At 37.9% G+C, this 131624-nt stretch overlaps 1 protein-coding gene across 7 annotated transcripts; it reads right to left on the bottom strand.

Annotated features, from left to right (window-relative positions):
• Positions 1–17635: 17635 nt before the first annotated feature.
• Positions 17636–100655, bottom strand: CFAP20DC (CFAP20 domain containing). 7 transcript variants are annotated; one of them, XM_054838852.1, is made up of 18 exons: positions 100544–100655; positions 95278–95365; positions 94552–94687; positions 93451–93540; positions 92864–92957; positions 90879–90951; positions 74761–74875; positions 71737–71893; positions 68900–69064; positions 63224–63360; positions 62559–62730; positions 61844–61990; positions 56777–57108; positions 51556–51969; positions 43880–44080; positions 37731–37792; positions 23468–23559; positions 17636–18078 (listed from the first exon to the last, which is right to left on the bottom strand). In XM_054838852.1, the coding sequence occupies exons 5-18, from the start codon at positions 92892–92894 to the stop codon at positions 17966–17968; spliced, it is 2211 nt and encodes a 736-aa protein (XP_054694827.1). In that variant the 5' UTR covers positions 92895–92957; positions 93451–93540; positions 94552–94687; positions 95278–95365; positions 100544–100655; the 3' UTR covers positions 17636–17965. The 7 variants fall into 7 exon arrangements, with proteins under 7 accessions (XP_054694827.1, XP_054694825.1, XP_054694823.1 ...); XM_054838850.1 differs by lacking the exon at positions 100544–100655 and adding an exon at positions 100340–100511; XM_054838848.1 differs by lacking the exon at positions 94552–94687.
• Positions 100656–131624: the final 30969 nt, after the last annotated feature.

Here is a 131624-nt window from a genome sequence, read left to right as displayed (position 1 = left end):
TCGTGACCTGTCCCTGTGCTCTGCGGCAGCCCAGGTTTTGTCCATCCACCATGGCACACGGAAGAAAGGTGCTTTTAAATCACACATAATATTAGTGAATACGTCAAGTGCTGGGAAGAGCGCATCAGCTTGCTCTCGACTCAGCAAATAATTAACTTGTGCAGTGCAATGGAATGACATCAGTCTCATCTGCAGGTTCCCCCCAGGAGGCTTCTGCATGATACAGAGAAAGAGAAATTAAGAAAAAAATAATATATGTGATATCAAAAAGCTGCCAGGCTGGGAATGAATACTCCGTGGTGCAAAGTCACTGCACTGCGATGAGCACCATGGTAGGATCAGCAGGAGCGAGCTGGCGGGTGAGGAGCTGCTCTCCTCCTCCTCCTCCTACTCCTCTTCCTCCTCCTCCTCCTCTTCCTCCTCCTCCTCCTCCTCCTCCTCCTTGTGCCAGTGCTGGTGGGGGAGTGTGGGGGGTGGTGTACCCCTGAAGATCCCTTGCCTGCGGGGCTCCGCAGTGCCTGCAGGGACACGCTGCTTTGCAAGGTGCTCGCTGGGCTAAATTAATCACAAATTCTGCTGCTCTTAGGAAAGGTTTGGCCACTGCCGCTTTGCAAACTTTGTCCTGAAAAGCGCTGTGGCTGTGTGGTTTCAGATTGCCCGTGCCGGGCTAAGCCACGTACCGCAAATGTCGAGTGTAGCACCTTTAAAAGGAAACAGTCCTTTACTTCTCTGTTTATCTAGTGTTAAACACCATCTGCTTTTCCTGCACGCTACGTGCGGGAAGGAGAGGGTTGCCCCCACAGTCCACGCTCCCCACCTGCGCTGCCGTGGGGTTTATTCACCCGCCAATAAACCACCCTGCTCCGGTACTCCCCTCTGCTCTCTCGCTTTTGCATAGGTTAGTCAACGGCCGTATTTCATGGACTGAAGAGCTAATCGCGCCAGCAAGCTGATGACCCATCCCATAGGTTTCACCGGCATCCCGGTGACCGAGCACAGCCCGAGCGTCCGGGTGAAACGCCGTTGGGGTTACCTTGTGCCAGATGGGCTGGAAGAAGAAATGCGTGAGGACAATGTTTGATAAGAGGGATGACATAACAATATTGCACAAAAAGGTGAAGATAGTGTTTCACACGAGGAGAAGGGTGGTGTTTGGTTGGTGTACCGGTGTCTCTCGCCCGGTGCCGGCTATTGGGGGTGCTGTTGTGTAGCGCATCCGCCGCAGCACTGGCAGCGCTCAGCACAGTTCGCTGACGCCGGCTTTGCCGCTAGGAGAGGAAAATAAATAAAGGAAATCATAACCGCTTTTACCATTAAAAGAGAAATTAGCTCGTGCAGTGCTAAGCCCCCAGTCTGCGGGCCCCGCGCAGCCAATCTGGTTTTATTGTTTTGCAGGACTGCTCTGCAACCGAACGATGACAAATACCAGGAATTAGCGGAGTGTAATTACTCCGTATTAGCTGAATTCACAGTATAGACACAGATCATAAACAGCCATTGATTATTCCTAATTTCACATTTTTAGCATTCTGAATTGCAGCAATTATGCCTGTCCGAGGGAACTCGCTTCTCTTTCAACCCTTCAGGTCCCCAGTCACTGCCCTTCTTTTAAGATACTTTTTTACTGCTGAAAAAGAGGACATTTAACACAAATATCTCCCTACTTCTACCAAAAAAATGTCCCTCCACCCCCCAGTCCCTCTGGCTTTGCAGCCCAAAGGTTGCTCCTTTTGCTGCCAGCTGCCTCAAAACGCAGCTAGGTGCCCGGTGTGGTCTGTAACCACGGCTTCATTTCACCCAGGTTCGTTGCAGAGGCGATTAACAGGCCCGGTGCGCAGTGCGGGTGTCACAGGGACGCCCGTGGGAAGGCACCGGGGCAGCACCAAAACTTGCCGTCCACCTCCCGTTGCCAGCTGGTGCCACGCAAGCAGTGCTCCTGTTTTAAGCGTCGTCTCTTTGTTGAAACACGGTCACAGGCCAGGACGTGATTTCCAAATGCTAATTTGCGCCTCCAGTGAAATGGTGCTGGGGGCCTCTGTCTCCAACCCGATAAAGACTGCACCCTCCCCGGACAAGATCGGTGAGGGGAGCTGGTAGACATCAGTATTTTCTTGTTACAGAGCACAAGCAGTATTAAAAAAATGAAAGTAGATATAAATTATTAATATTTGCATGGGAAATTTCTAACCCTATTAGTATCATATCATTAAATTTGTTTCTTACACACAGGCAGTGATTTCATTAAAAAGCGTAGCGGAGCATAATGCCAGCTCTGCAGCACCGATTCCGTCAATTAATGGCGAGAGGGGGAAAGATCCTGTTGTTTACTCATGGCAGAGCCTTTGGGACTTTTCCTTTTGCATTGCCCCTGGTAAATACCGAGGGATGGTGGGTGACCACCACTGGCCACGCGCTGCACTCACAGAGGTGCTGGGGTGTTAAGAGGAAGAGGAGGAGAAGACGGGCTCGCTGGCTCCTCGCCACAGGCCATGGGCTCCTGAGTCATTGCAGACACTTTGGTCTGACCCACACAGCAATTCTGGCATTTTTACCTATTTTGACATGATTTTCCCACCCTGGGCTGTGGCAGTGCAATGGGATGAGGGTCCATGGTCCGAAGCACTTCCCACTGCCGGCATCGGGCAGGGAGGTATTTATTCCAGGCAGCGGCTGCGGCCACGGAGCAGCGGCAGCAGTTTTTTATTGCGCCCATTCCTAGGACACTGAAGAAAGATTATGCATGCTTCCACTACACCAGCTTTTTATTAGATTGTAGGCAGGGGTTAAACTGATCCTTGTCAGCACGAATATAATGCCCAGGGCGATGGGAGCAGCATAAATTGAGGACAAGAGGTGGCCGCTTTTACCGCTGCTCTCAAGAATGCTCTGCTGTTTTACTGCATCGTTTGCTTTTTAATTGGGACATTTCCCTCTGGCCGGGAGATGTCTTTCCTTTTTTGCCAATGAGGTGCAATAAATAAATGGGCTAAGACACAGCCTCTGAGGGGAGGTGAAGGGCAGAGGGCAGATTAGCGGCTGCGCCAAAGCCCTTTGAATCTCCCTGGTTTGCCACGACGGCACCAGTCTTGGTACAGCTGCCCCAAGCTGGGGACACAGGGGCTGTCCTGCGGTGGCGAGGGGTCTGCGGTGGTACGAATCCCACAGGCGCTTTCATCTGTTCGTCACCTGCATTTTTTTTCCAGAGTACTCACACGTTAGCAGGAGGCAGCGGTCCTCAGCGCTGGGTCAGGGGGGCGAGTTTATTTGTGGCTGGTTCCGATACGTCCGTGCCATCGAAAAGCAGTTTCTGAAGGAGCATACGGTGACTCTGGTGCCTGGCTGGCCGGATTTGCTTATTGGTTACGGCAGAGCAGGGCTATGGGGATGCATCATCTGAATGCTCCAAAACTGCTGCTATTTGCTGTAATTAGGCAGAGTGAGCCATTATGGGCTGCCTCACGTGGGGGGACATGGTTCGGGGGGGGCCAGACACTGTCTGAGCCCTTGGCAGCTCTCCTGGCCCTGCAGGAAACCTTGCTGGGGTGACGTGGAGGACTCTAGCACGCTGACCGGCTGTCAGAGGGGGCTTTGGGGGGGGGGGGGGGGCATTTGCCTCTTTATGCCTCCCCCAGGAAAAGCTTGTGCAGGCCAGGTCTGGTTTATGTGGCTGGGGTGTGCGGGGGCTGCTGGCACCCGGTGCTGGCAGCAGGGACAGCAAATTGCGGTAAAATAGATCCCAGTTATTGACAGATGTGTCTTTTCTGGTTTGGTGGCTAGCTCAGAGCTGATGCATCATCCTTGCAGGGGCTCCTCTTTGGGGGCGAGCGCTGCGTCCTCATGAGTTTTACCTAAGCAGCGCTCCCTGGTCTGAACACCCTCCCTTGCTGCAAAGGTTAGGTGGGGGGTCCTGTTTCCAGCCACAATACCATTAAAAAGACAACGTGTATACACTTCTTGCAGTTGCTCACTTTATATAAATAGGCTTTTGAAGGACTGAAAGAAAACCGGGAACGCCTTCCAATGCAGCTCCCAGGTGCAGGTACAGCTCTTTGAACCACGGTGCCAACAGATCGTCGATAGCCACCGTGCTCAGATGAGTAGAGAGGGGAGGGTAAGCACGTAAACCCACCAGCCGTAGGGGAAGCTAGCTCGGAGCAATGTAACTGCCCTCTCGCCTTCGGGAGCTGCTGCACAGGCTTTGGATTTGCAGCTGGAGCCAAAGCGCATCAGCTCTGGTCTCTCTGAACCTGGCTTATGCTAAAGCGCAGCCTTAAACCTGTGGCTGCCAGTCCGGGTCATGGGCAGCCCCCAAACCCTGCATGCCGCGGGGGTCTGGCACACGGCTGTCCCGGCTTGGGACTGCAGGGCAGTGGGGGGGAACTAGGGTACTCATTCAGCTGTCCTGTTACTTTTATTTGCCTACAGTATTAGCAGATTAATTAGACATCTTCCACCCCTGCTCCCCCAACCTCCCTGTGCTTGCAGCAGAGGAAATCTTGCCTTTGTGCTGCTAATGGACCTCACGGATCCAGTAAACCATTGCAGTGCAGACAAAATGTCTCTTTAAAAAGCGCAATAGAAATTAAAACTCTCCACTGAGAACAAAGCCAGTGGGGCTTTTTGCATCTACTGTTTTTATTGTATTCTGTAACATTTGTAAAGTAGATCACTTTTATCGAGAGAGCCTATCTTTTCTCCCAAGCTGTAATTCCTAGACTTCTTTAAGAAGATTTCTGCTCACAAAGGAAATAAAAGATAGAAACATGATGCTCTCTGACATTTGAACACACTACTGAGAATCTGAATTAAAAGGAACAAACTCAGAAAGTATCATTTATACAGCAATCAACTTTAAAAAGTCACCATCTGCTAAGAGTTACCACCCGGTGTAACTGTGTCTTTATTGCTAGACAGAGAATAGGAAATAACTCAGGGAACTCTTCTCCACCTGCTGAGTTTTTCTTGGTGGCATACACACACCGAACTGCGGTGGCCAGCGTGCCACGGGGTGCCTATTGCGACTCTCCTTTTACTCCAACTCACTACAGAATATAAATCTGAATACAGGTGCCATTAGGAGGAATGATTTGGGGTTGTTAAAGGTAGAGCATAGTGTCAGCTTTTTGAAAAGTCTAAAGGGCAAAAGAAATGACCAGAGCTGGAACAAGAGACCTGGCTCAGGTTTATATATAGAAACCTGATTTTTCTTGCTTGCCGCTCACCTCCTTGCTGCCCCCCACCCCAATGACATTTTCTGGCCTCTCAGAGCCCTTTCTGGTTTTGTCTCGCCTATTTTATCATAATTGATCATAATATTATCAAATTCTTTGCCCTGTGCAACTTGACGAGCACTCACCTTGCAGGTTTTTGCCTCATTTTGGTCTTCCGCTGCTCATTGTCTCCTAGAAAGGTTGCGAACTTTTCGATACAAAAATTTCCCATCAAATTTTATGTCTTCCACCAAGCCCACTCCGCGTTCAGGTCACCCTTAGCATGATTTAATCCTGTCTGCTGCTACTGCCCGTTGTCATGTGCTTGCTCTCTCTCAGCAATCGTGATGGTTTCCCTTCTACCTCTCCATGCACAGGACCCAAGTCGAGCCATGCAATTGCGTGCAATTCGTATTCGTCTCCCCTTTTAGGACATTTAAACCTCTCATCCCCATCCCTCAGGAGGCCACTGCATCCTGTCTGCTTTGCAAGGTGTCCCCTTTCGTGTCACCCAGTTCTAGTGGCTGAGTCAGGGACGGTAGAAAGTCTTTGGTGCCGTGTTGCTTTGTGCCTGGTGGGGAAAAAAAGGTCTTTTGCCATCACCCTCACCTCGCTCCCGTGTGTGTTTGCAGCATCGTGCTGGGCTTTGGAAATGAGGGTGCCTGCAGTCCTTGTTGACTTGCTTTAAGGGTTTTAATTGCATTTAATCACAATGGTCTAATTAAAGTTTGGAGGCTTTATTTGAGGGCAGTTAATAGATAAATTAGTTAAATTAATTGTGGTTTGTTGTGTACAGACATACCCTTGGTTTGGCGGAAGGGCAGCCAACAAATGCTCTGATGACAAATATTTCCAGCCTGACCCGTGGGTCTGGAGTGCCCGAACTCCTGGGGCTCGATGGCTGGTGTTGCAAGATGAGGACCTGCAAGTATCTTCTGCTGGCTTTCTGTCATCATCGTCACCACCCATATAACCTCAGTTATTGCAAAATGAAATAACTCTTTCAAAGCTGAATGGGAACCTGATGTGAAGCACATAACCAACTTGCACAGGGGCAATTGCCAACTGCTGAAATGGTCAAAAGGGTAAATTTTACATTTTTAAGCTTCTTTTAAGTAGAGGATAAACCTCAGGAAATTTCAGAAAGCAGGGTGACTCTGCCTGTAAGGACACCAAATAACATCTCTATTTTTCCCAGTAAATCAGCTGCCTTGGGAACTCACATTACCATTTCATTGGTGACCTGCTTTGGATTTATCACCAGGAAAAATCGACATGCACTGAATTGTCTGTAATCCTTCCTCAGACAGAGGGGGTTGAACGAGCTGGGATTTTGTTTCTTTGTTGAGATGAAATGTAATTACTTTATGGGGTTTGCATGGTGTGTTAAACTCTGCCAGTATTAAAGCGTGATACAAGTTATAGAACTGTGCCGGTTGCTAGAGATTTATGGAATAAAAGGTATAATTTCACACTTCACCGCATTTTATTTTGAAGTTGGATGTTGACGTGCTCTTCAGTTGTTTAGATGTGTTTATTTAGCCTTTACTCTTGGTTAAGACAAGTATACTGAGGGATTTGATGAGTGAGAGGCCGGAGTTGCCTTCCTCACTTTCCGAAGGAGATGCCTGAGAGAGCACGAAGCCCCACGCTGAGCCCCGGCATCCTCACCCCTTACAGTGGAAACACACCAACAGCTCAAGCATTATGGTTTCAGAGGGCAAAAAAGTCTTTCTTCTACCTGCTGTATTTCAGTAGTTTATGTTTTCCCAGCAGGTTTGCTGTAGACAAGAGGATGTTCATCAGCGATGCAGTTCAAAGCCGTCACAGGAGCAGTTTGGTCCTGGAGGGAATGGCTGATGCTACTAAAGGAAATGGTAAAATTTGCAAAGGTGCAAATTGCTCCAGAGGTTTTCAGGCCAGACTGGCCAAACGTGAGGGGCACTTGTGTAACACGTAAAGGAATTCCCTCCCGACTGAGGCAGCGCAAGGTGCTGTTCGCCCATCAATAAATGGCACTTCCAGAGCATCCAAAAGCTCGCCGCTGGGCTCTCCTTACAGCTGGTGTCCCGTGTTTGACTCTAGAGAAATGGTGTCAAAGCTAATGACTCTTCTTAATGGCTGTGTGTACACACACACACACACATATAATGTGTAGCTGCGCCAAGCAGGTTGCAAACTGCCTGTACTTCTGTCTGCATTTCTTTGAAAACCGCGTGGCTTTAATATCCATTAACTTCTATGTAGGGCAGCACCTCGACCAGTTCATTTTTAGGAACGATTCCCCATGCCATCTGGTACCGCTGGCTAATTGCCTGAAAAACTCTATAAAGAAAATTTTTCATGCAGCTCCACAAGAAATATCTGGCTTTTTCTCCTCTTTTTCTTCCCACCTCCAACAGTCACTGAGTATCCATCCAGGAGCTGCATGGAGAAGTGGTGCAGCTCCTGAGACAAACCGCTCCCGCTGGGCGAGAGTCAAGGCCGGGGGACTGCGGGGGTCCCTCACCGCAGTTCTGTCATCCTCAGGAGGGGAAAGTGCTAATCCGAACCAAAGACACTTATATTTCTTCAGCTCAGGGAATCCGAGCCCCTTATGCTGCTGCTGTTCTCAGCACCTCAACAATTCTTTCCCAAATAACGTAACTTTTAAGACACCGTCAAACTGCCGGTGAGTAACTGATGTCCCAGCACGTTAGTGACTTGCGTTGGGGAGCAGCGCCGTTTGCACCAACGCTGCCGGCTGTGGCTGCATCAACACACAGCGTACCGGGTTCAGACCAAACCACTTCCCCGAGGGCTGTCAGCATCTTTGTCCTTCGAGCGACTCCTCCAGATCTGGCTGTAAACCACTCTTCCGTGAGGAACGCCTGCTATTTCCAGAAAGACTTTGCTTTTGGATAGGGTTGACTAAAACACGCAATCGTTGGTGAGCTTCCAGCGTGCCTCAGCCGTAAAGCCGCACGCGAGGAGACCGTTCCTGGAAGAGCCGTCTGACGATGCGGTGCTGGAGGAGAGTTACAGGAAAGGGCCACCGAGGCCGCCCTGTTCCTGGCTCTGCGTCTGCAGAGGACAGCAGGTTTGGGCAACCGCGAGCAGCTCCCTGTCCCTGCCAGAGCCTTGAATACGCCTTTGTACGGCGTCGTGGGGTTTGCTGCTGCTGTGGGGCCGTCGGTGCTGCCCCCCCCCCCCCCCCCCCCACACCTCCTCTCCGGTGCTGCATGTGCGGCCGAGCAGCTCCCCCAGAGCATCCCGGGGCTCTCCTGCCCGGCCCACCGGCGCTCACGCACACTGAGCTGTGTAAGTATCTGTACAGACACAAATCTATAGGTACTCTCTCCTGGCAGTAACTGCTGGGTCTGCCTCAGAGAAGAGACCCCTGAGCAAATCCAGCACTGAGTTAAGCTGAACTGAAGCTGCTTTACAGCAAGGGGACGGGCTTCTGCGAAACAGGCGCCGCGGCCAGGGGCGAGCACTGAGCCTCTGTACTCGCTCATTAGGGTGTTTGGTGCCTCGTTACAGGTAATAAACAACTATTATTAATATAATTTTCATTTTCCCCCCACTAATTCCCTGAACTCATCAGCCTTTTCTGGTAATAAGATTCCTCCCTTGTGCCCTGTTTCACCTGATTTAATATTACTTCATGGGGTTTGTTATCTCCTAGAAGACCTTAAACTTGGAAGGCATTGCAACGCACCACGAAAATGTGGGGTAGAGCTCTTCGGGGTATGTACGCACAGCCCACTGGCATGCTCCTGCCACAGAGATTCCTCCAAGCTGACCCACGCGTGATGTGCTGATGCTGCGCCTCACAGCAGCATCTTGATTTTAACTGTTTAATGGAGGCTCACGACTGTTGGTTTTCTTTCTTAGAGAGCCTGCATCTATAATTATTTTCTTCACAAAGTAATTTTGGTTTAACAGGTAAACACCAATCTCAGCAGTTTCCACTTTTAATATACAATTTGATTCAGGACTAATCATCCTCTGCCTGCTAAACAGGTATTTATTACAACCAAGCCTGCCTGACACCCTTCCTCACCATGCGTTTTTTTTTCTCCCCCCCCTACATAATAATCATCGTTAGGGGAAAAAAAAGTTACACTACATACCTGAGGGGGGCCTGAGCACTTTAACAAGGTTTAATTACAACATTAGCAATGTGGGTGAGGCATCCAAGTAAACAAGCCATAAATCAGCCCATAAAATGAGCAAAATAAACCCCTTCCACCCACGCTGATGGCAGTGTGGTGTCCTAGGTGTTGCTGCATGCTGATTTGGGCCACCCAGGAGGTTTGCAGATACAGGTGCCGTCGGGCTGGTTACAGCCACAAATGTCCCCGAGTGCTGGGTGTCACCTCCTGTCTCCCCAGGACCTGACCCTCCTGCTCGCGGGGATGGGGCACTCCCGCTCCCTTGGCCCACACAAAACTGAGGCTTTTCCTATGAGCTTGTGGGGTGCCGGTAGGGCTCAGGGGTTACTGCCTGCTTGGCCGCGGGCTGTTTTGTTCATTGACCCACGGCAAACGGCGCGACCTCGCCGGCTTGGTTTTCCTACGGAAGCGCTGATGGACTGCAACACAGATTGGACTTTCAAGAGGAACTTTGGGAATTTCCATGGCGACGTGGTAGCAGGTGGCACGCTGCCCACGGGATGGAATTGGCACCAGATGCTCAGCCAGAACCACTGTGGTCAATAAACCGTGAATTAAGAAGGATTTACATGACAGCCCGTGAGAGCTGTTTAAGAGTTGTTAGGGTATGCTCGGTAATCCAGTTACAAAGATATGCCAATACACGTGCTCGACAAAAGACTGTAACTGCTTTAAAATATGGTTATGGGCTATTGCACAACAGTAACTTAACTATTCACAGGCATTGAATGTGCTTGACTTTATAATGTGTTACAGTGATTTATACAAGACATAAAAAACAATTGTCAAAAATGTGGAAGAAAAATTCAAAGCCGAAAGCAGAGCCATTCGTTCTGAATGGTAACATGTTAATGCAGGGGAAGAGAAACATCAGCGCTGCAAATGGAAAGGGATCGTTCAGCTAACTAAACTCGTCATTGGGAAAAAAAAAAAATCCCACAGAATAATAATTAGCCATTAGCTTTGAAATAACCTCCAAATTAATAGCTGTTTTCCTAGCACATTTTTCCAAAGAAAACAAATCTATCACTAAGTGCATTTGTATCTCTTACACTTTTTATGTTCATGATTGGGTCAAAATAAAACCTTGTTGCAGATAGAAAAAAAAAAGATGCCTTTGAAGAATAAAAGGTTATAATTCAGTCAATGTTTCCTAACGGCACTGCACACCCACTGCAATGGAAAGAGAGCCCTGAGATTGAAATAGTGGCTGAAGATTTTGTGCAAAATCTTTCATTGTTAAGGGGCCTTGCCAATTCATATTTATGAGGTTTATAAGATGTCACATCGCTGTACACTTTAATCTCACGGCACTGAGTGTACAGCTGAGAGGACTGCAGAGCTGGAGGTATCAGAATACCAGCAAGGGGAAGGAAATTCATGAGCTACACCATTTCACTGGGCTGCTCCGGATGCACCGGAGAGTTCGTGCAGGAACCTGTGAGCGCCCGTGGCCGAGGACTGCCGGGCCGTGGGTGCCCCCGGGGTGCACACGGATGGGGCTGGGGCCAGCGGAGCCCGAGGGGTAGTACAGCGTGTCCCAGGGAGCGAGGCCGGGGCAGCAGCTCCCCTCCACCACCGGCCTTGCCAGGGCTGAGCGTGGCTTCCCTGCCACGAGCAATGGCAGCACTGCCGTGGCTCAGCACCGCCAGGACTGTGCCGGGGGTTCAGGGTTACAACTCCAGCTATAAATTTGGCTGTAAATGTCTCTTTCCCATTTAAACAATGCATCGTTAACTTCTAACGGTGGCAAAGTGTTCCCACGCTTACATTCAACATGATCAGAGCACAAAATCCCCGTGTCTCACTTGGAGGAAGGTATAAATACCTTCTGTCTGTGCGTGTGGCTTGCAGGTGGCTCTGGAGGGGAAGTCACAGCAGGAGATGGAGTGATGGATCGATGCGAGCTGACGTGCTCCTCTCGGGTGCCTCAGCACCTGGCTTGTATTGGCTTTGCTCACAAGCTGGAAGTTAACAGAAGACGTCAGTAAAAGATGTGTCCTTTGAGCACCTTACAGACCAATCAGACATTTCCTTTTATTGGCATGTGAGGATTTACAGATCATATTAAATAAGGTGTAACGCACTGCAAGAGATCAGGGCGCTGTAAAGTAATGTATCAACGGCACGATAGCTGCCAGGCGCTCACCTCCAGCGGCAGACACCCACGGGCAGGATGAAGCTGCTTCAGTGCAGACACGGAGGAGCCTCAATGTTTTGCACAGGGTCGAGTGTAGAGTCCCAGCCTTGTGTAAGTGTGCACAGAGCAGGGGGAGGGTCTGTTGCTGTAAGAGACTCCCTCATGAAACACATCCCTCTGAGTAACATCTGTCGTCGCTGCTCAGGAAACGATGCCGTGGGTTCGTGTCTGGGAGCCTCTCGGCAAGGCAGATGTTTAGCTCCGGTGCCTTTGGTATTGCCCCAGAGCACCCCGGGACCCTTGATGCATGGGGGAACTATGTGGCACTGCAGGAGACCAGCAACTCGCTGGGGGTGGTGGGAACCCTTCGTGGGTGTCCAGGCTCTCACACAGCCCCTGTCCAGCCCTGGATTCCTCTGCCCAGTCCCAGCAGCACGGCGTGCCGGGGATGGACAGCCCCGTGCAGGGAGGTGCGTGCACACAGATGGCACGCCCGTATTTTATCACACTGAACATTTCATCGCTTTTCCTGAGCAGGAACTTGCCCTCTCGGTTCACCCTCCGTCATTCACCACTGAGTATTGCAAATTAATTGCAAACGTCTAAGTGCAGGAGCAGTTTCGCCCTGGTGACATCAAACACTGTTGGACTCTGACATCGTAGGGAGGAGAGGCCCCGGGGTGCAGGGTGCGGGCAGGCACGGGGCGGCTGTCCGTGCTCCCAGGATTTACAGTTGCAAGTAGGAGAACAGGGCTGAAAACTGAAAAGCTGAGCTTGGGAGGCTCTTCGGTTACTAGAAAGGAAAAAAGAAGAAACCCAAAAGCTGGATCATCTTCTGGTTTTCTTGTGAATGTCACGTAGCTCACCCAGGCATTAGTGCTACTTTGGAATCGGCTGTTTCTGAAAGCTATTTGCTTCCCGCCCTTTCTTGGGAAAACAAGAGCTATTTTAATTGGGGCTTTACATGGATTCATGGGAAATGCCATACAGGTATCTGCCAAGCCCTCCAGCCAAAATCCATCTTACCGAGGTCGGAAAGACAAAACGCAGTGCCACCCAGCCGCGCGTTCAGCACAACAAACCTATTGACACGATGGGATTCCTCCTCAGAGGCCCCTCACGAGCCCCGGTGAGAAAACGGCAGCCTAACGTAAAGGAAATTCTTGCATGGGACATTTCCTGAGCTTTATGAATTCATTAGAAAATTACTCAGCACAATAACAAATGCATCCAGAGCTTTGATATTTTGCACATCAGGTGGTAAAACAGTAGCTGTGAATAGATTGCCTGTACGAAGGTTTTTGCCTTGAGCACTGCAGTAGCAGATGGCCTAATAAATATGCAGTGCTCTAAAACGACGTTTATAATTTGTGTGACCTAAGGTTTTTTGGTCTCCCGCACAGATAAAATGCACAATCATCCAATAATAAACTTTTTAATACATAAAAACCCTAAGCAGTGCAATGTAAACATTGTTTGAAGTACAGTAGCAGTACTGGTGTAGTAACAGCCGCACTAGGAGCCTAGCTGGTTTCCTGCATGAAAAGTGTTTGACTGTGGCTGTACTGGTCAGCGCAGAGGACCCGCTATCGGCGTAGCCCATCTTATCTCTGGCACCGGCCAGGGAGGGTATCTGTGAGGAGCGGGATGAGGACACGACATCAGTCCCCAGAAGCACTCCAGCCACGCTGCAAAAATAAAATTGCTTTTTATTTAATGGCTCTTGATAGCATTTTTCCTCTGTTGTTTTGCAACCGCATACCTTTCAAACCTGTCCAGGTCTTGGCAAAAGAACACGATAACAAAGGAAAAAGGTTGAGACCTGCTGAAGAGGCCATAGCTGCAGGGATGGATCACCAAACACTCCGGCTTTAGCAAATATTCAGCCCCTCTGCGGACACGCTGGACGGCTGTGCCCGATGGCCGGGAGCTAACACCAGCTGTTGAGGTGTTGGCATCTCCTTTTCTCTTCCAGTGATGAGGGCGCTTCTGTGCAGAGAGGTTTAAGGGCACCAGCACAGGGGCTGTGTGAGCGGAGGGACGTACCTGGGCCACATTTTGACAGAATTAGAGAAACAACCTTTATCACAAGCACTGTTTTGGTGCCCTTAGAGCAAAAAAGAGGTGGAACTGCTGGGGAGCTGTGCTCAGCTGGGGCACCTGTGTTTGCATTGGCCTTGGACTCACCTTCAGAAATGTCTCTCAGCTCTCCAGCATCCCCAGCCTGGGTTCGCTCTCATCTGCCATGCAGACTGGACGGCACACGCTTGGAAAGGGATTAAAAGCTTCACAAGGTTGTTGATTCACCACTGATTTACCACAGGAAACTTCATAATAATTCTTACCATGTAGTTTAATGTCCACAGATTATTTTTCCTCTTGAAAACTGTCAAGCTTGGAAGCAGAACTGCTTTTAGAGTGGCGTAAGAGCAAAATCCTGCTCAGGTCTTCGCATCGTGGGCTGCTGAATGTGACCCCTTGGGAGCTCAGGGCTGTTTCTGGGGTTTCATCCAGAGCGTTTGCATTTGCACTGGTTATAACGCCTGCAGCAGGATCCCCAAACATCACAGTTAGAACTGCCTGTACAGCTGCTAACAAGCAAGTTAAACACCGAATAAGAAAAAATGACAAGTATTGTTGTTACACTTACGTACTCCCATGGGTATCGTGAAGCCAAGCTTTCAGTTTATCAGGGAACTGAATTGAAATAGTTTTTTTCAAGGTGCCAAAAAAGGTGGCAGATAAGGATGCCAAGTTACTATGGTAACCATGAGAAAAGTGGTGATTATCAGCAATACCACATAGAAAAGACAGACTGGATTGTCTTCATTTTACATGTAGCCCGTTGCTTAAAAAAATAAGCCCTTTTCTAAAATAAAGTAATACCATGACAAAATAACTTGAATATGAAATGCGTTATGCAAAATTATTTTCAAGTGTTTTTCAGCCCTGTGCAAGCTTGCCATTTGGCCCGAAGTTTAGAGGATATACCCCTAAACAGAACGCTTTATGGCTGAAGGGTATGTGAAAAATAAAGCATGACTTTTCATGGTTTTTTTACCTAGTAACCACAGCAGCAGAGGGGAAAAAAAAATCAATATTGATGTCCTACTGTAAGCTCCTTAGGACAGAGCGTGTTCTTTGTGTGGCATAATGAGGCTCACACGTGCACACAGCGCTCGGGTACAAGTGACAGTACCGCAGTATCAGAGATTACAAAGTCCTAGCAGCTGCTTGGAGGAGTCTGTGCTGGTGCTCGCATGTCCCAGGATGTCTGTGACCCGCAGCTCAGTGCTGCTGCAGCCCACCGAGACCTGAAGGCTGAAACCTGGTTATCTGGGCAGGCTTTGGAGAAAACCTTGGTTGATGGACCCAAGGCAAAAGGAGTGAGAGAAATGGGGAGAACCATTCCAGTGACACAGAAACACAGTGCTCTAGGCTGTGGCTAAAGAGTGTTTTAAAGATTTCTTCTTCCTCCTGAACTGTCTGACAGCCGATTGATGGTGTCTTTTAGCAACTGGAAACAAAGCAGAGACGTCTGTCACACCTCATGTGTGCAAGGAACATAGAACGGCCTGAGAGACCAACTGACTGACTCGGGATCTGCCGACTCCAATCTGCCGTTTCCAGTGCACATCCAAGAAACATTAACGAAGTCTTACTAAAATTTACTGCATTCCATCATTCCTGTTCCCAAAAATCATAACTGATGCCGGGTCTGTAGAAATAAATCTCTGCAGTTTCATTAACCTGAACCTTTATGCCCAGACACGGGTCTTTTTACCTGTTGGAAGGCATGCTCTAGTGAGAGCTATGTGATTGTCATGGACTAAAACATCACGAGTGCTAGGAGCAAATCTCTGTGCTCTTCATCACTTGCCATGAATGCAGGCTTTGACAAATTAGCTAAACAAAAAGCACGCAGCGTGCCAGCAGCGCTTTAGTTCTAGGTTCACAGGATGATCATTAAGAAAAACATTGTGAGCAAAACTTACAGTCCTTGTAGCTAAGCCTTTCATGCCGCTCAACTCACAGGTGTTGCTCACAGCATTACGGCAATCAATTCCCATGGATGCCGAAGCCACAAAGCTACTAACTAGAACACAAAGGGCAAGGATCCCAAACTGCTGATTTTGAAAAGCAGGACTTACCTATAAAATACAGTTGTGCTAATGACAGGAAAGCAGAGCGTATCTGGACTTGCCTATGAACCTGTCTGGAATAATAGACTCACCCTGGGCCTGCCTGCCTCCTCATCCCATTAAAGGTGGGGATAAGAGCGTGGAGTCTCCGAGGACTGCCTTTTGCCCAAGCTTTGGATCTCCACTGCTTTTGTTGCCTTTTTTTTTCCCCCCTCCCAAAGTGAGCGGTTATCTCAGTAGCATCAGTGACCCAGTCCAGATTCACAGTGGTGCCCTAGGACATCCAGCCACTCCTGTGAGACACGGGGCTGTGAAAGGAAAATTAACAATGCATTTTATAAATAGCCCTTGCCACACATACAGGGAGCACCATCCTTATCACTAAATGATGCTAAAAAAGAAAATGGTTAGATATGCGCAAGCATGTGCAAGCTAGCATCTGATTTTTGAAGGTCAAAATTATGATTTCATTGAACTTTTAAACTGATTATGGCATTAGCGGGAACAGGTACAAATCTTTCTGGGAGAAACAGGCTATGGCAGGGTAAGTAAATTATCTCAACAGAGATTCTGTCTTCCTGTGGATTTCAGTGCTACTCTTACTTGAATCAATTTGTGATGATATGTTTGTACCTGCCACAGAAGCCAAATACACAATCTGATCTTATGCCAAGCCTCTATTAACAACTGCATTTTCAATTGATTCTAGGATATTCATTAACTGAGATCCATAATTACAAATAATTTACAGACATATCACTTTAAATCACTTGCCAGTGAGCTTCCTAAGCGCAGTTTATGACATTCAAATACATTATTCTTAAAAATTCACTAAGTAATCAGCTTGTAAATAATTACAGTGGAATAGCACTGGATATAATCAAGTAGAAACTTAGAATAAGAATCACCAGAAATGCCTATAGATCACTTTTACCACGTGATTTTGATGTTCCCTTCAACTGCTTCCAGAAAGCCATTACGTACTGAACTGGTGGGCTCCAAAGCTGTTCCACTAACTCAACTCCATTACGCCACTTTTTCTTCAATACCAGACAGCTGATTTTTTAATGATTTATTTACCCTTTAAGCAAGTGTCCTGTTAGTTGGGGGGCTGCTAGTGGCAAGCAGAGTGTTCCCAAATCTCCCTTGCTCTGGGGCTGGAAATGCCGGGCACTGCTTGGAGCCACGTAACAGCCGTGGCAGTGCAGAAACAGCAGGTTAACCGGTTTTTAGAGCAAAGCTTGACACATCTCCATGCACAGTATTTTATTAATTTCATATGCTGATTTTATTTTTGAAGGCTATGTACAGTTTGGTTTATACCTATAGTCTTTGTCCACGGTCAACAGGGATATTTTATGTACCATAGGGAAAAAAAAATGCAGAGTGATGCAGGCAATTTAAATCTCTAAGGTGGAACTTTAGGACTCTCACTGAAACCTGCACCAATACAGATGGGTTAAATAAATTACATTCGTTTATTGCAAGGTGTAATGGAAAAACTAATATAAACACGTAAGACCTGGACTCTGAGCACAGCTTCCTATATGAATCATATACACACCTTCTTGCCTTACCTGAAACAAGGCTCCAATTTCTGAGTGGTGAAACACTCACTGCTCTTCAGTCCCACGTTAAATTACATCAGTAACGTAGATGGTAGCTGGTACTCTCAGGGCCTGCCATATTTACTCTGGTGTGGTCTAGATTTATAAACTGCCCATGCACACACCTTAAAGCACACTGCGCCGTACACACTGTACCGCCCTACAGCTTTGACATCATCCCATTACTGTAATAGGCAACAGCAGAGAATGTCTTGAAGATGAGGAAAATACTGCTTTTGCTGATGACTAAAGGGAGAGAGTGAGCTTATGAAATAGAGGCCTTCAAACAACACACTGTATATAGTAGAGTAGAAAGAAAAAGATTGCTCAGAACCAATAAAAATACACAGTAAGCAAGTAATGGAAGAAATTAATTTTATTTAAGCAAACCTATAATTTACAGATGAACACCACAAACCCTCTTGATTCAACTTCATTTGTTTCCATATAGAACCTTTGAATATTGGAAATAAATTAGACTAACAAATGTCTTAGAAGGAACCTTTATGTTATATGATTTTCCACTGCAGTACAACTTAATACAAAACTATAAAAATAAGACATTATTTTAAAAATATATTAATTTGCAGAACTATTGGTTAATTCAAGTTTTAAGTTACCTGATAAATTATACAGCTCAGTCACACTTTACAAACAGTTAAAAGATAAACCTACTCTGAATACAAACCAACATCCTCCTGTGATCTGACTATGCCAATTCATAGTACTTCCCAGAATTTGGATCAAAGTAACAGTTCAGACATGGATCATACAAAAGAGTCAAAACTTCATCATCATCTTCGGCACTGAGGTCATCTTCACCTGTGTTAAGTATGAAAAGTAAGAATAAATCATTCTTATTCACTTAGACAACAACGCATCTGACAGATGCGACAGAATTTTTCTTTAAAGCGTGTAATCTTTTGACTTCTGAATTGTTACCTTCAAGAGAACAGCAATTCACATTTTTATTATATTTCTGAAGACTTGTATTTAGTTGAGGTGAAACGACGTCAATCAGAGTTTGCTTAACAACCGGACTTTACAAAGTCCAATGGCGCAGTTCGCCACAAGTACCTTTACTGATAGTGGATCAAAGTATTCCTAAGTGATATTTCTCTTAAAGAATAATGTTTTAGTACGAACAAAGACAGCCAGTGTGAATTTATGGCCTCTAAGAACGAAAGAATTTGAATGTCTGGTATCCAAGATGTCACCTAAATGTCCACTATAGGTAAATCTGTACAAAAGAGCTTTACAAAAGGAAGTAAGATTCTTTCAGACAATAAAAATTTTAAGTCTAGGTTGTCTGAAGTTAAGTAAAATGCAGGAATGTTTTCAGGTAACAGAAATGAATCCTTAGCCTAAAATACACTGATAAAGCCATACACTCTTATTACAGATGCTTTATATATTGTAGCTTCTTTTCTGAACCTGTCCATCTTTCATGTAAGCTAAATCTAAGTTATATGATCTATAGCTTTTTGATATGAAATAATTCACAGTTGAACGCAACCTCTATCTCAAATTTCATCATAAATGTTCACCTTGTTCTCAGACTGCTAATGCAAACCGAATGCTTTGTATGCCCTAACACTTCATAATAAGTAATGGCCTGTTATGCTAACAGCAGCAGTTTCACAACGCTCAGAATCTATTTACAGCCAGGATCACACAACGATATATAGGTTACATTATCTAGAGACCAGAAAGTAGGTTGGTGCGTTTAATGCATACAGAAGAAGCGTGCACTTTATCGGTTGGGAAGAGATTTAATTTTTGTTTCCTCAGTAGCATTAACAAATGCCATCAAAAAGAAACTGTCTCTTACTGTAACCAAAGGTAAAAAGGTAAAGTTAAATTGCTGACCTCCTTGCTGTGGGTACTTCATCAGGCCTGGTGAGCTAAATGAGGTTAACTGAGATATTTTGTTTGGATAGCTCTTAGGAAAAATTACGCAGTGCAGAAAGAAGGCATAGAACTGAACGTCTTTTTCTACACTTCAGACAACAGTAAACAAGCAAATGGTATTCATGCCCCATTCCTTCACATAGCCTTACATTTTCACCTGAAACCGTACTGTTATTTCCACTGAATTCTTCCTTTTATTATTTTGCTTTTCCCTGCCTATGCTTCTCTTCAAAATGATTCTCTTTTCTTCTCTAAGCTTAAATCTCCTTCCCTCTCTACCTCAGACTGGCGCCTCAATATACTCCGTGGTTTGATTCAGGAATAAGAAATTCTTCAGACTCATCAGGGGTGTACCTCTTTCGTGTATGCCTTGAATTCATACCAAATCAGAATCAGATTGCATCCAGACTAGCTGGATCTATACCTTTATAGCAATAATTCCCTGCATGTATTTTCATGTGAACAAGAAGAGAATTTCATTTTCTAGACGTATCTTGTTTTTAAAGTTAGGCTTCTTTCTTTTAGCATCTCAAAATATCCCCAAATGCATTTTAAGGCATTTCTAGATGTTGCACCAGATTTCCAATAGCAGCACAGAGTATTCAGTTTTGAACAGATCAAAAAAGATATGAAAAACCTCACTTCTGTTGTTCTACTTCCTAAAAAGAAGTACTAATTAAATTATGCGACATTCTTCTACAAGACTCAACTAACGTGTAACGGTTGCGTTAGAAGGCATCTTTCTACTTTCAAATGGTTTATTGCCTGCAAATTGACCATACGTAGGAATGAAGCGCCCATGGCCAAATTAACTAATAAACAAGTCACTTTCAAAGAAAATTGCCGTAGCTGCTTATGCAGCCACCATCCAAACTTTTGGCGTTGATGTTGCTCAGGATTGCATGCAAAAACCTCTTGGCAGTTTAATTTGAATATCATGGTGAAAGCAAAATCAAAGCTTTTGTTCTTAAATCACTATAAAATTAAACAGCATTTTGGGCTAGAAAATAACTTGATTTTAAATGAAAACTTAAGTCTGTGATATACATTATAGAGGGAGGAGTATTTTTTAGTTCTGAGCTGAAAGAAGATTGAAGACAGACAAGCCCTGAATACCTGTCACATTAAATGAAATGCTGCCTCACTGAAATCAAGGGTGCTATTGTCTTTATGGAGAAAGGCTTTTGCTCAATGTGTCTAAACTGGGATAACAAAGAATGGAGGAGGCATGTAGCAGCTTTTTCCGAACCCTGAAATGTACAAATAACTGTGCTGTTATTTGGATTATGGTATCACTGTTTACACAGTCAACACAGTCTGGAGAACAAAAATAAATACTTTCCCTTTTCACAGAAATACATTTTCACTGTATTCTAGGTTTTAGTAATATCCCTTTTAGATACACGGATCATATTCTGACCCTGATGTAAGTCAACTGCACTGGATCAGCTGTCAGCAGAAGGGATGCTGAAAAGAACATGCTAATATTTTCTCCGATATGATCCTTGACCATTGAACTACAGATCTATACTGTAATTCTGTACTGCAGGGTCACCACATGACTCTTGTCAACAGCTGTACTCCAAGACGACTATTCAGGGCTGTGATTCCTAGAGCACTATCTTAAGACAAGTAACAAGATACAATAAAGTAAGTTTCAGAGAATTTATGACTCTGCCTTTGTCACTTACTGTGGAAACTTTCTTGTATGGCTTGTTACGTCAAGATAAATTAAATTGTCTAGAAATCGGAAATATCAATGGCCAATAAGGGAAAAATCTATGGAAATTTATCACATTTAGGAGTCTAAATTTTCCTCTCAATTGTCTTGTGAAACCTGTTGAATAGAAGACTACTTCCCATTACATCTCCCTGTTTAACTATGTACTATGGATGGTGCAAACATTAAGAAATGAACTATAGAGTAAAATGCTTTCTTAGAAATGAATCACCTTTTTTCCCCAAAGTTATGCCCCAACTTAAAGACTTTTTTCTAGATATAAGAATTAAAGAATTTTATAAATATACGAATGCTATACTATCTATTTTTAAGGATATATTTAGATAAAATTAGTATCTTGAATACATTATGACTTACTGGAGATTTTCCATACTGATAATATGCTTTTGTTATCCTGTGATACTTGGAATACTGGAAAACTGCATACAAACAAAAATAATCTTGTGACACTTAAGTCACTTCCCAACATGAGAAATAACTCATTTTCTAATGTGATATTTTAAAAAAAAGTGAGTAGGGCAGCAGAATTTCCTGGAACAAATCTGAGCATTCAGTTTGTTGATCAGATCTGGTACTTAATTGCCAGTAATAAACCAGTTCTTTTGTCACATAAATAACTAACCTCAAGTGAAGTGATTAAGGAAAATAGAAGTTTTTTCCAAAATGCTAGAGATGTATCACAGGACAAGATCTATTATAGCATTTCTTTCAAAAATGATACTCCAAACCATCTAGTTACCATGATCCATCAAGATTTTTTTTAAACCAAGATACCTAGGAAAACAGAGATTCTAATATTTGATGGGTACAATCTAATCTGACAGGCATGTATTACACGGCACTGCATTTTCACACACCATCATATCATGTCATAAGGTATGTGTTTAGCGTAAGTGTATCTTTTATGTGAGCAAAACCATGGCAATTTTCTCTCAATGTAGTGCAAGGAGATTATTTTCCATGGACTGTAAACAATCAGAAAGGGAGGTCTGGAGTTGCTTGAAGATGCTGTATATTGTTGAAGTACCCCTTTACTCTGCCAATCAGCATCCCCCTACCCCCAGCTGCTACGATTACCCTGCTGCTTCTCAGCTACTTGAATAGGGAAGGGTGTCTAGTAGTTCAGAAAAAATTCAAACTGTCCTGTTTGGGGAGGGAAGGCCATGGAACGGCTTTGTTGTTCTCTTATTTCCTCCAACTTCTCAAGGAAATGAAGCTTCATCACTTCAACCACTATGGCAGGTTTTTTGGAGTATTTGGAGATAGAAAAGTTTCCGTGTGAAGTTATCAAAGTTCCAAATATCACACATATGCATGAGTCAGAATTTAATCTGATTGATTAAAGGTACAAAAATACAAAGCCAGAGTGAAAAGCTATGGTATATCGAGATTTTCTGCTCTCCAAATGGCCAATTATGGACACAAGATGTAAACTCATTTTCCTTTTGCTGAAATATTTTAGGAACAATTCACAAAACTGGAAATTCTAGCATGAATAACAGAAAAAAATCACACAAATTCCCAAGCATACTTCTTTTTTAAAGCTTTTTTATAAAAAATTTACAGAAATTCTAGCTTTACTGCAGCAAGCCTTGGATTTCATAATACTAACATAAAAACATTCTCAGAGACCTATCACAAATTTATATTCAACATGCCTTTTACGCAAGGATTACTGTCCAATTCTCTTTGGCTTACTTAGGACCCTTAATGAAACATATTATTCGATTCTTCAAAGCAAAGTCTCCTCCTGACAGCAAAATTCTATTTTGCTGTCATAAACGATCACAAATATACATCTATGAAAACATTTCCAATTTGAGGGGCAGAATCTACTTTAGACAGTAAATCACTGAGACATCTTCACCCCTTGGGCAGCCAAAATACACAGGCCAGATTTACGAGATTTCACATTGAATTCCCCAGACTTGAAGAAAAATGTAGATATCTACCCTGTTTCCTAAGAAATCGGTAAGAAAAAAGGGCATTGGAAGAAAACAAGGTATTTGTTTTACTTTGTTGTTGTTGACTTTCCAGTTTCAGCTAAGTTCTTTGCCATTCTCTAAGCAACACTATTAATAAACAAAAACCTGCTGCATTTTAGGTAGTGACAACAATCTTTATTCAGGAAATCACTCTGAGATTTCATTTAAGGCTAAATCTGAAATTTTTCTTCATAAGAGAAGTATCACTTATGTAAGTGTAATTGTGCTTCTGAATAAGAGTGTTTAGTCTTTGCATTCTTTCTTTCATAGGTCTGCCATCCCCACTAGCATAAATTTCTTATTTTAAACAAATAAGATGCATTTTTTATGAGGTAATCCATATTGTGCCCAGAACATTAGGAAATGGCAGCTGCATAAGTTATTTTTCTATCAGAGGCAAATAATACTACGTGTAATACACAGCTAGCTTGAGCTCAGAATACTAAATTGAAGAACTTGGAACCAAAATGTAACAGCATAGAAAACTATGAAAAGGCAGCACCAGCACTACAGAAACAGCATTTAGAAATGTCTTTCTACCCAGGTCCTTTTAATTTCCTTCATAAATTCCTACCTGAAATACTCTGATTTGTGGAAGATTTAGTGTGCTCTTCCAGTTGTTGGCTTCCAGGAACGATGGGGGGACTGAACACGTTCAACCAGTCTCTGAAAAATACAAATCAAAATATCATTCATAAAAGCACTGTTCGTGTTCATATTTGTTCTAATTCTTTTAATTAAAAATAATTTCAAAGGAAACCAAAGGTTGTCGAGTGTGAGGAAACAAAATCAAGCTGGATTTTATTATTATAAAAATAAACTTTACAGTTAATACAATTCTTCAATATTAAGGCTTCCTTCCTTCCTTCACCTTTTCACCTGTTCTATTCCTGCTAAAAATCTGTGTTTTAAGTCAGGCTGGCTTTGTAGATTTCAGCTGGTATTGCTCTTCAGCCAAAGGTGTACAGGAGGTGTGATCCATAATCCACAGAGCTATACTCTGAAAGCCTACGGGACTCATGAGACACTTCTTCTGAAGAATAAAGATTTGGGATGAACAACCTGTGTTTGATGAGAGAATGTAGGGGTCAATTTGATTAAAAGTCCTTATCCTCTCTAAGGAAAAAGGCTTAAAGACAATCGCAAGAGATGTGTTTGGTTACCACTGACTTGGAGCCTCTGTAGTAGGGTGATGGAGCAAGTGGTATGGCATTCCCAGTCTGGATGGTCAGTGAGTTAGAGCTGAGCTTAGACATGAAATGGATGCCACTACCTGTGTGATACCAACTCAGTGGTCATGAACTGAGGGACAGCTGATTTGTATTAAATAATTTAATCTTTCCAGTTTAACATTAAAATTTTTCACTACAAGGATGGAATTAGTGATCAGAGCTAAGAATAATATACTAACAGTTTTCTAGTGTTTTTAAGAAGGCAACATTGGATTGAGTCAGGATGTTATTGTTGATAGGATTCTTGATATAGGAAAAAAGCTTTGTTAGGTAAAGACATGATAAACAATTGTTTATAATAAATTTTTATTGTTATAAATGTTGCATGTTATAAATAAATTTTGTGTTATTGAGCATAACATAATTTTAGCTACTGGCAAGACTATACAGAGGACTCTTCTCATCACAGCTGTCACATATCTATTTTGCTTCTGTAAAGAAAAAAATTGTGATGGAATCTTTACCATAGAGGAGGGAGTACGGATCTCCTTCACCTATTCAATTTAACAGGCAATTTATGTCTCTCCTGAACACTACTTGGTGATAGCTTTTAAAAATGATTTTCATGTTATCATACATTTATGCGAAGTTCAATGTTCAGTTCACATACACCACTTTATGGTGTCTTTGATTGTTACAGCTCAAAGACAGGAAAACAGAACAGTTGTGTTTATTGTTATTGTTACTGCTTTTTATTGCAAAATGAACTGCAGATTTTTTCACTGAAAAAGTCACTCATATTATACTATCAATCAGAGAAAGATAGCCCTGGAAGGACACATCTAAGTCACAAAGTTAAGACATTCCTTGTGCAGGGGACCACGTCTTGTAATTCTTTTCATATATGAAGTTAATCTCTGTACACTGCACATAGTTGATGCTTCCGTAAGTTCCCATCTCTCCTCTTCAACAGTGAAGAGCTGTAACACATTAAAGCTTCCATATAACCATTAACTAGACTAAATAAATGCAAGTTAACACTTGAACACAGAATTTGAGGGACCTCAGCACATAATCTCATTTTGATAAAACCAGATCCATCCTTTCTGACCAACCTATTTCACTGTAAGGCAAGAGGAATGGAAAGGAAAAGGAGTCTTTAAATTCCCTTATGTTTGCTGCATGTTGGTAGGAACAGTGCAGCTCTACAGAGTAAATTAAATTTGGTCTGGGGTTCATTCAACTTATGGCTGGCCATGGCTGTTCCAACAGCGGGCACAAAAACAGGCATGCAAACTTGTGCTGGAGGGCGGGAAGATTAGCCAGAGCTGTAGAGATAACTTCAACCCTCATGGCTTCCTCTAGAAGGGATGAAATTTTCCAAAGCTTGACAGACTTCTTTACATTACCAGACTGTAACTGTCTCAACTCAATTGTCCAACACCAAGTAAACAGACAATTACTTCTGCTTTCTGAAAAACCTTGATGATCTCATGTAAGATTTGCTTCTGACACAGAAATCTGGCAAGGCTCAGTCATGTGTTATAATTGCTAAAATATACCAATTGCCTTTTTTTTTTTTTGTTAGTTTTTCTGCTACTTTTGGACTGTTTACTGATTCCACATCATCTCCTGTTGGCATGTAAACATAATCTGGGGTGAATCAGGGGACAACTCCCTATCTGTTTGCAGTCAAAATGGAAAAAACTAATTTTCTGCATCAGGAAACAGAACTGCTGGTGTAGAAATCCAGCAAGTAGTAAAGCAGATTTAAAGGAGGAGATATTGAATTTTCCATCATTTCAATATGTAAAAAACATACATCATTTTTTTTTTATACCATCATATTATTTTCACATATATGGCCAACTTCACAACCAATCCTTCTCCTCTTCTGCTGTTCAGCTAATGCCAGTGAGAAGTGGTACAACAACTCCACACAGCAATATGCTTGCCTAGACATCTCGCTATTAGCTCTCTGTCATTGCTCACCATAGCTGCATTCCCTGAATACAAGACTCTGTTTACACCAAAGCTTCAAAAGGTTTTAGGAATAACAGTTAAATGCATGCTATGACATCCAGTGACATGGTAGAATATATTTTCCATTTCTGCCACTTGCATGTGTGGTTTGTGCTGCCTCAGAATCAACCAACATGAGCCTAACACTAGAACCTGACCAGGCTCATAGGATGTGGTCAGACAGCACAAAGCATCATCACTTACCTGATTCTCTACAACCGCACGGAAACACATCATCAGCAAAAACAACCTCTTGGAAAAACTGTGGCGATTTTAGAGAAGATAAGGAAGAACTATTAGTGCTAACCTACATCTCCGCTTCCAAAGGTACCCTTTCTTCCAAATTCACTACAACTTTAAGAAACAGTTGTGTTTGAGATCCAAAGAACTTGAGTATTTCTGCTAGGAAGGCTGCTGAAGCAAAAGTGGTGCAAGGACAGAGGAAAGAGAGTGCTTGCTTCTAAAAAGAATTACCTTGGTCAGACCAACCAATGGAGTTAGAAAAGTAAAGAAGCTTTAGAGTATATATGAACCTCTACAGGTCTGGCACAAACTAGAAGAGTTTAAAGGTATGTGTTTTTCATACAAAATATGTATCAGAGAATTTCCTGGAAAGCAGAGAGGATGTTAGTAAGAAGAAAAGAAAGATAATAAGGCAATTACCTCCAATGGAAAGGAAAGAGACAATTCATTTAGAGAACATCGAGGGAGGGAAGTAATCATGTGTCATTAAACCAGTTCTTCTGTTAAATTAATAGTTCTTATTACGCAGGAAATTTATGAATTTTAGTTTGAAGTCTCATCTCTAAAAGGTCTTCCTGAAAGATCAAGTTTAGGAAATCAGAAATGGGCTGAATTTAAAAAAAAAATCTCGTGTGTGCTGAAATCTTGGCCAAATTGCAGTAGAGAGTAAATATTGCCAGCTGATTGATAAACCTCTGAAAAGTGGGTTTGCAGTGGTAACTCTGATAGATGCTGTAGTCTAGCAGTCAAAACAGACTTTACCACAATGAAATCTGCAGTTGCTTTTAGGAAGCAAATGAAGCACGTGCGTGTGTGTGAGACAGTGTGTGTAAGTTAATTAAAAAAAAATTCCTTAAAGATTTGTAGACCTTGCCTAACAGTAGAGCCCAGCATAGAGACAAGTGGCAATATTCCGAGAAATGCAGACTGTGCCCCGTGTTCCCATTTACTGTGTTTTTATTCTGATTGAATAAAGAATATTTTTGGGGGGAAGTTCTTTAAGAAGCTAGTTTATCTCCTTAAAACAGAAAAGCACATTCTGACTAATTAAAGACACTCTATTTATGCTATCAATGCCTCCAGCTGTAATCAATACAATCAACATGCAATAAACTATCTAGAGCTTTCCTGGTAACAATGTGGAATGCTAAGTATTGTGTTTTGACATTGCGAGTTGCACTGCATGAAGGCTCAGAATAGCTTCCACACACATTCAAAGTATAATGCACCTTTAATGCTCGCACTGAATTTCTTCAGTATTCTGAAAGCTATTCTCCATACCATAATCTTGTTATATTATGGTCTTTTCTTAAAAAAATACTTTCAGAAAGTAATTGTCATATACTGAAATATCACGATAGCTGAACTGTGATGGAAAGCAAAAGAATCTTTTGGATTTATGAACATCGTTTTTTCAGTTTTATGACAATACATTAAATTTTGCAGACAATGTCATCCATCAGTAAAGTCTGTTGAGAAAATTAGTGATGCTTTATTAAGTAGCACTTATCAATAATGATTTATCAAAATTATTGCCATCAACAGAAATCTGAAGAATCAGTGGATTTTCATTTAAATATTACTGAACATCTTCAATACTTTGAGGTTTTACAGATATTTTTGCTTTTCAGTCTATCCTACTGGCTAGACTGAGAAAATGGCAAATCATTATAAAGATTTTTAACATTGCTGTGAATTGAGATAGCCTGCTTTATCACACTTTTTTTGGATCAGATTTAATTTGTATTACTTAAACCAAGGGGATCATTTAATCTATATTATTAACAAAATGAAAATGCTTCAAAGTTTTAGGATGGTTTTGTCTAACGATCTATACAGGAATCAAAAGGTATATTCAAATTATGTGGTCAGCCTGGTAGTAAACCTAAAAAATGCAAAAAACACCCCCCCCATTATATCAAATCAGGGAATGAAAAAACAACATCAGTTTTGTATCATTAAAACCAAATCAAATTGACAGACTATTAAGCACCTGAAGAGTACAATCAATAAAGAACACAAAAGATTATATTTAACTGCATAAACTACTTAGTGAATCTTTATGAATACTAGAGGAGAATGGGCTCGTGCCTGAGCGATAATAAGAGGAGTACATTTGCTGAATTATTTTTTACAGTGGATAATTTGACGAACTCTGTGGAGGGCCAGAGAATGCCAATGTATGAATTAAGAGTATTAAAACATTTTAAGGAAAAAAGGACCAATTCTTGACATTTTATGCAACTATCAACTAAAATCTCAGCACATACTTCTGTTGTATTAGAAATATTTAATACTACATGAAGCAAATTCTGCTGCAAATCCTTAAAGTGAATAAGTAATACCTTACCATGATCCACTGAATGCCAAGTGCCAGCTCATATCAAAAGTATGATTCAGAATAGACTAAATATTCCATTCAGCTAAGATGAAGACCTATTTTTCTCATTTGTTTGGATTTTTAATTATATCTATTTAAGAAAAGTTGTTCGAGACTAACTCAGTTCTGAGATAAATCAATAAAAAGTCACCTAGGTTTGTAACTACCCTCATGTATTCCCTGCTACATCTTTTTTTGAGCATGTATTACTTATTAGGCTTCTCTAGATTAGGAGATGTAAATAATTGAAAATTCAGGTATCTGCTGAACTTCATCCATATGTGTAACTTCATTAACTTAAATCAGATTACCTACACATACTTGTTTGGGTTCTGCTTTGTAATATATTAATGATGTATGTGTATTCAGAGGGGTTCTTTAATTAAGTATTTCCATAGAAATACTTAAGTTTCAACAGTGAAGCAAGGACTGATGTAGGCTATTAACAATAAAATGTGTTTGTGTTATGTACAAATGCAATCATACTTGAAAAAATGTTGAAATAAAATTTCAGGTCCTGCCAATATGTATGTCTGTAATAATTGTGAAATCATCTTAGCCTTAAATTGTCCATTATTGCATCTAAAATGCTCTGAACAATTTCAGTTTTTGAACATTCTTGAAGTTCTTACATAAATACGCCATAAACCAAGAAACATTCAATATTAATTTATACATCAATAACTGTTCAGTGCTACTCAGCTCCAGGTGGGAATAATAGTATCTTTATAATGGAAAACTGAGTGAGTATACAGAAGAAGAAGATATACTACCAAAAGAATATAGGGTACACTTATAAATACAGATCAACGATTTTTGAATGCACATTTTAATAAAAATCTTGAAAAATAACATAAATATACAATGTCCATACGACTTTGCATGAATTGAAAGCTCTATTTTAAAAAAAAACATCCTAAGCATTTAAAGGCAATCTGGCAATACATTGATGATTAAAAAAATGCAAGCCATTGAGCTACATTGCATTGTTCTCCTGGAGTGTTATTGTAGTTTCAAAATATCATTAAATCAGCACAAAACAACTCTTACCATTTCCTGCACATTTTTCACAGTGAGCTGCATTCTGACTATGAGTAATCTGTTAATCTGTTCTTTGCCTCACAATCCGTCAAAATGACAGATTCATTCCATCCCTAATACATAATATCTTCATTTACTGTATGCCTTACTGGAACTTTTTTTTTTTGCTAGCACTGAGATTTAGAAAATCACGAGCATATTTACAGAATGACTTTTTCCTTCCTCCAAACCACTTCAGCAAGTCCAGCCTGTCAAATACCACACTTCTAATAGAGGCAGAGAGACCGCCTTAAAAACTAAATGATTTAATTTTCAATGAATTAGTAACTTAAAAAGAGATCATAAAAAGTACAAGTGCAACTGTGCATGAAAGACTTGAATCTGCTCCTCTTAAAGTCTCAAACCTGTAAATGAACTGGCTTATGGGTGCTAGATTAGATTCAAGGATAACAAAGGAAATGTGAATTCTACTTATTAAACAAGATACTTAGATAGCATAAGGTGCTACTACAAGTGCGTACAGTATAATCATGCTGACTGGTACTAGCTGAAAATTTGACCTGTTAATGCTATCCTATTTTTCTTTCATTATCAAAGGTCAAATACTAAATTTGTGCAGGTTATTAAAAACCTACACAGTCATCTACACCAGTCTAAAAATATGAATGACCTGCATTTAGAGGTTTAACAGCTTAGTAATTAATATGTTGTGCTATTTGGTCAATGTTTTGCAGTTAAATACATGAAACTTCTATCATAGCTTCTGTTAAAGAACAGTAACATTGGAATTTATTTAAAGACTTAATCTCTAGTTCATCACCATGTTGGCTAAATTATAGTCTTGATATTCACTAGCAATATACATGACACTAGTAGAGAAAAACAGTGTTTTATTATATAATTTAAGTAAAATACTAGCCCTTCTTTGCTAGCGTTGATTCATTTATCAGAAGATCAGCTGTATAAATTGGAAGTAATGAATTTGCAAAGGTGTGTTAAAATCCCTTCATATTAATCTAATATTAAGAAAGTAAATTCTAGTAACTACATCAGATACTCATTGATCAGTGAATCAAAAGGATTTCCACATTTAATGAAGTGTCCGTTAGGTAGGGTGTACCTACCTTTTTTATTTAATTTAACAATTAAATAAACCATTCATTTTACAAATTGTATTTTAATATTCTACCAGTTCAGGCAATGCCAGAATCTAGTACCTACTGAATCTTGTTGCAATTAATATAATTCCTTCTCTCCACAGCCAGCCACCAACAGCATCTTACTGTTCTGTCCATCCCATTTTAAAAGCTAGAGGGCTTTTAAAAATCAATGGAGACACATGACTCAACATAGCACTAACTTTAATATTATCAAATGTGTTAAAGGTGATGCTGTTGAATGCTCCTAGTCTGTGAAAACTACCTTTCTTTTTTCTGAAAAGTAAAAAAAAAAAAAAAGGTATGGAAGAAAACTCTGACCTTTTAGTATATTAATGCACTGAATGGTACAGCATGAAGCTGGAAACTTAATCATCACCACAAAGTGAGAAATATGCTACCTCAGTTTAATTCTTCAAAAACATCAAGTTTTGTCACCAACAAATGTCAAAACCATAAAGGAATCAAAAACAACACTCTTGCACAAACTATACTGGAATAGCAGGGAAGGGAGGTATGGAAACCCAGGCAGTTTTGCTCTGTAAGAAAATGTCGTGTACATATGGGATGTCAGTCAGGGAGCCTGATATGTCTGTATTTAAATAAGCTTCTAGTTCACGAGGAGGATGGAGGAATAAATACGTATTGCATAGACGGGGGCTGGTTAGTGGTAGTAAGCTTTTTCTCTCCAGAAAAGGGAACAATACAACTGGTACAAACCCATTTGTAAGCTTGCCTGCCCTGTGAACTACCCTAAAATCCCAAGGCTCTAAGAGTTGTCAGAACTTGGACTCAGACCTTAGATGCTGGCTTGTGGCTGGACCAAAGCGTCTTGTCATCCACAAACACCAGTGACCCTGGAAGAAGACACGATGGCAAAGGGCAACAGCAACAGTTCAGCTGAATACTGAAGGAGATTGCAGCACTCTGTGAGCAGGGAATCCCAGACTTGGTACAAGGTAACACCTATCTCTTCCTTTCAGTCTAAGAGATCTCAGAGGCATGTAAAATCTCATCCTGCCTATTCTCCATCTACATATAAGCATGGTTAGACAGCTCTGAGTTGCCCAGGAATATTCAGAAAAAGGGTAGAACCAATAAAAGATATTCTCAAGAAGTCCTGAAGTTACCAAAAAAAAAAAACAAAAAAGGAAAAAAAAAAAGAGGTAAACTACATGATGTTAGCATCGATGCAAAAGCACATTTGAAAGCATTGCCACATTTTATATTCAAACCCTTAGTGTATACGCTGCCACATTTTCATGTTCTCAGATTCCCATACAAGGGAAAGCCATTTTTAGATTATTTTAACAAGCTTTTACATGTTAGCCATTTGGTTCTCAACAACGTTTCTGCAGCTAAGCTTTTAACCATCATGATTAAAAATGTTAGCCTTTTAAATTAGATGTTTCCTGTGCCATTTGCTTTTTTTGTCATGTTCTTTTTCATGCATATTATAGCCTGACAAATGCAGCAGAACTTCGCTAATTCAGATTAACGATTGGGAGACCTATTGCAAATTATTCTATTTTGTGGATGAGTAAAATAACTGAACAAGTACAATGAAAAACCAAAGTACATTTTGTGATACATTGTTCTTGTTCACTTATTCTGACAACCGTTGTGTAATTTTATAATACTTCATAATGTGATATTGTCTGTTTTGCAGCAGTAATGGAGTATGATTTTGATCTTGTAATGAATCAAAAACATATATGCTTCTTTGTTTGCAAAACTCAGCCTTTTAAATGTGCTGCTTATGTTATTCTGCTATTTAAGTCTTTGGTTGGAGATACAGGAGACAAAAACCTTTTGTGTCTGAATTTCACAGCATGCATGTTGGAGAAGTCCTGGTGTAGTGCAAATAAACGTTATAGCTACAATCCTTCTTTTACTGCACTGTTTTGTAGGTGAATTTAATCTTACTGAATCTCTCAATGGTGTAACAACACACGCATCAGCTATTGGAAAGTTTAGTTTTCATGTGGGACAGATGAGAGTACTTGAATGGCAGTGTCAAAGCTGAACATACTTTTTATACTTTAGAGTTTGCAGTGGATGTGTTTTTCTGCTGCCATCATTGATATGTTATGCAAATTTCAGGCGTCACGATAATGGCAGTATTTATGGCAACAATAGGTTCTAAAATGACTCCTCTACCAGAAACTTTAAGAAAGTGAAAGAAATAATTTACTTCCTAAAATCAAGAGCAGAGTTATGCATAGAAAGAGGTGTTCATGATATTTAAGTAATATACCAGCATTTTACCAATAATCAAGTTTGAAAAGAACTTGAAACATATTTAAAGGAACACGTTCATCCATTTAATGATTCATTATCTGAACTACTGTGCATACATATCATTTCAAAAATAAGAAAATCACATTGTTTGATAAAGTAGTAATTAAGGATATGGGTTCTGCTTTTTTTTTTCCTTAAGGTAAAACCTACATCTCTTTCTGAGAAGTTTATAGTTATTGTCCTCCTCAAACAGGTTAATCTCCACATCAATGAAACATTTCTTTTGTGCTGATAGATCTCAAATGTACAACATTTATCATAACTGGAGAGATACCTTTACCAGAAAAGGGGAGAAAATGTTACTAGCTTTTTTGGGGTTGTTTGTGTGTTGAGGGTTTATTTTTTTTTATTGTAGCAGAAAGAAGAATGATGACATCCTGATAAGTCTAATGTAACACACATAGGTTACAATGACAAGACAGCTTGCTTTAGTCAGCCTGTACCAAGTTCACATGAAGTGAGGTCAGGGACTGTTAATCCTTTCTCAAAGACCATGGGCCCTTATCAGCCAATTATAGATACAAGGAACTTGATATCACATCCACAAGTAGCAAAGCTACAAAGGACTTCAGCCACAGTACAGTGGTGACACTTTTTATAGATAAAACATAAATCTAGACAAAATGCTGGCCTGAATTGCATCATATTTCCATTCAGCAATTTTAATAAACACTTTGTATCATTGATTTTCCTTAAAATTTTAGGGACCTCATATGCTCCTTAGTTTTAGAGGTTTCTTTTTTATTCACATGACCACTAACAGAACCTAATTTAAACACAAAAAATCCCATTGAAGAAGCAACTGACTTGCATGCACAGATAACAGATAAACAGATTAAACAGATAAATATAGTTTATTTTGCAAGTTAGCTACGAGACTTGGCTTGAGGAAGGTCCTGAATCCTACCACTTCAGAGCAACTGTAACACTTCCACAGCAAAAGCTATGGAGAGAATAATCTCCACGGATGCAGGTCAGAGCATCACAGAGAAGAACAAGACACTGGAAAGGCTAAATGGGAGCTTGATTTTGATTTTAGAGCTGTTAACATATGAAACCCGCCAGCCACTAATAGGGACAACAAATTAAACTTCAGTTTCACAATTATTTTAATTTGTGAATGAAACAGCTTGGTCACTCATTCTTTGGTTTGAGACCACTGATCAATAGACTTTCTCATAAAATGATGCCTGTGCTGATCTTTTATACTTGGCTATGGTCCAAATCAGGCATTTACTATTATCAAATCTCTGTGCCCACAATTCATGATGGGAATACATTTTTTTTTTTTTAACATGTAGAGTCAAATGTCTGGGTAAAACCTAACTGGAAATTTAGCTGTGTAAATTTTGTATGAAATTGCTTAAGAAAATATACTTCTTGTGAAAGGATACCAAATAAAATCCTGAAATATTTGTGTTCTACTTTAGTGTGGTTTCTGGGAAACAGCTGTTTGAACTGGAGGAACAAATTTTATTAGGTAGCTTTGGAAGAGTTGAGTAGCATGCTAACAGAGGATCTGGTGAGGCAATGCTTATAAAGATAGTTTCAACTTATTAAAAACCCCTGTCTCAAAGATGGAAAAAACAGCTTTTATCACAAATAAATTTTCTGGAGAGCATCTGTAGAAGTTCAGAAAATCTATTCATAAAATTAGGCTCAAGTGATCTTCTTCAGAGAGCAGCTCCACATTTTGCAGTTCAATATGGCTGAAATTCCTCTAGAATATTTACTTTCTTTCAACACTTCCTATAAAGAAACTTCCAAACCTTCTATGACACACAAATATTTTGGAGGACAAATGCTTACTAAGTAGACGCAGGGTACACAGCAATTTCCAGCCCCCGCACTGGAGGAAGAAGTAACATAGATAGTTACAGCTTCTTATTTGGAGAGAAGAGAGCAATTCTGAAGTTGAGCTAGGACCATACAGCACATCAGTCAGTGGGAAGTGCATAGCTAAAGCTTGAAACACTGCACATCATCTTGCTCATCCGGCTCTGCAGCCTCTGCAGTCAGCCTGTCTCCTTTCATTAAGTGGTTCTACGCCTTGCAAAGCAGCATGATGTGGAGGTGATTTGTATCGCAGTAGCAATATTCTTGGCAGACTTATGACCTTTACCCAGTGGAGCCAATGGAAAATGAGTCTAGCTGGGTCTTTTTATTGACTGCATTTCCATTATCTTCACAGGCGCTTTCTTTCCTGGCTTGTTCTTTTATCTTATTATGGACAGAAGCTACATTTACTGGACAATAGCTTCCACATTGCTCTCTCCATTTCCCATAAAATATCACTACTGCACTTTAAAAAAGTTACTTGAGACCTGTCAAATTCTTTATTACTCTGCAACAAACAATTTGTTGTTTCGGTAAGTGCATCATGTAACTGTCTTCAGGCCATGACATTTACACCCGCTCATCTACATAGGATATACCGATTTTTCAAATATTCTGCGTGTTCTGCTACATAGCTACAGTAGGCTTACAAAGATTTAGACATTTTCCAGTTGCTCACACATTACTTGTTAAAATTGGCTTTAAAAACAGTTTAGGAACTAAGTTATAGAATTACCGTTAATTTTATCTCCCTCTAATTTAGGTACACACCCTCTGTGAAAAACATTACAGAATTTTCCATCATAAATGAAAGGTAATGATGTGAATAATGGTATTCAAGTCACATCATCTCCAGTTTTTATATCATGATGCAAACTGACCTCATAATTTTGTCATCTTCTGTATTTACAGCCCAATAATGCTTTTCTGGCAGTTCACAAGGGCTACTGAATTTATGAGGCACTTGCAAGTCAGGTATTTTATGAATACTTTGCCTGCATTTCTCGAAAATGATTTCTAGAGAAATTTAAGTCTACTGTGCGTACTGGATTAAAATAGCATAAGAACTAAGTCGTAATTTATACTATTTTGTTTTAAATTTTATTATATGGAAATACAAGTTTTCATTGTTGATCATATTAACTTGATATGATGAAATGCTTTATTTTTACAGATAATAGTGTTTATTCTGTTTTTCAGTATATAAAATGTACCAAGTACTAAATTGCTTTAGCAAATGCATAAAAATAACTTAATAAAACCTGACTCAACCAATGTATGGGCAAAAAGAAGACAAACAATGTCGCTTGCACTGAAATACAGGCAATTCTAATGCCATCAGAATTATGAAATCAATTCTGGAATAAAGAATTCTTGACAAAGCGTCAGTCACAAGGTACCTGATATCTTACTCTGTGGACTACAGTCAAGTGTGTTTGTCCACTTCAGCCACTGTAACAATTCCTAAGGACAGACAGAGTTCCTCTGATAACCACCACCCAAGGCAGAGAGATTTTCTGGACCAACATGAGCACTTTGATTTACATGTGAAAGGGAATAGGAATCCAGAATTGTATTTTAACTCCAGTAACATATTTTGTGCGCTAGGAAACATACGGCTGCATGTTGAAATAACTGATGTGTCTGCGTGAACTTGCACAGCAAGTTTCATAGTGTTCACTTCATAAAATCTAACAAGAAGATAATAAACACGTGGATGGCAAGTGAGACAAGTGACTGAAAACATCTGTGTAAGGAGAAATGCATATTATCCTGCTCAACTGACTGGCAGTGCACTATCATAAAACATTTCAAACTGCTGATTAAAGCTAAAGAAGTTGTATCTGAAATGTCCATTCCTCCTATTCCTCCCAACACATACATTGTCCAGTTAAACCTTGAACAAGCAAAATCCACATTAATTGCACCAAGTGAAAATGAAACAAGACTACTTTTTAGAATAAGTATGCCTCTTGTTAAGGCTGTTAAAAATTGACAAAGTGATGCTGGAGTTTCACAGGTACAAGGCAGTTCTGAAACTGGACAATTAATTTTGATTGTCTCAATTTAATTATTTCTCCCTAGCTACCTTCTCCCCTTGTCTTCAAACCCCAATCTCATGTTACTTTAAAGTCACAGGGATTTTGTTGCTGATTCCAAACAAAACAGATCAAGCTAAAAACTGAACAGCCAAAATATGCTGTAGACAGGATCCCTTTGAGGTATCCCACAGCCCTGTAACACCCTCTCCTGACTGGGCTATCTATCGAAAAGTTCTAAGTAAGTAACATTAAAATCTTTTGCAACAAATGGATTTCCTGACACCGACAGTCACGTACAGAATCCTAGTTCTAAGCCTTCAAAGCAGAGAGGGAGAGAGGGAGAAAGAAATAGGTATGTGTATGTCAGATTTGCTGAATCATGCATCAAAGCAGACGTAGGAGCAATGCCTATGTTGGTTGCTTTAAATACACAGTGGTACAATCAAAACATGCAGAATTCAGTTCTACATTCCAGGACAACGCAGACATACTGCAGACAATGACTAAAACAAGCAATAGTAAAGCCTTCTGAGAGGAGGTTGCAATTGAAAAGAGATTTAAGATTAAATCAAAGAATGTCACATTTAATATTCAGAACACTCTAACCGAATCCTTACTGCCTAGGCTATGAATTGAATCTTACCGTGGGTTGGAATGAGAGAGTGGGCTCATTTCTTTCTGATAGTGATGCTCCTGACTGACAGGCTATGGAAAACAGAAAATAATAGTGAGATATTAACTTTGCAAATATACTTTCAGAATGTTTAGAAGTATGTAAGAGATATTCAAGAGCATACACATTTACAGCTTCTGATATTAGAATTTTACAGTCTTTTTTTTAATGTGTGAAATTTAAAAGGGATATTCAGATCTTAACTGTGCAAAAGTACAACTTCACAGATGATTCTTGTCCGGGTTGAAATACATATGAATTAAGGAGTCAACCACATGGTCATTTCTCTACTGTCCCCTCTGTGGGGACAGAGTCAGGAAGCAGAGAAGGAAGGGTGACAAAGTCTTGTCTGACAGAAAAGTCTGGACTGTACGTGTACAGGAAACGCGGTGCAGGGATTCTTAGTTGGATCTGTACAGAACCAGATTCTTAAGACTAGACAACACTGAGCCAGGGCTAACAGGGGTGGCAGACATGGTTCCTCTCTCCTCAGAAGCACCATTAACAACAATTTTAGCAGTCCCAAATGAAGTTTGCTGAAGCACATATGCTTCTCTACGGCACTGCCAATTTGAAACCTGGATTAAGTGGTTCACGAACAGCTAACAGTGGACTGTATGAATATTAATACAAAATATGATCACTTTCCACAGTCTTCAAATCTCACCTACTCATTGTAAGAATGTTCCCCAAAGGTTTTAAACTACATTTGGTTTATGGCATTAAAAACAGTTATTTGCAAGAAAGATCAATATAGTAAACTGGTACAAAAATTCAAGACTTAAAATTCAGAAATACATTTTCTCTCAGTATACATGTAGTGCTTCCAGAAGAGACCCTCCCCCTTGCCATAATCACACACCTCAAAAGCAGTTCTAAAAAAAATAAAAAAAAATCACTGAAGCAAAAGCAAAAATACAAGCATACATTAAAAATACTTATGCAATTTAGTACACAAAATGCTAAAAATAAATACTAGGCATTATGAAAGTGATTGCTTTTTTACAGAAATCAATATGAAAATGAGTATGTTCTCATGGCTTCAGGAAGTAGGGAAGGATGTTATAAAATATATGTTCAGGATGAATGACATCCTAATTATTGCCAAATATGAGTCACTGCCTGGCAGTGGATAGTGCAGTTCCCAAATGATGGCTAGTGGAAGACTGAGGATGAGACAGAAAGTGAATTAGTCAGCCCATGAACCAGAAAATCTGTCTAAATAATTTTTACTCTCATTTCATAGTAAATAATAGTCTGCCTCAGTTTTGCAATTTGACTTGATGTGAACAGAACCCTCCAGGGGTTGTCAAACAGAGCTCTCCGTTGGAATAATTCTGGGTTTAAATATCAACTCCTCTTGTCCGTCAGACTTCAGTTCTGCCAGACCATTTCTGTGTTAAGTGGCTTTCTTTTCTGAATCATTACAAAGGAGGACAGAAGACCGTCCACAAATTAGGCATGAACCTCGAAGTACCCTTTCAGATATTTTGCAGACTAAGGCCTATGTGAATTTCCATTTAGGAAGTTGCTTGGGCAAAAAGGCATCTTTCTTCTCTGTGAGTACTGCTTACTTGAATGACAGGTCGTAGTGGTAAGCATATGTTGGAGTCTGCTAATGGAGCATTATACCACTACAAGTTTCTATTATATATCCTGTGAGCAATCTTGGAGAATCTTCCTTCTCCTTTGCATTTCTGACTGAGTATCAGGGACCATATGCAAGAAGATATCCCAAATTCTCTTACACATCTTGCTCCAGAATGTTTGTGTTGTATCTGAAGTGGTGCCTGAAGTGTGGAAACCGCTATCCAAGAATGGGCCAGTTCCCTGACAGGGCAGGTAGGTCATACTGGATCTCTAGAACAAAGCAAGGCATTTCAGCAGAAATAATTTGTAAGCTTTGCAAATTTTCTTGGATAATGTATGTATGTGTGGGTATAAACTTCCATCATACTCTGCAATATATAGAACTCTGCCTTTCATATTGTTGCAAAGCTAATATGGAATTTCATAGACCTTAAGATTTAAGAAAACATTCAGGTAAGATACAGTCAAATAAAGTCTTTTAAAATATTTAGTTCCACATACACATATTATTGATTTGGAACTGTGCCCCACACACATTTTACAAGGGTTTACAATCCTCCTTCAAAATAAATCCATTTTAAAATAGAAGTTTTTCATATTTATAACTGATAGCTATGCTGGGCAATGTATAATATTCAAAGCTATTTTATTCCTTTTTGGCTGTCATAGTTTACAGCAGCTGCTAAACAACTTACATTTCAACGATTCCTCCTGACAGCATATATTCAGTTCTTGGTAAACGATCACAGATTATAAAATACAGTTTTAGTGTATCTGTTTTATAGTTGTTTAAGGACATCTGTTCTAACTGCAAGTTAGCAATATGATTGATCTATGTGCCTTTACATGCAGAAGGGTTTCTGAGTTTCATTAGAGTCAGTAACATGAGAATTTTCAATGAATCTGGAAATCAGACTAACAATGACAAGTGATGGAAAAAATAAACTCACTGAAAATGTGTTTTATATATAAAATATTACTTTGATACATAAGTTCACTATGTAACATCACTGTATCCTGCCCTGCCTTGCAAAATATCACAGGTACTTCAAAATGAAAGACACAAAAAGCTGCCTTCTGGTGGTGCTGTTGCCATAGCTTCAACTAAAGGACAAAAATGTAAAAACAAAAATTTGGAATAAAAATATTCCTTACTTATCTTTGAAGAACATAAGAGAAAGCTATAGATACTACTGATTTAAATAATCAGAAAGATACAACCTGGAAACACATGTAAGCGTGAAAGTTTAATCATGACAAAAACTTCAAGCCTCTTTAATTTCTCAAACTACAGTATGAGGATTGTTTCTATTTCTCTATATACTGCACTGCTAAAATCATTTGCCTACACAACTGGAAAATGGCTAGAGGTATATACTTTCCTGCAGTTTGTACATCTGATTTTGGAAGGATTGATCATTTGCAAATTCTCTTGAATCAACTCGAATGAGAATGGTACTAAAGATCAGTGACATAAAAACAAATTTGCTTTTATTCTACACATATATGTTTTTACATAAATATATCAGGAATAAATAGATACATAAAAGGAACACTTATTGGTAAAAACTCAAAGCTGAAGAAACAATGACTTTACTCATTTTAGGTCTTACACCAAGATCATGCAAGGCTGAAGACTGAAATCCAGAAGGAACAGCCTTCTAATGTGTTGTAATCACTCCAACTAGGCTGCATTTTGATCTCTCAGTTACGTAGATTCCCTATGCATACAGTAACACATTTACTGCACGTGTGAATGTTATGTATGGGGATTCACTGAAAACAGCTATATGAAATTATCTGATAGATTTATGAATTTGAAAGCCAGAGGGAAGACTTACATCAAGTCATGACCATATGTATGTCACAGGCTATTAAACTGTAGATCACCAGTAAAAAACCCTGAAAAATATCAGATCTAGAACTGAATGAACCGTGAAGTGGATCCCTCTGAATATACTCTACTCAGAGATAATTCCCTCCTGACTGCTTTTGATATTTGTCAGTTGACCACTTCTAAATTTGTTCAAGGCATGCATTATTAATATTGTATGCTGCTCATTTTTAAACAAATATTTATGATGGTCTTAGCATGTTACATCTAAGCAGTTCCCTTGTCAATTGTATCTTCATCAAGAAAACTAGATTTTTTTGAACAGGACATATTTTCTATAAAACGATCTTGACTATCATTAACCATATTACCACCCTTTAAATCTCTGTTAACTGAATCCCACACCAGATTTTTCACTGTTTTGACAATATCATCAGACTAGCTGGCCTACATTAACTTCTTCATTTCAGCTACCCATATGAATACTGGCACAGCATCACTACTCTCTTCTGAAATGTTGCAAGCATATCAAAATATACTAAAATTTAACACCAGCATACCAAAAAAGACCCCAATTACTCCTTCAAAAGCTTCTGTGTTAAACAACTTGGGATGATCAAATTGCCTTCCCTAATAAATGCTGTTTATAACCTTCTTAGATACTAAAGGTCTAGAAAATGAACTATCAGCCTCACATGACTACTCCGCATTTTTCCAAACATTGGAATAGAATTACATCAAGCAGTGTTAAACACACAAGTCCATACCCCACAAACTTGTACCACATCTGTGAATAGCTGGTGCCATGGCAGCTATCTGAAAGGAAAATAGAATCGATAGATACGGTGGACTAAGCAACATGGTACTGGTACAGAGTCTCTCTGCAAAAAGGTAGAGGAATATGGGTAGGGAAGACCACGAAAGCTGAATTTCAGCAGTCTTTGCTGTAGTGAGGGACTAAGTGGTTAGTCCTGATCTGAGAAAGATTAGGTTTCCTTTCTAAATTATCTCTTCCTGGAAATGAGGTTCTTGCCACTAAATCTTCAAACCTCAATGCCCACCGTGCAAAATGCAGAGGAGAAACCTGACAAGGCTGTATGTATAAGACGCACCAACACTTCCGTCAACTGAATGAAATTTGAAAACCTTCTCTCTCAAATATGTTGCCTTATACACTTGATGCATGAAGAGAAAGATGGCCACAAAGGACCATTATGAAAAACTACAGCTATATTAAATTGCAATTTAAATAACTAACCTATTATATCTATAGACTTTTTTAGAGTGATGCTATTAGTCTGAAGCTACAGAAGCTGATCAAGGCAGTAAGATCAAAGAACTGTCTTTGCAATCACACTGTGTTTCACTGAATACTGGAGCAGTACATTTTACTTTAAAAGTTCATTTTGTTTTAGTCATGTAATTTGTAATAACCAAACCTGACATGTCTAAATATTCTTATCAATTTCGTTATAATTAAACTACTAAAAAATTAATGAGACTGCTATTCTCTTTATTTAATTGAATTCCATTTGTCCAGTCTTGCAGATTTACACCATGTTTAAGGCTATGTAGTGAGTACTGGGAAAACGGATTGGAAATATGATGAAATCAACCGAACGTGTAACATTGACATATCTCAAATAGTCAAAACCAACTAATGTTTCTCTGATATGCTGCAAAATACTACTCTGTAAACCAAGTTCTTATTTGTACAATTACCCAACTATCGATACATCTCTTCTCATTTGAAACCTCCACTTACTAGCGTACAACACCATGTTGATCAGTCACTATGGAAGATTGCTACTATACTTGGGCCCTATAGATCCCATTTTAGAGCATTTACTCTACAATAGTTCATATTGGGACAACACAGCAGTGTTTAACTCTTCTAACCTTGGATCTGCCTCTGAAAGCTGTGTTGTGTGCTTTACTTAAGCCACATTCATTGTTTATTATTGTTTCACCTATAAGAAGAACTAGGTTGCTGAGATATAAATGGAATATGAGGTTATCTAGTTTTACAGCAGCTCCTGCAAGTACCTTTATATAGTTGCTGAAGTGTTATTCTGTGATTTCATACATTCAGTACTCTTTGGTGGAGTGCAACAAATACTCCTCCGCTTCCTACAATAATACTCTGTCACGTAGTGCAGCTGTGTGTGATTTTGTACCACTTTGTACCAGGACAAAGAAGGATACAAGGTGCAAAATACAGAAGGATCACATAATAAGTGCTCGGAACTACTGCAGCTTTTTGCCGCTGTTCTGCTTCAGTCCTTTAAACAGTTAGCTTTTCAGTAATGAGACTTTATCATTGTGAGAAGCAATTATTTTCCATTACTCACATGGAATGCAGTTGCTGACTGGTGTATCTGGTTTTCATTCATTTTGGAACTATTTTTAAGTACTATATCACACACCTGCAGGCTGTCAGCCGCTACTGTGACAAGCTGTACAGCCTACATGATTATTCAGGGTTTTAGGAAGGAATATATATAAATAGATTTGCTCTTTGTCCATGTTGGTACTACAGAACCTACTGGAAGTGCATGTGTTTTGGTTCCGTGTTTTACAAGTTCTAAAAAATGTTTGGTAATGTTACCTTAAACTTCAAAGCTTCTCAAAGAAATTTTAATATTTGAGATCCCTGCCTCTCAAAATTGAGAAAATACTGTGGGTTTAGACTTACTGGTGGGAAACAAGAGTTCCAAGTTGCTGTATCACTGCTTGTACTTATGCTAACATTGCAGTTGTCTATCTGTGATGCGCTCAGCCCATGTGAGATCCCAGTATCCCTTAATTCTTCATTTTGTTGTCTCTTCATGCTAGCCAGCATCTGTAGTTCAGGTGAACTCAGTCTATCTGACCGGTAGTTTTTCCAGTCATACTCCTGTGAAATAAAATGGAAAAAATCAACAATATAGACAGGATCATGGAACAGAATATATGAATGAGACCAGATACCTTGGAGAATCTCTTGGGTAATCTTCAAGAAGCTATAACATTAAGAGAGAAACAAAATGTTTACTAAGAAAGATTAGTTAACAAATTTCTGTCGAGCTGTGAAGATCAAGCATATTTAGACATAATTACAGGAAGGAGGAAGAATGCAAACACTGCTATGGACTGTAGTTTGGATCCAGGGTATTTGGTAAAGTTGCTTTTCCACTGTAATTAAAAACAGAAGATAAAAGCAGCCTTTCAGAAGTTCAAAAATCTGGCAGCTAAAATTACTTAATCATTAAATGCAAATCTTGAAATAAGCCAAATCATACAGTTATCATAGTATAATAAACACCATCAACATAACATTTAGTTATTTGTCAAGCACAGCATAAAATTCCTCTAGAAAGCTACACATGTCAGCGCTAAAGTTTAAGTTATTTTGGTAACTTGCTAGCATATACATTTTAAAATAAACATCATTATATTTTCATATTTCTTTATATTCATTGGTTGAATTGTTAATGTAACTCTAATTGTTATATCAAACTTGATCCACAAGCTAAAAACATGTATTAACTATTTTGCAGTTTGTACTTATGCCTCACACAAAACCTCATGATAAGATTGTTTAAGTTCACCCAACCTGCTGTGGCATCATCTTTGTTTAAAGAACTCCTTAAAGAAAAACTTTCCCATTTTTAAAGGGTCTACATAGATTGCTATTTCACAAAGGAATGGGTCTAATACTTGAGGCCTCTAGTTTTGGTTCTGAATGGAATTACCAAACAGTTCTGCAACCTCACAGCCTGTTTCGCTGTGGAGAGGTACGGGGTAACTGAAGACCTTAAGAACACAAGCAAGTCAGCCGTACTAATGAGATTAAAATTGCTAGCTTTTCCTGCTGTGAAATCCTGTCTGCAGTGTTTCGGTGTGACTTCTGGGGTACAAAAGTCACCTTACCACCAGAAGACACGCTGAAATATTACACACAGGAGTTATTACTACAACCTCCTCTGCTTTCTTCCTATGCATACAAGACACATATCCAAGTCTTCTATGTGGATTATCATCATGAATTGGTCACACCTGAGACACAGGAAAACTTGAACTGCAGCTTTATCTTAGGAAGAGAAATAGTACAGTAACATTCAATACCTTCAGGCTATGACATCACACACACAACATTTGCTTTTAAAAACACTCATGAATATATGTGTTTAAGAAAATATTACATAGGTTCAAATTGTTCAGCTCCACAGAAGTATGACGCAAACAGCCCCCAAAAGATGTTACACATTGGACATTGATTTTCTTATTTTAAGGAAATCACGCAAAAAGAAATCTATATACCCTGGATTTTCACGTATATTGCTTTCTATTTCACATGCAAAGTGCTCACTTTCACTAGAAAGATTATACAGCATCACTGCTGAAAAAAGGTTATTTTCAGTGACACACAGTACCTTTTTTCTGTTTTAGGGAGTTCCATATACCTTAATAAAACTGTATGTTCTAGGAATCGGAAAAGCATTATTGTCTGTCTGATCCCCTTTCCTGCCAGCTTTTTTTGTCCTTGGGATCGGAGCAGAGCCAGACAATGAAGGATACTACATTACTTCCCCTCCAGAAGCTGAACTGGGGATATGCTCACAGATTCATTCACAGTGCTGAACTCGAAGGATAGGATGTACAATACAATGCACACTGGAAGGGAATTTTGGATCAAGGACAGATGGAGAAACCCTTCCTTTTTAATAATACATGTAATGGCAACAGAAACTTGATTTCAGCTCAAGCTCTAGAATATTTCAATACATATTTGCAACAAAAGTTTTACGATAAAAACACGTAGCATATTTTTATTTCTTCATGGCTGCCATAAAAAAAATCAACAGTTATTATCTCAATAGTATGTAAAATAATACTTGCTATTTTAACTCTAGTTAAGAAATTAAGTACCATTCAGTAAAGACTGCTGCCCAGCATTAAGTTTGTGGGAGTAGCAACTCTGCCATGTATTTCTGATGTTTCATTCTGACTACCATGATATTAGATTTCACTTCAAGCCATCTATTGCAAATAACCAGTCAAAAAGAAAATTAGCACTGAAATAACAAAATAAACCACCTTTGATGGGAAGTATGCCTGCAAGCTGACAATCAGTGGTAAATACATCACAGGAAACAGGATTTTTGGCACAGATAAATGGAGTCTGCCATTTTCTAGAAGGTATAAGATGATGACAGAAGCTGTTAGCACAGCTGCCACCCCTTTTTTACCTCTGGGTTTTGAGGTTCAAGCTTCATTCCTGAATAGTGTGATTATTACTATCATTTTTAATTCTAAAACAATATATGATGTTTTCTCTAGACCCTTACTAAACATAAGTTATTGGCTCAGTTACTATTAGTTATTTGTTCACTTCATACAAAGTTCGCTATGTTACATCTTTGAAAGTCAGCTTTTCTCTGATATATTAGTATTCTACCAGATCTACAGCTGCTATAACTTAGCTGTCTTACTGAAGATGCTGATTTCCTGTTAATTTTCCTATATAGAAGCCTTCTGCATTTATTTGATTATTGTAAGAGAAGCTTCGGCTTATCTTTCTTACCTCATATACGAAGCAATCGGTATGCAGTCGTTAAAATGACAGCATGAACTAGCACCATGCAGAATAAAAGCACTAAGCATTGAAAGGACATTTTTCTCATTCTCTTTTTAATAAAAGGAAAACATTACCCAACCTTGACTGTCTTTTCCTTTGCATCTATGAAAAAAGATGTATAGATTTTTCCCCCCAGTTTATTTCAAATTGTCACTCTGTTTTCTTTTCTTGCAATGGTCTCACTCTAGGAATACCATACTCAAAGGAGAATAGATCTCATGACAATTTTCTGTCTGTAACATCCTGTAGAATAAACTCCTTGTAATAAAGGAGAAATAGTTTGGATTATTTATTCTGTAGCTTCAGATGACTACTACAAAAAACCCTCTTCACAAATTTTATTTTTAGCCAATTTTCAATGAGAGAATTTGAAAACTGAATTTGAGATTAAGTTCACTTTGTAATTTAAGAGAAACTTTTGATGTAAGAAGCAATTTTGCATTACTCATAAATTTGTCTAAAATTAATATTTCATTTAATAATTAAAAGCTTATCTTGTCTTTTTGCATATCCTCCCTTTATGATAAAGTATTTTTATTAAGTACTTAAAACTTTTGCTAGATTGACAAAACCTGTTGTTTAAAGAATATTTTTCATATATAATGACATTTGCATTCTTCTAGGTTCAAATGATTTATTCAGAATTACTTGAATGTAGTTATATGCGCAGAAAACTTTAATTACCAGCTATCTACATGCTTGCAATATTACCCAGAGGGCTGTACTTCTGTCCTAATTAAAAATATTTGAACTTAATAATAGAGAATTCTATTAAAACATGAATAAAACATTACAAGCAACCAGGTCCTTAAACTGTATTAAGTAGCTAGCAAATCGACTGCAGGAAGAGCTGGTTAAGCATTTTTTCTCTTTACCAGTCCTCCATATGAGGAGATTAGAAGAGACTACATCTCTGTAAACTCTCACTCTTTCATACAAAACTATCCTTTCATACATAATTCTTAAAAACAATCAACAGTGTTTCAAAATGGAAATAAAATAATTACCTGCCCACAGCCAACAAAAAAACCTCCAGTGACTCACTGACTCACTGTAGTTAACAATATTATATGTCAGCGCTTCTTTTCTTGAAGCTTGCGAGGACCTAGAATACCAGTTTCTTCCTGCAAAACTGCTCCAAGCAGATGGAAAAAAGCTTTACATATGTATGTCATGAAAAGGTGGGCAGATTCAATTAGCTTATTATATTAATTTTTAAATTATTGGAAATGTTCTTAATAACGATAAAAATATATATTTTACTTTATAAGTGCTAGGTAAACATACTTTCCAATACAAACCACCACTGTTTAAAAGGCTGTCAGTGGCACTCAAATTTGGCTTCAAATTTTGACCACGGCGTAGTACAAGAAGAAGTATGCAAGGAAGAACCCCAAGAAAAGGCTTCTGAAAGGGACGGTTTTATTACTTGATCAAATGAAGTATGAGCGCTAAATCTTCCAGATACTTTCATCTTATATTTTGTAGTAACAAAACAAAGTCTGTCACTCCTGAGTTTCTACACATTGATAATAGGCTTTGTCCTTGCAAAAAATACTCACAAGCAACAAGTTACATGTGCAATATATTTAGAGCTACAAGTCCAGTATGGTAATAGCTCTTCTGTGTAATTTAGTAAGCAACTATTTATCAAGCAGAGGAAAAATGATAGTTCTTTTCCTTCATCTTTTAAAACAAAGTCTCAAAAAAATTGTAAAATATATCTAACACTTTAAAAACTTAATTGCAATCCATCCAGGTAGTCTATATTTAGTTACGTTCTACAGGAAAAAGTTGATCACTGCATTAAACACTGATAACATCTTTTAAGAAAATAATCAATGTATTTCATTTGTTATGGACAAATAGATTACAGTATGATTAGTAATAAATACAGCTGAATTTTAAGCAGAACACTTTTCCAAAACTGAACAGAATTAGGAAAAAAGAGAGGAATACATTTAATCAAAAATTTGAATAGTTTCTGGAAACTAGAAAAAATAAATTCCTATAGATAAAACTAGGAGTGAAAGGCAATGTAAAATGTAAAAAGAAATAATTATGCGCTTACAGATACAAGGATATTAACATATCTAAAACCAGAATTAGATTATCAGTATCAACTGGGGTTGTCCTATCACTAGAAATTACAGAAACATTAACTTCATCCCAAATACAAAAGAACACATACATTGCATTCTTCCACATTTTCTACATCACTAGTAGCAATTCTAATGTCTTTTCCAGTTAATAAATACATAGAACAAATGCTGCTATTGGTAGGATTTTCTGTGCTTTTTTTAAAAAAAAAAAAGTTTTCTTTTTATTGTCTTTAAGATCACCAGCCACTGTTTTTTTCATCACCATAAGGTCTCAGCACTGCTTCTGATTTTCACCTGCATTATTGTATTTTATTCTCCTTGCTTCCCCCTAATCTGCTTCCCTCCCAAGGGAAACCAGTTTCCACACCCTTAATGGAAAAGGATGTTCTGGTTTTATCAGGAGAAGTGCAAGGCCTTTACACAATCCAATAAGCTACTTGCAGAATACAGAAGAGATTTCTAGAACCCTCAATCACAGAGACTCTCTCACAGGAGATAACATAAAACCCAGCCCCTACACCATTACTAAAAGAGATTCATTTTACAAAAAAAGCACTGAAGCATCAGTGGCATGGCAACATCTGCATTTCCCTACCAGAGATACACAGAAGAGCTGAACAGATGCTTTCCTAGACACTATTCTTTAATCCGCTGCCCAGTTTGGATTGCTCTTCCTAACGCAATTCCTAGATTTATACATCCACAATGAGCTACAGCGTGGTCCATGCTCGGCAGCCACAGCAGCCAAAAGCCGGTAGGTAGAACTGTTCTGCACGATGACCCTGCCCCAGCAGTAGCAGCCTTGTCCCACAGAAGCAGTCACTCCTGCTTCCCCTTTCACAGATGCTGTCAAATCAGATGACTAAAGTTAACGGTATCAACAAGTAACAGAATTGCTAGAGATTAAAATTCCCCTAGCAGAATGACAGCATATCCCCCTGGCTGGAACAGTGACTGTGATATCCTATAGCAGATAAGAAAAGCTGTAAGGACAGTAAACATAATAATGATGGAAGATGTCCATTTCCATCATGCAAACAAGGTATATGTCACATTACAAGACATTACCGTACGTTAATTTTTCCAAAGCATACGTAACTGCTTCATAAAGCCACAAAACAGAGAAGCATCTATTCTTCTGGTCCCCAGCAATGTGCAATACCTGGTTCAAGATATTACTATCCAAAACACTCTTACATGAATGATCATGCAATAACTAGATTTAACATCCTTGGGCAAAAATGATTAAAAAAATTCATAAAACAGCAATCCTGGGACTAAATACCCTAGAACTTCCTGACCTGTAGAAAAAACAATTTAGGGCAATATGATATACAGTCATCAAATAGTAAGTGCACAAGCGATACTAATAATTAAAATAAGATTATTCATTGTTTTTTATAATGAACACAAGAATAAGAAAGCACCAGAAATGAGATGGTGCATTAAAAACAAAAGTTGATACATGTTTTTTTCCTACAAACAGCAGTTAAACTCTGAAACTCCCTGTCCCAAGGCAAAGGCCAGATGGATACAACAAGCAACTACACAAACCTTTGGAAAAAAAAAATTCCATCACCAGATTTTTACCACAAAGACAACACCTTTCACTGAAGAAATTGCTAAGATACACACTGCTGGAAGGAAGCCTGCAGGGCATACTGATGAGGTATTGCTGGATGCTTGCTCTGTCCTTGCACTGTTTTTTTTTCCCTAGCCATCTACAACTGACTGCTGCTGGACAGAAGATGCTGGCTATGTAACTCTTTGGTCTCATTAGCTGATGTCTGAAAAAAGATCTCTGAAGCTTGAGGAAGAAGTTTGACCTGTTCCATTCTCAGATGTTCAGGAATAAATCTAATCTACTCATAACACATTTAGAGAAGAGGTCACATGTTAAAAGATATGGATCCGCAGTAATTCTAAGCCCAAAAGAATTCTATCCAAAAACATGGAACAGTAACATACTGTCTCATTTGTGATTTACAGAATACACTTGATTCTTAAGCTCCAGTTCCTGATTCAAAGCACAATTCAAAGCACATCATTATAAGCTGAAAAGACAAGAATTAGCTATTAAGAAACATTTAAGAACATAATTAGCTTCAGACAAACTTGTTCTTTGAATTACCACGTTTCCATGAGGAGAAACCAGGGAGAAAAAACCTAGGAATAAAACAACACTTTGGTGAATGTAACAGTTCCTTTAGTAGCCTGGCAATTTACCCTATGACATGGCCTTACTGCTGGCCCTCAGTCACATAATTTATTATTTTTCAGGGCTGTCACAGAGACTACGAAGTACCTAGATTAACATTCTATGGTCACTTGTTAATATATCAATTCAAAGTCTGCCAATTTTCCTCTGTAATCTTTAAGCTCAAAACTACTTTCCAACTCGTGTATTTCCAAAATGTGAGTTGCTCAAATCACACCTCTTTTTATCTATAAATGTCTGTGATTTCTGTTTTATTTGGAGTACTATTTTGTGTGCCACAAAAAACCACGACATCAACTTTCAGACTGAGCTCAGTAAATACTGTTATGATGAAACCAGAATATATCTGGATGTAAGATGTATTATTTCTCACTTCATGCAAACAGATATATGTAATATGGTTTCTCTAGACAATCGTAAAAATCACTTACACAAGTCTGTGTTGTCAGACATGAGTCTTCTCTTAAGATTTTCCTGAGAGACTTTTTACTGACAGATCTTTTAAATTGACCAGAAACTCCTTCATATCCTTCAGGTTTCTCAGATCCATTTGGAATTAGTTTAAAGAATTCAGATTTACTTCCAGTTGGAGAAAGAGAAAGAATAGGCTTTAAGCTTCTTTGAGAGCTAACAGAATCTGTTTTTCTCACAGTGGAACTCTGTGGTTTTGATAAGATGGTCTCTTCAAGGTTATGTTTGCTGTGTCCCTTATTCTTCCAGTACTCATTTCTCCATGACATCCTCTCTAATGGGATCTCTTGAAAAACTGCTGAATCAGATGTTCCTTGCCTGCTGTGGCTGATCTCAAGGTTCTCAGCACCCTGGATGAATTCATTGTTGTCATCCTAAATTTAGGAAAAAAAACAAGAGCGATTCCCTCTCATCATCACACAATACAGTTTTACCTAACCTTAAAATTTCAAAATGGTTCTTTAATCTCTGCTGCTTAATTCTAAATTTGCAAGGATTCTGAAAACCAGCTGCTCTTCTTGGCAATGACATTGAGTATACCATAAATATATTCTTACATCTTAAGTAGTGAAAAGTAGAAAGAGAAGGAGAGGGAGACAAGATTATACTTTTCAAAAGGTCAGCCCAAATTTAGAATGCTGGTAACCTCCCAAACCTGTGTGTCACATGATAATCATCATTTCAGTAAGATTTGTTACAACTGTAAACCACAAGTAAGTGAAAAGTCCACAACAATATCTTTCCATTGAATTATTAATATTCTATATTTTCACATCGCATCTTCAACTTAAACATAGAAGAAATAAATCCTGCTGAGATCACTTCACTCACCTCTGGTAATATCACTGAATATCATATCCAGTACATTTGAGTAATTTCCTTGAAACACAAAGCTGTATTTCCCTCTTTTTCATGGTGGTTTTTTTTTTTTATGGCATAAGTTATCTTAAAATCTGTGCTGGAAACCCATATTAAGTTAGGTTAACTTAAGATGGAAGATTACTAAAAAACACTGTACTTTTCCCCATACATTAGAGATAAATGAATAACTGATTTATCTGAAGCTTAAATCCCTCTTACCTTTCCATGTCTCTTCAGACATACATATTTAGGTTCTACAATAATTTGTTAAATATTAAATCATGAAATGGTGCTAGAAACATCAGTCAAGTTTGCTTGATTAACTCTAGTGCAGCATAAGTAAACTGAAGATGAGAATGACTTTCCTGAGGAAATACTGTTGTATTGTATTCCTTGAAAGAACATGCAGATGGGCAGTTCTGGATACATGAAACTGATTGCTCTTCCTGAGTTGTAATTTTAAGAAGATCATCCTAATGACTGTAGAGGGCCACCTACTAGGAGCAGATGGGATATAGTCCCTTTGTATGCTGAGCTTTAATACTGAGGTATCAGAGTGAAATGATCCATCAGCCCTTGCAAGGGTACATTACCTTATTTAATCTTATTCCTTTATTCTTTGAATTGTGTAAGGACAGAAAACCTCTCAATTTCTTCATTGAAGGCTTCACCGAAGAACTTCTAAGTTTTACTTATATTTTCCATGAGAAAGGCAATTTATGCTCACGTGCATATCTAGGTTGAGATATCTATCTTATTTGATATAGTTGAAGAGCATGTACATATCTGTGGTGGGTTGACCCTGGCTGGGGGCCAGGTGCCTACCAGAGCCGCTCTCTCACTCCCCTCATTCACTAGACAGGGGAGAAAAAGTATAACGAAAAGCTTGTGGGTCAAGATAAGGACAGGGAGAGATCACTCACTTATTGTTGTCATGAGCAAAACAGACTGGACTTAGAGAGGAAATTCATCTAATTTATTACTAGGCAAAACAGTAGAGGAATGAGAAATAAACCCAAATCTTAAAACACCTCCCCCACCCCTCCCATCTTCCAGGGCTCAACTTCACGCCCAGCTTCAACCTCCTCCCCCCTCAGCGGCACAGGGGGACGGGGAATGGGGGTTACAGTCAGTTCATCACACGTTGTTTCTGCCGCTTCTTCATCCTTGGGGGAGGACTCTCATCATTCCCCTGCTCCAGTGTGGGGTCCCTCTCACGGGAGACAGTCCTTCACGAACTTCTCCAACGTGGGCCTCTCCCACAGGCTACAGTCCTTCACGAACTGCTCCAGCATGGGCCTCTTCCATGGGGTGCAGACCTTCAGGAGCAGACTGCTCCAGTGTGGGTCCCCCACGGGGTCACAAGACCTGCCAGCAAACCTGCTCTGGCGTGGGCTCCCCTCTCCATGGGTCCACAGGTTCTGCCAGGAGCCTGCTCCAGCGTGGGCTTCCCACAGGCCACAGCCTCCTTCAGGTGCCTCCACCTGCTCTTGTGTGGGGTCCTCCACGGGCTGCAGGTGGAATCGCTACACCCCCTCATCCTTCCTCCATGGGCTGCAGGGGGACAGCCTGCTTCACCATGGTCTTCACCACGGGCTGCAGGGGGATCTCTGCTCCGGCGCCTGGAGCACCTCCTCCCCCTCCTTCTGCACTGACCTCAGTGTCTGCAGAGTTTCTTACATCTTCTCACTCCTCTCTCTGGCTGCAAAAGCTCTAACTATTTTTTTCCTTCTTAGATATGTTATCACAAAGGCACTGATTGGCTTTGGCCATGGCCAGCGGCAGGTCCGTCTTAGAGCCGGCTGGCATTGGCTCTGTCAGACACAGGGGGAGCTTCTAGCAGCTTCTCACAGAAGCCGCCCCTGTAGCGCCCCCCACCCAAAACCTTGCCACGCAAACCCAACACAATATCCTTGTGTGTTACACACAATGTATTTAAATTTCAAAGAAAGCTGTAACATAACAATCATGAGAAACAATAATAGTGTGAAAACCTTTAACAATGTGGCTTATTTCAACATGTAAGATGAATATTTTTTAAAAAGCACTGTAAGATTCAGCATAACCTAGTCAAATATTTTGTCATATATGTGAAATAAACTGGGAAACATGTTACAGTTGGGCTAAGTGATTTTGTTAATTTTCCAAAGATACCTTAAACTCTGCCAAAATAGATACTATTAAGTTAGCAGTCATGTTCAGCTATCATGGCTTTTCCAGGATCCTCTTTCCTGTATTTTCAGTGCTTGAAATAAAACTGCTTTTTAGTTTACTTCGGTAATGCAAAGTAGAGCAATCTGAATATTAAATGTGTATCTGGACTATCAGTACAAAGCTGACTTCAAGAAGCAACACAGAATGTATCTGTACAAGGAAGAGGATGAATATGGGCAAAATATGACTGCTAAGTAATTTGTTGGTTCAGCGACTTCTTTCACATGAAAGAAAGGCTTAACTATGAATTACTAATGTAGTAGTTAGACTGAGAAAAAAACCTCTTGATAATTTGTTAGCATGCTGTAGATTTGTTTAATGTAATTATCTTCTAGCTTTGTCAGTCTAATGCATCTCCAGCTGCAGTGCTGATACTACTTAATGTAGTTTGCATCCAAAGATAACGAATGAAACAAAGGCTGTTCCCTGGCACACCTCTAGCACATAGTCAAAGTTCTTTAGTTTGTATAATGCCTTCAATTTTTTAAAAGAAGATAAGGATCTTCTATCAGTCTCTCTTGCATCAACCCTCTAGAATGGCTGTTAATGCTGTGTGCCAATGTTGTTTTGCTGTAAAAGCAGGAGTACTTGCTTTTTCTTGGTGTGCTTGGCACTGGATCTCTGGGGTAGGACAATACCATGGAAGGTTAGCTATCTTCTTCAATAACAGTTTAAGCACTAGCAAAGCTTAATGATTGAATTTAGCTTTTGATTAATTTATATAAATTTATCTTGTTTTATAGTTCAGTGAAGTATGCCGTACACACTGTGTTTTGAAAGACACTTTATTTTCACTAACTTACCATACCATGGCCTTTACTGTTTAGTAACTCTAAACTTTTGGTTTGCCATTTTTACACCGCTTTGGAGATGTATCTTTACAAAGGACTTTAATACTACCACCACCCCACCAAAAAAAAAAAGCATAATCAAATTGGAAACTATTGAAGTTGAGTAAATGACAGTGCTGGAAAACTTCCATAATTCTTATGTTATGGAAATACTTTCCCAACCTAGCTTCTACAGTAACCTCTCTGGCTTTTCATGACCATAACAAAGAAATTATTTGAAATCCAAACAGTTCTTTATCTTCAGAATGGTATCCCATATAGCACTGCTCATGAACTATTGACTTGCATAATTCTGAAATTCTGGAACTTTGTTTGAAATAACAAAGTCTTATGGGTTTACATTAATAAATAATACAATGCCCCAGATAATGGGAAAACCCTCACGACTACTGAAACAAAACCCTGAGAGAATTTTTATTTCTTGTACTTAGCAACAGCAATTTGGTTTCTCAGAAATACAGACTATAGAGCAGTATTTCTGTTAGGTTCAGTCCATCTTGCTATTATGTAACTCAGCTACATTTTATTTCTCAGCTATGAGCAACAAATTAGAATGCTAAGAAACAGATTTTATAATTAAAAATTAAATACACTAGAATGTTCATAAAGGTAGAAACTTTTAGCAATTACGGTAATGACAATCCAACTATTCAGTGCATTGGCAATTTGGTGAATTTTTATGTAGTATCAGTTGATATATTTTTTTAATAAATGTTCATTTTCTTTCATTAATTTTATTGCAGAAAGATTTCCACATTGTAAAAGAATTAAAGTTGGTGATGCTGACACAGCTCAGACAGGATATATAGCAGAAATACCTGAAATTTCTTAATTCACTTTCAACAATGTTGGTGAGCAAAACAGTCCCTGCTTACAGTTTGCTTTAAAAGGCACAATGAAGCTTTATTTACTGCACTCTTGCTCAGCTGTAATGGATGTACATCATCTTGCTCAAATCTATGATGCAAGTTTTCCTAAAACGTTTTTTGCTGTAATGATGCATGATACTCACACCTCTGTTAGCACAGGGGCTGACAGAGTCAGGTTTCTTTCGTCCACTCGTTCCAGAGGCTATACCTGCATTTTCACGTCCGTACCCAGTTAGACACAGCAACCTGACAAAGACAAATCTACCTGTAGGTATATGGGGAAAAGATGATTTATCCTCTCTGTCTAGCTTCCAGACAGAATCTCATCCTAGGAGTTTTCAGATGAAGACTACTTTATCAAGAATTAAATGTACAAAGTGGCCTACCTCTTCACTGCTGTCAGTTCCTTGAAAGTTATCTTCAATTTGGGTTTTCCCATGTACTCCATTACTGTCTTGCTTCAAATCCAAAGGGAAAATGCAACATTCTGGTGACATGTTTGGAGACTTCCCATGAGGAGCTGATCGAGGTCTTGATGAAAATGTGAAAATCTCTTTATTACTCACTTGGTGATCACCCGTTTCAGTGCTGTGATGTTCAACAGAGACATTCTGTGGTGAGGTTAAATTATGGCAGGCTGAATCTTCAGTAGCTACGAACTGCTCACTCTTATCCAGCTGAATAGTCTCAGGGAAACTTTCTGGAAACACCCATTCGTCTGAAACATACAATGTTTATTTTAATGCCAAATATGTAAATTGTATTTTACCATGATCACTCTCTTTTTCCCTGGACATTGTATTGCAAAATAAGTTTTTCTAATACAGAAACATTCTTCTTATCAGATTTATACAGTTGGAAGAGGGACGAGGATGCAACGAAAACACTCAGGCTGCTTTCTAAGCAAGACAAGGTTAATCAAAACATTTCCAGAGCACAGCTCAAAAAATCTGCAGGCTATGATGTATGACATGCAAGCCTGCAATTTGCAAATCTGAAACTATTTAGCTGTTAAGATTTGAAACTGTTCAATGGAATTTCATGCTAGGAAAACATAATTTTATTAAATTTGACTATTGATCTTTTTCTATAGGTGTTTTTTGTGGCCAACATTTAAAAAAATAATCACACATAGTTGGTGGAAAGTTCATAATATTACAATCTGCTGCTTCTTTATTGCTGAAATTCTACACTTTTTTATGTACAGAACTTATGGTTTAAATCTCAATTTCAAACTACAGGTCTGATGAAAAATAGCGTGACATGAAAAACATATGAAGATATCTGAATACAGGCAGTACTAATCTGCCAATTTTAAAACGAACAATAAACTACAGAAATGGACTTAAAGATTGAGTGCACCAGATAAACATGAAAAGGCCATTTTTATCCTCTTATTGTTAACTTATGTTTTACTGTTTGGAATGATGGTATAGAAAAAAAAAGTCAATTTGATTGATTAAAACCAATCTCAAATAGCAGCTGAAAAAGGAGAATTGCTCAAGTATGCAATACTCCCTTATCTTCATTAAAAGGTAGCACGGTGTGGATTATTCACTAGATCTTGAAACTTTCTGGCTCCATAAAACAAAGTTACCAGCAACCGTATTAAAAAAAGCCTCAATAAAAAAATACTAAAAGCGCAATAATAAAGTCACACTGCAATAATAAAATGCTTGCCGTCACAGAAGACAGCAAGTTTATTATGGTATTCTACTCCTTTTAGTTTCGTTAGAGATTATTATCATTTCAGGCAGATACAGCAGCTTTGAGAGGGAAAAAAATGTCTGAACGACCATAAATGAAGGCAAAAGAAAGAAAAATGGGAACATCAGGAGAAACAGCTGTATTCTTACGGGTTGCCGTGGTTTTTCCAGTTTACTGAAGATAGCTAGTTAAGCTACCGAACTCCAGTTAATATCCTAAACAGTACTTTGTACTAGGAACCAGTGAACAGCAGGGACTTAACACATCTTGTACATTCATGGCTTGCACCTACTTGTTCCAGAAGAGACTATTTTTCAGTCTCTACATGAAGACCATCTATAGTCAGAAGCCCCAAGGCCTTTCAAGGAAACTCTTTTTATATCAGATAATCATGCTGGTTTAAAATAATCTAGTAGATCACTGTCTATTGTACATTAAAAAAATCTATTTTGTAAATATATAGAAATCTCACCTTGCTTTTAATTAATAAAAGACTTGAAAGATGAACATATAAGTAATGCCATTTATTTTACAAGTATTTTGGACTAGTTTTTTCAAGAACCTCAAGAAATGAGTGACATTATTCGAAACTTTTTAAAACTACCCTTCAATTGTTTTTTTCTAAGGCAATGATATTAAAATTTTCAACTTCCTGCATTTGAAAAAAAAAAAAAAGACATATTGTACTAGGTTTCAATACCAGTGGCTTGACTAAGATCTACATGTATAACATGTGCTGCTTTAGTATTCGGAAAGCCTTTTCCCCCCTCATGACATTAGATTTTACATGTATCACGCTGTCTTTGCAGTTTTCAAATATGCACTAATAGCTCAGACCGCTGTAACGAGCCCTCTATAGTACGGTTGTACATTTAGTGTACCACCTAGTTCATGAGCATCTGCTAATTTATGCACAAAGAACTGTGAATGAGAGGACTGCCTTAATTTTTATTATAGCCTACTGACTTAACCAGCTTCCCTAACCGCAGTCTCACCTGTTCTATTCTCATTCTAGAATGACTTCTAATGCAGTTGTTGCTGTTTAATTTGCAGAGGTGATTACAGATCAAATTTTATAATGAATTCTGAAGCAAAAAAAAGGTGTTAAACCACTTGTTCTTTGTGATTTAGAGTCAATTTTCATTTAAGTATTAAAATATAGAAAAGAAATCTTAAGTAACAGTTTTTGGTCAAGTGCTTAAAGAAGAGGAAGCAGTTAGAAGCTTAAACTTCTGACTCGTACTCCTGGCTCTGACACAAGACATCCAAAAACTTCTTACACATCACTTTACTTCAGAATGCTGAGTAATGTCTTCACTCAGATCAAAAGTACTTCAGAAATATTAAGAGCTACTGTACAAGATTTAGCATCTGTGTAATATTTAGCCTGAATAGTCTGCTTTTTTAGTCTAACCTTCTCTGTAAAGAACTTTTGTTTCCAGAGATGTTGAAGAAATATAATTGGGTTAGTAATAAGCTAAATGCAAATATTAGTTTGTATACCTCAGTACTTAATGAAATATGCAGAGGGAAGACAGAGAAGTCTGTAAGGCTTTAAGATGCCATTCTATGCTAACTACAGAGTCCAGCAACTTCTGTAACCTGTAGTCAGCGTAGCATGTTGTTAATAGTCTACATGTGAAAGATATGGGGTGTTTTGGACCAAACCAAATTCCATTATCTCTCCAATACAAACTATACTGGAATTTCTTTTTAACTCAGCATTTCCATGTCAACTGTAATGAACAATTTGGAGTATCTTCTTAGCAAAATATGCAAATTACTATGTAATCACAACACTGCAGCAAACAAGATAAATGCAAGAATGATCACCTAAACATCTAATTAGTTCTTCTACACAGTCAGACTTATGCTAAAGCTTCTAATTGCAGCCTAACATTTTCATGAAGGTTTCGGCATTGCATATGTAAGATTGGCAAACTATAAACAATGCTCACTCATTTTATTTTTTCCCTTGCTTAAAAACAATTTACCTTGGTAAAGATACTGCACATCTGCTACAGAAGACATGCTGATTTGGTGTCTATAATAAATCTAAAAGATACTATTATAAAATAGCAGTGACTAACCTCTAAGGTAATAAGACCAATCACTTAGGAAAGCTCCCCTGCCCCCATGAAATTTAAATTAATATTTACTCAAGCTAATAGCAGAACAAGTACAGTACTGTCCCAAGATCACCATATGATACAGTTGCACGGGGCTCAAGAATACCAAATGCCTGGTGATGAGTAGTGTATGACAGATTCTTGTTGATTCAACTTGTTTTGACCACAGTATAAAAGGGGAGCCTGAAACCATGTAAACTTGCACTTTGGAATAAGTTCAGACAGAGCACAGAAGAGGACTTTCCCTGATGAAGAGGTTGCCTATAGGAAGCTCTTCAACACAGATGAATCCAGTAGTATAGGATAAAGAAACCATTAAGTCTTCTACATATAGTTAGACATCTTCATGTATTGAAAAGAAACTGAAATCTGCAAACTGAGCTACCAGTGCCAAACAATCAAAACACGGAAAAAAAAGTTTGGAGAACTGTAAATTACAAACTCTCATGGTGCCTTTATCTGCTTGTACACACAATTAAGACTATATAGAAACAGTTTTCGTTCTCACAAACAGTAAAATAGCAGTCTTTATACATAGCTTTCTTGCCCAGTTCTCTGCTTCTGAATTTACAATAGGGTATTTAGACATGCCAGTCTACTGCACTCTGTCTTCTCCTATCGCTTATATTTACATAAAATAACACATGTTGATTTATTTTTCTGAAATTCTACCACTAGATAGAGGCCCTAGTGTTCTAGATGAAGAACAAATAAGACAGTGATTCCTGCCTCAGAATCCTCAAAATTCAACTAAATAGGAAGTAATTTAAAAATTCTGCAGAAGGCTCTACTTGCCTTAGCACCTTGCACCTGTTTCAGCCAAATTAGGAAACCCATAATAGCAATTATGGATTACTGACATTGTCATAGTATATAATTGCTTCTAAACATCCCAAAGTTCAAACAAAATGGAAGTAACTCACAACGTGAAGGAAAATTTCTTTGGTCAATTTTCAGCAGATTTGAGTAGTCTGCCCACTTTACAAGTTGGTGGCTATGCCTTTTAACAGAAAGTAACATTGCATTTTCATAGAGACAGTGGCTATCTTTCCCACAATAATGTACTTTCCAGACACATGCAAAGCAAGTTGATTGACGATGTATGACAAAAAATATCGACACCTTTTGGCAGATAGGTGTGAAAGAAAACACACCCATAAGCTGAGGTGTCTTCTGTGAATAAGAAAAAAGAAGAAAATTCACCACTGAACTTTAAAAATAAAACCAAAAATCCCTGATATTACATGGGTACCATAATTAATATCCTAAATCCTTATCTGGGATAAGCAAAATTTCTCACACGTTTGATGTTTGGAGTCTTTAGTGTTAAATTTAATAGGGATTTAAAGAATGAATTATTTTTAGTTCTTTCCCTTTAATCATGAGAGCATGGAATTTTTCTTTTTTTATTCATTCACTGCTCTGGTACTCTGCTTAATCCTGCAAATCTTTATCAATGCTCAAAAGCAATTCTGTTGCAGGGTGTTTGATTTCCATAATCCCCTACAACACAGACATTTATATTTTCTGTGAAACTGCTTCAGGGTCCTTTGAAATTTACAACAGATAGTCCCCCACGCCACACATAACTAAAATAACACAAAATGAGCACCATACCACTGGTTATCTCCCATGTGGCTTTGGCTGCATTTTTTAGAGATAATTTTCCATGACTGTTCTTGTCTGCTGATGGTTCTTGTGGTGAGGCAAGCTGAAAATCTGCTCTTCCACTCTCAGAGGTTTTCTGAGTCTGAATTGCAGGGTCTGAAATAGAACCCAGAAGCTTATGAAATGCCTGGGAACACTCATATTGTCTGCTTTTCTTACTTGAGGCATGGAAAAACAGCATACGGAGCATTGTCCTGGGATACAAACATCTTCCCAACAGTATGGGAATCCTGCAGGGCAGCAGGAATAAGACAGTCCCAAGAAAGTAAAAATTTAACACTCAGGAGGGAAGAAGGACACACCATAGAAGTTATAAAAAACAGGCTTGCAAAAGTCTGCAAAACAATCAAGAACTACTGCAGTAACCCAGTTATATACGCAGCATGAGGGAAAGCTGAATATGTGTATATCCTGTGGCTACTACCAGCAGGTGGTGATCCTTGGCTGAAGCACTTAGAATATGAAGACCTTCAGAGAGAATGAGCGTTTATTCAAGTTCATACAGGAGAATAAGCCATGATTTAATATAAATGTATTCAGTAATTAACAAGTTAGCTAAAGGATTAGAAAAAACAGAGAATTAAGTCTTACATTCTGAAGGCAGAATCATGCAAAAATTCTGGCAGTTCGTGAATTCTACATATTCTTCGCTTTATGCTCTTACCATTTTCACATACATCTTTAGCTGCTTGGTGAGTATTTCTCTTGCCTCCTTGATCGTTGTATGGTGAGAACGATAGCTCCAATCTCTCAATGTCTTGTGCAGATTCGGTTCCCCTTTCCGAACTTTGAAGTTGGCATGATCTATTACTTTTCCTTCCCCAGGTCTTTGTTACCTTGAAAGACATTATATTCTTAATGAAAAATAAAAACGTAACAGCTTTCAAAATACTCAAAAGTAAACATACATTTTGAATTAAGCTTATTTTTCAAATAAATGTTCCCAAATTTTTTTTTTCCCCCAACACTGTCTTTTCAGGAAACTTTATGGTAGGTACAGTTTGGTGTGGTATCTTCAGTCTTTACAGCTGACTAACAGGCAGGGTTTTTTTTTTTTTCTCCACTGAAAGGAAAACAAGACAAAGAAAAGAAAAAAAAAATCACTATGAATAAAAAGACAGTGAAACTTGTGGCTTTTCTAGACCCAAACATTTTACTTGCCCTTCACTGGATGTTACAGCATCTCTCTTGTGCTAGGGGCCCAGGACCAGAGTCAGTACTCCAGACACAGCCACACTGAAAAAAACCTTTAGTGTGTGACTTCTCTGCTTGTCAGTCTCTTCATTTGTAGAAGCGGCAGCACTTTTGTTGCAATTTAAGCTTTCTTACCTCTCTAGATATCCTTGTACTGACTCTTCTGTTTGAAGATGGAGGTGGCCCAAGGATCTTTGATCCAAATGCAATATGTGATACATCTTGAGTTTTACTGCTGTGTATATTGCCTTGTCCTCTATTAGCCAAGCTACCTAAGAAAAATAATAGTTTTTTTAAAAAATATTACAGTACTTAAAGAATATTAATACTTTTCCAAATCAACTGAAATAAAAGAATTATGAATACTAAACATATATAAAAATTATGTTCCTTTATAGCACAATCCCTAGAAATATGTAGGAATATCAAATGCACATTTTATAAAAGTATCAACATTCAAGCAAGAAACTTTTGGTCTACTATATAGAAATATTTCTAATCTCCTTGCCTTGAAGATTCTTTTAAAAAAGGGGCTCTTTACAAACAGAAAAAATGGTTTTGCAAGATTTCTTTAGAATGTCAATGAAAATCTAACTTGTGTCAGGAAGAAAAAACAACTCTAATAACAGAATAAATAAATAACAACACAAGAAAACTGAAGCAAGACTGTTAAGGTATCACTAACGTCTCAGAGAAGAACTATTTACATGTGCTTGCTTTTTGAAGTTAGTGAATCTACTGTATTACCAGGGCTGAGCCCTAATACTGCAAATATACCCTATTCCTGTAAAATGTTCTACGCCCTTCATTACCTCTTTTTTTTTTTACTGTTTAAAATGTAGACATATTCTTATAATTATTTTCAAGTACAGAACATGCCAACCAGTCTGGAAGACAAACAAAAAGTAAACATGGAATGCAGGTGAATGTTCCCAGAAAAGAATTAGAAGGGAAGAACAGTAAAAGTTACATATTAACTTTATCAGCAGGGTTGCAGAACTGTATGCAGTATCTGTTTTCCTTTTTTTAATTCTCCAAGATTGTCAGTGAATTCTCCTTTCCAGAGCTAATAAAAAAAAGGGTATCTTCACATTAATTTATGGTTAAAATTTACAATGGCTGAAGATTTTCTCTTGCTATATCTTCAGTGTTAAATTGCTATCTCACTTTTGATATCTGGCACGTTCATAACGCGATAAAGTAGAAACAAAACATTTTGTTGATTCTCCTATGCATTTTTCACAGAATTATTTAATCTTAATTCAAGATCAACTTTATTTCCAGTGGCATCAAGGAAATGAAAAAAGATCATGCATTACCCACCATATAACATAATTTACTGTACTAATAAGCACAAAAGAAGCCACCTTATGCCATTACCTTCTTCCCCTTTTCCTGATGTGACATTTGGTTGCTGCTAACAGCTGCCATTTCACAAGATTAGATGACCTGTCTTGGTTTAACAATTTCTTTAATTTGCTGACTACCTTGGGATGTTGTTAGCTCCAATTATAAAAGCTGATTTGCATGAAAATCTCTGTTTATGAACACATTAATTGACTGCAATTAATTACCTATATCTACACATAACAGCATGTTGATGGCATAATGAAATAATATGTGTAATTAAAAGAGGATGAAACTAATTTGAGCTTTTGATTAGCAAATAAACACAAAAAAGTTTAGCAAGTAAAAAGAACACTTTCTAATTAAAATGAACTTAAACATACCCAAACTTCCATTTTCAGGAAGGTCAACTTCTGAAATTTGAAAAGCATGTCTGGAAGAACACATGCTATGTTCATAAAATGGGATTGAAAATAAAGATTAAACCTTAAACTGAAGGCATTTCATTTTCACGCAGGTCAGGGATGTTATCATGAATTATTTTACTATATATACCTAAGGGTTACATATCTTTGTAGTCCAGACAGTAAAATCTCAGTCTTGTTTTAAATGAACATTCATTTTTCTGTTTAGATATATCATTCACACTATGGTATTCATTTAAGTTTTACAGTCCCTTGTATTTTGACAACTTGGCCAAGAAGTATTGATTTTTTTAATACAGTCACCCAGAAAATAAATTCCGGAGTTTCCTCTGCTATTTCAAAAGCAAACTTACAATCAAACTTCACAACAGAACTTTGGCTTGACTACTTGTAGGGAAATAATATTCTAAAAATATTATTTGCCTTTTAATATTACAAAAATGGCACTTACATGTAAAGAAAGCTGAAGGTATTTTAAATAAGTAAATGTATAAAGGTCTTAATCTAAGCAAAAATTTAAAACTCCTCCCATTCATTTCAGCTGCTATAGGACAAAGACTGCCATTACTAATGAAGTATATCAAGAGAGCAAAAGTTAACCACCTGAAAAAGCATCAACATGGTAGCTCAGTGCAGGTGATAAAATCTTTACAAGCTGGCTTTTTTCATATTCCCATAAAAGCAGAAGAACAGAAGTTTAAAAAGTATTTTCTTAAACATTTCATATTATTAAGGTTGTTCTCAAAGAAATACTTCTTTCAAAGTTTATTTTTCTTTAGAGTTTCATGAGATGCTACGCCTTAAATACTATTGTTGGCTGTAAGAGTTCTGTCTGTTATAGTATTAAACTTCACCAGTAGTTATTGTTCCACGTAATTTATCTTATTCCTTTGGTCAGTATTTTGCACATGTATTTCCAGAGCATTTTAACAGAAACGATGGAAGTGATTATTCACTGAATTCAAACACCAATGATGAGAATCCTCAAGACTGAGAAAGTACTAAAACTAGCAGAATAAAAGTGTATCTTCCTTACCTACAGCACCACTTCTAACATTGCCTACACTGATGAAAGTGTATTGGAAATGGATTCTTTATCTAATTTGCTTGTTCAGACCCACTTCTGAGCTACTTCAGACCTACTTCCTTCTCAAAAGATCTTCTACTACCCTGTTTTAGTATGATGAATCAATGACTCAAAAGGTTGTACAGAGTAAGGGGAAAATGAAAAACTTTAGTAAGACTTTGCAATTATTATATGGGCCAAATTTAAGGCTTAGTCTTGCGTCTCGTACAGAAGCCAATAACAACGTAACAGAAGAGTAAAGAGGGTGCCTATAAAGAGAGATTTCACCTGTGTATTTTTCTAAGCTCTAGCAGTAAGAACTTTATGTACTTCTCAAGTTTAAGCTGAAAATAACAATCAATTCAACATTTTAAAAGGGGTGAAATTATCAGTTCTCCTTGAAGGACATGAATCAAAGCATACAAAATATTCTCATTTTAAATCCATTATAACCCTCTTTTTTAAGAAGTGCTTGCATATATTCCAGGATATTTACTGTTGCAAATGGGGCTACAGAATAACTTGGAGGAAAAAAAAAAGACAACTACAGATTAGTTATGTGCAACTGGATTTACAAAAACAGTAATATCCTGGGAATGAGGAAATTATATTTTTTGATGCGTTTAGAGTTCTAATCAATGACATGTACTACTAATGAAAAATATGGCTTTTATGATTTATTTCCTTATTGGAAATGTGGCTGATGTTTCCAAAACTCAACAACTGATTTGAAAAAAACTGGTTTTGTTCAACTACAAAAAAAACTGGCAACAGCTGAAAATTTTATTTCAGTCTTTACATAGTTACCTTAACGTATATTTTAAAGACCACTACTGTTTATGAATGATTTTACAACTAGAGTTCCATCAATGAACACAAACAATTTCTCTTATTCTATTGCTGTTATTTAATGGTGATCTGTCTCATTACAACATTGTTTTAAAGGGATATTCATTATTTTCAATCAAAACATTAAGGACCGTAAAGACATCTGCCTTAGTGAAATTTTGCTATTGACTTTACTGCAGGTAGGAAGCAATGAACAGCTTTAAAGCACAATAGTAGCTTTTGCAAAAAGCAGTCAATTGTCTGTCTCAAGTCTATTTAAGCAATTTCACATTCAAATCTTGGCATCTGCCTCTACATTTCAGTTTCTAATGATTCTTGGCTTACAAATCTTACGCAGACATGCCAATTTAAATATAAAATTGCAAGAAGTGCTATTCTAGAACAGGTCAATAATCTAACATCCAGTTTCAAACAACGGCCAAACCCAAATGCTTCAGAAATGGCACAAGATAATTTCAGTAGGGATTTATGAAATAATCTGCCTTCAACACAGTTCTTACAGTAAGGTTGGAAAAACCTAGAAGTACAAGAATAAATTTTCCCTTCATATTTTTGCTAAATATGATATGGACATTACTCTTACCCATATAAATGGCCAGCTGACTTTGGAATCATACAAATTTCTTTACTTCACCAGCTTATTGTAGCAGTGGATTCCATATTTTAATCATATTCTGTGTAACATGGTATTTTCTTTTATCAGTTTTTAATTTTCAACTACACGATCACATCAAATGACGTCTTGGTTTTGTACCATGAGGTAGGAAAAGCAGCTTTTATTGAACTTTCTTTGTATCACTAGTTACTTTATAAACTTCCTTAAGCTGATTTTTAATGTTTTCAGCATATCTTCACGTGAGAGTTTTTCATTCATGATGCTTCCCTCTTAATCACTTCTCTAAAATCTTTTCTGAGACTGTTTAACTGATAATGTATAAAGTATTTCAGATAATAATACAAAACCGACTTATTTACAAGTTTCATACCTTTTCAATTGCATATGAATTTGAACTTCCTGCTACTCAATGTCTTGTTTTTTTTAAAAAATGTAGCTACATACTAATCTGAGAATTCCACTAAGCTATATCTATGGTGATGATAACCTTCCTTCCTTGCATCATTTAATTTTGACACTTTAAACCTTAACTGTAGTTAACTTTTCTCCCCAATATACAATCCTTTGCATTTATCAAAGCTGGATTTTACATGGTATCATGTTACACATTTACCTAGTACAGTGGTTCCCAGCTCATAGTTTTTCAACACAGTGGCCACAAGAAATAAAAACAGTAAACAAACTTTGTTTAGCAAAATATGAGTTTTCCTGCATGTTAGCTGCTCTGTAGTGTTTTTCATGTAAAAGTACATAAGGGATTGCCCATCTTACACGTTTAAAACTCTCAGATGTTCCACTCTCTACTAACCTAGTAACTGTTTCATATGAAACTTTTGCTCCCACGATTCACTACTTTTGAGATTATTTTTAACTATAATAAAAAATACAGAGCCTGGAACAAAAAACTTTTGAAGCCTCCTGCTGTTAGCCTTCAGCTATAACAAAAATTTAAAATTTGATCCTCTGTTTGCTTTCTGTCTCTTAAATTTTATCCAAGTGAATAGTTCGTATCTTGGCACATGACTGCTTAGCTTCTTTAACAAATCTCTTCTATGCAATGCTGTCAAAGTCTAAATTACATGTCTTCTTATCTTATAGCTTACAGAAACATCCAAATAACTCTAAGGAACCAGTAAGACAAGATTTCCTTTTTCAGAGTAAATGCCGAGGAGACTATGCATGCTCCTACTGTTGGAAGAGTTCCATTAATGTAAACATACTTTAAAAAGAAGTGTAACAACTGAACAGCCACACTTCAATGTACATTCAGAAGACACACCTCAAATATTGTTATTATAAATCTCATGCTTGAATTAGAATTGCTCAGGCTGCACATAGATCTCTGAAACTAGAACAGACATGCGTCTACGTGCTTGTGATATTACAGCCACGCAAAAGTTGTCATATTTTAAGACACTGGAATTCTTAAAGTGCACTCTTACAAAAATATCCCTTGTTTGTATGCATACTGTATAGATCATTCACAGTATTTTAATACAACAGAATACCTGTTTCTTGCACTGTTCCTGAATATCTCCTGCATTTTATTTCTGGCTTGTGAATTTTAGTCAGGTTCAGCAATTGTGTAACTTGTGGCACATCTGTATTTAGCTGGCAGGTTCGAGGAATAACACCTGTGGGCTCATGTGGCATAAATGGAACAACACATGCATCTAGAATCAAAAAACATGGGCTTCACTCAGATGACACAATGGAATTAAATTTGTCTTACATTATTTGTTAGATTACACATATTTTAGTTCATATAGTTATAATAGTTTAATAGATTATGGTAATTTGAAAAACTTGCTGGAATTGTTCACTTTTAAGACAATAAGCATGTAAATTTTAAATTATATTATGTAATTTTTTAGGCCAAAAAATACCAAGAAATATGCACCAATGGCTGGAATAGCCATAGTAAATCAACAACTTTGATTTGGCAAGTGAACAAGCAAAACAGAATCACAAAATACATTTTGTTAATTTTTATTGCAACTCAGCTTTAATTCTGATATACTGATTTTCAGACAAAATGAACATCTGAAAATGGTATTAATATTAGTGGGACTGAAGTAGCAAATAGAGAAATCCCATATATGCAAATAAAGAATTTGACAAGCTTTAATTCCAAACTTTGGACTCCATTACAGTTTCACAATAAACTAAAAAGCTGTCAATCTATCCTTGTGACAGCAAGCACTAGTAGAATGAGATTTGATTGTCTCTGCTTTCCCTTTGACAACCAATATAGACTGAGTTTATGAAAGGTATTCTCTATGAAGAAACGTATCCAGAGCCAGAACCATTCCTGATGTTCTGATGCAAATTCATTCCAAATTTTATAAGACTTGAATACAGTAAGGTAATGAATATTAGCCTCTTTTCCAAGGATTAGAAGAGGAAAACATAACCCCAAACCCAAACACAAGTAACAGATTAAGTATTGAGATCCTAATAGAAAAATTGTGTCCCATGTTGTATTTCAGTAGTGGACATATTTATTTAACTAAGATAAATGCTAGCAACCATTTTTTCCACCAAGCTGGTACATGATTTACCTCTGTAAGACAATACTTAGTGATAAAAATCCCATATGTAACCTCGGGATTACTATGGAAACCAGAAACTGGATATATATCAAGCTTGTATGCCTCAGTATCATGGGGCAGAGAAGATGAATTCTTTCCTCTTCTATCTCAATGATCTCATATAGAAACAATTTCTTAGTATATGTGGTTTCTCCTTTCCACTTGCTATCATTTTAAGAATGCAAAACATACTGTACATGAGCTACTAAGAAACAGTAACACACACATTGCACCTTGAAATCACTACTTCCACTGCCAAGGAGGTTTAAGCAAAGAACTTGACCCTCCTTACAAGATGCAATGTCATTGCATTCAGTGGAGCTCAACTAACTGGCCCAATCATCCGAGAGGAAAAATCTTTATCAAATCATGATTGTTAACTGAAAGTTAATTAACAATAACAAAAAAAACTACTATAGTTTTTCTGTAGTTAAGTATGAAGTATAGACTTATTTTAACACAGCCAAACCTTGAGCTGTAACGTAATTTTAAGACTTGCCTAGATAAGGACATTCATAAGCATAGAGAAAATACTAATGCCCACCAGCTGTGTAATAATCATAGAATTGATAATCCAGTAATTAAAAGTGCAATATTTTACCATGCATACAGTTTATTAAAGCTGTCTACTCATTATGTTAACTACATTTTGGAATTTTGGAACTAATTTAGAACATTTACACACATTTCAAAAACTGTTTAGAATGGAAGAGAGAAAACAATGCATCAACAGAATTAAATCTCAGTTTCTGCTGAGAACTTACCAGATTCTCTCTGTAGTAATTTTTCTAATTAATATTTTTCCAACATCACCAAGAAAAACAAAAGAAAAAAAGAGAGAGGAGTAATCACAATGATCACTTTCTCTCCTTTACTGGTTTAGGTTTTCCAAATGGAAGATACATTTTGTTATACTTACAATACTAGTAACCATCCTTCCTTCGGAAACCAGAACCCTTTGTTTCAGGTGTGTTCTTTAAAAGCCACAAAATGAAAATCTGAATGAAACTGAAGCTGAACTATACCTAGGCTTCCTCTAAGATAAGCAAGTGCCAGCTGTGCTTTTTCAATTCTTCCTCTATTACTGCAAATATCAGCAAGGAATGAAGTTCTCTCCCTTGGAAAAGAATGATTCAGGATTATGATGCTAGCTTGGAGACTGGTAAACCTTTGACCAATATTCTGCTCTATTACAAATATAATCTCTCATTTTTCAGCTCACCACCAATATTACTTTCACAATGAAGGAGGACACATTAGGATAAATGGACTAAAGATCAGAAAGGTGTTTATGGTAGTTTCATAATTCTGTTTGATATAATACATGTTTGTTATAGCTTTGTCTTGGATTAAAGAAGAAATCTTTCATCAGCGGCTGACGTCCAAAATTAAGAAAACAAACAGCAAATTCTGCTAAGTCTAAGTATTTCTCTTTCCTCTCAGACACTATCTTCTTGGCCAAAACATGATTTCTATCTGCATCAGATACCCTCATTAAAACAAGCTCCCTACTTGATAAATCTTGCCAGAATTTCTTCAATAAAATACTTCTAAAGAAGTTAATGTTTAAAACAGGAGTACACACATATTTAGTCATCTGAAGTCCAATAATAGCAGATTTAATATGCTGTACTACCACTTTAATTTTCATGAAATCATGTAATCTTTCAAATTGCCAATCTGATGACTAAGAAAACTTTTGCTTTTATAATAGGAACAGTTATGACTAAGACTACATAGTAATTATAACACACCATCTTCCTCAGCTGTATCTTGAGGCTTGGATTTTAAAGTGAAGATCTTTCTCAGTTTACAGTTAGCTGAAATACTAATTCCATCCAAAGACTGGAAGACAGCTCCTCTGAATATTTCACTGGTGAATGCTACCAAGTCAATACACATATTGCACCACTAGAAAAAAGAAACAATACTCTTTAATACAATCCAAACAGTAACCATTGAAGAAGAGTATTAGTGTATAGTTCTCTATAAATAAAGTCTCTGTGGAGTATTAGATTCTCACAGGTTGTTATTCACAATGCATAACATTTTGATATTAAAAAGATATTGCTGTATTTACACTTAAAACAATTATTTATACAAAGAAATCAGTACATATGATCTAGCGACTACTAGCTCAAGTGAGCTCTGTTACCTAGCATATCCACAACATGGTTAGCAGCTAACTTATGATAAAGCATATTTACTGAAGGTTTTCTGGGGGAAAAAAAAAATTGTTATTCAATGTTACTTCCTAAGTTAACGTAACTGCAGCTTAAGTCCTCCAAAGGCTACATTTTGAGATTCTTTGATGATTTCTTTCTGAGATTCATAAAAAAGGACCTCTCCAAAGCTTGACCTCTTCCACACTGAAAACTATCAGGCAAATTTCTAGTATGGACAAGACCCCAGTGTGTCATAACATGTTACAACTACTTCTTGTTGATAATAAATGTTATCCGTTCCTGATAAGACATTTCCAAAAGACAGATTAGATAATGACAGCTGCCTAGGTTGCTAATGATCCTACTTAAATATTTGTTTTAATTGTCATTAAATGATTATTCCACTTGTTTCAGGAAACACTGTTAGAACACTAACATCAGTGTGCTACACCCTCATGCACTATTCCAGTAGCTCTTTAAACTCTGTTTCATGTTTTTTCACTTAATTCAACACTTGTATATTGCTCTTTTTTATAATACAGAAATAAGCAGTTACAGGTATTTATTTTGCATATGAACCATATTACAATTCCATTACCTTCCCAGAAAAAAAAAAAGTTTCATATAAAACCAGTAATATCACAAGCAGAACAACTAACAAAATATGTTTTCTTGAGGCTTTCTGTTTTCCATTTAGAGTCTCTGATGTTTAAAACCACATATGTTCATAGTTCTGGTGTTCCTAACAATTCTTCTCATCAATTCTGATATCTAGTGATGGATGAGGTGATGCTAACACATCTTCTATAACCAGGAAATAAACAGAGATCGCCCTGAGGAGAAATGCAACCATTTTCATGACATTTGCAGAACTGTAATATATTTGATATGCTTACTCATGTGCAAAATTTAGTTGACCAATGGGTTGAAGTTTATTAAGGGAGAAGAATCCTAAGATGTAATGATTGTGCATGCCTCGTTTCCTTATAAAGTCAAGGTAAAAGTACTAGTTTCTAAATGACATTTAGTAAATATTTTCTGAGAAAAATTTAGATGCATACATTACTATTGAGCTTCTAAGTCTGAAATTTTGGAAGGAAAGGAATATTTGTTTTGAAGACACCAAGGAATGGAATGGAAAATGCAGTATTTAATTATAACTGATATTGCTATTGCTGAGGTTAAAAAATAGCATCATGTGTAAGAATACAACAGAGGAAGCTAACATATGAAAATGTAAACTATGATCTACTGATAGAACAAAACATACTATAATCTTATTCACAACCAATCATACTGATAATAATGATCAGCTTGTGTATACAAGAAGTTAAACTATTAGAGCCATGAAAAAGATCTATCTAATCACTGAAAGCAGCATACTCCCTCCTTTAAGTAAAAGCAACAATAAAAAGGTAGATAACCATTTAAAAGAAGACAGATATGTATTCAGATATACTAAGAAATACAGACCTACTCTTTAAGGTTGGTCAAGCATTAGGGTTATTAAAATATTTTGTCATTATAACTGATCAGAGCACTTAGATCTCTGATTAATGTTTTATTATCTAAATTAACATACATAACTGAAGTTCATATTCTGATTGAATTTAACTTGGTTTACACTAATGTATACTTTAATCCTGAAACACTTGTGCTCGCCTGACACCAAGACCAACTAACTGAAAATATACTGAAGAAAAATAATTTCATTTCAGTGGATCTTGAATTAATGGCAACTTCAGGGGTATGATCTGATGCATATTCATTTGAAAAAACATCCAACCACTTCCTCCCACAAAGCGGAAAACTCATGAAATCTAAAATTATCACAGCTACCTTCACCTAAACTATCTTAAAAGAAATCATAACTTCAGAGTGTTTTGCAAAATATTCTCTCATGTCTGGCCTTAAATCCACAGCTGCTTAGTATACTAAGTGTTATCTAGTTCTCTTGGTGTATACTTATATTTTAAAATATTTAAAATCTAACTATCCTTATCTCCAAATGATTTTCTGAAGTGGTATTTCAGACTTGAGTCTTTACAAGGTTATATGATAATCATCAGGTTTTGTATCCTGACACCTATTATCATATGTTGTGGCTGGGTGTGGGAGAAGATAATGGCTATTGTTTTATTTTCATCAGTTTGACATATATATTGTTTTATATATGCCAGAATCTGGAAGAACCTGAAGCACATGAAAGTAGCCATTGGCTATAGTCTACCTGCAGGTCCAGTGACTGTGATAAAAGATCACTACAGGAGAAGGTACACACGAACAGGAGCACTATAATGAAGAAGCACCAGGGACACAGAGAACTTTGCAGAGGCTCAATAGACAGCAGAGTGAGAGATAAACACATCGCAAACAGCATTAATCTTGGAAAATGGCAATGAACCCCTAACATTAGAAGAAGGGTAAAAGAGTAGTAGTATTAAGTGGTTCTGATACCATCCAGTAGAGGGGACGTACACACATATCTTGAATTGGCAGAAACTGAATTCTAAACCAAACAATAACTTCAACAGGTCTATAAACTTACATAAAACATTTCTGATATAGAAGCATGCTCAACCACAGCTCAAGGAATTTTCCCAAGATACCTACTATTTTGCGCTTGATTGTAAACAGAGGAATTTTTGCATGCAGAGGGGTTACAGACAACTCCTTGTGGACTGTTGATAAATACAATCTTCTTTTAATATTTCCTAAATCAGTTATCCTATAAAAGAAAAAGTAGGAGAGAATGGAACAGATCTTTGTCAATTCAATAATCCAGTATCTTTGGGCAATCACAAAAGACCTATTCATATGCAGAACCTTTATGTCAGTGATAGCAAATATGGAATTTAAGAATTACTTCTTTTACAAGATGAGTAATGAGATTTCTTTCTCAAATTCAAACTTGGTGGCTCTATTCCTGCATATATAAAATCACTTTACATGCTAATTTTATTTCAACAGTCTACACTCTTCGCTAGATTTCCATAGCCCTTCAGACTATGAAAGAATTCAATTTGCACAAACTGAGAACCCAGTAGCCTTTAATAATCACACTTGTTTCTGCCCCTTAAGCTTGTGTTATCTTGGGACACTTTGTCACCTGCTAACTAGAAAAACATTATTTGCTCTCTTTTCCTAAAAGTGCCTCTGTCATTTTATATAGACTCTTTGTCAGTTTAAAGATAGACACAAGACATTGTCTGTCTGTTTTACTTCCTGAGCACATATTGTCAAATGTGAATTATAATACAGAAGTTTATTGCTCACTATTCAGGTCATCCCTCAATGACACCAGGGACACTGAATTTGAACATTTCTAATAGATTCAGACCACAGCCATGATCACAAAGATTAGGTTTCCTTTAAAGTGATAAAGAGGCTCATTTTTATGTTCTGTTTCCTTCAAGTCTTGTGAGCAGCTGTGCTGGCTTTGGCTGGGAGAGAGTTAATTTTCTTCATAGTAGCTAGTACGGGGCTATGGTTTGGATTTGTGCTGCAAACAGTGTTGATAACACAGGGATTTTTTCATTACTGCTGAGCAGCGCTTACACAGAGCCAAGGGCTGTTCTGCTCCTCACACCCCCCACCAGCGATTGGGCTGGGGGTGCACAAGGAGTTGGGAGGGGACACAGCCGGGACAGCTGACCCCAACTGACCCAAGGGATATTCCATACCATATAGCTTCACGCTCAGCATGTAAAGCCAGGGGAAGGACAAGGAAGCGGGGGGACATTTGCAATGATGGCATTTATCTTCCCAAGTAACTGTTAGATGTGATGAAGCCCTGCTTTCCTGGAGATAGGAAGTAGCAGATGCCTTACTTAGACAGTTTAATAGGTAAAGCAAAAGCTGCATGTGCAACCAAAGCTATCTCAACCCATGAGTTTTCCTACTTTTACCCTTGTGATTCTCTCCCTCATCCCACTGCAGGGGGCAGTGAGAGGAGCAACTGTGTGTGGCTGAGCTGCTTACTGGTGTAAAACCACAACATCATCACAACCTTGATATCCCCTAGCAGTCCTACCTTATTATACTGGAGAACAAACATTACTTTAAAGGCTGCAGTCTATAGGAGGAAATAATGATTAGTTTACCTATTATTTTTGAACAAGCCTATTTCTAACATATGAGTATTTCTCTGTAATTAGCAGCCCTTCTGAGAAGATGACAAATAATTACAACAAACAACTTTCTGTCAGTACTTAGTGTTGTTAAAAATAATTATTTATAATCATTATATTTAAATGCTGAGATTTACTTTAAAATTGTGAAACTGCCCAGAAGATGATTTTTTTTTTTTAATCACTGCAAACACTTTTTCATTTGTAAGGACTACCTGTAGCTTAACTGATGAAATGCCATCACACAAAATTTGCAGTTGAACACCTTGAAAAGTTCTTAGGATTCCTGAGGTCAACTCAGGAAGGGATTAATTCTGGAGCAAGTTACCTACTTTACCTATTTTTGGCAAATTTCAGAGTCCAACCAAGGACAGTACAAAATATACTGCAAGTACGTAAACATCAAAAAGTTCTATTAATACACGCAATAAAAAACACAGGAGCACCTTCTTGTTTTCCCATAGTCACTGAGACTATCATGCAAAGCAAACAAAGTTCATAAGCTTTCCAGATTCTTTCCTCTCCCTTGCAGACAATCTTTAATCTATTCATCCTCATAACATGGGTGGGCAAATCAAATCAAAGTGGAAGAGTCTACTAGCTGTTTCATTTTGAAAGACTAGCAGTTCCCTTCATAAACCACATTCACTTCAAAGGCAGAATTTCACTACTGTGTGTGGGGAAGAACATTATATCCTCACCACTGCTATCATTTGACATAGCAGATTTCAGTATCAGCTGCACATACATTTATGTATGGATGAATAACACCATCACATCCTTGAAAAGTGATTTCATCAGAAGACCTCAAAATGTCTTACAATGCTAGCATTCTGGGCTTGATCTTACTTTTGAAGAAATTCAAGCAAGATGTGAAATAATTATTCTAAGATCATCAACAAGTTGGCCACATGACTAAGCCTGTGCCCCAGATCAAGACTTAGTTCCATCTATCACTTTGCTTCTCATATGCCCTTTGATGAAAAACCTATGGATACAGTGTTCTAAATCTTGATGTTCAGAAGTGCTGAGAAATTGAGGTACCAAAAGAACTTCAAAGAATTGGAGTAGCAGTTGCCTGAAACTCCCCTAGGTCTCCTGGTTATATGTAGAGCTGAGCAACTGTGCTGAGGAACCAGGTAGCTGCAGTAACCCAAGTGCTGAAACACAAATAAAAATACCATTCCTGCTGGAACTCAAACTACATAATTCTCAATGGAGAACGTTGCTTTAAATGATGCTATGACAAATGCATGGAGATATGCTCCTACTGCTATTTCCAAACAACTGGCAATAAAAACTTAAGTTCGCTTTATAGTATTAGTTCAATATGTTTAAGTTTTATTATTTATTTTATATGAATAGTTTTATCTTTCTTCCTCCTGAAATATATTAGGTATCTTAGCAATAAAAAAAGCCATTAGTAAGTGTACAGCTCAGTTACATTCTGAAGTGCAATACAAAACACATTCATTTAGGTAAAAATACATGCATCTATATCAGACTGTCATATAAGACTAAAATAAAATGTTTTTTGTTATGGTATATATGCGGTAAAGCAGCAGCAAACCTCAGATATATAGTTATAATCACACCTAAAGAAGTTTAAGATTTACTTCAGTAAACAAATTTAAAACAAAAAATTTATATTCTATGGATGCAAGTAAATGAAACATTTGAAAAACAGGCAAAACTGGAGAAAGAAGATGGTATTAAAATTAGGTAAAATAATTTCTTTCCTGGGAGAAGATAATTATTTGAAAGTTGGTATAACTTTCAGACTTTTCAGTTACATTGCTTCTTGGAAAATAAAAATAAAACAAGGCTCTGAAACTCTTCTCTGAAGTAATTCAGAGAACAGAAATTAGAACATCAGAACTCTCCCTTGTAAAATGACTCCAGAGTACTGGTGGTGAAACTCAAGCTTTTTTTCTGTTATCAAAAAAGCACAACCTATGTTAAACTTAAAGGCAAGAAACATCTGCAGTACATATCTTGATTTTCAAAGATGCATTTAAAAAATCTATATAGGAGTTAACGTATTTTTATTATGTCTGTGCTTGAGTATTTATATCTAAGGGTCAGACATGTGATAGAAAAGTAATGAGACCATGTTGAGAAAAATGAGGTAGTCAACAGGAAAAATCAACCTCATTTATAATAATATTTCTGTGATCAGCAGGTGCATAACTCTCCCAGCTATGGTCATTAACTACATTCATTGCACACTTAACATCTACATTTGCAAACCATTTGAAAGTAAAATTACCTTCCAATTCAATTTCCAATTTTATTTTATATCTTCAACTTTGATTGACTATTCTCCTCACAATGGTAACTACAGTGAGATTGCAAGTAAATGGTAGCAACTACCCAAGAGTACAGATAAACTCATCTTCTCAGATTACCTATTCACTTTGCTTCTGTATGTATAATAATTTATAACCATTTGTTAATGTTCAATTCAAGGCTTAAAATGAACTTTAAAAAAAATGATGCTGGACTGTTGAAGGGATGCTTCATTTATCAAGCTTGCTTGTTCTTAAAATGAAAGTGTTTTTCTCCTTAGAAATTACTTAAACTGGAAGTTTACCAAACATGAAAGCAGGTATTTCATTGCAGTTGCTAAGCAAAGAGCAACTCCCATACAATTTATTATTAATGGAAACCTTTGTATCCTGGTCAGAATCCAGATAGAATCCTCTGGTAAAGCTTAACTATTAATGTGTTAGTATATTAGTACTTAGCAATTGTAGTGTCATTTTCTCCATAAAAAAAAATATATGCTTCAGAACCATTAGATAGTATCATAATCTCCATTTTAAAGATAAAAAACCCAAAGGAATAGCAATGGTCAGCTGATTTGCCATGCTTACAGATTCTTAAGTTTCCTTATTCAGGAGCAGTCTGCATTTCACATATGTTTTATTTTATGTACTACTTGTAAATCGGTTTCATAGGAGATACTACATTATTGAACTGGCTGCCTGATCATCTGAAATCCAGAGCAGTGTATTCTGCCCTCAAAAGCAGTCTTAGTTATGTTGAAAATCAATCGAATCTCTACAAAATAAAAGATCAAGATTGATACATCACCTAGACAACAAGTTGTTAAGAAGCAGCTTTATTTTTAGATAATGGAATTTTTTGTTGATATTTTTTCTTGAGAGAATTAAAGAAAAAACCCACACCATATTCCCCTCAACAGTATCCATAAAAAGGCAGTAATACAGGTGGCAGGTGCGAAAAAGAGAATCAAATCTGGTTGCTAGAATAAATTTCCAAATATGAGCAATTACAAAAAACTGGTGATTCCTGGGCTCTCCCTACAAGATATCAACATATTTGCCATCAACCCTTCAACTGAAAGAATGACCTGGACTTTTCACTGATCAAGAATAATTTGTTATGAAAGTTTAGTTACTCTTAGAACTTCATAGGTTTCAAAAATAATTCCGGAAGTGGTCATTAATAACATTCTAGAAACTTTTATCAATATTTTAATATCCTTTGTTTTGAAATGATCTCATCTTTGTCTTATTTTCAAGTATTTAGCAAATTCCATTTTGGCTAACTGTGCCAAATCATTTAGAAAAATCATAATTCTAGAAAATAGTTTTTAATTTGTTCAGTACAAAGTACTCTAATGAGTATTAATATGTGGAAAGTTTAATGCCTACCTCTGTTAGAATCTAAACAAATTACCCTTATAATGCCTGCAACTAATTCTGTTGGCTTTTTTCTTTAGTTTATTGGCTGTTATTCTTTCCACTGTGTTTTTCTTTTCATGAATTCATCTATTCTAAAGAGACGAGCTGTCCTTTCATGTTTACAAAGATAAAGTTATGTTTGCACCTGCTATATGTAACAGTTCTCTTAAGTACAGCCATATTTCTCACATTTAAACCATTTATTCTAATTGCTAAGAAGTTTGCCCTTTAAAGAGACAAAACTAAGTGGCATATGAAAATCCTGACTAACAAACCCTCACAACCAAACAAACAGGATTCCGTTTACTCCATGTTATTTAACTTGATCCACCAACCAAAATATACCTAATTAGTACTCTCTCAAGTTCTACTAGACAGTAATTTATTCTGTAATTTCACCAGGACATCATCTAACACCACATCTAAGATTTACTCTATTCATTTAATAACATATCATACAATTAAAATAGACTCACTTCCTAACAAGGTAGAACCTAAAAAAAGCATCTCTCCCATCAGTTCCAGCAGCTCCAAGATACATTCAAACAAAGATACAGCAATACTGGTTAAAATAATTACTTTCAGGGCATTTTGAAACTTATGCAGAAATATTGCAACACAGAAGGATAATGTTCTTGATCTTGGGCTGAAGCGACTAATAGAAAAGAGGGGGAACTGTACAGACTGGACAGAATGTTTCATCAGCCTGCTAAGCTAAAGGTACTGTGCTACACTAAATATGACTGCCTGTAACTGCACTTACAAAAAAGCAATTACACTAGCTGTTCGTTTGCAGACAGTGCAACAAATCCTGTAACATCAGCCTCGGAGGATACAACAGCTTGATGAAGGAAATACTCATTTTTGTGACAGCTGTTGACTTCACTGTAGAAATTGTATCTAATTTGAACTTGGCAGACTGAGGAGTATGCTTTGGTCTGAGGAGAAAGCAATATGCTATTTCTGAAACAAGTCTGAGAAATATATTTTTGTTCATCATTCTGTTTTTCTGGTCTTTAAATAAATGGCAATGCTGGATAACCTGTCCATTAGCAGGCTCCAAGTGATCAGCCAAAAGGAGACTGATGCATGGAAAGAGAAGAGTGCCCTTCCTCCATTCCTCCCTCCTTGCTGAAATGATCTCCCTTCCCCTACTATTCGTTAATCACCTGTTCAGCAGTCCTCCTCTGCTTTCCTCATGCTTGTTCTACCTTCCCACATCAACTCCTCCTGCCTTGGTTCCTGGTCTGTAGATAGAAACTGTTACTGAATACTACCTGGAAGACTATCATATCACCAGAAGATGCACATGGGAAAATATTGGCATTAATTAGGAAAATCTGACCTCATCCAGATTTAGGATGTTTTAAAACAACAAGTCACAAGCTTCATGACACACCATGGACAAATATTAATTGTAAATTTATTTTGAAACGCTCTTTTTTTCATAGCAAAGTCAAGAACCTGAATTCAGGACCACTGTAAGTTACCTGGCCCAGAATCTGACTCAAACCATCTCCTTTCTAGTTTGAAACTAAGTTTGTTACTTGGATTATCATAATCTGTGACTAAGTATTCCTTCTCTTCAGACCTCAATTTACTTGTCACTAAATATTCAAAAGAATGTAATAGTTTTATCTAAAATTAGATTCTAGTTTACCTCTACAGTGAAAAAGCTGGTAACTGTTTTCTAACCCCATCCTTCAATTTCCCCGTAAGATGTAATAAAATCATTCTCATCGAGGTCTATGCCATTAGACAACCACACACTCTCCTTTTAAGAAAGATTGATACAGTGTTCTAATTAGTTAAATTATTTTATCTTCGTTTTTGCTCTGATCTCTTTTTGAGAGCAGTAAGAATGAAAATGTCTTGGTCAGAACAGCAAGCAAAATGGGTTTGCATATCAATTTAAAATAAAACAAAATATCTAAATGTTAGTGGCAAGATTTAGGAAATTATCACCCACTGTACTGAGCTCATGGTGAAAGCCTGCCAATAAAGACCAGGTCAGATGAGGCTTTGGGCGTCCTGGTCGAGTGGAGGGTGTCCCTGCCTATGGCAGGCAGATTGGAACTAGATGATCTTTAAGGTCCCTTCCAACCTGAACCATTCTATGGTTCTAGGAGTACAAGGAATAATTTATCCTAATTTGGATCAACTATATGGGAATTTTTTTTCTCCTTAAAAGGATCATACCCAGTTAAGGTAAGAATAAGTGTACAGAAAACAGTTCCTATCTTTCCAATTTAAAGTTTTTGCACAATCTGCTTCTCTGTGTATTTGTATTATGGAGCATTCACTGCTATGTGCATTCATCTGCCTGTTTAAAAGCTTGCTTTACTCCTCACCTGTAACAGTGCCATGCCCTAGTCTTTGGTAGCTAGGAACACAGGACAGCTTGTAGGTGTCAGTCAGATCATGTCATGTTCTTCAAGGCCTGCACATCCTATCATTTGTGAGCAAGTATCTCCAGAAAAGCAAGCTGAAATATAAGTAGCTGCACCTCCTGTCAAGAATAAATCTCAAAACAGATGAAATTTCTTAAGGCATTATCCCGGAATTTTCTTTTTGAATAAACTGAAGTCTTAATGTTGTCTCTAAAATGGTAATTGCACATACAGGAAAATATCGATACAGAGACAGCTGCTGCATAAGGATGGAAACCCTTGAGTCACTGTGCACCTCATTAATTCTGTTCTTACATATGATCACTATTGCTGTATGTCAGATCACAACCACACCAGCACTACTCTTTACAGACAAACAATCCTTACTCCTTATCTTTTTGAACTGCAAAAGAGAAGGTGTGGCTCAACCATTACTTCACTTCCTTTCCTTAAAGGGTCAGACTAAAACCTCTAGACTAAGTTCACTATGCAAATGCAGCTGTCTACAATTAAGTAAGCAAATTAAAAAGTGAGATTTATTTAGACATGAACAGTCACATTAAGGCAAATGGTAACTATCCTGGCTTCCAATCAACCAAAAGGAAACTGAGGGGTTGCCTCAAATTGATTCTCATACCACACTGACAATCTCCTTAAACCCTCAATGTAACTACAACCTAATTAAACCTACTTTCTTATTTTTTACTGTGTTTTATTGAAGCATTAACTTGGCAGAAAGCTCATGGCTTGCTTTGCCAGTGCAGTTTGAAAGGACAGGCCTCATAATAACATTCAGAGAAGTGCAATCTCTATCTACATTGTTGACAAATCAAAACTTCTCTTGTTCTCCTTCAAGCAGTTCACAACCTTCATAGGCTATTCAGAATCTAAGAGCTTATGTACTGGGCAGAATTAGATATGCTAGTCTTCTGTTTTAACTCTAGCAGGATGTGATGGGTTTTATTTTGTTAACTTTCTCACAAGATACTATAAAAGAGATTATGAAAATAACTGAAGATGACAACATTCAATTTTTTAGCCACCTGATCTCCAGGTGTGAGCAATTTCCTCCATGTTTCAGGATGCTTATTCAACCCCACCATCATAATTTATTTCTTTCTCACCTTGGTAAATGTGTCCATTGACAAATTTTGAACCTATACTTTTTAACAGAAGTTTTTTATTACAAAATGAGAAACTTATTCTGATTTCTCCCCTTCAATAACTGAAGAAACAAGAAATTACCCTCTTGAGAATATAGTTGTTTACAGCTACAAAATACTTGAGAAAAAATTCCAACAAAAGAGCTTTCTGCAAAAGACATTAAACAGTCTATAGCAATTAAAGCAAAAGAGTTTCAGGAGCACATATTCTATTCCTCAGATCAAAGAAAATTTGGTACACATTGGTATCTGTTCAACCAACACTAAAAAAAAAAATAACTACAAGTTCCTTGATTGATACCTTTCGGAAATACAACTGATTCACACTGCGCATGGAGAGGGTACACTTTCAAATACTGAAAGAAACACTAGTGGAAAACAAAATCCACTACTACCCCTCAAATGGTACTTAGACCTATGGATCCAAGAAGGTCAGAGAAAAGAATGCTTTCATGAAAATCCAGATGGTCTAAACATGTACTGGAGACGGATGAACTGATAATTAAACTGTTAAGGGGCACTCAGAACAAAAGTTTTTAGGTCATAGTTCGAGAACTTTATAATTGTGGAGGAAAAAGAGCAAGTAGTATATATTTTTGAAGTTCCAGTGCCATGGAAGAAAGATTCCTTCAATACGCAGAAAGCAATGTGTGCAAGCTCTAGAATAGAAGATCAACAGTGGAAAAAGTCTTTCTCCATGTCCGATGTTTTATACTGATTAATTGAATGAGCAATGAAATTATTGATATAAGACAACTTGGAACAGTTTTACAGCTGCAGAAGCAAAGTCATTTCTAATTTCTCACATTTGATATTTGCAGAGTAACAATAACATATTTATCCTGTCTAGGGGGAAGAAAGTATGTATCTTCTTTCAGGCCAAGTGGCTAATCTAACTAGCAACACAATTTTAAGCTAGGACTGTGTATTTTGTTATCAGTTCTATAGTAATTGCATGACTCCTTTTTTATATTTGGAAGCAGGACACCCTGTTCATGGGATATCTTTTCTGGATATCTCTTTCCTAAATTACCACCCATGCTGTGTTGATACTCTAGTGAAAGTGATGACTGGAAAAGTTATTAAAAAATGTTTTCTTTCAAATACATGAGTTAATCTCCTTTGAAAGTTATTGAATTTAACATATCCTAGCACTTTTAAGAATATTTCTGTATTTCACTCCTGCTCCACAAAAAATTCAAGGAGCAAGCCTCATGCTACTAAGACTCGGAATTTCAAGTAATCTCTCCAGCAAAATCTGTTCAATAAAGTTTACCTTCAGTCTCTATCTGAAGACTTCAGATATTGTCAAAAGTACATGATAGAATTAGCATTTAAGACTAACCTTTTAAAATTAGTAGCAGGACAAAGTTTTGTAAGACTAACCAAGATTTATATTTTGATTGTTCTGTATCTGAAAACATGCTGGGTCTTTAGATTAATATGAATAATTTATCATATCTCTGTTCAAGCTAAAATGATGACTAATTATGATATCATGTAATTCACATAAATTCAAGCTATTATGGTGTCATGAATAAATTAGCTATGCATGTAAAATCTAGTATGCTCTGGTTATTAAAAATTTCAAAGTAATAAACTTTTATTTACAGAAATAACTGCTTGAGAAAAGGAAATATGGTACAACAATCTATACTCTACTGCACTGTTCACAAGCCTTGCAATAAAATTTATCAACAAGTACAACTACTTTGGGAATGTGGACATTTTAAGCCCTTTCCCCCTGCAGATTCCTCTATACATAACTAGCAAAACTCTGACAGAAAACTTCTTAAACCTTATCAGATATGTTCCAGAGTTTGAAACTCCAGAGTTCCCATTTATTCAATAAATCAAGAACATCTCTGTTATAAACCCCCTAAGCTTCCATGTATGATGAAAACCATCACTCCTCAGAGTGAAAATAAGCTACCACTGTAGTTTTAGGCCACGCTAACTCTGAGATGTCATTCCAAATAGTTAGGAAAATGCCAAATTTTCAAAAGCTAATACCTACCAACTGTTTGATTATTCCCAAACTTTCTAAAATTCTTCTCCCTAGCAAAACATACATGTGAACAAAAAGCAAGCATCTGCCTTAATTCTGATCAATTTCAACAAGTAAAAAAACCCAAACTAGATTTAAAATACAAAGTTGTAACTTTAACTGAAATAGAAATAAGGTTATAAAGCAGTTCATCTGACAAAATAACTGAATACAGTACATATTGTTAAGATTAGTCTCTTTACCAGAAAAATAATTCCTCATCAACACAAATATTTCTGAAGTGTTGTGTGCTCCCCTCAGAATATAACAAGCCACTGGCAAGCAAAGCTAATCTGACTATGAACAGTGGGATACTAACAGAGCAAACCTGTTGATAAACACTTTGCCAGCTAAGCCTTAGAAAAGGTTGAAACATTATGAAGAATAAAGAGACAGTTAACATTAAAATGAATGAGTAACCATGCTGTGAGCCCCAGCACATTCATGCTAGCAAGATGGTCCATAAAGTAGTGAGTAATTCCAGGAAGTGGTAACAAAGCACAGTCCCATGGCACATTAATATTGGGCACCATGTCCTGGGCTACAGAAGCAGGGCTCTCTGTGACCAAGAAGCAGCTGTCACTGACGGTGTGTATTTCTGCTGTTCAGGTTTTCATGTCTGAAGTGAGGGGACCTTACAGGAGGAGATCTCAAACCTCCCCACCCTTACAAAGTATGTCACATATGATTTATAGCTGATTACTATCCAAAGATTTAAACAAATAGTTTGAAGTACCGTGAAGTTGGTCATTGAGATAGACAGCATGACTGAAGAGCTGCAGCAATGAATCAGTAAGCACTATACATGGTTCTGCCACTAACCTTGTTGAATCACTTTATTATTTCTGTGACTTAAGTTTCCTTGTGTCAAGAAAAACCAAAGACCCCCACCCACGACAGATTATAATACTGACCTCTTTTGCAGAACATTGAGATATATGAATTAGAAGTAGCATATCAAAAAAATAGGGCTGAAAATTAGTTTGAACACATTTTGTTGTTACTATCTTCTGTCCTGTCTGGATGCCCAAATGTGAAACTTTTTCATCAAAACCATGATCTCCCTAAACTGACCTCTATTCAGTGATAGGATAGTACATCAAATATTAAATCTGTACTACCAGCACACACTAGCCTGCATATTAATGAAAATGTAGTTCATCAACCATCAGATGTTAAAATTTATTATTATTCCTATTTTTATCACTTCATATACTGAAAAGTATCATACAACAATGAATTGGTTAACTCATTATAATGTACTTTCAAGATAAATTGATAGATATTACTCCCATAATTTGTATGAGATAACTGGGGGAAAGGCTGAGCAATCCACAGGGACTCGTACAAGACCACATAGTATTTCAGTATATAACCAGAAATAGCGCTGCTGATCCTTGTTCATACCTCAGACCACTCTACTTTTTCTTTTAAAGTTATGGTACAATTTGAAGGTTCTTCTCACATCAACAGCTCTACTCGTTTGCTGTAAAAATTACATGATGTACTAATTTCATGTGATATCCAACATTCAAAAATAAACATATCAGAAATAAAATATGACAATGACACTACAGTATTTTAAGAATGAATGAATGTTCATGTGCTTGGCAAAATGCCAAGTAGGAGTGCTAGCACCTGCATATGTCCATATATTGGGAATTAAACCAAGAATGCCAATACAAGCCAGATGCTGTTTTCTTTTAAACAAATATTTTTAAAAATTGAGTTACTTTTGCTTTTTCAGAAAGGTAGCAAAACCTGTAATACTGAAGATTTAACAACTAGCTACTACATTTTCAACAGATGGTTATATTCAGCATTACTAACAGCTTTGCTATTATTTGCTTCAAAAAGGCTGCATAAATTACATGCTCTCTACCTTAGTTATGATTTTATTATGCTTCACCAAATTTTTAATCCACAATTTGTTTTACACATTTTTTTTAGGTAGATCAATACATTGATTGTTAATGTAGTGATACTCATCTAACCACATCACCTAACAAAGTATCTAAAATTCTACTTAAATTTCTTGCAAAGCAAAGGCAAACCAGCTAATTTAAACAGTTGTTTGCACATTCAGTATTTATGACAGGAATCCTGCATGACTGGTTGATAGCACAAGTTAGAAGGTTTAGCTCAGCTGATGCCAGCAGTGATGGATGGCCTTGTTTGCTGATCAGATCAATCACTGAATAGAATGCAAAGAAGAAGATGAAGCCAGAACTAAATTCATATTTCCATCTCTGTACAGGATGGGAGAGGAAGCAATGTGCCATAAAGCATCATGTGCAGCTATTACAAAACTTGCCAAAGTGTTTTTTACATAAAGTAAATTTGATGTCTTGGTATGCTATCAATTTTCACTTGAAGCTACTCAAAGATTCAGTAGTAAGTAGTCAGATTATGTAAGAAACCATCTTGGAACATTAAACTCCAAGAAGCATCAGCACAATCAATATTCTGTCCACAAACAAGCAGGAGATTCCTTTCAAAGCATCTGAAATGATAAGAACTGAACGGGAGCCACATGAAGCAAGATGGACTTACCTTTATTATTTACTGGATTATCATGAGTCTGCTAGGATAAAATACAGTATCTATTTTGCAAGTCTTGAGGGAGTTTACAGGTACATCAATAAAGTACAGTTGATTTCTAACACAAAGCTTAGTACTAAATTTATTTTTAAAGAAGTTTTATCAACTTCTGCATACAGTTGCATTAACTGGGGAACAAATGAGATTGTATGTTTTAGGCACATACACCTTTAAGTAGCTCCAGTTACTTTGAATCCATTGATGATATGTAATTATCAGAATAAGCATGATTTGATTATAGCATAAGTAATTAAGTAATGAAACAGTTACACTGAATTAAACATTTATTCTTTTGTTAAAAGTCTATGGAAATGTATTAAGTGAGGTCACTTTATCAACATAGACACTGAAATCACTGCACATAAGAGGAGAGAGAATTAGGGTTTGTATCAGGTAAGAATTTAGAATCAGGAAAGTTGACAGAAAAGAAAAAGAATGAAGTAAAAATAACAGTGATAACTATTTATAGTAAATTTATATAGTAATACAGTAATATAGTGTATGTTCACATAAACTGTATATAGCAAATACATGTATTTAAATTTATAGAAGTAAATATATGTTAAGAGGGACATAGTAGTGGTGGGAATGGGAAGTAGTGAGAAAAGATGAAGAAAACGTAAAATCTAGATATGAGCTGGAAACAGAAAGGGCAAAGGTGTGAGAGGTGGTAGAAAATTAGAGCACTCAGTTATCAAATGAAACCTGCAAGCAATTAAAAAAATAAGAAAAGTGGAGAAGAGGTTCTTGTTAAGAGGTATAGATGGATGACAAGTACCCAAAAGAACCAAACTCAATACAAAAGCATAAAAAAATCAGAATTCCTATACCTATAACTTTCTGCCATCTGTCTACAGAATGCCTATGAGAAGCAAATCTATATACTTGGTTTCTGTTTACTGTATAAACAAGTATATCCTGTTTTTTGTCCCTTTTCTTATGCACTTTTAGAAACAATGCAGCAATTAAAACCATAGAAGCAGAAAGTGTAACCAGAACTACATTCAGGAAATCCAAAGAACAGAAGAGACTGATTTGACACACTTTGCAACATCCTGTTGCAGGAAGAAAAAATAAAGGGTATCTTTAAATTCATGTATGCTTATGTTAGAGATACCTTAATATCCAAGCAAAAAAATTATTCAAAATGAGGTAAGAAATAAAGAGAATTATCTTGAAAGGAAAACATAACAGAAAATGGATAATGGCTGTGATAGGAAAAGAAATGAAAGAGAAAGGGAAGTTGCTTGAAAATCCACAGGTTTTTTGGTCTATTCAACAATTACCAGCTTTCCTGCCTACAGTTTCTCACTTTAAATTAGTAAAACTTAATATATTCTGCACCAAGATCTTGACATAGAGAGTCAAATCTGCCTTTAAAACAAGTATTCTGAGCCATGTTCTTTCTCAAATTTCCATGCTCCATGGAGAAGCAAAAATACTCTCTGGTGAAGATCTGTGCTAAATAAGTTAATTTATCCTTTGAACATTTTCTCAATGTTCAGATTCTAAAATCATGTTGGAAATTAAGCATGCCACAGAGGAATATATAATGTTATAACATGATGTAGGTTATAAATGCCCACTAACTCACACACCACTGAGACCAGAATACCTGTATGGATTGTTATAAATCCCCTGAGGAATTTTAATAAATATGACTCCATTCCCACTAGCATATTCTTTGTTACAATAGCAAAATATTCCAATATGACTCTACTTACGTGAAGGCACAGAAGATAACAGAATTACCCAGCAGCTTAAAATAGCAGACCATCCTAATTTCATGAAATAGATTATTCCCATTACAACGAACACTATCTCTAGTAAAGTATAGCTGGAATGGTATTTTCTCAGCATCTCATTTTGTTGTCTTTGACAAACCTACAAGAGTTCTTTCCTCTTACTCCAGACACAAGAGACTTCAGTCAATTAAGAAAAGCTGACACCTACGGGCACAGATGAATGCAAAATTACAGAAAGAAACAAATAATAAAATTCTGCACTGACTTTACTCAGTTTAATTGCATATCATTCAATCCATCTTTTCTTGCAGGGTTTCCAATGGCATAATATTTCATTTGTTAATCCAAATCTTAGGTGTTCTACTGGTTACAAAGCTGAGTGGGTTGTACTGGTCATAAACAGCAGGTGCCACTAGGGCTGAAGTTGTCCAAGGACTGACAATTGCCCAAGTCTAAAACTCTTAAATCATTCCATATCAAACTAATGAAAAAAGTCTGTTTCAGCTGTACCTCTCTTTCCTTACAGTACAGACATAATTATGCCAATTGAGTGCTCTATTTCTTGTTCTAGCCTTTTACCATTTGTTTGGTTGGTGTTTTCACCCCCAATTATTAGAATATATTTCTTTTTGCCCTGAACCAAACAGCCCTGGAATAGTTATTTATAAATCTCTTATGAATTTTCAGGAATGTTTGTATGTTTGATAAATTCATGTCTCATTTCTTCAGATTTTTCACTATCTTCATGATTTTTAGAGTTTGTTCTGTCTCCAAAAGTATGTCAGTATTTAAAACATCCAACAAATAATGATCTCGTTAGCTTAATTACTTCTTATTGACTTGATAAGTCACTGTGCTTTAATGCAAAATCTGCCACCACAATTAATGGCTGCAATCAGGCATTCACCTTACATTAAGTATTCAAGGAAATCTTATGCATCTTACAGTAACTCGGTGGAGAAGTCTCGTCCTAATGGCACAAAAATCTGAAGCGTCAGAAATTGCTGGATCAATCCCACTAGAAACAGGAAAAAAATTAAATACATGTGCTGTGTGCACACAGATGCACATTTCACCATCGAGCATTTCAATTTTGTACCATACAGATATGCTCTTGCAACACTATTTCCAAAGGTTCACACTACATATGAACACAAGAAAAACCTGAAAAAAAAACCAATTCAAACTGCAATAGAAGTGTTGTTTTAGAAGTCCCATCTGTGGCTTTGATGGAATTTGCATGAAAATAAAAGGAACTTTTTTTTACTTACAATTCCTATGTTCCAAGAGCATCTAGACAGCAAATATCCCATACAAATTGTAAAATTATGTAATACTTTCCTATCAAGATTATCTTATAGTCATGAAGCTTGCACTCATGTTTGTGACAATGTACACCTTACTAAACAAATTCAAAAAACCCTTCAGTAAAAATGCAATTCAGATCATAACAACAATGCTCCACAGAGGTTTCTGATTTTAGAACAACAGCAAACGAGCCTAACTGAGGGAACAAGCACAACAAATCTGTCAGGATTCAGGTAGCTCCCTATCAAGGGAAAACAGACAGTACAAAGCTGTCCAAATTGAACCGTATGTTGTTTTCTTAGTTATTCCATCAAGGAGGGCACAGGCTGCTCTTCATTGATTTAACAAGACTCAACAGCAGCATTAGCTCCGCTTCCTGAAGAATGCCAATTCAAAACTTCCTTCTTTTGTGGGTCACATGACACTTTAAAATTTCAAATTATATTTGTATATATAACATCTTTTATTTTGGAAGATTATTCAAAGATTACAGTACAACTGGGAGACTGTATACTTGACATAAATGAAATACTTGAGGTATATGCACCTCAAGAGAGGAAGAAACAGAGGGAGACAAAATGGTAACAGATGGAAATTTGACTGTAGTACTGCAGCACTAGCTAAAGTAAATTTAAAACCAAACTGTTCTCAGCAGCTATAGTCCACTACACTGATTCTCATTCCTCATTTTAGGCTGTAACAGTTTATTGTAACAGTGGCAATAAACAAAGGTGGATTTCTCAGAAAGATACATTAGACTAGTATTTATTATACTGAAGATAATAGTAAATTTCTTCTATAAAAATCAGATTAATCTTCAAGGCCTTAGCACATGACCAGACTATATAACTTATTTTTTGTGTTTGTTCGGAAGAAGTAATTTGTAATTATATACTTTGCACGAGAAGTATACTAGAAGATTCCTGCTTCATCTGACTAAAATCACCATCTCAATTTTTCTTCAAAAGCAAGCAGTTAATTCTAAACCAGATCAAATCATTACTACGAGCCTTATAAGGTACAAAACCCTGCAGTGGAGTTTAAGGCATAAATGATGATGATTGCTGTATGACCTGAGAAACACAGACTGCTCTGATTCTGGTTTATTCTGGCAAAAGCAATAGAGAACCTGGGGAAACACTCCATACTACCCATCAAAGGACTGATTACATAAACACAGCTGAAATTTGGGTAAACGTTCTTGTACTGCTAGTGCTTATTTGATACATAAAAGTATAAATACTTTAAAAAGTAAAACGAGAAAGGGGACAGCAACCTGTATCACATTCTGTAATGCCAACAGAATTACAGACTTTAGTAAGAGCTGAATGGAGTCAGAAGTAATTTGGCAGACATCAGTCTGTAGGAGGATGAGGTACAAAAGTGAACCTAGCAGCACTAGGACAACACGTATCAATAAGGATCAACAGCACTCACAATTAAGTAAAAGGTATAGAAATGCCATATTAAAGTAACCGACCTACTAAAAAGCTAATGAAAAACCACTTTGTTAATGCTGAATTACGCCCAAAGTAAGGGAGAATAACGTAAGTTTTACATTCTAATATGACTGATTTAATAATCAGAACAACATCACAGACATTTAATTCTTTGATACTTACAAGTTTGTCTAGTTTCCTTTGGTAGCTGCATTTTGTTGATTTGGCTGCTTCCTTCAAGTACAAAAACAAAGCCTTTTACATCTTTATCATATTCCTACAAAAAGGAATAATAAACAAACATAAGCATCCTGATAGAATTCTTCTCCTCATAGGCAACCATGGTACTAACATACAAAGTTACTTTTTTTTTTAAATCACAAATGACAGACAGCACACTGCAAGTATGCCAGGAGTTCAAATAGGACAGCAATAATATAATCCATAGAAATATGTTCTTGCATGTTTTATGAACAAATAATGTTGACAAACAGGACTCATGATCCAATGGGCTGAACTCAATCCATTAGTTATGAGAACAGAGAAATTACTTTCTAAATATTTAAACTACAAAATTATGCTGCAACCAACCTAGTCTGCAAGCAGGCATAAAGAACTAATTTAAGTAGTCATTTAGTCTGTCATAATGACAGAACTGCAAGTGACAACTCCACTGTCAGGTCAAAGCCCTCATTACCTTCTAATTTTAAGCTTCATTCACATTTTTCTGTTTTATAGTCTAGATTTTACAAGTTTCTTTAAAAACTTACTTTCCATATAGCTGATGGATTGCCAAAAATCTTCCATTTTGCTCCTGGGTTCTTGCCTTGAGCGCTGAATATTTCAACAAATGGGCCACCCTATGATAAAATTGTTTAAGGATACATCATCCAACCTAATGTTCAACACCAAATCATCTATGGTCAAGATGAGTACCTAAGAACAACCCCTCCCCACATCAGGCTGTTACCACAGTCAGTATTACTGATCAGTTAGAAAGCATAATATTAGTAACAGCTTCTAGACTGCTAGGATACAGCAATCTGTATAGTCAATATTTGGCTCTACTAGAGGATCAGAACATAAATTTGATGGAATACCATGGAATATTTAAAATTATTTTATTTATAATGTCATTCTCTAGCATGCAGAATTATTGTAAAAATTCTCAAAATATTTAGGACATTAGTAATTTATATTTGGATACATGTTATTTCTACAACTCACCACGTGAAGTGAGTTTTAAAACATACTGCTAAAAAATAAAAACGGTTGCAGATTGGATGTTTTGTCTGATTTCCTATGGAAATGAAGTTTACACAATCTGTCTACATATGTGAATGTGTTTGGCTCTGTCTACACGCGTGGGTATGTCAAAGACATTTTCCAGTTACTTTTCTGCTAGTTACCAAATTCCAGCATGATTTGACCAAACAATCTGGGAAACTCACAAAAATTTACTACTTTTTCTGGGCCAACTTAAGTGGCCTCGTAGTAGATCTGTTCTTACTAAGTTCTAAAGAGATTCAAAATGGCATTCCATAAGCTACACTCAAAATGTTTTTAACATTTATAATGGATAAAAAAATATGGCATACTATCAATTTGAAAGTTATCTGACATATTTAAGGACTACAGGATCAAGCTCTTGCAAAGTTAAAAAAAGATTCTTAACTGCCAAGTTGCATGTGCTTGTAGCAAATCTTAAACAAGTGGCTTTTTCTCCCATATTTACAAATACATTTTGTTAATACTGCAGCCCTTGAGTACGCCTTGAGTTGAGGTTAAACTGAACAGAACATGGAAAACTACCAGACACGACATGAGAAAATGCTGAACAAAAACTGATCTGAGAAGCTGCGAAAAGTTACTTAGTGCTGCAGAGGATGGCTGGATCTCATGGGTAGCCAAGGGGGAGTTCAGCAAGCAGCTGTTAAATTCCACAATCAATTGGAGGGGAGTACGGGACATCTTTTGGGGAGTACAATCCTGCAAAGCCAACAGCACCTAGGCAATGGTATCAGAAATACCATATAAGCTGAGATAGCCTAGGTAACAGCATCAGAAATACCAATGTCAGGTACAGACGTAGAATATCTGGGACCAGTGTGGAAAAAGGAATTAGGGGTGGGTTGCACTCTCACGAGGGGACTAGTGCAGAGAAAGGGAGGCAAAGTGTGGTGAAAAGGAAGGTCAGGAAACAGTAAAAGGTATAAGGCTTGCAAATGATGCAACTAACATTGTCACAACCCTGTGCTGCACCAGGAGAATAACGCAACCCTCCTTTTCTGACTATACCTTAAGAGTTGGGCCTGGTTCCGTGACTGGGTGGGAGCAGAGGGTGTGCCTTCCCTGGTCCACAAGGGTCAATGCAGATAAAAAGCCCTTGGTAACACCATGTTGTGTCCGTTGTAGACCTGACAGCATCAGCAGCCACCCACCATTTCATAACATTTCAATAAAAATACTGAGTAATGAAACGTTCTGAAACATTTCTTTATCTGGACTTTTTGCCCCCCAGAATAAGCCATTTTAATTGAGTTCTCTGAGGTTTAACGAAAGAGGGTAAAAAAAAAATAAAGCTATTTCTGTTTTACCTGATACTGATTTTTGAACATTTTCCAGCTTTCACAGGCAAAAAAATAATTTCAGCTTCTCAATCAGAAAAGATACATACAGACCACCCTGAAAAACACAAAAAAACCTTTATATAGTCTTTGACATGAAAAAATCCTATAATGAAATCCCAACCATGTTTTTAAAGATATGAATACCATTATGAAATACTTTTCACGAGTACAGAATGTATATCAACTGTATATCACAGTGCTACCACAAAGGAATTAAGATCAAAAAATATTAATACTGATGCTGTCTTGGAAAGTGTTCTCTTCATGCATCAAGTACTCAGGGCTGCCTTGCCTTACATTCCAAGTAAAACTAGTAATTTTATGTCAGCTCTTATTTTTAACAATGAAGGCTTTCTCATACTTTAAAAAAAGCTTAGAAATCATCTTTAATAGACATTCTTTATTATTCTTTGTTATTGAGTGCCCATTGGAAAATATTAGACTCCATTAAAGAAAAACTTAACATTTAATATAGAAAATGAGAAACATATGGAATGGCTGCAATAGTAACCACTCCATCTAGAGATATTTGGCAGTGATTTCTGAGACAAATTATCTTCTTTTCCATTCAGCACTCTTCTTTGAGGATGATTAGTATAAGACTCAAACCAAGCACTTCAGTTATTTGAGGGCTGCTAAAGTCAATGTGAATTAAGAGATGTCTGCAGTTGGGAGAATCAGAACAGCAGAAAGTGAAAGGACTGATACTGGAAGCCTCCCACATTCTTCTTTGATCATGCTGAGTGTCTGCAATTTCAACTGAAGTCAACAGAAAGTGAAGGGACCCTGAACATAAAAGGTAGCTGTCAACCTCCAAAGACAGGTAGAACCAGTCACAAGAGACAACATGCACCTTCACTGAAAACTGCAAGTGCTCGTCAACTCACAGAAAAATCCTTTCACAGGACTGTCTCATTTGTTTGACATACTTGGTTTGTTCATTGCTTTAGTTCAGGCACAGACTACTTGAAGTAAATTATTTTTAATTACTGGAATTTCTTTGAGCCTGAAACCATTTTCTTAACAGATGAAAACAATATGCTGATGAGAAAAATATAAGTATAGCTTCTCATAAAGAACAGTTCAGCTCTCACAAACAGAAAGTGAGAAAGTTTAAAAAAATTTTACTGAAAGATATATGACTAGAAACAAACTAACTAGAAATTCAGTGACAATATGCATGAAATCATAAAGAATGTACATGGTGAAAGGAATAGAGCAGCAATCTATTTTTAAAATTATATAATCACTCATTTAGGAAAATGTGATGAAATCTCATGACGCTTAATCACAATTATTTTAATTCTTAAAGTTGTCTAAGTAAAATAAAAATGGAAAACTCCCAGATATTAGAAATGTATCCCATGCTCTTGCCAGAAACATTAGGTCATTTTAAACTTTTTGATTATAAGGAAAATGAAATTTAGAAACCATAGTATTTGTAGCAGGCCTATCAAAAACTATAATTAGTATTTTGATCACATTAATATTGCCATTGCACATCTAACACCAGTTGCATTACTCTGCATTTTAGATCATTTTCTATACAAATTTCCCACTTGTTCAGTTGTAGTCATTCTTAAAAAAAACCATCAATAGCTATCTTGAACTATTCTAGATTATAATCTAGACATTTTAGAAATGCTGTAGAAGTGGGTTCTTTAAAAGGCAAGTGTATTATTTTTTCCTTCTGTATATATTCACATACAGAACAATCCTTTTGGAAATCACTGTTCGTTCACTTTTTTTTGTCTGCAGCTCTATCTTTGCTATTATCTACAGCCTTTAAACAAGCCAGAACTCAGAATTTCATGATTCATGTCTTGGTGAGAAGTAATGGCACATGGAACTAATCACAGAATGACCTACTGTTTTGATTCACTTTGCCAGAGCTAAATGTGAGGGACCAGCAGTGAACAAGGCAGAAGTCATGCCCTCCTACGGTACACATTTACAATAAGTGTACTGCTGTACCTCACAGGGTCAGGCACTTGTCCTTCTAGGATTAAGCATTTCACCAGCCCCCAGTTTTTATTTATTATTCTTTAAGTAAAGGAGGTGTGAAGGAAGACACTGCTTTTTCCTTGGAGCAAAGCCCTTTCACTTACTGTTGCTGTAAAAGTCAGTTCCAGATCTGCCAAGCATCATGCACCTAACACAAGCCTTACTACTTTACAGTTCCATTATGCCTTATTACATATCAGGGAAAAATATTAAGACTAAATAAATGTGAGGGATCTTGATATAAGAGTCACTGTACAAAGAGTATAAAGTCCTGAGACTGAAAAGAATAACTCATCTCTTTCAGAGACTACTGCTACTATTCTGGTCAGAAGTCTTCTGCTGATGATAATCATGCTATATCTTTCAGAATGAGCATTTAACATGTAGTACGTAGAGGCCAAGTTTCATCTTCATAACCATGCCATCTTTCAGGATGGAAAGGCTAAAGCTACTTAGCAAGGTGAATAGCTACAGTATTTGCAGACACTGTCAGAATTACAAATAAGACCTAGAATTTAATACATTGTTTTCTTCATTGTTTTCTCACGAAGCATAGCTGGTACTCCTAAGAGTCAGTCCACTGATGGCACATCATACACAATTTTGAAGGATGATGCAAACAGCTCCGCATACAGCACAAGGTGAGTGGGAGCCATGCTGATATACTAACTTGGGTTCAATACTGTACTAAGACACTCTGCCTCTCAGCACTGCTTATTAGCTTTGCCTTGACATCACTAATTTATCTCCACACTGTATTGTATTGAAATAGTTCTCAGTTAGCTCTGAGCACAGGAAGGACATACATGCACTAGTAAAACACCATGAAGACACACACCTACATCACACAAAAAACTTCTGCTAATTAATGCTTAAATTAAAAGTAGAAGAAATGTGCCTGAACTGAAAAGTTCTTATTCAAATGATATACTAATGGATCACAGAAAGGATAGAGATCTGTATGAAGATATAACATTTAGGAAATATGTGGCAGGAAAAAGAAAAAACCTGTGGGGTGATGAATGCTTATTGAAGATGAGAAATCTCATACCATGACTAGAAATCTTCAAATTGTCAAATAAAGTTCACTCCTACAATATGGCTTAAAATTTGTCACCAATGCAGTTGTTTTTTTAAACTGACATTTAAATTTACTAATTTGCAGAACATATTTTAAACAGACTCAGGAAACTGATGACCCTTGTAACCATCAAACTCATAACAAGACAGCCGGCACTTCCTAACTTTAGTGAAAGGTAAACTAGACCTAAAGTTTGTAAGCATTTGTGTCAGGACAACTCATTCATACTACAAAGCTATTCCTGTAAACACATCAGTGAAACATCATTTTGTTCTTCAAAACAAAAAATACTGCAAGTGACACTGCAATATACTTGCTCGTATATTGCTTACTTGTAACTTCCCAATTTCCATTAAGTTACTACAAATGAAAAATAGAAATTACCTTTGCTATTAAGATTGGTAGCTAATAAAACATTAGGTGAATAACATTATTTGTCATGTAATTACTGAGATAATATTAAGAGGTGCTTTCATTACACACCAAGTATCATTGTCTTTAGTTATAGTAACCTATGCTTAAAAAACAAGAGAGAATGGTCTGGAAAATTGATAGTTGCAATATTTTTCCCCTTTTCATCTTTCCTCCTCCTAGCCTCTCCAGAAATTCTAAAAGTCAAGAGTGCTTAAAATCCAGAGGGACTATTTTAGAAAAATCAACAGCATCTTGAAATATAAGTCCTCAATTCTTTGCATATTTGTCAAATAAATAGATATTTTACGACATCTTTATAGAATGCCATAAAGTAGCAGTTCCCTCATTTTTCAGTAACAGATCAAGCTTATTTTTTTTATTGCCCTGAACCATGTACTTTAGTACATCTGTCCAACTGGAAATAAAGGCTTAATGTGCCAGTCAATGACAAACCATCAAGAACGTCATTTATAAAGTTAAGCAACAATGAAATACATTTATCTTCAGAAGAATAGATTGCTATCAGGATTTACCTTGTGAGGTCTTGATTTGTGCACTGACTTTGATCATTAGTTTCACAATGTGCCTATACCAAAAATAAAGTAGCAGCAGTCCAAAGGGCCCTCTGATCCTTCCATTCACACAAACCATTTAGGACTCTGCAAAAATACCTCCATCCTATGGCATCTTCTTATGTATGTTTTTTCTTCAAACTAGAATGTTTCACATTCAAGTATTTCAATAATATTTTGTGTTTATGTAGCCCCAAAATTCAAACAATTGGTCCCTAGTAAGTTACAAGCAACAGTATTTCAGAAACAGTGAATAATATAAACAGATCTTCATACTTCTTTAAATTACTTAATACTAAGCATTGTTCTAATCCCAAGGGAGACAGGGATGGATTGACTCACAGACTCCTAAAAACCTTCATAGTCATGGCTAGTCCCTTGACTTAAACAGGACTATTTATATTAAGTATATAAGTACATTTTTCTGATGAAGATCCTAGTGTCAAAAAAGGCTGTGTTTATTTAAGACTTTCTATTCCAAAGTCAAAAGTGTGAAGCAACATGAAGTGAATTTGCACCTACTACTGATTTGCATTGAAAAATTACACAAAACCACTATTTTTGGCAGGGAACATAAGCTTAGACCCAAGACTGTTAATACATATAACTCACCGTCACAGGCCCAAAGCCAGTGCTGATTTATGGAAGGCTGGGACACACCAGAGAAAGCAGTTCATCACTGATGAAGGGTTTTAGTATCTTCCAGACAAATGAATTCCACATATTGAATATTTAAAGCGGGGTTTGTAACACTGCTATATATTTTCTCAAAATACAAGTTAACATAATAAATGGGCAGAAAGACCATTAATAATCTATACCAAGACTACTGGTGTTCCTATGTGAAAACCAGCACACGCAGCTAGCCTTTGCACACAACTCGCAGAATTAAGAAAAAAATTAAATCTTTTTACTTTTATAAAATTCCGATCATAAAACGTTTTGACACAATACCCACGATTCAAGCACGAGCATCCCCGCAGACCCGTTTCCCTGCTCCACTACAGCGGCCAGGCCGCGTCCCCCAGCGCCGGGCCGGCTCCCCCGCCGCCGGGGCTGGTCCGGCCGGCTCGGCGCTCCCACTCCGCCACGTCCCCACCGCTTGCCACAGAGGAACCTGGGCCGCTCAGGCCGGGGAGCTCAGGCCCCCGCCGGGTCTCACCTAAGCGAGAGTGGCTGGGGACGAGTCCGCACCTGCGGAGGGGCGGACCCAGAGCTTGCCAGGAGGCGGAGGCAGGGCGGGAACCGTTTAAAATGGCGGCGCGCGGGGCGTGGCTCGATCCGTCAATCATGGCGGGCCGCCGTTACCTGCGTGTAGCCGCGCCTTCATCTGTCAATTCGCATTCCATCGGCGGCGGCTCCTCAGAGGATGAGGGGATACTGGTCTCCTGGCACCGGCCGGGCTGCCCGCAGGCCACTGGGGGAGTAAAAGCTGGCCCCGAAGGCGGTGCTGGCCCCCTCACAGGGAGTCCCTTGGGGCACCCAGGACAGAGGGTGGCCATGGGAAACAGCGCTGTGTCACCCAGGGCCTGTGGAGGTGTTTCAAGTGCAAATGCTGCCAAGAACTCAATTCCTGAGACGCATTTGCCATTTACCCTTTAAGGCTTCATTGTGTGAAGTCGTTTTTTGAAAAGGATGTAGGAAGCTATGAGTCAGAGCAGCCAAGACAAAGTCCTTGTTTTTTAAGGAATTAGAACGGACTTGCAGGTCTGGCATTTTTCTCTAAGAGAAGGAAATGAGAGGGATGACCCCATTAGTTTAACATCACTGTCAAGAACAAGCAAACACCTCCTGATGGCTTCAAAAACCTCTGGGAAGAAAGTCACAGGGAACCAATTTTGATCCTGGTTTTTCTAATGTGATATTAGTCAGAGAAGATCTTTCCTTGAAGTGACTGCAGTTTTGTTCACAGCATTTCTTCATGAAACTGCAGCCTTTTCACAAAAAAGTAATTGAATACCTTTTTCTTCCTCAAAATCTTAATATTTCTACAAAGAAAACTTTAAGAACCCTGTAACCCATCACAGTGTGATGAAATACATGAACTGAAAGTGCTGAGCCATCGATGGACTCTGCCATGTCTTGGCCCACCTTCAGTCCATTCACCTTCCTTACTTTTACTCCTGAAAGGTACTGTCCTGGTTTTGCCAAGGAAGGGAATGAGTTAAATCAATTATAAGATTTATTTAGCTTTCTAATTTTACCTTGGGATTTTCAAAGAAATCAAGTGTAGTTTTATCATACACTGGATTACACTGATTAGAGTTCTTGGGTACTGGAGATAAGGAAAACAATAACACTAAAACTGAGCTACAGGTTATTAAATAAAAACAGTTAATAGAACAAGGACAAAAGAGAGATGATGATAGCAAAAGAAAGGTTAAAAAGCTATTGTGGAGTTCTCTAGCCAACAGAAACTACATACTTCATTATAGATGGTTAAACCTGAAGTTATCTTGGAATTTGTTACACATAACACTGCATCTAAAAATCCTAAATCCTTTGTAACAGGAGTTATGCTAAGGCCTGAGTAGCTGAGAAATTCCAGTTAAAAACTGAGATTCAGGCTGAAGAGCCTAAAGTTACACAGGTACATGAAGCATCCAGCTGCGAGTGTAGGGTGTGGAAGCAGGTAACTGCCTGCTCAGGGCAAAACTGGGCTGCACCAGTCTCCTTTGCCAGCTGCTGGAGAAAACTGGTTTTAGACATACTGTGAGAGGAAAGTTTTCCCCTCTGTTTGTTCCAGTTTTACAGAAAAAAACCCATATCATTTGTTGTAGACACTATGACTCAAAAAATTGCAGGTAATGTAAAACCAGCAAGGAAGCTTGTGTCATTAAATTTGGCCCATCTATGGCCTGAGCCCATTGTACTTCCAAGGTCTGGTTTGGAATTATGGTAACATAGGAAACACTGTAAAAGTAATGATCAGACAATCGAGATGTTTGTTATACTGACTTCTTTAAGGTTGCATCTGTAGATCAGCTGCTGTTTGTACCTGAGCTGCTGGCTAAACATTTTAGCAGTGCAGTGTACATCTACTAAAGCCCAGGAAAGGTATGATGGGTGTTCAGCAAGTGCTTGGGTAATAATTTGGGGAAAACTGTGAGAACTCATATAGATTTATCTTCTAATATGTCCCTTCTATGTTCTGAACTTAACCCCTTACATGGTACAACATCCTTTAGGGAAGAGATTTTTATTGTATCTTGGAGTAGGAAATTGGAACATATGGACATCCCTTCTTCTCATAAATGCCCCAAGCACAAGGTGTGGTTAGGTCTCTTGTCTTAAATTAAAATACCAAGATGTTAGTAGCATCATGCTGGGAAATGGATTGATTTAATTTAGGGGAGTATTCAACGTGCACTAGATATTTGATGTGTGATATTAAACCCAGCCATTTTTAAAGGACCCCCACTGACAAAGCTTGGGTTCATATCCATAGGAATAGTACTGTCATTTCCTTCATCCATTCCTGACTTTGCCTTATTGCATACCATCACTCACACTTGGAGCAGCCAGCCAGTTGATATACGGCAGGTGGGCTCCCTTCCCTTCTGTGTAAAGCTCCATTTCAGCTCTAATGACCGTTTGCCAGTCTGTTCTGTATTGTATTGTTCTGAATTGGTTTGCCTTTTTAGACTGTCAGCTCATGTAGCCTGGAAATCGCTTGTCTTTCTAGTTCATACTGTATTTCGTAAAATACCATGCTATGTTTTGACAGCTTTATAAATACTAATTAAGGTAAGAAAGAAGACACACAGGCATCCTATGAAATTTTCTGTAGATCCTTCTTGCCATTCTTGACTTAAATGGAAGGGAGACATGGTGTGCCTCGCTGCCTGCTTAGCCTTCACTTGGTAACAGCTGCCATGGACCTGAGGCATATTTACCCCAGTGCCAGGCCGATCTTCATTTCCTTTGAGCATTCCTCCTCAGCCAGTGACCTTCCTATGGGCGTATTTGCCAAGATTATGTCATGCAGGGTAATTTAACTGTGGTCACCACTGTAAACACTACTGTTTGTGGATCTCCAAAAATTTTCCAGCAGAATGCTTTCTCCTTCGGCCATGTACATGAACTCTGAATTTTGTCTCGTTTTTATTTGTATCTTGGTCTTCTGATACAAATACTGTTCAAATAAATAAAATAGTGGAATTCATTATTTATCCTGGCTGTCTCTATTTCATCTTCTAGAACTAATTTCTCTGAGAAATGCATATGATCTCTCCATCAGCTTAAGGCTTTTTTTTCAGAATAAGTTACACCTTCGATTCAGAAAACACAGCAATTTGAGGAAGTTCTTGGATAAATATGTTAAAATCGAGAATCAATTCACAACCTATTTCCCTAAGCCCCACAAATACTTCATCAATAGAGATTCTTTAAGAATCCTTATTTGAGGATTGTGGATAGTTACGAAAAAACATAGTTGGGCCAATTTCTGTGATGCGTACTTCCAAGATTAGACTTTCATCAAGTTTCCTTTCACTGCTATGCAGTCTTGTTGCTCAAGCTTGGAAGGGGACTCCAAGGAGGATCATGGTCAAAGGGAGTGTTAAGGGGGTGGATGCAGCTGCAGTGGGGAGGGGAAAGCTGTGGAAGCATTTCTTCTGCATCTGTGAAGAATTACACCACACTGGGCAGTGCTGAGGTGCGAGCGAAGACAGTATCCCACTATCACCAGACTGATTCTGTTCGTGAAGTGTGCAAAAAATCATATTCTTTCTGGGAAAAAAATGTGCTGTACCACTGCAGAGAGTGTTGAGTGCTCAGACAGTAATACTCGAAACTGGAAAATTGGCTACTTATGTCTTGTCAGGCTTTATAGGAATCTCCCCATGTGACTGGTTGGCCAAATTTCAGTTCAGAGCAGGCATTTAAACCCTGAAAATCATGTATTTAATGAGAATGCCTAACTAGTTAGTCAGCATTCCTGGATGCAGAAAGACAACCAGCACAGAGCTAAAAAGAGTATTAATTTGTTCCTCTTTTTTGCTTTGTTTCATTTAATATGGGGCAATTGGTATCTGTTTACAGCTAAAATAAATGTGATAACATCTTTAAAAAGGCAGTAAATTCCTTTAACTGAAAGACCCATCAGCTTTATGCAATATATGTGCTAATGCCCTTCATTCCTTCAGAGCAGTTCATTAAAGTTATATAATAACAATGAAAGTGTACAGGAAAAGTGAAAACTTGCCATGGTTTGCTATAGTATTGAAGCAATCTACGCTTAAGGTTGGCAAGTTATATTAAAGTGAAAAAAGTTCTCTTTGCACCTGCTATTGTGCTTTATAGTAATTATAGTCTTCAAACAGTGCAAACTATACGAATCTACAGGTTGTTTTGTTTCAGCTTTACAGTGCAGAAGGAGATTTTGTCTAATGTCTTTTATAGTTTGTTCATGCTTCTTTGATTCAGGGAATTTTTGAAAAGGATTAAAGAAAAACAGCCTCTGTATGACCAGTGGGAACCTTAAATTGCATAGCTGCTCTTCTCAGTCCAGTAAAGCCATTAAATGATAAACTATTGATTTTTATAATACAATTACGTTGCCAATGATTTCTTAAGAAATCATTCTACATTTTCTGTATTATGCACTCAGCACATTATCTATTGTAAATTGGATGATAGCGTTCTTTGTCTGGAATGAAACCATCTTCAAGCTGTTCTCAGAATGAAACCATCTCCACACTAGTCTCAGTACTGCAGAGGATTTCGCCTCTGAAATGAACTTATGGCCTATCAGTTTGATTGTGACGTATATGTGTACCATAAAATTTTAACCAGTGTAATTTGCAATTATTGGGACATTCTTAAGGCAGATAGTTTATCATGCTTAAGAAGTTTTAGTAACTTGCATAGACAAGAATAAAAATTTCAATTTCACAAGCAGTCTCATGATTCAGGGTTAAAATAGATGGCTCTTTGGATTCACAGAGGAATTTCTTCATCTCTCCATCACACAGATTGTACAGTGAAGGAGAATGCCATAGAGTATTTCCGCTGAAGTAGCATGAAGTATTAGAAGGCAAGATATTGGTTGCGATGGGTCAAAATGGTCTCCTATTCTGACATTTCCTGTGTTCTTTTGTGCTGAGACAGGATAAACAGAGCCTTTATTCATTCTGATTACTGTGGGGGGTTTTTTGCTTTCTACTTTTTATTTTATTTGTACTGACAAGATAGAAAAAGAAGTCAATATATAGCTTGACGTTGTTTATCCAACTTGTCAGGTTTTTGTTTAGTGTTTTGTTACTGTTTTTTCATTTATTTATTGTTCACATTGTTAGGGTTTAAGGTTTCTCACAGTATGCACCGCATATAAGTGCCTCTGTTCTTGTGATATCTCTTAAATTAATATTTTTAAATTAATGTTGGGTTTTGCAGAAATACAAGTACTTTCAAATAAAACTCTTTGCACATTTGGAATACAGATAAACCTACAAATTCAAATACCAATTTCGAGAAACAAAGAGCATCTGCAGTTTTCAATGATTTCCTGTGGGCTGAGGCTCTGGATTCCATACAGCGTTCTCCATTTTGGCTTTATGAAATTGTCCTGTGAACAAAAGTCTTCACAAAGACAGATTTCAGGCAGATTTTTGCCATAAGTTCCTCTAAGTCTAACCTCAACTTCCTCTGTCTCCTGTGACTCCCTTAAAACAACAACCCCACTTTTCTTCCATAATATTTTCACATTCCTACATCTTTTGTCACTTATCCTTATCTCAGCCAGTTGCTGTTTTTCTAAAACTCTTCTTTCCCCCATGCAGAGCTCCCAGATGTCCTCAGTCCTCCATGTGCTTTTTCTACTCAGCAGCCAGAAAAGCAAGTATGTGCAGTGGTGTGTCCAATGCAGTAGATGTGCTGAGTGGACAGCCAGTAAGTGTGTATTAGCCTGGCCGCTGCCAAAGAAAATGAATAGTCACTTAATTCTTCCCACCTTTCACTAATAGCAACATTAATAACATCTGTTCTCCACCCTGCTGTTGATTTTCATAAAACTTGAAGGAACTTAATATCTTAGGATATTCCATATGAAGTAAGGATAAAAAATGTCACAAATTCTGAGAACAAGATTTTGAGATTTTGAATACTTGCAGGGAGTACTTGACCTAATGTCTTACATTCCTGTGTAATACACTATATTCTGGAAGTTGACTGACTATGGCCTCTTGTTCATATCTTTTCCCTGAAATATAAATCAATATTTACTGTGTTATGACTGAGCAGTTGGTTATCCAAAACCCCAACATGGGTAAGATTAAAGTTGTGTTCCTCTTTCAGATACACTCAGCTCTATTTTCTGTTGTAAGCAGAGTGGAAAGGACAGGGGCCATGTCTTAGATAATTTCTTACTAGATTTGTTTTAAACAAGTTAAAACAAATATTTCTATACAGTTCCAAGAGGGAGCTGACAAATTCTTTTGTCATGAGGAGGGCATGAACAAACCCAAACCTACTGAAATGAATGTGACATGCCTCTTATAAGTTTATATGCTTGCTTGCAGAGCCTTTGTGGTAGACAATGTGACATAAATACACTGCTCCCTTCGGAAGCATGAATTCTGTATGACTTTAACTGATTCCTCTGAAAGAAAAAAGGCAGCATTACTTGAATAACTTTCATTTTAAATTAATTTTAAATTTTAAATTAAGTGCGGTGGGTTATCTGTAGGGAGCAGCCACCTCCATAGAGGATAGTTTGTGGAGAGGTACATTTATTTACTTCTTACCAGTATGCATTGCTAAGGTGAAAGCACACAATGGATTTGAGTTTTCATAGAGTTTTAGTAGAACTCTGCTAATATAGTTTGTATGCTTTCATCATGAGGTGTTATGAATAAAACCGAACACATGGTAACTGTAGACAAATAGGCTTTGGGGAATTAATTGCTAGACTAGGAAAAGTTTTTCAGTCCCTTCAACTTCTGTTGTGTTAGCCCTGGCTTGTGTAGAAGCTTGGGATACAGACCAGAGTGATTTCAGAGATGGAGCATCTTCTCAGCTCAGGGGGCTGTGCCACAGAGCAGAAGAATTTCAGATGCCAATCACTGTATACAGTAATACTACATTTCATTATCACCTCCTTCCTCCATATTTCCAAATTCTTCCCAGAAGAAATATCCCAAAGAAACAGCTGTGCCTAGGACAAATCAAACTGGCATAGTTCAGGAGATAACTGTTCACAGGAGTCCTGCACACCAGCGACATCATGATGATGTGAAACTCTGTGTTTATTGTCTCAATTCTTCATGAATTGTCATTATGAACCTGGGAAAAGAGATCATTTTTTTACCTTGCCCCTTCCCTGACTGAACTTTTTGTTTTTTTCAGAGCTTACTGCTAAAGATGTAATTTTCTGACTACTATGGAATATGCTGCACCTTGATACAATGTCAATCTAAAGACAGGGAAGATGGGGAGGTTCTCTGCCCCTGAGTAGCTGCTGAGATAAATAAGGTTACTCACATCCAAGGGATGATGGAATTTGGTTTAGCTCAGCAGTGGCAAACATTGGCACTTGATGTCACATTTGCCACTAATAGAGGTTTGGAATTTGAGCAATGAAGGTGAACTGGGCTGGATTAAAAATATAGCACCTGGCATTTTAGCAAACAATCTTTCAGTAATTTGTCTTTTTGGCCACTGCTCAGCACTGATTTGATGGAATACATTGAGGATAAATCCATGGGGACATCTTTGATAAGATAACTCATTTTCTATATAATAAAATGCAACTGGACTCTTCTGGCTGGACTGTAGTTGTGTGTGTGATTTGGCATCTCTTAGAGAAATTAGAGATAATGCTCATCAGAAAGAAAGTTGCAGAGTGAGTAAAGAATGATGTAAAGGTCTGAGAACTACAGGAGACACTGGAAAGTTTTAGTTGAAGGTGTAGGTTACAGTACAATTTTTAAGGACTGGTCTTCTGACTAATCTTTTTTGTTTTTTTTGTCGATATAATTGTCTCAAGAAGATGTGTACTCATAAAACATATAGATGACAGAACTCTGAGTAGGAGCAGCCTGTCAGATAGGAAGAAGTGGATGAACTTAGGACCTCGAGTAGTCAAAATCAAATGAAATTCACTGCTATATGGTGCAAGGTCGTGCATTTGGAGACTAATAAGTTGCAAGCTCATGTATGGGAAATGACTGAGGAAGCAAAAGAAGTGCTGAAGCTAAAGAGCAATGTTGGCAAAAGGACAAATGAGTATAAAGCAATCATGAATACAATTAAATTTGGAAACTAGAAGGACTTTTTTAGTTGTCAATGAAGTAAATTTCTGGAACAGCTCTCCTGAGAGATGTGGGGGCAAAAATAATCCTAATGCCTTTTAAAACTAAAATATGTAAAGGGTTTATTATGACATGGTGGCTTGAATGAGGAGCAAACTAGACTCCAAGAGGTTCTGTGGTTTTTTTCTTAAGAGTAAAATTGTATATCAATTCAATTTCTTGCATATTTGACTCTTCATTTCTTGGGATTAAGACCCCAAGACCTGATCAGCACCTGATCTTGGATAGATATAAAAAAATGGGAAAGTATTAAACCATTTGTACATCTTTTTATTAAAGATGCCTAGTAAAATATTTTTACCTAATGGTAACAAGTCCTGCTTATTGCTCAAACCTTACATGTAGCTTGTACTGCTAATTCTTTATTTAATATATGTAAAAGCAACTAGACAACTTTCTTTGCAAAGACATCCCACCACATGCAGTGACAAGTTTGTGGGACATCTATTTGCTCTGAGGAGGAGTTGGATATTTGAAAGTAATTGATAAACACATTCGCAGTGTTTCTCGTAGTGTGTGCCACCACGGCAAAACAAGAGTGAAGGAACAAAAAATGCTTTGCATCTGTCAAGGCCAGCATGCCAATGTGCGGAGATCACAGCAGGGAGAACAGGACAAGCCAGTACAAAATGCTTCTTTGCTCTTGTATCCATTCAAATATTTCTTTTTATGTTTCAGTCCCATGCAAAGAGCCAGACCCTCATTTGTGGCTGCATGTGAAGGTGGCATAAAGGCTGTCTTTTATGCCACAAGTATCCTGGAGCCATTCAACTTCTGCCGCAATTCCTAGTGAAAACACACCTCCTGTGATTTGTCTGCCAGTGTCTGCAGAGGCTGTGCTGTCAGCTTGGGACTGCAGGGCATTCAGGGTGCGCTGGAAGTGTCCCCTTTCCTGGGGTAACGTAAAATCTGCAAGGAAGGCTGCTCACCAGTGCCTGGCTAACAGGCTTTAGGGCTGCTTGAAGCCATTAGAATAGTGAATGGCAGCTGGCATGCAAAGCCAGATCGGGCTCAATGGACATGAGAAGGGTTTTTTCTGGATATAGCCTGGGGTGATTGAGAGGAGAATGAGGTCTCTGTCTCCTGTGGCTTCTGTGCAAGATGCTGCAAATCGTGTCAGCATTTTCCCCTGGATGAGTAGGAATGCTTTGGGGGAATACTCTGAGGGTGAGTCAACAAAGTCAATTGCCTTTCAGGATGTATTTTGAATGGTTATGTGGGGCCATTGGCACTGAGCTGAAACATGAGAGAGATCTCTGTAAAGAGCTACAAAACCAAGAGGCATTTTTGCACTGGCTTTTCCTGCTTTTCCTGCTGTGATATCTATACGCTGGCACTCCAGCCATGGCAGATGCAAGGCATTTTTGTTTCCTCATTTTCAGTCTGTGGCTGTGATACCCACTACATCAGACACCGAGCACCTGTTACACTCTCTCTCTCAAATCCACTCAGTTCCTTCTCTGAGTAAATATGTTGTACAGATTCTGGCTTGGCTTGGATATTGATTTTTGGTTTGTTTGTTTGTTTATAAAGTTATAGTCAGGATATCTAGCTTTGCATTGTTTAAATTACTGACAATTAAGCTAATCCACAAATTTATATGCTACTTTTTTGTGCTTCTGTGGTGCATGTTTTATGTTCCATGGCTTCAGTCACCTTCACATTGAGACCGTGCCTCTGCCCAGAACAAAGCAGTCTTCCAGACTGCATTTTAAAATATAATATTGCATGTTGTGGCTGTGCCACTCTGGGTCTGATTGTTTCTAAATAGAAGTCTTCCATATTCAGCCCTGGTAATGTTGCCAGTGAGTAGCTAATAGGGCCTGAAGGACAGGACATGTTCTCCTTTGGGGTTAGTCCTGAAGCCCAGCTCCAATTCTACTTCCAGCTTCTCAGCTCCTAGAGTTGTGGATGCTGATCATTCAGTCGGATTGTCAGAGTGAAGCACTTGCCATGAATAACAAGATCTTGAGAAGACATTAGCAGTAGTCTGATTAGGACAGTTGTACAAATCCAAATAAATCATCAGAAAAACTTTGAGGAGATGGGGGAAAATGACTGAAATATATGAGAGTTGTATATCCTACCAAGAGAAATATTTGAATAATTGGGATGAAGTTCTGTAAAACCCAAGAAGGAAATGTTGCAATAGTGAGTAATCTTAACCAACAAGTGGAATTCAGCAAGGATCTTAATTTTTTGACACTTTGTCTAGAACGGTAGCATACCTTAGCATTAGCAACACCCAGGATATATAATTAAGGTTCTTTTCTGCATAAAATTTCCTTTTTTAACTTGTAATTCTTCACAATGCATAATTAAATATTCCTAGTACAGAAGAATAAATAATGGATAATTGAATGAAAGTTCTTACAATGATGTATTGTAAATGCATGGGTCTGATTCAAAGAAATATGTTTGGTGTGTGGTAGCAATGTTACTCAATTTTCTATCTATCTAGCCCACAACACAGTAATCCTCATCCTGTGTGACACTAAAGAAAGCATACTTCGGCAAAGGTAAGGATCTAAGCTGGCAGCAAACATGAAGTGCGCTCCCCACTCTACCCTTGAAATTGTCAATGTAATGTAGAGGAAGTCTGAAAAACTTGAGAAGAAAAGAGCATAATGCTGATATTGCTGCTCCTGCTGCTTTGTATCTGTCCAACAGATCACCCGTCTCCCACCCCTGCAATCTGCCCTTGGTGACCCTATCTATGATCCATCGCCTCCCAAATGTGCAGGGGGAGGAGCCCTCGCCCTCCGCACTCAAGTCCACAACAAAGAAAGACTCAAAGTGAATGGGAATTTTTGAGGGTCTGCCTATATTGTGTCTTACTAGCTCCTGATTTGTTCACTGTAGATTTCCCAAATTTTGCTCTCAGCAACACTTAGGAGCTACATCATTGTTTCAATATATGCCCCCACTATTCTCCAAGAAATAGTGCCGTATAATTATATTCATGGTATATACCTGTTTGTTTTCTAGAGTCTCTAACAACTCATTAGCTTCCTATTTATACAAGATAATGATTTTGTTGTCTGTTCTCACAAAAATTTCTCTCATTTTCTAAGTATTGTCTCCATTTTTAATTCTTATGTTGTGAAGATAACAGGTAGATGCAGTGAAAATTTTTTACTTTTAAAGAAAAGAAAATCCACCTTTATGGGATTGTTGACATCACTTGTTTTCCAGATGTATGCTGATGATTTGCAGATGCTTCAGTTTTCATGGCAGCTATATCTGACTGGGCATCAGTTCATGAATTATGCATTTTATGTAGTGGTGATGTATTAATTTCACACTAGAATCTGTAAAGATATTATATTTACAGATAAAACATAATTTCTCACACTTCCAGAAATGAACATTAATTCTTTTCACCTCAGAAGGAATCTGAAAGGACTTGTTGCATTTCATAAGAAGAAATATAAATCTGGCACCTATTTGGAAGATGAAGTCCATTAACATACTAGTAAAGTTTTACATTTTTTTCATTTAATATAGAACTCGGAAATGTGAGGTAATTCTCTACAGAAATATGGGGTGCATTTACTTAAAGAAACTCTGTCCCAGAGCCCTCCACCACTTCACACCATCCCTGTAGATTGGGTTCTTCCAGGTGAAAGTAATTGCATAACTGTAAAATATTCTGATATTTTATCATTTGTCTCAAGTTGAGAATGAACTGTAATTCATCTTGTTTGGTGAGAAGTTTAATGAGAAGGATGCATTTGCATAAATATACCATTACCATTTTGCTACATCACACTAGGGTTTTTTTCTTTTTGTAAACAAAGAGCTCAGGTGACAAGAGTGATATGCATATTAAATAGTATACCATGATAACACATGACACATTTCTGACACTTGAGTCATTCCTTATAAGCCACTAGTCGTATAATCTGGGTGTATAAATGAGTGCTGGTCAAATGGCTTCCCTAATGTTCTGCATTTTTAAATCTTAGAGATCTTGATTTCCACTTTTAGGCAGCTCTGCTCTCCAGTGTAATAAGCAGCACTGAGTTGCAACCATTTAGCTGGTATGGGTAAGCAACTATTAACAAGATTGATTTGAAGTTATTTTGGTAAGTAGAAGCTTTGAGTTTGATTTATATTAATTTGGGGGACATAAAATTCCCAATGTGTGCACTCTGAAGAGCTCCCAGAAGTCTGTGAATTCTCACCTTAATTGCAAATCTTAAAATAGAATTAATTTCAGTACAAATTGAAGGTATCCAAATGTTCAGAACGGATGTGTTCGTTTGCTATTTATCACTTGCTCATTTCAATAATCCAGTTAGGGATCAGAACAGTAGCAATACCTGGTTTAAGTGATCAGTGACCTTCTGTGAATATCCAGTACAGGATTCCTGAAGGGGGCAAGTTGCAACAATCCAGACAAAAGACTGACTTTTTTTTTTTCTGTAACAACTGGTGAATATGGTAATTGGCATTGATTTGTCAAGAGAAGAGTTCATGCTCATGGCCAAAATTATTTGTAAAAATATCTCACTTGCAAACAGGTAAATTCATCTCTGTCCTTGCTAGTTGTGATACTCCATTCTAGAAAGCATCCATCATATCTTTGCTACAACTAGAAAAGTGTGCTGCTTTGAATGGTAGATTAAGCCTATTAGACCTTTATACTTTTTCTTTGGCTAATTTAACCAGCAAATTTCATTATCAAATATACATTGCAGTAATACCTCTTAGAAACCCTTACCTCCCTGTCTCTTGTTGACACATTTATAAGTACATAAAGACCTTTCAGTAAGTCTGAATGTTTTCAGGGAAATGGAATTTACTTAATGTGACCGTTACAGAAGCATAGAGATAGAGAGCTGTATGTATTAATCAGTTCATTGCTGCTGTTGCTTCAAAAATAATTACTCTGTCAGGTGAACGTTTTCTACTTAGGTAATCAAATGCTACCTTTTTTGCTGAGGGGTATCGCAGCTATTATTTTGTACAGTTCTTGACAAGGAAACCCTCTTTCTTATCATGTACTTGTGGTATATCACTTATTAGATATTTGCACTTGCCTTTTGGTTTAAAGAAACCATACTTCTTAATCTTCCTTTCTCTCAGCAAAAGCTTTAAGATAAAGGGCTGTTCTAGCTCCACTTCTTACAAAGATGCTGCAGCAGAAAGCTATTTCAAGTACGTAACAATTTCCTTGGCCCTGTTAATGTTGGTCTAATACTATGTGTTTTTCCACACCAGTAAATCTGTCCATAGAGATTTCCGGAAGCACTAGTAGTGATTTTATAGTTAGGGTCTGCACTTGAGTTTAAATGAAGAATTCAGCCTTTACCTTATACAGAAAATGCAGTAGATCTTTGAGTGTGGTAATTTATCTGAAAACCCATTAAAATAAATCCATTATTATTTTAGGAATTAACATGAAATGAAAATGGATTTTGAATAAAATTTAGTGCCCAGTTTTAGACTTTTTGCCAGACAGAACGGAACAACACTTTGAGCTTCTCAAGCTGAATGAACTTAGTGAATTCTTACTTCTTGGATACATTTGAATTTTTATTTAGGATAAATGATAGTTTTCCACATTGTTCTTTGTGCTTGCTGAAGTTGAAGGTGGCTGAGGATATTATTCTGTGCTATAAAGAAGCTTCATCTTTCCTCATGGCTACTGACTGTGACTGCTGTTGCGGGCATTGAAGTAGGAGGTGGCCCTCAGCTGGTCTTTTGGAGAAGGAAGGGTCTATATCATGAGTGGTAATTGGAAGGACAAGTAGTGAAGGCATGGTTGTCCCTTAAAAATGAGGAAAAAAAAATCCAGATAAAAATTGTTTTTCTTTTGTAGACATGTGATATGGAGGCACTGGAAAAGTGGCATGCAGCTTCTCCAGGGAAGATGGGTACAGCTGAAAAAGAACTCAACAGCCTGTGAACTGAGTAGGTACTAAATACTGGATAGAAGAGGTACTTCTTATCACACTTTGATGTTTCTAATGACACAGAGATATAGGGATCTGCTGGAGGTCTCTGTCACAGTAGTAAAAAGGTACAGTAGTCTCTGTGAGAAAAGGTAGTGGCTGAGTGGAGATATGCAGGTATATAGGTAGGTTAAGGAAATGGAACTTATGTCTGTTGTTAAGGATTTTAATTTTCACTTGGGTGGATTTAACAATGTCATATTTTATAATCTACATATGTATTTAAGCATGTGGAAATGAAAAATTACTTATGTAAAATGAAATAAAAAGAAAGTAAATTTTTCTTACATCAACAAATTCTCTCTGGTCATGTACTTTTAAAGCAACTATGACCTACATCAGATTTAATATTCAAAGATATTTTGTACAGTTCTAATGCTCACTGGCTTTAATTATTCTATCACTATTCTGTGTAAAACAAGTGCTAGGGTTCTCATTTAATTTATATTAATAATACTAATTCTACTAGCATAAATCTATATGTTAAAATGATCCATGAGTCCATGTTGGGATGAGTAGGTTTTTGTTGGATTAAGTTAAAAAGGGCTATAGAATTAATTTCATTTGAGTCAGGTCATGGAACCAGTCATCATAAAGCTGCTTAAGAAAACTAATTCCTGGGTGATACATAGGTGAAGTACTGAACAGTTTTGAGGGAAATAGTGTCCTGGAAATCTCACTGAAGGTCCAAGATATTTACCGAAGATAAGCCCTGTGAAAGTACATTGCTTCTGATGGAAGGCAAAGCATTGCTCACATTTTAGATTGACGAATTACATGTGCATGAATCCAGTTCCCCCAGCTCAGCAATGCTATTACATACAGTGCACATGCAGTTGTCTCTGGACCTTTCATTCTTTGATGCTTAAAACTATCCCTTTGGGTGGTTCTTGCCTCAATACATCTTGACTTTGATACATGACAGCCAGTTTATGTAGCTAAAAATCTGTTTCCAGAGATCTTTTATCCAAGTAGCTTGGTTTACCAGCCTGTTTTCCCTTCCTGAGTATTTAAGAAGATTTTTTCCTTTTGAGGGGAAGAGGAGGGAGTCTGAAGTAACTGGCAGTTTTGCTGGCTGTGTATTATAGTAATGTTAGTCATGTATGATGTGCCAGTCTTCCCTGGCATCAGTTCTGTTTGGTCGCCACGTTCTCATGGCTCATTGTTGGCACTGAGCCAAACAGATGAACTTTGCGCAATTACTAAAATGAAGAATGCAAATGTTTTGTAGATTCAGGATCCAGTCTTGCTTCCATGACTACCAGTGGGAAATTTCCTACTGAAAGGAATCTAGATGATTGTATTTGAAACATTTCCTGTACTCTGGAAATGTTGAGCTTTAACGAGAAGTATTTTTGTAAATCCTTTTTTTTTTCTATTAATTTGGTTTTGTGCCGAATAGATATTTTTGCCACACACAGTCCAAAGAAGTGTGAGGATGTGGGGAAATATTCCAAAACACACTTTCCATCACTTGCATTTACCACTACTAGGACTTCATAATGGGTTGTATTTTTACTCAATGTGTTTTTACATATATTTTTAAAAATCTTAAAGTGAACACATAAATTAATCAGATCCTATAATCCATTCATGTGTACCTACTAAGTTCAGTGAAGGCTCTGTGGAAAAATGGAATCACATGCTGCAGCATTCAGTCTGGCTTAGATATTCTTCAGCCTTAGATGCCTCAGCAATTCCAGAATATTTTACTGTCTTAAATTGTCGTCTTTAGCAAGACGCATTCACCATTCTCACTCTTTCTTGCTGTCATCAAAGCATGCACATCTACAGTCCCGTATTTGAGAACAGTATTTTATTTGACATAAAATGTATAAATGATTGTTTCTGTCAGTCAATATTTTTGCAGATTGGGTTGTGAGCAATGGTTTGCAAAAGAACTTTACAATTTGTCTCCTAAAATGCTGCTATTTGAGCAATCCAACATAGAATCTCCTTTTATCTTAGGTATGTGATGACTTGTAGATTGCTTTATGAACCATCTTCCTGACTGCTCCATTGCGTCCCAACTGATCCTCAAGTTGTTCCAAACCTTTCTCCCTGAAAGATGGAAAGCTGAACTGAGTACAGGTGGGTCTAGCAGGAAGTCGTATCACATCGTGCCAGGAGCAGGGCAATCCTCGTAGCAAAAATTTTCTGTTTTGCATGTTGAATAATTGACACATGGTACAGCCGCAGAGTTGTGGGGTCTACCTGGCTGTCATGGAGAAGAAGAGTAGAGCAGCTGACACCTCTATGGCTTTATTCAAACTGTCCACATATGCTGGCAGGTAACTGTGACATATGCTTTGTTGCTGTCTAAATTCAAGCTTAGCCCTACAATCATAATGCAAAAAACCCATGTATTTTACATTCAGATTCTGGATGCCAATTCTATGATCCAGTGTGGGGAATGTGAGGTGAAGATCAGTAAGAGTTTGACTTTTGTTTACTATCGCTTCTGCAGGAGAAGATGATTTATTTAGATGTTGTAAGCTCAAATTCTGCATCCACAGATAATTTACCCATGTCTTTAGAGATGAAAAATGGAACCAAACTACATGTCCTCTTTGCTCTACTAGAAACTGATGAAATAAAATTACAAAATAGCCCTCATCACCAGCAGAGAAATTATTAATAACTGGTTCGGCTGAGAGCAGAGTTGTGATTGGATGGCAAAGAATACAAATTTTTCTCTCAGGCACCAGGGTTAATATTAATTCATTAAGGTTGCATATTTTTACTGAAATTTGGGAGTTTTGACACTGCTAAAGGTTTAAATAGTTTTTTACTCATTACTACTGTAATTTTAATATTTTTTTATTAATTGAATTGCTAAATGCAATGGTATTAATTCCTCATGACACTTGTTCTGCAGAAACTAAAATTAAAGTTAACATCAGAAAAGGGTTAGTAGGTTTAATTCTTATTAAAGTGCCAGCCATAGAAATAGGGATTGACGAGGGTGTAATAAGAGGGTATGGTGCTGAAACTAAAGGACAGTAACACAAGATGACATTCTTAGCTGCTGTGGGGAAGCAGATGGTTCTGGCTGAAGACATACAAAAAGAACATAAAGTTATTCCTTGCAGAGCCCAAACCAGTGTGCAGGGAGCCCACCTGCCACCCAGAGACCTCAGGGCTGTTCCAACACGCAGCTGCCAGCACTCCTAAGCAGCTAAGACCCTACTGCACTGACACCTTTCCTATTTTCCTCTAGTCACATGTTTTGTGGTTACAATGCAGAGACAATAATCTTTCTACCTTTTCTCTAATTTAGTAGCTGAGGTGGCCTTCCAGGGAACTTTCCATGCCTTTTGGTAGCTATAATCAGGAGATATTGCAGCAGGATAGGCTGCACCCAATTCAAAGTTCTAGTACCACTTTTTTCATAATAATAATTTTTGTGGTTATTAATGAAAATGAATTTATAGTAATGCAACTGCTTGTTAATATTGCAGTACTTAGCACCTGATATCCCTTGAACTTTGCTTTACAAAGAAGACTGAACATTTTCTTTCACAGTTTACTAGTGGGCCAAGTGGGGCAATGGAAGGTCAAAAACATATATTGTAAGGCTATGTTTTGTTCATAAAACGTTTTCAAACCAGTTTGCCCTGCTTGAGTATAAGCATTTAGGACAATTTGATATCTCCCGTCAGCATTAGGTCTTAAAAACCAAGTGCATACTGAAGTCGGCAGCCCTTACCTGCCACTGTGGTGCATTTGAAAATCCTGCTTGACGCACTGTGAGCTGCACCTGTGTACAGCAACAGAAGAAGGGTTTATCTAGTTGCAATAAAAGTAACAGCTTGTTTCATAGCATAAATAAGGATTGTATGGTTTCATTACCTGCACATCATGATTCAGAGCTTGTAATGTCATACATATGGGCATTTGTTTAGTTATAAGTTATAATCATGGCCTTCAGCTATGTTAGCAGAGGGAACATCCTGTATATCTTTGTTTAGAAGGCACTGCTTTGATTGCATTTAATTGCTTTCCCCTGCAGCTTTGCTTAAAGGTGTGTGTGATAAAGGAGCAAATATTGTACTAAACAAAAGCAGCTAATGAATGAAGGCAAAGTCTATTATAAACTGTGCTGGAAGTAGGCAGCTACTAAATTGAGATGGCTACTAATCAAGGCTATTTCTGTGCATAGCATTGTAGTCTGTAAATCAGATATGCTTACTCCAAATCCGCCTGTGCCACTTTATTTATGAGTCAGCTCTAATTTCAAGTGGTCATGGATTGTAATAAATACTTCAGCAACATGGCCCTGTTTCTTTACACCACTTACCCTGGTTTTGGCTGGGATAGGGTTAATTTTCTTTCTAGTAGCTGGTATAGTGCTGTATTTTGGATTTCGCATGAGAATAATGTTGATAACACATTGACGTTTTTAGTTTTTGCTAGGTAGTTGTAGTGCTTACACTAAGTCAACGACTTTTCAGCTTCCCATACCCTGCCAGGTGCTCAAGAAGCTGGGAGAGCACAGCCAGGACAGCTGACCCAGACTGGCCAAAGGGATATTCCATACCATGCTCCGTATAGAACTGGGGAAGCGAGCCAGGAGGTGGAATTGCTGCTTGGAAACAGTCTGGGCATCGTTGGGGTTTTTTGGTTTTTTTTCCAGTGGGTGGTGAGCAATTGCATTTGTGCATCGCTTATTATAATGTTGTTGTTGTTGTTATTATTTTCCTTTATTACCCTATTAAACTGTCTTTATCTCAACTCGCGAGATTTTTTTCCATTCTCCTCCCCACCCCACTGAGGGAGGAGAGATGAGCAAGTGGCTGTGTGGTGCTTACTTCCTGGCTGGGGTTAAGCCATGACACCAGTGCAAGAATGAAGTCAGAAAGGAAATCAAGTGCAGAAAGGGAAAGGTGGCTCTAGGCCATATTTGCACTGTATTTTATTGAGAAAGCTTGATACTTATGAGACTTGCAATGAGTCAGAGAGATTTCAAGACTGCTCTGGCTTGCATTCAGGATTCCTGTAACTTCCATGAGATTTTCCAGTGGTAAAAAAAATAGAGTAAGTGATGCACCTCAGTCTTTTCCTCCTTGTCTCTAGCAAGCCCTTAGCCATCATCCAGTGCTAGAACCTGAAAGGAAACTAGGAAGGGTTTAGGCAATAGTTCTGTTATTTCCTTTGCTAGCCAAAAGAAGTTTCTTGCAATGGAAACATGTTTCAGAGGCCTGTGAGTCATCGCAAAAATGTAAAAGATGCAGGCTACCTTCCAGAGCTAAAAGATGTATAACTTTGTTAGTGCAGAGCTATACCTAAGCTAACTGGAGTGAGAATGTGCTATAAAGTTGCTATGGAGTAAGGATGCTGAGCAAATTAGTTTGGGAATGGCAATGGCAAGTCAGTTCCTAAGAAGTTAGTCCTAGGATCCAGATTTCCAGTATCTTCAAGTACTCAGTTTGCCCACAGCAGGAGTATTTGGTCACCTATCTGACACAAACCTACAAAATTCAAGCATACTTCTGCATCTCATAGATGAACTTGTTCATATTCTCTTCCTCACCTGCTGTAAACCTGTTTAAACCTTCACAGCTTATAAGTGTAAGTGCTCTCTCATTGCAACAGAAAAAGCTTGCACTCTATTTATATGAATGTGTAGTTGGGACTAGTGAATATTGATTGGTGGGTCAAAGGTTTTGTGAACACAAACTTGCCCTCTTAATAGGCATCTATTAATACAGTTTAATTCCCCAGATCTTACAAAAGCAAAATGCGTACAAAGCATATACAAGTTAACTAAACAGGAGTTAACGTTTCTCTTCCGCAGCCAATGTACCATTAATAAATCTCTCATTTTTCTGACAGAGCTACACAAACCTTGACTGTTTTCATTATTGACTTAATTGCTTTTCACTTACAGGTACACGGCCTTTTCCTGTTGAAGGCTAATGCACATTTCCTTGACAGGTAGAATAACCGGAAAGGTTTGAAAAATGATGGAATAGCCAATGCAAAGTGAAATGTGAAACCAAGGTAATACAGGAGAAGGACAAACCTTGAAAGATCCAGAATTCTGGTTCAATGTCCTTTGGGCCAGAGTGAGCTGCTTACAAATGTGTATAGCGGCTAGCACAGCACAGCTCTGTTTGAATGTAGCCTGTAAATATTACCAGGGCCTCAGAAGTTAGTAGTGATAGGCAATAATAACAACAACAATAATTACAATAACAACAGCAATAATAATAATAATAATAATAATATACAGACTAGGAAACTTAACTAAAGATTTAGTAAGCTACATGACTTGACAAGCTTGAGTTTTTACAAAAGGTCTTTTACCTTTTGAATTCATTTATGAGTGTGCTTGAGTCTGTGGGTATGCATGGATGTGACTGCACAAAATCAATCTGAGGGTCACATGGACCCCATGAGCTTGAAATCATTTTGTAGGAATGCTATAGAATTAAAATTTGCCATAGGACTTCCTTTGACTCCTCTTGAACATACCATGGCAATGGCTCTATGGTAACATAGCCACAGCGAGAATAATTAAAGAATTGGCAAGCAACATTAAAAATTAAAAATTACGTTTGAAGAAGGGTACCAAATTCAAAACTGGCAGTAAGAGGTATGGTTTGAATTTTGGGTTGGTCCTTATCTTAAGGGCTGATTTCAATTATTTGTTGCTGAATCTCTCTTCTGCTACTTGTTTTTCATATAGAATTGCTGCCTTTGTTTTCTAGACTTTCAGCATCATCGAATACACTTTCTCATACAGTCATGAGAGTGCATAACAGTGGATACAGTCATATTAGATTCATGATGCTGATTAGGGCCAGTGATATCTAAATTAACAGATAATTTTCTATTATTTGACTCAGTAGCCTGGTATGTGCAATCCATGTTGCTGGAGTGAAGATATAAATGTCAGAACCCTTGTTTCTCCCATTGGTGAATACAGCTCAGGTGAGGGCAGATGAACAGGTCAGCAAGAGGGAACTGTAACTGTGGGCCCTGACAAAGTCATCACCATTGCTGTGAAAAGCATCTATGGAAATAGGGCAATTGCCAATTGGTTTTAATAATGAAATTTCTACTCTCACAGAACTCAGAAGTGTTTGATTTGATTGAATGAGAGGATTCCCATTCCAGACCTGCTGTAGGTGCAATGTTTAGAGCGCTGATAACATCATTATATATGATTACTTTATCCCAGCTGGGCTTCTTAATTTAGATTGTAAACTGCTGTCATCTAAAATTTGAATGTAAAAAGACTCACACAAGCGTAGCCACACAAGGACTAGATTCTAAGAGACATAATGCTACTTACTAAGTAAATTTTGATTTATATTTTCTAAATTTTGGAAGAACAGTAACTGACTCTGCAGCCCAATGTGACAATTGTGTAGAACTGCAAAGGAAGAAGTGTGTTCACAGCTTCTGTTGTTTAGCAGAATTGACAGCTGAGACAAAGGAATAGATTCCTAAACTGAGAATGCAGCCCTGCATTAATTCCTGTATCTTGGTTTTGGTGTGTGGTAGCTAAATTATAAGTTTCACAAATCGACTGTTTTTCTTCTCTAAATCAAGTTTACAGTTCATTACAAAAATATGTAGGTACGCAGCAATACATAGTGCATCTGAGAATTTTCTTCTAGGTCAGTGTGTGTCTGGGAAAAATAAAAGCTCGCTGATGAGGATGAACTTCAGAATTGTTGTGGGAGCTTATCAACCACAGACACACTGAGTGGGGAGAGAACAGCTGTGGGTTTTTTAATCAGTTTCTTGTACTGTATCAACACATAATACAATACCCTTAAAGTTCTAATCTAAAGGGTATCTTCAACGACATTGGGGCTATTTGTAAGCTTTTTCAAAGCATTTCTTTGGTTAGCAAGGCTCATTTTTTAAGCCATTCTGGTTTTGATGCTGTGTGTCTTTTATTTTACAACTTTTTTCTGTCATTCCTTTTGTATGTATTTTCTGCATTTTCTGAGGCTAACACGCTTCCTTTTTCCATGCTAAATATGATCTATAAAAGAGGTAGTAAGGCATTCACATCTGGAGGGTGTGCCTGACCCATCAGTTATACCTTCATTATTAGTGCTTTTGTGAGCATAGAATCAACATGTTGTAAGAAATCATCACTTAGTCTTATCACTATATTCAGAAAAGTATCTGAATATTCCTTCAGCTGGAGTAGAATTTCTCCAGCTGATAAATTTGGCTCTAAAACAACACCACAACTTACAATGTGGTAGGCAAACCAGTTTTGTACACCTTCATTCCAGTGGAGAACTTGTTCTGGATACAACAGACTTTCAGAATTGGCACAATTGTTCAAACCTCTCACAAGAAAAGTGAACAGTTAAGCAGGCAGATGTTTAGATCTGCATATGGGAATGGTAAAAAAGAGAATTTGTATGTGGCAAGTACTGAGCATCAGTTCTCCATCAGTTGAGCATTGTGTTAACCTGACAGGTTAAACAAACTTGTGGCAGTTCAAAAGCAAATTGTGATATTCATGATAAGGTTTAGGTCACTGATCCAGCTCTGCCATATAAAATAATACAAATAGGACAGGACCTAAATGATACATCCTTGTTTAACCTTTCTTGTCAGAGGGAGAAGGTGAGACACATTTTCTGCTGTGTGGTACATTTGATTGCTAGAGTTATCTTAAAGCTGATTGAAACTTTCTAGCATAGTCATAGAAGTGCAGCTGAGCTCCCTGTTTTAGATTAATTCAAATTTGAACACTTCTCCTTCATTTGCTGAGCTGCAAAATACATGTAAAATGCTTTGTGGTTTCCTTATAGCTACCCTGCAGTCCAGAACTTTCCTCTTTGTCAGATGGAAGGACAAATGAGTGGGGAGAATCTGAGAAGGATACTGGCTAGTGAAGGCCAGTGGTGAGATTGCTCTTTGTGAGGTTTCTCTCCTTCCATCTCTAGATGACGTATCTGTCTTTGAAATGTTGTGGAGTGATACCTGCATGCCAAATTTAACAAAAAAAAGATGGTGCAATCATTTAGGCAGAACCTAGCAGCTCACACTCTGTGTTTCATGAAGTGCCGTTTACCATCTTGCATTGATGCTATTGTATTGCTAATTTGGCGATAACTGGTAGCTCAACCAAGTCTCCTCAAAAGTCAGTTCAACAAATTTCTAGTGGTGGTTGTGCTTTTGCTAAACAAATACTGAAAGTGTTGAGCCCTTATGCCTTGGCAATCTGTGATTTTTTCCCTGGTTATGATCAGCATTGTCATGGTCTGTCTTGGTCCATAAACCCCCTTGAGCCCATCGTAAAACAAGCACATATGATGCTTGTCAGCATTTGCCTGTCATTCATCAGCCTTGGCTTTCCACCGCTGACCATTCATCTGACATAACTGATTTGGACTTCATGGTGAATCTTCCTGGAAGCCAGCTTGTCCGTAATTGAATCTAGGTCAGCCAGCACAATCTGACAAGTGCTCTGAGCAGAAGCTAAATTGCAGTATGATAGCCATTCACCCTGTTTTGGTGTTCCCCACATAGAAAGTCAACGGTTTGCTTGCAATCCAACACACGTCCTGTGTGGTCTACCATACTTTCTGGAGAGGGCTTCCGCAGAAGAGAGAGCAGTAATTGGCTCATACACAGCTTCTCACATTTGGCCTTCCCATTTTGTTTTTCCACATTAACCTGAAAAGCCGCTTAGCTGCTATGGTACAACATCTAGGAGGCTCTTTGTGGAGTAGATTTGTACTATACGGTTGACCATCTGTCAGTCAGAAGCAAATATTGATTCAAGCCCTTCCACTGCTCAGTGATGTACCTGCCAGTCTCTCATAAACAAAATTGTAGATGCATGCAAGAGAACTTGAACTTTGTTCTTGAGATATGGCTCTGGTGATTTTTAATTTCATGCCTGATACATAGAGTAAAAAGCAAACTGTTTTGGCTGAAAATCACTTTTTCTATGTCTGCTCTCCATGTGAGGTCAAAAAGTGTTGTTCCATCTCACGTGTGCATTTACATCTCCCAGATTAAGACTGCCAGAATTGGGGAATATACAGGGAGTGTTGGTTGACATTGGGTCAACTTGCTATATGATTCTAGCAACAAACTAGCCCTTCTGTTTGCTTCAGACATTTCTATCCATGCAATATAAAACAATGGTAACTAGAAAAGGAGGTAGACTTGAAATAAAACTCAAAACGAGAGCCGATAAAAGAGTGTTTGTAAGACAGAGAATGCAAGCAATCACCTCTTGTGATGAAAAGTGCTGTGTTGACTACAGTTAAACTAGTACATACATACATGCATGCTATATATATGTATGTATGTGTATATGTGTGGATGTATACAGTAATAGAAGGAGGAAGATAATGCGGAGCTTGCAAATGAGTAAATAGATGGATGCATGGATTGCAGGTCAGGTTTTAGGAAAGCACATAGCATGCATGTTAACAGAGAACTGGGAAAATCAAGATGGTGAGATCCTAGATGGTATAGACAAGATTCTGCTCTCCTGATACAAATTTCCTTCTGCTCAGTAGCTTAATAGTTACTTATAAAAATTGTGATCCCCCACCCCCACCCTGGGTACTTCTTTATTCTCTTCCCTCTTTGGCATTTGGCAGAATCGGTGCACTAATATTTCCCACAGTTGCATTGTGTCCTCGTGGATTCAGAACGTGCATATGCATTAAACAGTCATCTGTGTCCCTGCAGGCTGTCTGTTTTGGTCAAAGCCCCTTGTTCTGCAAAGCCAACTTTAGCAAGATGGTGTTCCTCAGCCAAGCCCCTTTGCCGTTAGTAGGTTAAACCCACAAAAGATCACGAAGCTGTTTTCCTCAGCCGGCTGAGTTTCACTCCTCGGTGCTATGCTGAGTCCATAGGTAGTGACTTCCCTGTTCCAAGCACTACTGTTTGTTCTGGGCAGCTGGCGTTGGTGATACAGTGGTGTCGCGGTATTTGCAAGTAGCTACAAGCATTTGATAGGAGTTAAAAGCAGCAACAGTGATCAACTCTAAAACTTCCTTTTGCTGTCATAAGAAGTAACTATGGGAACTTTTTGCTGCAGTGATTTTGTCTGGGTAATAGACAATTTTTGGGCACTTCATCTCTTCCATTTTAGGGGTGATTTGCAGAGTCCAACACAGGACTGCTGAGTCATTAAAAAATCATTGAGAGGGTGTTCTAGTTTTGCATCAGCAGCTGCTTTCGGGCTGCACACATTCAAGCTTGTCACTCTGGCTTCTAGTGCTATTACTGATTGCTCCCTGTATCGTTTCTCCCTGTAGTTTGTGATTCACTCTTTAGTTACAGAGGAGATTTTATTAAAGGCTGTTTTTCTTGCTGAGGAGTTTTTATTAAAGGTTGTTTTTCTTGCCCCCTCTAAAGGAAAGTCTTTCCGAAGAGAGAATTGTCCCTTTCCCAATAACTGTGTTGGCACATATGAATTGTCTAATGCTGAACTGATAGATGAGCTGTCATCAGGGTACAAACCTGTGACTGTTAGAACAAAGGTTGTCAAATTCAAATGGGAAATAAAGTGCAAATTTTTTAACAACAAGGGAAATTAATAATTGAAACAACTCACCTATGGATCCAGCCAGGAACAGATGTCTTCCTAAAAGACGTGCCCCAGTTCAACAAGAAGTTATTGAGCTCCATGCAGGAATCAACTGGTGAAATTCTCTGGGCTACATTTGGCAGAAGTCCAGAGCAGAGGATCCAATGGTATCTGCTGAATCACTAAAGCAAAACCAAACTGCCTTGGAAGGAACAGCAAACAGCTTTCCTCTGTAGATCAGACATCAAAGCAGGGAAATGTAGCATTTGACAAGTGTGCTGTATATGGTAATTAAATTGCTTCTATGCTCATTTACAACCTTCTCTTTCCTCGTCTCAACTGCATTTTTCATCCTATATTTTCCCACTTTTTTTCCTCTGCTCTTTCATCACTTTCTACTCCAAAGCATTCAAATTGTAGCTGAACTTTTGAACCACACGTGGAGTTTGTTTATCTTTAATCACCAACATACACTGTAGTATTCCACCGCATGACAATTTTAGAGTAGGCACCCCAAAATTGCAGTATAAGGAGGGAATGGACAAGTTTTAGGATTAAAATAGTTTTAAAATGTCTCAGAAAAAGAAATTATGGCAACAAATCATGACCTAACTCACCGGTGGCAGCCGAGGGCATGTGCTAGCAACTGCAGCATCTGTATCAAAGGAAGGTGGGCTGATTTTGAACTGCTGGCAGTAGTCCAGCTGAGTTTCAACTTATGAGTGGGGTCCTCTCCTTCTGCAGGGAATGGGAACTGCTAGCTTCTGCTGGAGCCTGGGCTTCTACTGACCAAAATGCAGCTGTTCAACCTGCACGAGTGCAGAATAATACAGGTTCTTGAGCAGAATGACCTCATTTACATTATCCTACCTTTGTGCTAATATGCGCCAGCATTAGGGCTTATTTACTAGAGGTCATTGGTACGTGAACACAACTATATTGCTTGTTCTTAGATGCATCATCTTTTGCTGCCAAAATCTTGGATGAACTTTTGGAAAGTGTAATGTTTATTGGACATTTTTGGGCTTATGTAAGCACTGTCCCAGTGAGAGCATGGGATATACTGTGTATGTGCACTTTGAAAGTGTAAAGGATGTGCAGTGAATCAATATGATTAAGTTGCTGCCTTCCCATATGTGTGATACCCAGTATACCTGTACTGCGGACATATGTGGGAACACCCAGCTGGAAGATGGTTCATTTTCTTGTGTGAACTTACCAACAAACTTGGGGATCTCCACAGAGTATTCTGCTATAAGCTTTCAGTCTGTGGTTTTTTCTGCTTATTTGTGGCCATTCTTCTGTTGTCTCACATAACAAACGAGGCTGTAAGCTTTTCACAGTGGGTACTATCTTTCTGTTCTGTCTTTCTAGTGTCTAATATCAAGGACTTGTAATGCCTGACTGTGACTTCTAAGTGTTATGATGATAATTTTAATAACATTTCACTTACTTTGACAGTGATTAACTGTGCCAGGTTATTGGTGGTTGATACCAAGTTAACCATATTTGCATCCTGAATCTTTCAAACAGCAAGCTGCAGTATAATGACCTGAAATTTCCCCATCTGAAAATTGTTTCTCAGCATTTAATTTATTGTTTAATTAAATGTGCACAACAAACTTCTTGTTTTGATTGTTAAACCAGAGGCAAATCTGATTGTCTCTCTCATTGGAGTCTTTTATGATACTGGGCAACACAGGAAGTTCCTCTTCAGTTATTACATGACAGCTGTGAAGAGTTTCAGAGAAATTATTTCTAAACCTTATTTCTGATTATATATAGTATCTTCTGAAGGACATCTTCATACCCTATGAACTTTCAAAGTATATAAGGGATGCATGGTTACTAAATCTCCATACAAGGTGAAGTTTCCTCTACATTGCACTTTCAGCAGACATTGTCAACTACTTAATGGCCTCAGGAGACACTTGAATAAAGCATCCAAGATAGCAGTAATGCATAGTGTGTTTGTTTTGTGTCTGTAGAGAACTTTTCACTTAAATTATACATTAACCTGTAGTGAAAGCTCAACATAATTTATTGGTTTTGGTTTTCCAGGCACAGCAAGAGACTTATATGACAGTCTTTCCATTTAGAGGAACAAAAGGAAGAAGATTTTTTTGTCACTCTCATGGCTGCAGACTCAGGTAATATAGTGGAGTGCTGAATTCCTATCATCAGCTGTGGTAATGTTGCACACAAGTTTACATCACAGAATCGGACTTTTAGTACAAGTAAATGATAAACACTTGAGGTAAGATATGAAATTATAATGAATCCTCAGCATCTCTGCACACATATGGAAAACAGGCATGGCATTGGGCCCTAACCAAGACTTAGAAACAATGTTGGTAGGATTTTTGGGGAAGAAGGAATACTCAAAGGAAATTAGCTGTTCTGGCTTAACTATGAACGAATGACAGACTGTAATAATGCTACTTAGGAGAAAAGCTGGCCAGGTTTGCCTGTCCTGATTAGGAATTCCACTTGGTCCCTATGATGTAGTCAAATTAGGTAGGTTTTTCGTGTTACTGCAGGCCTCCTTAATTTCTTTCAGTCACACAAGAGACTTCAGGTTGCCCAGTTATAAACCTTGCTGCTCTATTTTTCTGTATCTCATCATTGCCTCTTTTTATCGTTTATGGCTGTGGTGGGTTGACCCTGGCTGGAGGCCAGGTGCCCACCAGAGCCGCTCCATCACTCCCCTCTTCAGTAAGGCAGGGAGGGGAGAAAGGAGGATGGAAAAAACAACCCCAAACTCGTGGGTCGAGATAAAGGCAGTTTAATGTAGCTAAAGCAAAAAGCCGTGCGCGGAAGCAAAGCAAAAAGCAAAAGATTATTCTCTACTTCCCATCAGCAGGCGATGTCTGGCCACTTCCTGGGAAGTAGGGCTTCAGTATGCGTACCCCTTACTCCGGAAGACAAACATTGTAAAAAAAAAACAACGAATGCCCCCGCCCTGTTCCTCCCCCTATTCTCAGTTTCTTATTGCTGAGCAGATGTCATATGGTATGGAATATCCCTTTGGTCAGTTTGGGTCAGCTGTCCTAGCTGTGTCCCCTCCCAAGATCTTGCCTAACCCCAGCCTGCTGCTGGGGAAAAAGGAATGTTGGAAAGACAGCCTTGATGTGTGCTGGCACTACTCAGTAGTAGCCAAAACACTGGTGTGTTATCAACAGTTTGCTAGCTACCAATACACAGCACAGCACCATGAGGGCTGCTGTGGGGAGAATTAACTCCATCTCAGCTGGACCCAATACAATGGCAATCACAGCACCATAGATGTCCTCTCATTATGAAGCCCTTGTTCCTATGGCATGGGGATGTGCACAGTTCTCAGACTGAAACGGCCATTGCTGTCAGTCAGTTTGAGGCAATAACAAGAGACTTCTGTCCTTGAGTCTATCTCCATATCCCTCCCATGCTGTCCCACTTACTACATGTGCCTTCCCACATCAAGACACCAGTTAAATATTCCTTAGCCGTCCTAAGAGGAATTGTGGTATGCTTGTGTGGAACTCATGACTTTGGTCAAGGTATGTTCTTTTATGATGCTCCATTACAGGGACTGATGTGTCATTTCTGCAGAAGAGGCTGTGTTCCCATGCGTGTGCCCAGTAAGATGTAACCTCCCCAGCCATAGAGCTAATACTGACACCACTCCAGTACTGCCAATGTCTGCTAGCTCATGTGGCAGCAATGAACTGAGTGGAGTGAGAAGCAAAAATTCTTTTGGAAATATCAGCAGAGTGACCACATAATAATGATGTCTAAAAAATGCATCCATAAGTTTTTCAGAGGCTAGATTTAAATGTGTATTCAAAGATACTGTTGTATGGCACTTGGTCTCTTGGAATTTTAATTCCCATATGTTTATTTAAAGTCCTGAAAAAGAATAAACTCTGTTCTGTATGTCAGCAGAGAAGGCTGTTCAGCTATAGGAAAAAGGGTAGCAAGTTGGAGTTCTGCAGTGCATTCCCTCAGCTCCATTAAATCTACTACAGTAACATCAAAGTCCTACCTTTAATCCTTTAAATGTGTTCATCATTCTGTTACTTTGACCAGACAGGATAAATCAGAAGTAGTGCTATACTCGCATGCTGGAATGACCTTGAAAAATCTTTAAGTTAAAAAGAAGAAGTATGGGATTTTTTGAACTTGAGTCTTCAGCTGCACAAAGAATCAGAATAATTGTTTAGATCTCAGCCTTACACATGTCAATGTTGACTATGCTTCTTGCAGTTTTTATGTGCAAAAGACTGTCCTTCCTTCAGAAGGACCAAAGACTGGATAAGCAGAGATTTTTCTGGATGAAAAAAGATTACTAGAATATTTTGATTTTGCTTGGTAGCAATGGACAGAACTCAATGCGAGTTGCTGTTAACAAGCCAAGAAGCTGTTTCTCTGTTCTCCTGATTTACTGATAAATTCTCCTGATTTCTCCTTACTTCATCACTTAACTTTCACCTGCATAATTCCATCTATACTGGTTTTCAGAAAAATACTAGACTATATTATAACACAACTGTGAGGAATAGTTTAACTAATAGTTTACCAAGTGTTGCTTTGTGGGTTGAGACTTTTGTGAAAGTAAGACTGTCTGTCGGTAGAGCTCTGATTCTTGTAGGATTTATCTCTGGTCAGCTGGCCCATTGTTAAACATAATTTTGTCTGCCTAAGTTTAAGTTATAACAAACATTGTTCTTCAGGGCTAAGTTCTTTTTTCATAGTAGCTGAGAGTACCTGGTAATATTAGGAGGCTCTGTCTGGCTCCTAATGCTCTGACAACATCTTTTCTCCTGCCAGTATGCTAACAACGTGCACAAGGGAGATGTCAGCACTTACCAGCTGCTCCACAAGAACTGCTGCAAAGTTGGTCCTGGTCACAATTCAGCAAAGTCATGTAGGTACCTAACTCTGACACAGGAATGGATCTGTTAAAGTCATTTGGCTAGACATGTAGCTTAGTGGGTGTAAGTGCTCGCTAAAGGAACTGTTCGTGGTGCGGACAAACAAGAGTCCTATGATTTGGCACAATGGCCAGCACCCAGAGACCAGGGAGCCAGAAGAGTTTGCCTCCAACATCTGTTTTCAGTGTGTCTATCTGACTCTGGTATTATCAACCCTTCACATTGTCAAGTAAAAAAAATGCATAAAATAATTGGATTATATATTGAGACTTTTGAAAGAGTCACTTATTGACCTTCTTCTACTCCAGTGAACTTAGCTGTGAAAAATTGGGTAAGAAGCAGGGCCTTGCTGAAAGCAAGATATTACATCTGAGCAGTGCACTCTTGGATAAACAGAAATTACTGAGTAAATAACAAAATGTGAAGAAATAAGATCCAAATTGAAGTGTGGAAATTGTGGACTGCAGAAGTGATTGCTTTTATAAATACTTTTAAATGTGTATTTGCTCTCTGAGTTTCACTATAA

The sequence above is a fragment of the Grus americana genome, chromosome 11 (genome assembly GCF_028858705.1).
Source record: "Grus americana isolate bGruAme1 chromosome 11, bGruAme1.mat, whole genome shotgun sequence".
Taxonomy (NCBI): domain Eukaryota; kingdom Metazoa; phylum Chordata; class Aves; order Gruiformes; family Gruidae; genus Grus; species Grus americana.
Note: the sequence above shows the minus strand (reverse complement) of the source record. Positions and strands in the feature narration are given on the sequence as shown.

Excerpts from the sequence above, each read along its gene's own strand:
- CFAP20DC (XM_054838848.1), bottom strand. The coding sequence starts at position 95,298 with ATGTTCAAAAATCAGTATCAG. Across the intron at positions 51,970-56,776 it reads GAACTGACAGCAGTGAAGAG|GATGACAACAATGAATTCAT; the intron begins GTAGGCCACTTT and ends TCCTAAATTTAG. Across the intron at positions 44,081-51,555 it reads GTCTGACAACACAGACTTGT|GAGTATGACTGGAAAAACTA; the intron begins GTAAGTGATTTT and ends TTTATTTCACAG.